The sequence below is a fragment of the Phycodurus eques genome, unplaced genomic scaffold (assembly GCF_024500275.1).
Source record: "Phycodurus eques isolate BA_2022a unplaced genomic scaffold, UOR_Pequ_1.1 contig_25, whole genome shotgun sequence".
NCBI classification, from domain to species: Eukaryota; Metazoa; Chordata; class Actinopteri; order Syngnathiformes; family Syngnathidae; genus Phycodurus; species Phycodurus eques.
Window position 1 is genome coordinate 249,825 of NW_026904022.1, and position 117,956 is coordinate 367,780.

The 117,956-nt window shown below is 46.5% G+C and overlaps 2 protein-coding genes across 3 annotated transcripts; one reads left to right on the forward strand and one right to left on the reverse strand.

Moving 5' to 3' along the window:
• The first annotated feature begins 3,160 nt into the window (after positions 1-3,160).
• LOC133398186 (gastrula zinc finger protein XlCGF57.1-like) lies at positions 3,161-12,851 on the forward strand. Its single transcript, XM_061669773.1, has 3 exons — positions 3,161-3,433; positions 3,749-3,905; positions 10,876-12,851. Exons 2-3 carry the CDS (start codon positions 3,779-3,781, stop codon positions 12,540-12,542), a joined length of 1,794 nt encoding a protein of 597 aa, XP_061525757.1. The 5' UTR covers positions 3,161-3,433; positions 3,749-3,778; the 3' UTR covers positions 12,543-12,851.
• Positions 12,852-18,105: 5,254 nt separating this feature from the next.
• On the reverse strand, positions 18,106-115,900 carry LOC133398182 (mitochondrial 10-formyltetrahydrofolate dehydrogenase-like). Of its 2 annotated transcripts, XM_061669762.1 has the most exons (23): positions 115,695-115,900; positions 112,084-112,228; positions 91,017-91,251; positions 86,998-87,163; positions 75,325-75,426; positions 70,578-70,667; positions 68,668-68,802; positions 66,046-66,171; positions 65,821-65,912; positions 59,387-59,531; positions 46,349-46,468; positions 46,114-46,241; positions 44,270-44,420; positions 42,162-42,232; positions 41,952-42,057; positions 41,718-41,805; positions 41,545-41,638; positions 41,368-41,467; positions 36,637-36,735; positions 30,738-30,903; positions 26,304-26,409; positions 26,003-26,202; positions 18,106-18,809 (listed from the first exon to the last, which is right to left on the reverse strand). In XM_061669762.1, the coding sequence occupies exons 1-23, from the start codon at positions 115,860-115,862 to the stop codon at positions 18,754-18,756; spliced, it is 2,889 nt and encodes a 962-aa protein (XP_061525746.1). In that variant the 5' UTR covers positions 115,863-115,900; the 3' UTR covers positions 18,106-18,753. The 2 variants fall into 2 exon arrangements, with proteins under 2 accessions (XP_061525746.1, XP_061525747.1); XM_061669763.1 differs by lacking the exons at positions 86,998-87,163; positions 91,017-91,251.
• Between the last annotated feature and the right edge of the window lie 2,056 nt (positions 115,901-117,956).

A 117,956-nucleotide genomic window follows, 5' to 3' on the forward strand; every position in this document is an offset into this window, starting at 1 on the left:
CCACTTGAATAGAAACTACCTGACAAAGTTAAGTAGTCCAAATGATCATGCGGCGATCCAAAGAAATTCAGGAACAAATGAGAGAGAAAGTAATTGAGATCTATCAGTGTGGAAAAGGGTTATAAAGCCATTTCTAAAGCTTTGGGACTCCAGCAAAGCACAGTGAGAACCATTATCCACAAATGGCAACAACACAGAACAGTGGTGAACCTCTCCAACCCAAATCTTCCCCAAGAGCGCAGAGACGACTCATCCAAGCGGTCACAGAGACCCCACGACATCATCCAAAGAACTGCAGGCCTTTTAGACCTTACACCGATCTGATAGGCCATTTCACGCTGATCAGCTTTAACGTCATAATTCGCCGATCCAATCAATGATGTCATCGATCGGCTCCAGAAAAAACATTTACCCCGCGTCGCTGTCACATACAGTATATTTGAATCCAAAAGCTAGTTTATTTTTAGCCTTGTCGCGTCGCGTGGCTTTTGACGTCATTTACGATCACTGGGCTTTCTCAAATCCAACGCGACCGGGTACACTCGTTACCACGGCCACAACAACAACAATGGATCGCGCGTGTATTGTTTGGATTGTTTCTCCCTTAGTATGAAAAGCCATTTAAAAACAGCATTTCGTGTTCTCTTTGACTCATATTTACATTTGTTTGATGATGGGAAACGTTTATGTGCGACAAACAGAGAAAAAAAACAAACTTTCACGGGCGATCGCTCGACTTGCGATGTGTTGCTGACAAACTCTTTGTTAGCGGCTAGCGAAGATAAGCTACACGAACGAGGCCGAGAAGCTTCAACGTACACCACCGAGACAAGTTTATCCGGTGTTTGAGGACGAAGAAAACAAACTCCCACGGCGCCCCGAGATTGCGGTACTCACAGAGACAGAGCGCGCTTCATCTTCTCTAACTGTACGAACGAACGTGTTGGCTATTGGCAGGGATACGTCGGTACGTCCGCCACGCCGGATGTGTCCGTTCCGCTCGGATCGAACGGCACACTCCAACCGGTGGCGGAGCTAGACTTCTATCCTTGGGGTGGCCGAGGCTATTTCAGGGGGTCCACTGGAGATGAAAGGTTCCGAATTCCAACTTTCAGCTACTCAGTGGTTCCCAACTGGTTTTGCCTCAGGACCCAAAATTGAACTTAGCCATTAAGTCGCAACCCAAATTTGTGACATTCTTTAGCAACTCCAGTAATAGTCCAGTAATACAAGCCAGTTAGCCGTGCGGACCAGAATATCGCATATTACCTCTTAAACGTAAAAAACAACAACTAAATTCTCGCTAGCGGCTTAGTTTGTCTGAGATACTGAAATAATATCCTGTCACGCTGAATTCCAGAATCCTTTTGTAGCAATGTTGAAAAACTCCTTTTCTCCCCAGAGGTCACGAATGAGCTGTCTTCTTTCTGTCTCATATCTCTTACGATGCAGAATAACAATAATTATATATAATTATGAATAATAACATGTTCGACTGGTTCCTCTTGTTGATTTTGGTGCTTTGCCGTTTTAACTAACGCACCGTTTAACCCGGCGGTTCCCGACCGTTTTGATCTTGTGTACTAATGTTGTTTCTTTCGGAAGAACGAATCTTTTGAGTGAACGAACTGAACCGAATCGGTTGATGAAAGGATCGGTTCTTGGCCTCATCCTCATTCATTTAACGATCATTAAATGAATGAAAAAAACACACGCAAGTCTGTCGTATGTAAATCCAATTGCGTTATTTCCTCGTATTGAAACAATGCATCGATTACCTTTTAAAACTATTCAAATCAGTGTGTTTTCTTCTGGAATGCTAACGAGCTGAGGACACATCGATCCAATTGGATCGTAGGAATATACCGGGCGGTTGAAAAGTCACTCCCAATTTTTAAGTACTGGGAATTTATTTCGGAACTATAATTCTTACAAGAAATGACCATGACAAGAAAGTGTACTGCATGGAGTTTTATTTAAAATTCGATACGGGCGCCAGCATGAGCCACCGGTTTCTCAAGCCGCCCGGGAACCGCCCTTCAAGTTCGTCTAAAGTCGTTGGTTTGGTAGCATAGACTTACTCCTATAACCAAACCCCACAGAAAAAAGTCGCAGCGTGTTAAGTCAGGACTTCTGGCTGGCAGCTCGTACACAAACAAATTGAGAAAAATATTACAATATATGAATACATTCTAAGTACCGTCATTTCTCATGTATAATGCGCATTCCCCACCCCCACCCACCCAAAAAAATGGTCAAACGTCAATGGTGCGCATTATACATAGGTATAGGAGAAAATGAAAAGGGCTTTCGCATTTTATAGATGTATGCCGCCATCTAGAGGTCATGAAAAAGCTGTACACTTTCATTCCACGATTCCACCGCCCCCTAGAGGTCATGAAAAAGCTGTACACTTTCACTCTCGTATGCCACCGAGAGGTTATGAAAAAGGTGTCGCCGACACTTTCATTCCAATATGATAGCGGTACATACGACTGCATATATGTACAGTTGTGCTAATACATTTACATACCCAGGCAGAATTTGTGAAATATTATTATTATTTTTTTAAATATGGCTGAACAACAACCATCATTAATTTCTTTATGGTTATGTTTTGTTGAATGGTAATGCTTTAATGAAATGGTTGACAGTTTAATTGGAATCCTATTAAAATCAAATTAAATGTGTTTCGTCCTTCACGGTTTCTTAAAATTGTACCCATCTTACAAATTCTGCCCGGGTAATCGAACATATGAGCACAACTGTGTGTTTTCTCATTGACCAAATCAAAGTAGGCCTGTGAATTTCAAAATAAGAGCAAGTCAATCAAAAAAGTATGATGTGTTTTTGACTTCAAAGTGCAACTCACGGCTGAAACGTAAAACCACTTGCACGATGGCATATTTTCAAATGCCAAATAATTTTGGGCTCGTTCACATGTATCCCCCCGATACATATTCATTTATTTCGCATGATAGCTGAAAAAAGGAACAGGGATGTTGAAGAAATGTACGAGGTTTGACTTATTGAAGATGGAGCCGGCCGTCATCAAGCCTCCTGCAGCCTCCTCGTTGTCCTTTCTGCCGTCACGTGGCGCTGTTCTGTCCTGTCGCTTTAAATAGTTCTGCCCCAAAGGATCACGGGTAATACGGCTCCTTTCACATCTCGCCGTGCTGGCGGAGGGACGATCGCGCTTCAGCAAATCTTGCCGAATTCGGGAGCGAATGTTGGGAATCCTCGACGCTTGACGCCCCCGATCACGACTTCAGTGGACGAAAACGTCAGTCGGGCCATCTTCGCGTCCGGTTGGAGTCGTCTCGTGCACCTTGAAGCTTCTCGGCCTAGCCTAGCTTAGCCTAGCTTAGCCTAGCATGCTAACAAAGAGCCGCGTTGGTGATCGACACTTCGCTAAGCAGAGATCAAGCGGGAGGTAAAGTGTTCTTCTTTCCGCCGCCGACTAGGAAGGCGTGGGGACCACGAGATCCTATACTAACACTAAAAACGAAAACAACTACATTCCATCACATTTGTTTGTCTGAGATACTCTAATCATATCTTGTAGCTTCTTACAATGCATAATTAACACGTGCTACTGTTTTCTTGATGTTGACTTTGGGGCCTTTTTTTTGTTCTTTTCCCGTTTTATCTAACGCACTGTTGAACCCCCAACGTCCAAATGTTAATCTTGATGTCATTGTTTCACATGTCCGATTTGCACTTGCTTTTTGTCATCCCTCCAACGTAGAGCGAAAAGTGTCGCGATCGTCGTGCGAAAATGCGTGCGAGGAGGACAGCGGAGCACGACGAGGAACTTCGGGCCCCGAAAGAGGAGAAGGAGCCACGAGGTCAACGGCCGGACGCCGCGTTCGATCTGCGGCCTCCGACTGTGCCACGCGGCGCAGGTTGGCTCACTTGTTGGATACATTCTAATTTGAATGATATTTCAATTTTTATTTACGGGCCCCGTTTGATTTCACATAAAAAAAATAATAATTCTCTCTCGGGCCAAATATACATTACTCGTGCACTCACTGTAGTTGTCGCCATTGTTCCTTTGTCCATTGTTACGGAAAGTACAGTAAAAGCTGGTCCCGGAAAGGCCCGCAAAATGCAGAGGATACTCCACCCTGTGGTGTCCTATCCAATACCAGCTGTAGCGACACCCCCAATTTGGGGAGAACTGCAGCACACTTTCAAAGCAGCGCGTCTGGGTTGCGCTCGAGTATAAAGGCAAACTATGCGCCAGATAGCGGCAGTGACCCCAGCGTGGTCGCCGTCCACCTTTATAGTACATGTTTTTACATGCCCTTGGTCACATGTAATGGTAAAAATTACCTGTCATCGAGTCAGAGTGGACCCTCATGCAGCCCTATGGGGGACACAAGTCAGTGCAAACTGTAGGCCGGTCCCAAGCCCGGATAAATGCAGAGGGTTGCGTCAGGAAGGGCATCCGGCTTCAAACTTTGCCAAACAAATATGAGCGTTCACTCAAAGAATTCCATACCGGATCGGTCGTGGCCCGGGATTACAACGTCCGCCACCGGCGCCGTCAACCTGCAGGGCGCCGGTGGAAATTCAGCTACTGTGGGTCGAAGAACATGACATGATGATTAGGAGAAAGGTTGATATATTGTGTGTCCAGGAGACCAGGTGGAAAGGCAGTAAGGCTAGAAGTTTCGGGGCAGGGTTTAAATTATTTTACCATGGTGTAGATGGGAAGAGAAATGGGGGTTATTTGAAAAGAAGAGTTGGCTAAGAATGTCTCAGAGGTGAAAAGAGTATCAGATCGAGTGATGAGGCTGAAATTTGAAATTGAGGCTGTTATGTATAATGTGATTAGTGGCTATGCCCCGCAGGTACGATGCGACCTAGAGGTGAAAGAGAAATTTTGGAAGGATCTAGACGAAGTAGTTCTGAGCATCCCAGACAGAGAGAGAGTCGTGATTGGTGCAGATTGTAATGGACATGTTGGTGAAGGTCATAGGGGCGATGAAGAAGTGATGGGTAAGTACGGCATCCAGGAAAGGAACTTGGAGGGACAGATGGTGGTAGACTTTGCAAAAAGGATGGAAATGGCTGTGGTGAACACTTTTTTCAGAAGAGGCACGAACATAGGGTGACCTACAAGAGCGGAGGTAGAAGCACTTGAGTGGATTACATCTTGCGCAGACGATGTCATCTGAAGGAGGTTACCGACTGTAAGGTCGTGGTAGGGGAGAGTGTGGCTAGACAGCATAGGATGGGGGTGTGGAAGATGACTCTGGTGGTGGGGCGGAAGATTAGGAAGACAAAGGCAGAGCAGAGAACCATGTGCTGGAAGCTGAGACAGGAAGAGTGTCGTGCGGCTTTTTGGGAAGAGGTGAGACGGGCTCTCGGTGGACGGGAGGAGCTTCCAGAAGACTGGACCGCTGCAGCCAAGGTGATCAGAGAGGCAGGCAGGAGAGTACTTGGTGGATCTTCTGGCAGGAAAGGAGAGAAGGAGACTTGGTGGTGGAATCTCATAGTACAGGAAATCCTACAAGGAAAAAATGTTAGCTAAGAAGAAGTGGGACACTGAGAGGACCGAGGAGAGGCGAAAGGAATACATTGAGATGCGACACAGGGCAAAGGTAGAGGTGGCAAAGGCCAAACAAGAGGCATAGGATGACATGTATGGCAGGTTGGACACTAAAGAAGGAGAAAAGGATCTATCCAGGCTGGCCAGACAGAGGGATAGAGATGGGAAGGATGTGCAGCAAGTTAGGGTGATGAAGGATAGAGATGGAAATATGTTGACTGGTGCCAGCAGTGTGCTAGCTAGATGGAAAGAATACTTCGAGGAGTTGATGAATGAGGAAAATGAGAGAGAAGGGAGAGCAGAAGAGGCAAGTGTGGTGGACCAGGAAGTGGCAATGATTAGTAAGGGGGAAGTTAGAAAGGCATTAAAGAGGATGAAAAATAGAAAGGCAGTTGGTCCTGATGACATTCCTGTGGAGGTATGGAAGCATCTAGGAGAGGTGGCTGTGGAGTTTTTGACCAGCTTGTTCAATAGAATTCTAGTGCGTGAGAAGATGCCTGAGGAATGGAGGAAAAGTGTGTTGGTGCCCATTTTTAAGAACAAAGGTGATGTGCAGAACTGTGGCAACTATCGAGGAATGAAGTGGATGAGCCACACAATGAAGTTATGGGAAAGAGTCGTGGAGGCTAGACTCAGGACAGAAGTGAGTATTTGCGAGCAACAGTATGGTTTCATGCCTAGAAAGAGGACCACAGATGCATTATTTGCCTTGAGGATGTTGATGGAAAAGTACAGAGAAGGTCAGAAGGAGCTACATTGTGTCTTTGTGGATCTCGAGAAAGCGTGTGACAGCGTACCCAGAGAGGAACTGTGGTACTGCATGCGGAAGTCTGGAGTGGCAGAGAAGTATCTTAGAATAATACAGGACATGTACGAGGGCAGCAGAACAGCGGTGAGGTGTTCTGTAGGTGTGACAGACGAATTTAAGGTGGAGGTGGGACTGCATCAGGGATCAGCCCTGAGCCCCTTCCTTTTTGCAGTGGTGATGGATAGGCTGACAGATGAGGTTAGACTGGAATCCCCGTGGACCATGATGTTTGCAGATGACATTGTGACCTGCAGTGAAAGCAGGGAGCAGCTGGAGGAACAGTTAGAAAGATGGAGGCATGCACCGGAAAGGAGAGGAATGAAGAATAGCCGAAGTAAGACAGAATATATGTGCATGAATGAGGGGGGTGGTGGGGGAAGAGATAGCAAGGGCGGAGGACTTTAGATACTTGGTCAACCGTCCAGAGCAATGGTGAGCGTGGTCAGGAAGTAAAGAAACGGGTGGAGGAAGGTGTCAGGTGTGTTATGTGACAGAAGAGTCTCTGCTAGGATGAAGGGCAAACTTTATACAGCAGTGGTGAGGCCAGCCATGATGTACGGATTAGAGACTGTGGCACTGAAGAGACAACAGGAATCAGAGTTGGAGGTGGCGGAAATGAAGGTGTTGAGGTTCGCTCTCGGAGTGACCAGGTTGGATCAAATTAGAAAGGAGCTCATCAGAGGGACAGCCGAGGTTCGATGTTTTTGAGACAAAGTTAGAGAGAGCAGACTTGGATGGTTTGGACACATTCAGAGGAGAGAGAGAGAGAGTGAGTATATTGGTAGAAGGATGATGAGGATGGAGCTGCCAGGGAAGAGAGCTCGAGGAAGACCAAAGAGAAGGTTGATGGATGTCGTGAGAGAAGACCTGATGGCAGTTGGTGTTTGAGAGGATGCAGGAGATAGGCTTACAGGGAAAAGGGGTGACGCGCTGCGGCGACCCCTAACGGGACAAGCCCAAAGGAAAAGAAGAGTCCGAGTGGACCATGTTCCGCGCCTCCATTGCTGAGGCGGCCGACCGGAGTGGTGGCCGTAAGGTGGCTGGTGCCTGTCAAGCTAAGCAGAAAGGCGAAGCTCTCGATTTAGCGGTCGATCTACGTTCCTACCCTCACCTATGGTCACGAGCTGTGGGTCGTGACCGAAAGAACAAGATCCCGGATACAAGCGGCCGAAATGAGTTTCCTCCGCACGGTGTCCGTGCACTAGAGACAGGGTGAAAAGCTCGGTCGTCCGGGAGGATCGCAGAGTAGAGCCACTGCTTCTCCACGTCGAGATGAGCCAGATGAGGTGGCTGGGGCATCTGATCCGGGACCAGTGCCTCGGGATCCCCCCCCGGGGGAGCTGGAGGAAGTGGCTGGGGAGAAGGAAATCTGGGCGTCCCTGCTCAAGCTACTGCTCCCGTGACCTGACCGTCCGATTATTCTTTGCACTCCTCTGTCAGAATTCTTTTGCGAGGTACACCTGTTCAAGACAAATTTCTGGTGGTACGATTGGCTTTCCCCTTCCGTATTATGGCCCCAACCATGGTCACGGGAATGTTCAGAAGCTTCGATATTCGCCTGCAACCAATGCCATCGTTATGGTTTGCAATGGTCTTGAGACAGCACTCTGCTCTTACCCATCGTGAGATGTCTTGGCGAACACCTTGGCAATGAGACCTTTTTGTAGGCCATCAATTAGGACTAAATCAGCTGATATTCATGTGCACTGACAAGGAGCTGGATTTCTGTTTTAAATATCGATCGATTTTCGGTGTTGTCTCGGCTTTCCATGCCTTTTTGCACCTTCCTTTCTTTGAGTTCAATACTTTTTCCCTGTCATTTCACTTTGTACACACAACTTCATTTCTGAGCTTATTTGTTCTACTTTCTTTGTATGCGTGAATCATCTGGTTTGTTCCCAACATCTGGTGAAATTTTCAGGTCAATAGAAACTTTGGAAGTATTTAGTGAGAAAATTGTTGACGTTAAATACTTACTTGAGCCGCTTTGTATGTGGTAGGAAGTGGCTATATCTTGCCGCAAGGAAGCATTTCATTGGTCAATTTTTTAAATGTTATTTTTAAAAACAACAACCCTTTTCAACATGTTTCACAATCGCAATTTTCACTCACTATTGTATAAAAATACCCATGCAGACGTTCAATATAGGCAACAATTACACCGCAGAATACGTAGCTGTTCAACTAGGAAATGTTCTCGTGTTCCGCCTTCCGTCAGGCTGTGATAGGCTGACGTGTCCAAAATGTGGGCGGCCAGTTAAGGTTCTTTAAGGAGTAAGAAGTAGACTTTACACCGATTTGATCGGGCTCATCGGTATCGGCCGATATTTAGCATTTTATGCTGATCGGCTTTATTCGCCGATCCGATCGATGACGTCATTGATCTGCAAAAGACATTTACTTTGCGTCGCCGCGTGCACAGTATATTTGAATCCAAAGGCTAGTTTATTTTTTGACATAGTACTGTAAATATCTGACGGCCGAAGAAGTTATTTAAAAAAAAAAAAAAAAAAAAAAAAACCTTGGCGGTGTGGAACAGGCAACATGTCGGAGACAGGCAGCACATAATGACTACAAGACAAATTTGCTCGCGTCATATTTTTACAAGTTTTAACGAGGCGAAATGACGACAAACCTTTGTAATCAGTCTCTTATTGGAAGGTGCTACTTTGATAATGTCACTGATGGTGCAGTCGTGCACTCGCCTGACTTTGGTGCGGGCAGCGTGGGTTCACTTCCCACTCGGTGACAATGTGAGTGCGAACGGTTGTCCGTGTCTACGTGTGCCCTGCGACTGACTGGCGACCAGTTCGGGGTGTAGTCCGGCTTTCGCCCGAAGTCAGCTGGGATAGGCTCCAGCGCGCCTGCGACCCTAGTGAGGAGAAGCGTTGTGGAAAATGAATGAATGTAGATACTTTGATACTTTTAGTCTAGAGGTTTCATTCCGAACCCAAACACGCACACAATCAATGCAAGGGATGCATTTTATAGAAAATGTAATAACGAAAAGGGGTTTCTACAGGATAATATACAGACAAACACAAAACAAACAAGGTATCTACGAACATTGGCAAACGAAGGGATTTGTGACGTGCGATGAGCAGAATGGGCGTGTAGTGAATGCATACAGCTGAGGACTCCTGGTCTCGTCGGCGAGTTGGTCGAGGTGACCGAAAAGGCTTCTGCACCAAGACTCCAAAAACCTCTCTACTTCTCCCAGCTCCGGCCCCTTTTATGGCCGGAGCGGGTCAAAAAGGGGTGTCCCCACCTTCGCGAACACCGAGGGGCCGGACGGCCTTTTGGTGTTATTTTTTTCCATTCTAGCATTATTTTGTGGTTTAAGACCAGTGGAATAAAATATGAATTATTGGATTTAAGATAACGAGACCATTGTTCCACGCTCATTCTCTTTCATACCTGTAATGAATGTTTCAAACATTATGTGGTGTGGAGAACATTACCATTTTCACGTGGCGTTTTTGGCGTGGGGTGAGACATCCCGTCTGGTTCAGTTAACAACAGATTTGACGTTAAGACATTCAAGTTTGCAGCAATACAGTCACTAGTGGCGTTCATGTAAAGTTCTTAAAATATTGACTCCCAGTCGAGTCACAGACTGTCTTATGAAACCCCGTCTGTAGTGTCGTTCCGTCGCCCGTGGGTGTCGCTGTTGCCTGTTCCAACTCCCAAGTAGCAGCTCTCAGCAGGGTGGAGGTGTCGCTGTGGGTCCAATCCTTCGACTGGCGGGGAGTTAATTACCTTAGTGTTTGGGGGCGAACCCAGCATCCGCGTGTCTCCCCTTTGAAGTCCTGGGCAGACGTGATTCACTTGGCGTCGGCATGGCAAAGCAAATGTCTGTGTCTTGTTGAAGATAGTTTATTGTGTGAATCTGGAGTTACAGTCTACCTCGGCGCTAATGCGAGGCTGGGGTGCCGGGTGGCATCTTTTGTGGGCGTGTCCGCTACACTTCTATCACCACCATCACTATGATTACAACTACTACTACTTCAATTGCAACTATCATGGCTACTAATACCATTGCTACGACGACTACCACTACGACAGTAAATCGATCGAGTAATGTTACTGCACTGCGCATATTTATTTGCACCGTCAGGTGAACAATCCCCCATCGGGCAGAATAGGGATACAATACTTTTTATGTTGAGGCTGCTGCAGCAACCCACTCCAAGGCGGTGAGGCTTTGTAAAATCACTGCTGCTGAAATTATGTTTACAAGAGGCCACTGTTACATAAAAATCAACCGACCGAGAAAAATTTGCAAATGCCAAACCGGGAGTATGCAGGTCTCCACTGCATTACCTTTATTGATACTTGTTTTCATTAACTTTATCCCACTTTTTCACATTTAATTTCACCGATGATTTCCAATCTATCAAACTCATCTGGCTTTCACATTAACCTTAAATATAAATCTAACCCATAATACTGTGTCACAACATGAGAAAAGATATACCAAAGCATGTGTGTTTGTCTTGTCTTGCAGACATTACTGAAGATCTTCGTACTGAGCGGCAGGAGCCAGAGCCCCCTCACATTAAAGCGAAAGTGGAGGACGAAGAGGTCCACCACATCAAAGAGGAAGAGGAGCCCATTTCAATTAAAAAAGAGGGGGAGGAAGCACGCCCCCACATTAAACAGGAAGTGGAGGAGGACATCACCAAGTTTCTATCGACTGGTGTCCCTTTGAAGAGTGAAGATGAAGGTCAAAGTGAGGAGAGCGGAGGGGCGGACCCTCGGAGCTGCAGCTCAAGTCAACACATGACAACAGAAGGTGATGGAGACCACTGTGGAGGATCACCAGCAGCCCGTCTCGTAGCTCCACTATCAGGCAGGGACGAGATGACGTCAGACTCTCCTCACACTGATGATGATGATGATGATGATGGACAGTCTGAAGGTGACATGACATGTCACACTGACAACAAACAATGGAAATGTTCTCAGTGTGGGAACGCATTTGGAAGTAAGACCATTTTGAAATGCCATGTGAGGACCCACATTGGTGAGAAACCTTTTTCCTGCTCAGTTTGTGGTCAAAGATTCTCTGTGAAGGGAAAATTAAAAATACACACAAGAACCCACACTGGTGAGAAACCCTTTTCCTGCTCAGTTTGTGGTCAAAGATTCTCTGTGAAAGAGAGCTTAAAATTACACACAAGAACACACACGGGTGAGAAACCTTTTCCCTGTTCTGTTTGTGGTCAAAGATTCTCTGTGAAGGGAAAATTAAAAATACACACAAGAACACACACTGGTGAGAAACCTTTTTCCTGCACAGTTTGTGGTCGAAAATTCTCTGAAAAGGGAAGTCTAATAAAACACACAAGAACCCACACGAGTGAGAAACCTTTTTCCTGCTCAGTTTGTGGTCAAAGATTCTCTGTGAAGGGAAACTTAAAAAGTCACACAAGAACCCACACTGGTGAGAAACCTTTTTGCTGTTCAGTCTGTGGTCAAAGATTCTCTGAAAAGGGAAACTTAAAAAAACACACAAGAACCCACACTGGTGAGAAACCTTTTTCCTGCTCCGTTTGTGGTCAACGATTCTCTGAAAAGGGAAGTTTAATAAAACACACAAGAACCCACACGGGTGAGAAACCTTATTCCTGCTCAGTTTGTGGTCAAAGATTCTCAGTGAAGGAACACTTAAAAATACACACAAGAACCCACACTGGTGAGAAACCTTATTCCTGCTCAGTTTGTGGTCAAAGATTCTCTGAGAAGGGAAAGTTAAAAGTACACACAAGAACCCACACTGGTGAGAAACCTTTTTCTTGCTCAGTTTGTGGCCAAAGATTCTCTGAAAAGGGAAGTTTAATAAAACACACAAGGACCCACACGGGTGAGAAACCTTTTTCCTGCACAGTGTGTGGTCAAAGATTCTCTGAAAAGGGAAGTTTAATAAAACACACAAGAACTCACACTGGTGAGAAACCTTTTTCCTGCTCAGATTGTGGTCGAAGATTCACTCGGAAGGGGTACTTAAAAATACACACAAGAACCCACACTGGTGAGAAACCTTTTTCCTGCTCCGTTTGTGGCCAGAGATTCTCTTATAAGTATCAGGCTAAGACACACAAGTGTGCCGGTGAGAATAGCAGCGATCAAGAAGAAGAAGAAGAAGAAGAAGAATCACCTTTGTTGTCATGAACATGGATGCATGCACATGAAATTTGTTGTCTGCATTTTACCCATCACAGTGAACACACACACACTTGTTAGTGTAACACACTGGCTCAGGGGGCAGCTGAGGCGCCCGGGGAGCAGTTCGACAAAAATCTATATTCGTGTAATTTATTTACCACGTTTGTCTTCAGTGATGCCAAAATCCACCAAGTAACGCATGCCTTGTTTTCCAATAATTTAGTGATGACCCTATCCAATAAATGAATGATTGAACAACACTGTGGCATTAAAGCAAGCAGCATTGACTTTTTGTGGTAAACTGTAAAGTGTATATGTGATCCATAATAAAATACGCTTCTTCAAACAGTGAGAGTAACTCAATGTTTACAGCGGCACGAAGCAGGCCCAAAAAATGGCATGTGAATTCGACACACCACAGAGAAGAAGAATGTTAACAAGCCTGCCAAATCTGAATGAATAAAACAAATCGCTTAGTATATGAAATCAGGTTTCAAACTTTGAATGATAAGGGCCACCTCACAGCTCTCAGATGCTGTGGGCGTGTCGAGCGGATGCGCCAAAAGGATTCAAACGTACTGAGGGGGTGAGAAGCTTATACGATATAAAATCACGTGGCTCAACTTAAAAAAGGGAATGGTTATGGTTAGAATGGTTACGGTTGGTTGGCGGTGACACGATGTCACAGCCGAACACGGCACCTGGACAGCGGGACGGGAGGAAGACGAAGCCCGGGTAGTTAGACCGTGGGCCCCATTTACTAGTATCAAGTTACCCACGAAGTCATGTCGTCTCCGGTGAAAGTTTACAAAACTATCCGTCGTAAAATGATGAGTGACGCTAACAGAATTTAATTTGTTCAGAATTTAGTCTTTATCTTCAAACATATCTAATGTATTTCGGAAAAAAAACACTATCTGCTTCCTCTTCCTTTCCTCGGGCACAGATGGAGCAAGCCACCACAAATGCTCTGGCGTCCTCGGCTATGCTGGGCCACCAGAAACGCCGGGATCGCAAGCTAATTTGGAGGAATGCCCTCATTGCAGGACTTCAGAACGAGCTGCAGGAGGAACAAACAATCAGTTTGGGGGGCCATTTCCTGGACCTGGGTCCTCTTTCATGGCTTCTCTGACCAGAGTGTCAATGTCCCAGGTCGTAGCTCCCACAACACAGGCAGGGGGGAGAATCAGTTCCGGTTCCTCCATACTCGAGGGTGAAGAGGAGATCCGGGCGAGAGCATTGGGCTTCACGTTACGGGAACCTGGGCGGTAAGACAGGGAGAAGTTAAACCTGCTGACAAACCGAGACCAACGAGCTTGACGGGGGTTGACACATTGTGCGGCGTGGAGATACGAGAGGTTCTTGCAATCGGTCCAGATGAGGGAGGGGATTTCTGAGCCCTCCAACCACTGCCTCCATTCCTGAAGTTCCAGCACCACTGCTACCAATTCACGATTTGCCACATCGTAATTTATTTGTGCTGGACTGAGTCGGTGGGAGAAAAAAGGACTGGGATGCAAATTCTGCGTTCTGGGGTTACACTGGGACAAAATGGCTCCTACGACGGGGTCCGAGGCATCTGCCTCCACCACAAATTGGAGGGAAGAATCAGGGTGCTTCAGGATTGGAGCACTCGTGAAAAGAGACTTAAGAGTGGTGAAAGCACTGTCGGCATCCTGAGTCCAGCAGAAAGGGGATTTGGTTGAGGTAAGTCGAATCAAAGGGATCGCAACCTTCATTTAATCTCGGATGAAACGATGGTAAAAACTGGCTAAACCTAGGAACCGTTGGAGCTCCATATGGTTGCTAGGGGTTGGCCAATTGACTACTGCCTCAATCTTGATTGGGTCAGGCTTGAGTTGACCTTCGGCAAGGATGTAGCCCAGGAAGCTCACAGAGGGGACATGGAACTCACATTTTTCCAGCTTGACATATAGCTTGTTCTCCAGGAGCCTCTGCAGAACCAATCTCACATGCTGATGGTGCTCCTCAAAAGAACATGAAAAAACAAGAATGTCATCAAGGTAGATGAAAACAAAGCGGTTGAGCACATCTCTGAAAAGAGCTTTCAAGAGGCGCTGAAAAATTTCAGGGGCGTTGGTGAGACCAAAGGGCATGACCAAATATTCGAAATGACCGAGGGGAGTGTTGAAAGCTGTTTTCCACTCGTCACCTTCGGATGAGGTGATAAGCATTTCTGAGGTCTAATTTGGTGAAAACTGGAGCATGACTTAAGGGCTCAAATAAGGGATCTACGAGAGGCAGTGGGTACTTGTCTTGAACAGTTATCTTGTTAAGGGGCGGAGTGTGGTGTCCTTCTCTACAAAGAAGAATCCCGCTCCTACGGGCAAGGAGGAGGGGCGGATGAGGCCAGAAGCCAAAGACTCTGAAATGTAGGTTTCCATGGCCTCGCTTTCAGGTCGAGACAGATTGTACAATTTGCTGGTGGGTAAGGGGGACCCCCGGGAGGAGCTTTATGGCAGAGACGTAAGTGCGATGGGGGGAGGGGGAGCAAGGCGTGAGCCAGTTCTTTACTGAAAACCGTGGCTAAATTGTGATACATTGAGGGCACTTTAGAGAGGTTCTGGGTTAGTGAGTGACTTCCATCCATTGTCTTCCGCTTATCCGAGGTCGGGTCGCGGGGTAGCAGCCTCAGCAGGGAAGCCCAGACTTCCCTCTCCTCAGCCACTTCCTCTAGCTGTTCCAAGGCGTTCCCAGGCAAGCCGAGAGACACAGTCTCTCCAGCGTGTCCTGGGTTGTCCCCGGGGTTACCTCCCGGTGGGACGTGCCCAGAACACCTCACCAGGAAACATCCTGAACAGATGCCCGAGCCACCTCATCTGGCTCCTCTCAATGCAGAGGAGCAGTGGCTCTACTCTGAGCCCCTCTTGGGTAACCGAGCTTGTCACCCTATCTCTTAGGGAGAGCCCGGATACTCTGCGGAAGAAACTCATTTTGACCGCTTGTATCCGGGATCTTCTTCTTTCGGTCACGACCCACAGCTCGTGACCATAGCGCCTTCTTTACCACAACGGACCGATACAAATTCCGCATCACTGCAGACGCCGCACCGATCCGCCTGTCGATCTCCCGTTCCATTCTTCGCTCACTCGTGAACAAGACCCCAAGATACTTGAACTCCTCCACTTGGGGCAGGATCTCATCCCCGACCTGGAGAGGGCACACCACCCTTTTCCGACTGAGGACCATGGTCTCAGATTTGGAGGTGCTGATTCTCATCCCAGCCGCTTCACACTCGGCTGCGAACTGCTTCAGTGAGAGTTGGAGGTCACGGCTTGGTGAAGCGAACAGAACCACATCATCTGGAAAAAGCAGAGATGCAATACTGAGGCCACCAAACCGGACCCCTCTACGCCTCAGCTGCGCCCAGAAACTCTGTCCATAAAAGTTATGAACAGAATCGGTGACAAAGGGCAGCCTTGGCGGAGTCCGACCCTCACTGGAAACGAGTCCAACTTACTGCCGGCAATGCGGACCAAACTCTAGACTCCGGTCGTACAGGGACCGGACAGCCCGTATCAGGTGGTTCAGTACCCCGTACTCTCAAAGCACCCCCCCACAGGACTCCACGAGGGACACGGTTGAGTCCACAAAACACATGTAGACTGGTTGGGCGAACTTCCATGCACCCTCGAGGACCCTGGCGAGGGTCGAAAACCACACTGCTCCTCCTGAATCTGAGATTAAACTTTCCGACGGACCCTCCTCTCCAGCACCCTTGAATAGATCTTACCAGGGAGGCTGAGGAGTGTGATCCCCCTGTCGTTGGAACACACCCTCCTGTCTCCCTTCTTAAAAAGGGGGACCACCACCCCAGTCTGCCAGTCCAGTGGCACTGTCCCCGATGTCCACGCGATGTTGCAGAGGCGTGTCAACCAGGACAGCCCTACAACATCCAGAGCCTTTAGGAACTCCGGGTGAATCTCATCCACCCCTGGTGACCTCAACCCCAGGGATAGGAGAGCCCGACTCAGATACCCCAGACTCTGCTTCCTCATGGGAAGGCGTGTCGGTGGAATTGAGGAGATCTTCTAAGTATTCTCCCCACCGATTCAGTGGAGGTCAGCAGCACCCCATCCCCACTATACACAGTGTTGATGGTGCACTGTTTCCCCCTCCTGAGATGCCGGATGGTGGACCAGAATTTCCTAGAAGCCGTCCGGAAGTCTTTCTCCATGGCCTCACCGAACTCCTCCCATGCCGGGTTTTTGCCTCAGCGACCTCCAAGGCCGCATTCCGCTTGTCCAGCCGGTGCCCATCAGCTGCCTCAGGAATCCCACAGTCCAAAAAGGCCTAATAGGACTCCTCCTTCAGCTCGACGGCATCCTTCACCGCTGGTGTCCACCAACGGGTTTGGGGATTGCCGCCACGACAGGCACCGACCACCTTACGGCGACCTAATGTGTCCTGGTGCCAAGTGCACGTGTGGACACCCTTATGCTTGAACATGGTGTTCGTTATGGACAATCCGTGATGAGCACAGAAGTACAATAACAAAACACTACTCGGGTTCTGATCGGGGGGGTTGTTCCTCCCAATCACGCCGGTGCAGGCCCGGCCACCAGGCGCTCGCCTTTGAGCCCCACCTCCAGGCCTGGCTCCAGAGGGGGCCCCCGGTGACCTAGATCCATTTATTTTGTTCGTCATAGGGTTTTTTGAGCCGTGCTTTGTCTGGTCCCTCACCTAGGACCTGTTTGCCATGGGTGACCCTACCAGGGGTCACCCATGGCGAAACATTGTGCTCCCATCCACAGTTTGTATGACTTTCGGGGCAATGTGGACCCAGGCTGGGTGAGGAACACGGCGATGAGAAGTTTGAAAAGCACTGGTGGAGAATAAAAACAGAGAATGAAAACCAGGAATTCTCGGGCAAAAAGGCTATACAGGAAACAGGCGGGGCGGCCGAAGTACCACATGTGGAAGCGAAAATCATCTGGCACCTGCTCGTCGAGCCGGCAGGCTCTTAAAACCCAGTTGATTGCAGATGGGTTGCAGGTGCGCAAGAATGAGTGTCTTTCCTGAAGCTGCCCAGCCCAGCCTGAAACACTAAAGCAAACTACAATCTGTGTGGTGCAGGAAATGGGACAGGGGTGCCTCACCCGTGGATGCGAGACACAAATATATTTTTCGCATATTGTAAAAAAATACAGAACATAACTGTGAAAAGGTGACATCCCTCCATCCTCTGAACCGCTAGTCCTCACGAGGGCCGCAGGCGGGCCGGGGCCTATCCCAGCAATCTTCGGGCGAGAGGCGGGGTCCACCCTGAACTGGTCTAACCAATCAGCAGGGCATATAGAAACAAACAACCATTCGCACTCACATTCACACCTCCGGGCAATTTAGAGTCGTCAATGAACCTACCCTGCTTGTCTTTGGAATGCGGGAGGAAACAGAAGTACCTGGGGAAAAAAAAGCCACGGAGGCACGGAGAGAACATGCAGACTCCACAGAGGAAGACCAGATTTGAACCCAGGACCTCAGAACTGCGAGGCGGACGTGCTGACGAGTCGGCCGTGGAAAAGATCACAATGAAGCCTTATTTGGTCATAACTGTTTATTGGAACGCTAACGTGGCAGCGTACACCTCAAGTTCACCTGTCAGTTTGCTAACCCTCATGCACATGTGTACTGCTTCTGCATGGCGCCGAGCACCGTCTTTCCTCATCTGGATGCGCCACCCAGTTCAACTCCTCTACATTCCCGTCTATTGCACATGTGTGCTTTTGTTACGGAGTTGTTACCTTCCATCAGTGCGCGCGCGTGGAGTTTTGCGGAAGCGTGACTGATCAAAAAAATAAAATAAAAAATGCTGTTTTGTGCAGTATTCAAAGCTGTCAAGAATGGAGTAAGAGGTTTGGCGACATCCACAAAGTAGCAACTCGATGCAAAGAGTGCCGTTGGTTTGCTTCTTCCATATCAATGTTAGCCAGCGTGCATTGTCAAGTCTGTGTTATACTGTTTGTATGTAGGCATATATCCAAATCTGAGTTTATATTTTTGTTGTTCAAACCTAATAAATTCAAGACAAATAATCCAAATTGGAGATGAAAAAAAAAAATCACATCAGGGTCGTGAGTCTAAAAAAAAACATGTAGCCTCATAAAAAAAATGATTCTGAATTGCGGTCGCTGTCTCATTGGCGCTTTAAGTTCCTTCCTATCAAGTTATGGTTGACATTTTGTTGAAAAGTGTCTCAATATTCCACAGTCACTGCTTTGGTCTTGAGGTATTCCATGAGCGCATCTTCTCCTGTGAATGATAAAGAGACCCTATTATATTAAAAATGAATGTGACACAGTACAAAACTTTATTCTGAAGTGATCATGGAAATTCTTTGCGTTGGAATTTCATCCACTTGAAACAATCATTTTAATAATAACAAAACACCTGTTGCATTTAGTGTAAAATAAAGAACCAGACAGCCCGACCGCCAGATCTCGCCGAATGCTGCCGGAACCGCAATACTTTCGAGGGCTTCCTCACTCACTCACACGTATCACCTTCTTGGTAGCCATATTGAATGCTAATTTAGAGCAAAAACCAAAAAGATATGAACCCATATGTGAATATGTGACACATCGTGTAAGAGAAAGCACAATTCAGAGGGTTAGGGTTGACTGTTCGCATGTTGTGAACCGAAGCCATCGTTTTGGGAACAGGGGCCTTCGTGAACTGAGATTCAACATTCATATTTTTCGAGCTGGCTTTTAAACGTTCCTTTTGTAACTCCATTTAGTTTCTCGTCGACTTTAGGTTGTTCTACTACAACAGCTCAGCTCAGGTGACTTCAACGTAAGGTTGGACAAAACAAAACAAAAAAATATGCGCACGTCAAAAAAACCTCCGCAGAATCTAACCTTGCTAACTGAAAACGAAACACAGTAGGACACAGTGTCTCCACAGTCATGAAAGGGTGACTGACTCAAGACAACCAAGGCGAAGCGGTTAGGATTGGCGCCAGCCGCCGCAGGATCGAACTTAAGGTAACCAACCAGCAGAAGAATGTGCTCCATGTAGTCAACAGGTGTTCTTTGGTGTTCTTCTTGACTTCTTCACTAAGTACATGTTGATCTACAAATTTGAGACTCAAATGAAATTTGCCTCATTTCTTTGCTTTTTTGTTTCGGCCTCCAACTGAAGCCAGGCCCATCCCCGCCGGCACCCGATGCCTGCTTCACAAGCTGTGCCACATGAACAGCATCCTCCTCATCCTCTAAGCCCCCTCGTTCTGGAAAAGAATTGACTCAAATCATTGTCTGTCCTCCTAATGAATGCAAGACGTACAAGAGGATCAACTATTGTCGCTGATGTTACGTGTGCTTCGCGGTTCCGCTGGGACCGCAACCAGAGCCACGACCAGGAGCACCTCAACGCCAAAATACAAAAGACCAGTGCAACAAATACGACGCTGGCTTATTTGACGAGCAAAAATGTTGCCTAAACGTAAGAGTAGCAATTGAGGATGTCCGCTCCAGAGGGGTTTAGAGTAGCCAAATATTGTACTCGAGTAAGGGTACTGTTACTTGACAATAATGTGACTCAAAGTCAAAGGTAGTCCTCCAAAAAATTACTTGAGTAAGAGTCATAAGTACACAGTGAAAGTATGACTCAAGTACTGAGTAAATCATAACCACAGCATGAACATTAATACAAAAATTAAAAATAAATAAAATAAAATAAAATGTGACTAAAACTAGACAAACGTCACTCACGCTTAAATTGGATTGGCGCAAACGGCGTCTCGCGCACGAAATAGTTGGTAAATAAGCAATAATTGGTAAATAAAAGTGGCAAGCGACATTTAGAGCATTGTAACCGAGTAAAAGTACCGTGACTTCTTCGCAGCAGAAGCGGCGTAAGTGTTTCTTCTGGTCTCGTCAACTCCTGTGACGTATCCAAGCAGGTTCCGAGTGCACAGGCGCAACCGGAACCAATGCGCTCCCATAATCATCCGCCGCGGAGTAATATTCAGAAATTACATCTGTGTAAAAACACTGCATTCTATACTGTGGTGTTATAGCTCGTAAAGGATGTCCTGAGCACCAGTATCACGGCAGCTGCTCGGCTGAAGAGACGGAGGCACTGTACGGTAAAGGGCGGTAAAGGCTGCTCAGAAGACTGTGGGGAACAGCGTTCCGACCACCACAGACATCTTCACCAATAAATGCAGAAAGAGTGCTCTCTGCATCAGCAAGAACCAAACCTACCCTGCGCACCCTTTCTTCTATCCTCTCTCTCCTCAGGAAGGAGTCTACGGAGTATCAGGTGCAGGAACACCAGGCTGAGGAACAGCTTCTTTTCGGAAGCTGTTAAGGCTGTTAAACTGAAACAGTGCTCTGTAGCACAAAATCAGCACCCCACCCCATGCCTATTCATCCCTGCACAATGACTTACTTAAAAAAATAGTTTTTCCAAGTAAATAGAAGCAAGTAAATATCGTGTGCAATTCAGGACTCTTGGATTTGCATAGCTGCTGCATCCACATCCCTGCTGCATTTGCATTTGGCACACATTGACAACCGAGCACACACTAAGCCCCTGAACGGTCCCTTAGACCACGGTGAGCAACATCAGACGTGTGCACTGTGGTCAGGTCAGTGTCACATCCATTGAAGTTACACGACGGTGTATTAAAAGAGCATTTACATTCCCATCCATCAGAACACTTTTTATCTGAGTGCAAAGTTGTTTTCTTTTAACTACAAAAAAAAGAAAAATACATCGCTAACCAAACCGAGAGCGTCTGCCTCACAGTTCTGAGGAGCGGGGTTCGATCCCCGGCCCCGCCTGTGTGGACTTGGCACGTTCTCCCCGTGCCTGCGTGGCTTTTCTCCGGGCACTCCGGTTTCCTCCCACGTCCCAAAAACATGCGTGCGAGGTTAATTGACAACTCTAAATTGCCCGTAGGTGTGCATGTGAGTGCGAATGGTTGTTTGTTTGTTATGTGCCCTGCGATTGGCTGGATAACCGGTTCAGGGTGTACCCCGCCTCCTGCCCGATGATAGCTGGGATAGGCTGAGAAGCGGCTCAGAAAATGGATGGTTGGATGCTAACCAAACCAAACCAACTATAAACTATGAACTATAAATTTGAAAGCCCGCTTCCAAATGTATTTCCATTTTTTTAAATTCACAATGAGATTTCCGTCTGTTTCTCTTGTCTCCCCAGTGTTTGTACACGTTGTCCAGGTTGATGCCCTCGTCTGCTTGCAGTTTTGACTTTATGCGCATCAGCTGATCCAAATGATCTGCTGCAAGACGATTTCTGGACGCTGTTTCGATGCGAATTCCTTAAACTAAAGCTTCTTTCTCAATCTGCACTGGATGCTTGAAATGTAGCACACATATCCACCAGCTGAGAGATGTTGTAGCTAGTGTTGCAGCCACCATATCTGAGAATGTGGTGATTGACCCTTGTTTAAGTTCTTGCCTCATTATGGAGTTGAATTCACCATTTTCCCTGTTAATGGCCTCTACAGAATGTGGGCGATGAAGAATGGCCTCACACTTCTTTGCCAGTGTGGCTACATCTGCGGTTCCATACTCAAAACTGATCTCTGAGCCCAATGCTTCAATATCAAATGCAGACCACTCCTCTGGAAGTGCAGCTTCCATTCTGTCCACACGTTTTCGACTGCGGTCAAGCCAGCCTCCGCTCGTAAAGTAGCAGTCAAGCCAGCCGCCCCTAATTTTGTTCATACTGGGCATGACGGTAATAGGTCGCCAACTCGCGACGAAAGCCACCTTCAAAATAAAAGCCTCCCAAAAATACGGATGTCAATGCTCTTCGGTTAAGGAATGCAACCAGCAAGGTTAATTTGAATCTTGAGATACATTAAAAAATGTAATTTATTTGATATCTTAGGAAAAATCAATGGTAACTGGACTGCACTTATATAGCACTTTATCTCCATCATCAGAATCAGAATCATCTTTATTTGCCAAGTATGTCCAAAAAACACACAAGGAATTTGTCTTCGGTAGTTGGAGCCGCTCTAGTACAACAGACAATTGACAGAGAACACTTTGGAGACAGAAAGACATTGACAAAAAAATAGTCACTGAGCAGTAAAGGGTTGCTAGTTATCTGGTAATCTGGGAATGCCAGTAGACTTTCTTTTGTTGTTTTTTTTGACAATTCTGCAAAAAGCAATTCTCCTCTAGCACTTAGAGCAGTTCGAATGACTAATATTGCAATATTCCGGTGCAATGACCATTGTGCAAAGGGCGCTGAGACTTCAAGGAGTGGATGCGGTTTAAAGTGACGAGTCGTGCGATCATCTGGGACAATGTCGATTGTGCAAATGTTGCAGATACTCCTCAATCAGTGTGCAAATGGAGCAGATGCTACTCTGGCATGAGTGGCCAGTATATGCAAATAGTGCAGCGTGGCGAGACTACTACAGTGAGTGCACGAGTAATACATAATTGGCCCCACAGAAATGTGACAACAAACTCAAGTCAAAAAATTGCCAGCTTGTTGTAATGGAATTATAGGTTAGGTGTTTAAGAAGTTGATCGCAAGAGGGAAGAAGCTGTTGGAATGACTGCTAGTTCTAGTTTGCATTGAACAGTAGCGCCTACCTGAGGGAAGGAGCTGGAAGAGCCGGTGACCGGGGTGCAGACGGTCCGAGAGGATTTTGCACGCCCTTGTCTTAGTTCTGGCAGAGTGCAAGTCCTCAATGGTGGGTAGGGGGGCACCGACAATCCTTTCAGCAGTTTTGATTGTCCGTTGCAGTCGGAGTTTGTCCTTTTTTGTAGCGGCGCCAAACCAGACTGTGACGGAAGAACACAGGACCGATTCGATGACCGCTGTGTAGAACTGTCTCAGCAGCTCCGGTGGCAGGCCGTGCTTTCTCAGAAGCCGCAGGAAGCACATCCTCTGCTGGGCCTTTTTGAGGACGGAGTTGATGTTGGTCGCCCACTTCAGGTCCTGAGAGACTGTGATTCCCAGGAACTCGAAGGTCTCGACGGTTGACACAAGGCAGCTGGACAACGTGAGGGGCAGCTGTGGCGAACGATGCCTCCTGAAGTCCACGATCATCTCTATAGTCTTGAGCGTGTTCAGCTCCAGGTTGTGTCGGCTGCACCGCAGCTCCGGCCGCTCCGCTTCCTGTCGATATGCAGACTCGTCACCGTCCTTGATGACGCCGATGACAGTGGTGCCATCTGCAAACTTGAGGAGTTTGACAGTCGGGTGCGCTGAGGTGTAGTCGTTCGTGTAGAGAGAGAAGAGCAGCGGAGAGAGGACACAACCTTGGGGCGCCCCAGTGCTGATGCTGCGTGTGGATGAGGTGGGCTCCCCCAGCCTGACCTGCTGTGTCCCGCCCGTCAGGAAGCTGTAAATCCACTGGCAGATGGCAGGTGAGACGCTGAGCTGGAGAAGCTTGGATGAAAGGAGTTCAGGGATGATGGTGTTGAACGCTGAGGTGAAGTCCACGAACAGAATCCTCGCGTAGGTCCCTGCACTGTCGAGGTGTTCTATGATGAAGTGCAGTCCCATGTTGACCGCATCATCCGCAGACCTGTTCGCTCGGTAGGCAAACTGCAGGGGGTCAAGCGGGGGACCTGTGACGCTCTTGAGGTGGTCCAGCACGAGACGTTCAAAGGACTTCATGACCACAGATGTCAAAGCGACAGGCCCGTAGTCATTCACACCCGAGATTGCAGGTTTCTTGGGGACTGGAATGATGGTGGAGCGTTTGAAACAGGATGGTACTTCGCACAGTTCCAGAGATTTATTGAAGATCTGAGTGAAGTCTGACGCGATCTGGTCCGCGCAGACTTTGAGGCAGGATGGGGACACATGGTCCGGGCCTGCCGCTTTGTTAATCTTTTGTTGTTTGAAGATGCGTCTCACATCCTGTTCATGGATGGTTAACGCAGAAGTCAGAGGTGTGATTGTGGTCGCGGGTGCGGCCGGGTGGGTGTGTGGTGTGAAAGTGTCCTTTTCAAATCTGCAGGAGAAGGTATTCAAGTCGTTGGCTAGTATGCTATTGTTCTCAGCTTGGGGGGATCGTCGCTTGTAATTAGTCAGCGATTGGAATGCATGCCAGACTGATTTAGAGTCGTTCGCGCTAAACTGTTTTTCCAACTTTGCTGCATAGTTCCTCTCTGCAATGTTCATTTCTTTCGTCAGCTGGTTTCTAGCTTGATTATACAGGGCCCTGTACCCGCTCTGCTATGCGTCCTCTTTAGCTTGGCGAAGCTGCTTAAGTTTAGTAGTGAACCACGGGTTGTTGTTGTTGAATGTACGAAATTATTTTGTTGGTACACAAACCTCTTCACAGAAACTGATATAGGATGTGACAGTGTCCGTATATTCATCCAGGCTGCCAGCTGAATTTTCAAAGACACTCCAGTCTGTGCAGTCTAAACAGCTTTGAAGTTCCATCTTGGCTTCATTGGTCCACTTTTTCACTGTTTTCACCGTAGGCTTCGCGCATTTAAGTACTTGCCTGTACTGTCGGTATTAAGTGAATTAAGCAGTGATCAGACGAGCCCAGGGCTGCACGAGGTATAGCACGGTATGCGTTTTTTAGCGTAGTGTAGCAGTGGTCTAAAGTATTATTTTCCCTGGTAGGACAGTCGATGTGCTGCTTGTATTTAGGGAGTTCGTGGTTGAGTTCAGCTTTGTTAAAGTCCCCGAGAATAATGAGTCCGGGTGTTTTTTTCCAATGTCGTTGACTTGTTCGGCGAGCGTTAGCAGTGCGGCGTTCGGTTAACTTGAGGCGGGATGTACACAGTGCCCAAAGCGCTTTACAAAGCCTCACATTCACACATAAACCAATGGGTGACTGCTGCCATGCGAGGCGCTGCCAGGCCCACTGAGAGAAAATTAGGGTTCAGCGTCTTGCCCAAGGACACTTCGACACGCGGACAGCCGTAGCAGGGATTCAAACTTGTTCTACCTACTGAGCCAAAGCCACCCCAACATAATTCCATTGGTATCGCAAGACAAGTCTAGATCTGTCTGACAGACCACCAAGGACTCCACTAAAAGAGGTTTGATGAAGATCTGATATTGTATTTCAAAACGAAAGTCTATGAAAACTGCATACCGTGCTGTCATTACCACTGACTGAAAAAAATCTGTTCAAAAAAAATCTATGAGATATCGCAACACCGGTCCAGTTCTGGGGGACACTACACCTCCCCAGGGGCCTCATGTAAAAAGATTTCCTCCCAAAACATGGCATACGCTCAAATCCAGAAAACGTCGTACGCACAAAAATATTCCGATGTATGAAACTCTGCGTACTTATGAATCCAAGCACATTTCCTTCGTACATTCCAATCAACGTGGAAATGAGCACACGTGTTGGAGTAGCCGACTCCTCCCTGTCCACGCCCACATTTGAATATGCAAATCAGTATGACAATAAAACGATGGGACAGACAAAGCTGAAACTACTAATTAGTCAATTCCCCGCCCCAACTTACCCAGGTCTTTGCCAAAGCCAGACTGCTTGAATCCTCCAAAAGGTGACGCCACATCAGTCTTGTTGTAGGTGTTAATGAATACTGTTCCAGCCTCCAAGTGTTCACTCACATACATGGCTTTGTTTATGTCACGGGTAAACACACCTGAAGCCAAGCCATACTCAGTGTCATTGGCTCGCTGCAGCACTCCTTCCACATCCCTGTAATTTGTGAGAATATACAATCATGTTTTTTTTCACCCCGAAATGTGCAAAATAAAAAATAAAAAATACATATACAAAACACTGTTTTGATGACTAACCCATCTTTAAATTTGGACACAACCATGACAGGCCCAAAGGACTCCTCTTTGGCAAGGAACATGTGGTCCTCCACATCAGTGAACACAGTGGGCTCCATGAAAAAACCTGTCAGAAAAAAATATTTAAAACAAAGCTATATTTTATAACAGAACAGTTCCATTGCACCCATAGGATGGTTGTTGCAACGTTGAGTAATGATTGTTGCAATGCGAGTGCTTCACATTTGAAAGAATACAGTCAATACAGTACAATATAGTGGCGTGAAAAAGTATTTACCCCCTTCTCAAATTCTTATTTGACTTGTTTGCCCCCCCAAAAAAAGAAGAAAAATAAAAACAAAACGGGGCAAGTCATTTATAAATCTTTAGGACTCCAGTGTAAGCCATTATTCAGAAATGGAGAAAACATAGAACAGTGATTAACCTTCCCAGGAGTGGCCGGCCTACAAAAATTACACGGAGAGCACGGCGATGACTCATCCAGGAGGTCACAAAGGAACCCAGGACAACATCTAAAGAGCTGCAGGCCTCCCTCGCCTTAATTCCGTTCAGTGTCCACGGCTCAACAATAAGGAAGCGACTGAGTCAAATGTTTCAAGACGAAAGCCACTGCTGACCAAAAAGAACATACTGTAAAACCCTGTCTTACATTTGGAAAAAAAATAAAACACCTGAATGATTCCCTGCTTAAGCACACAAACTAACCTCCGATAAATGGAGGTAGACGGACGGATGGATGATAATCACCAGAGGTGGGTAAAGTAGCCAAATATTGGACCCAAGTAAGAGTACTGTTACTTGAGAATAATATGACTCAAGTAAAAGTCAAAAGTAGTCCTCCAAATATTTACATAAGCGTAAGAAAGTACTCAGTGAAAAAAAACTACACGAGTAACTCCTAACTTCTGATTTAACATAAATAAATAAATAAAAATCAGCATGAACGTCAAATAAAATAAAAGTAATAATATGTGGGAGTCCACACACACCTGCGAGCATTTCAATTTTTAACTGCCCCAAAAAACGACGACACGTGCACTGGGCACGTCACACACATTATTTGCTTTATTCACTTAGTTGACTGAATGAAGAAGCTGTTTGCTGACAAGACCTATTGATGGTGTGTTTGAGTGTGTGTGTATGTGAGCGCGGGTTAGAGAGAGAGAGAGAGAGAAAGGGAGAGATGACAGCACGTGTTTTAGTGATTTATGACCATAAAATAGGGCCAATGTTGCTGTATGCCCCGTCCAATCGCAATTTACCACAAGGTGCTTTCTCAAGTTAGAAGTGGGCTGAAATTTTCAAGTTTGGACAGTCACAATTGAAGACAATGTGGCATGACAAAGCTGTTGTTTTTCCATGTTTGTAAACACTCGGGCAGCTGTTCCCCCCCCCCCCCCCAAATGAGTCACTTTGATTGGCCCATGACACGTTTGTACGACTGCCTTGTGCTGTCCGAGTGGAGAGTTTGTTCTTTGAAGCGCACACTTTGTTCTTGTTTCCTTCCGAATTCAAGGTATAGCGAGGCGTGCGCTCTATGAAGCTTGTCAGCTCAATCAAAGCCCAAGCTTCTTTCTGTTTTGCCACCTGACTCTCACGAGGGCGGTGTGGTGAACGACTGGTTAAGCACAATTCTGAGGTAGTGGTTTCGAATCCAGGCTTCGGCCCTTCTGTGTGGACTTTGCATGTCGTCCCTTGTGCTTGTGCAGGTTTGCTCCTGGTACTCTGGTTTTCTCCCGCATTTCCTGAAAACATGTTGGGTTAATTGAAGACTCTAAATTGTCCTGAGCTGTGAATGTGAGTGTGATTGCTTCTTTGTCTATATGTGCCCTGCAATTGGCCGGTGACCAGTCCATGATGTATTCTTGGCCAAAGTTATCAGGCGTTGGCTCCAGCACACTCACGACCCAAGTGAGGATAAGCAGTATAGGGGATGGGTGAATCAATGGTCTCCGATCAGAATCTTTTTGTTTTCTTTGAATCTTGAAGAAAGTGATATGGCAGTTCTGAAACTCAGTAGGAGAGTTCAAATGACAAATGACATCTGTAGCTCTTCCACCGCTTTCCCAGATGGTCCTTGTCTTTTTCTTTTTGCTCATTCTGACTTGTATTTGCTGAACGTTCCATAAGTTCTGCGCCAGTGAGCCTGGCCCGACCAGGTCGTCTGCTGTGATGCTTTTGTCAAAGCCAAAAGTCAAAATAGCATGCACAGTCGCAAAAATTCACTGAGGAGATTTGGAATTTTTTTATATGGCTGCGGCTTGTTTCAACGCCCATTGGTCTTTCAAACAGGCTTGTCAATCCATCCTTCATCCAATAGGTCAAGCCACAAGTAGGCATGGGCCGATTACCGTGTTGAAGCTATACCTTGACTTGAAAAGTCAAGGTTTCGATAACCGCTTCAGTGTACTTCTTCTTCTTTTCCTTTGGGCTTGTCCCGTTAGGGGTCGCCACAGCGCGTCATCCTTTTCCCTGTCAGCCTATCTCCTGCATCCTCCTCTCGAACACCAACTGCCCTCATGTCTTCCCTCACGACATCCATCAACCTTCTCTTTGGTCTTCCTCGAGCTCTCTTGCCTGGCAGCTCCATCCTCATCATCCTTCTACCAATGTACTCACTATTTCTCCTCTGGACGTGTCCAAACCATCCAAGTCTGCTCTCTCTAACTTTGTCTCCAAAACATCGAACCTTGGCCGTCCCTCTGATGAGCTTGTTTCTAATTTGATCCAACCTGGTCACTCCGAGAGCGAACCTCAACATCTTCATTTCCGCCACCTCCAGCTCTGCTTCCTGTTGTCTCTTCAGTGCCGCTGCCTCTAATCCGTATATCATGGCTCGCTTCACCACTGTTTTATAAACTTTACCCTTCATCCTAGCAGAGACTCTTCTGTCACATAACACACCTGACACCTTCCTCCACCCGCTTCTTTACTTCCTGACCACGCTCACCATTGCTCTGGACGGTTGAAGTCCTCCACCCTTGCTATCTCTTCTCCCTGTAGTCTCACTCTTCCCCCACCACCCCTCTCATTCATGCACATATATTCTGTCTTACTTCGGCTAATCTTCATTCCTCTTCTTTCCAGCTGCTCCTTGCTTTCTCTGCAGATCACAATGTCATCTGCAAACATCATGGTCCACGGGGATTCCAGTCTAACCTCATCTTTCAGCCTATCCATCACCACTGCAAAAAGGAAGGGGCTCAGGGCTGATCCCTGATGCAGTCCCACCTCCACCTTAAATTCGTCTGTCACACATACAGCACACCTCACCGCTGTTCTGCTGCACTCGTACATGTCCTGTAATTATTCTAACATACTTCTCTGCCACTCCAGACTTCCGCATGCAGTACCACAGTTCCTCTCTGGGTACTCTGTCACACGCTTTCTCGAGATCCACAAAGACACAATGTAGCTCCTTCTGACCTTCTCTGTACTTGTCCATCAACATCCTCAAGGCAAATAATGCATCTGTGTTACTCTTTCTAGGCATGAAACCATACTGTTGCTCGCAAATACTCACTTCTGTCCTGAGTCTAGCCTCCACTACTCTTTCCCATAATTTCATTGTGTGGCTCATCAACTTTATTCCTCTACAGTTCCCACAGCTCTGCACATCACCCTTGTTCTTACAAATGGGCACCGGCACACTTTTCCTCCATTCCTCAGGCATCTTTTCACGCGCTAGAATTCTATTGAACAAGCTGGTCAAAAACTCCACAGCCACCTCTCCTAGATGCTTCCATACCGCCACAGGAATGTCATCAGGACCAACTGCCTTTCCATTTTTCATCCTCTTTAATGCCTTTCTAACTTCCCCCTTATTAATCATTGCCACTTCCTGGTCCACCACACACTTAATTTGGACTGTGTACGTTCAGCTTCAGGGGTTGTTTATAACTTCAGCAGTTTCGTTCTCAAAATCTGCTACTTCTGTCTGAGATCCAGTCAATATTGGGTTGCTTAAAGATGTTCCGCAACGAGCAAGCAAATCTTTTAAAGGCCGATTACGTACTACAGTCCCTTAAAGTAGTCACAATAAGAGTTCTAATATTCTTTACCTGCATAATACAAAACTATTCATATTAGAATTGCAGACCTATTAACAGTCACTTTCTCTACAAGAAAACTGAGTCAGTCAGTCAGGATAACAATGCAGCCCAGCAGAGAGACAGGATTGGTTAATTACTAACAACTTAATTATTGTGTTACTTAAGGGAATCTAAATAGGCCGAATAAAACCACTACCCAGGGATTAAAGGTACTGCCTTCAGATGTTTTGCGTAAAACGTAAGATTTCTGTTTATAATATATTCAATAGATACATGGATTGACCCTAACGGAGATATATGAATTCAACAAAAAAATCATATGACACTGTTCTCTTGCTTTCGTGACGGTTGAGGGTATCGTGGGTATTTGTTTATGTTTTACCTGGCCGGTCCACTTGTTTGCCGCCGTACACCAATGTGGCCCCTTCCTTTATTCCAACATCACAGTACTCCAGCAGCTTGTCCAAATGTGTTTTATGGTTCTGTGGACCATGGTCTGTGGATCGATCCAGCGGGTCTCCAATCTTCATCTTCTTTAACTCTTTTACCTTAGGAAGGAATAGAAACTTTAAAGATCCACTAAAGTGACCCAAAAAATGTTTACACACCACTGAGTGTAAAGAGTGTTTTTAAAAAAAACTTCCAAATTAGAATGAATAAAAAACAATTCACCATGTAAAATAGGGCTCTAAAATCATGAAAATAAGGGCTGCCCTTTAGTCTGTCTGAGCGTGCCCACCGAAGGCGCTCGAGACAGGCCTTCACCTGACAATCATGTACGTTCACTCGTACACTGTGTGCTCAAGTGTTTGTAGTTAGCTACGAGCTATGGTTAGCTCGTAGCTAACTACAAACTGCTGAGACAGAGCTGCTGAGACAGTTCTACACAGCGGTCATCGAATCAGTCCTGTGTTCTTCCATCACAGTCTGGTTTGATGCTGCTACAAAAAAGGACAAACTCCGACTGCAACGGACAATCAAAACTGCTGAAAGGATTGTCTGTACCCCCCTACCCACCATTGAGGACTTGCACGCTGCCAGAACTAAGACAAGGGCGTGCAAAATCCTCTCGGACCCTCCGCATCCCATCCTCTTCCGGCTCCTTCCCTCAGGTAGGTGCTACCGATCAATGCAAACTAGAACTAGTAGACATTCCAACAGCTTCTTCCCCCTTGCGATCAACTTCTTAAACACCTAACCTATAATTCCATTACAACAAGCTGGCAATTGTTTGACTTGAGTTCGTTGTCACATTTCTGTGGGGCCAATTATGTATGACTCGTGCACTCGCTGTAGTTGTCTCGCCACGCTGCACTATTTGCTTATCTGTTGTTGACCAATACTGGCCACTCATGCCAGAGTAGCATCTGCTCCATTTGCACACTGATTGAGGAGTATCTGTAACATTTGCACAACCAACATTGTCCCAGACTATCATCCACTCCTTGAAGTCTCGGCGCCCTTTGCACAATGGTCATTGCACCGGACTATTGTAATATTAGTCATTCGAACTGCTCTAAGTGCGAGAGGACTCTGCATCTTTTTGAGGACTCTGCACCCCTTCACTGCTCAGTGACTGTTTTTTTTTTTTGTCAATGTCTTTCTGTCTCTATAGTGTTATGTAAATTGACTGTCTGTTGTCGTACGAGAGCGGCTCCCAACTACCGGAGACAAATTCCTTGTGTGTTTTTGGACATACTTGGAAAATAAAGATGATTCTGATTCTGATTCTGATTGATGAAGCCAACAGAACCACATCATCAGCAAAAAGCAGAGATGCAATACTGAGGCCACCAAACCGGACCCCCTCTACGCCTCGGCTGCGCCTAGAAATTCTGTCCATAAAAGTTATGAACAGAATCGGTGACAAAGGGCAGCCTTGGCGGAGTCCAACCCTCACCGGAAACGAGTCCGACTTACTGCGACTCTGGTCGTACAGGTACCGAACAGCCCGTATCAGGGGGTTCGGTACCCCGTACTCCCGAAGCACCCCCCACAGGACCCCCTGAGGGACACGGTTGAACGCCTTCTCCAAGTCCACAAAACACATGTAGACTGGTTGGGCGAACTCCCATGCACCCTCGAGGACCCTGCTAAGGGTGTAGAGCTGGTCCACCGTTCCAAGGCTAGGACGAAAAAAAACACACTGCTCCTCCTGAATCTGAGATTGAACTTCCCGATGGACCCTCCTCTCCAGCACCCCAGAATAGACCTTACCAGGGAGGCTGAGGAGTGTGATACCCCTGTAGTTGGAACACACCCTCCGGTCCTTCTTAAAAAGGGGGACCACCACCCGAGTCTGCCAATCCAGTGGCACTGTCCCCGATGTCCACGCGATGGCGTGTTAACCAGGCAGAGTCGTGTTAACCAGGACAGCCCTTCAACAACTCGAATCTCATCCACCCCCGGGCGCTTGCCACCGAGGAGCTTTTTTACCACCTCGGTGACCTCAACCCTAGAGATAGGCGAGCCCGCCTCAGAGAACCCAGACACTGCTCCCTCATGGGAAGGCGTGTCGGGGGAATTGAGGAGGTCTTCGAAGTATTATCCCCACCGGCTCACAATGTCCCGAGTCGAGGTCAGCAGCGCTCCATCCCCACTATACACAGTGTTGCTGGTGCACTGCTTTCCCCTCCTGAGACGCCGGATGGTGGACCAGAATTTTTTTACGGCCACAGCTACGGTCGGCCGCCTCAGCAATGGACACGCGGAACATGCTCCACTCGCCTCCGCCGGAACGTGAGCAAAGTTCTGTCAGAGGTGGGAGTCGAAACTCCTTCTGACAGGGGATTCTGCAAGACATTCCCAGCAGACCCTCACAATACGCTTGGGCCTGCCAAGTCGGATCGGCATCTTACCCCCCCATCGGAGCCGAACTCACCACCAGGTGGTGATCAGTTGACAGCTCCGCCCCTCTCTTCACCCGAGTGTCCAAGACATGCGGCCGCAAGTCCGATGACACGACCGCAAAGTCGATCAACGAACTACGACCTAGGGTGTCCTGGTGCCAAGTGCACGTGTGGCCGCCCTTATGCTTGAACATGGTGTTTGTTATGGACAATCCGTGACGAGCACAGAAATCCAAGGACAGAACACCGCTCGGGTTCTGATCGGGGGGGCCGTTCCTCCCAATCACGCCCTTCCAGGTCTCACTGTCATTGCCCACGTGAGCATTGAAGTCCCCCAGCAGAACAATGGAGTCCCCAGCGGGGGCGCTCTCCAGCACCCCCTCCATGGACTCCAAAAATGGTGGGTACTCTGAACTGCTGTTTGGTCCATAGGCACAAACAACAGTCAGTACCCGTTTATTGCTTCTAATTTATGAAATTTTCGTCACGGTGGGCGGACACAGTGCCGTACTGGCTGGTAATGTCAGATGCTGGATTCCCCATAACGATCAGTGTTGTCGCCATAACGAGTCAGCGTTCAGTAATTTCTGCAACAAAATACGGATGTTCTGTCACATCTTACAGCTCTGCAGATAGTAGTAGGCCACTTAGCAGTAAAGCCATCCACTGTGTTCAGAATCAGAATCAGAATCATCTTTATTTGCCAAGCATGTCCAAAAAACACACAAGGAATTTGTCTCTGGTAGTTGGAGCCGCTCTAGTACGACAACAGACAGTCAATTTACAGAACACTTTGGAGACAGAAAGACATTGACAAAAAATAAAAACAGTCACTGAGCAGTAAAGGGTTGCTAGTTATCTGGTAATGCCGGTACATTTTTCTTTTTTTTGACAATTGTGCGCAAAGATTCCTCTAGCACTTAGAGCAGTTCGAATGACTAATATTGCAATAGTCCGGTGCAATGACCATTGTGCAAAGGGCGCTGAGACTTCAAGGAGTGGATGCGGTTTAAAGTGACGAGTAGTGCGATCATCTGGGACGATGTCGGTTGTGCAAATGTTGCAGATACTCCTCAATCAGTGTGCAAATGGATGTTCCAACTCCCCATTGGCTGGCTGCGTGAGCCAAGCGCGGGTCACCACAACAGACACTGTCGTCCGAATAACACAAAACACTTCAAGAAGATAAATTGTTCAGGTTGTAGGCATAGCTTGATGAGTAACAGCACGATGTAGTGTTGGTAGAAATGAGCCAAACTATTAACTAGAAATGAGCCAAACATATTAATTCCAGAAAGGACGTTAAATTTTCACTCTGCTTTCCTTTTATATTGCATGTAGTTCACCAAACAAGAAGCCCCTCACACAATGCAGGCATGTAGACCCCAGCCTACCTGGCTTTGTGTGACTTAATTGAACAATCAAATACAATAACATAATGTAATAATGATATGAGTCAAATAGGTTACGAACACAAAAGAGTCACACTGGTGCTATTATGACAGTTACAGCAGAAGAAATATTTGCAGATAAAAAAGCTCATCCCACCATTTGCACGACCATCCTCATTGAAAACAATAGTGTGGTGCTCAAGACCACACTGAGACCAAGACTTGCCCGAGACCAGAGCTCACTGAGACTTTTGAGGGTCGCGACCGAGTCAAGACCAACACTGAGACAAGCCGAGACTGAGACGAGACCGAGACAAGCTGAGGGTGCGACAAGACCAAGACCTTAAAAATAATATATAAATGTATAAATGTAATATAAAAATATATTAAAAATATATTTTAAAAACCACGGCAAGGTTGAACAGTTAAAGTGCATTCGCGCTTTAATTTAAATTATCTTTTAAATACATTGGACAGTCAAAAACAAGGTGTCTGCAACTCTTTCAGCGGTTGGAGTTCATTAATCCATTGGTCTTCCAACTCGGGCCACCTCGCCTTCTTTCCACGTTTTGTTTTTCTTTTTTTTCCCCGCGTAAACTCAGCTTTGTCTTCTTGACTCGGCGGAAATCGTTTTCCTGCTTCCTCCACTTGCGAACCGTGGATTCGTTGATCTTGAATTCGGCTGCGCGATTCCCACGTTCCTCCGCGTAACTGATAGCTTGCAGTTTAAACTGTGCTTCGTAAGCGTGTCTCTTCGTTGGTGCCGTTTTCGACTGCGGTCAAGCCAGCCTCCGCTCGTAAAGTAGCAGTCAAGGACACTTCGACATGCGGACAGTCGTAGCAGGGATTCGAACCTGTTCTACCTACTGAGCCAAAGCCACCCCAACATCGCAAGACAAGTCCAGATCTGTGTGACAGACCACCAAGGACTCCACGAAAAGAGGTTTGATGAAGATCTGATATTGTTTCGCAAAATTAAAGACTCCGAAAACTGAGTGTTTGCTGTCATTCCCGCTGACTGAAACAAATCTGTTAAGAAAAATCTACGAGATATCGCAACACTGGTCCAGTTCTGGGGGACACTACATCACCCCAGGTATCCAACAAAAGAGGTCCCACCCAAATCTGATGTGGCATTTCAAAATAAAACTCCCCTGAAATTGGTATATTTCACTGTCACTACCACTATCACCTTGATTTTAATGATTATTTTGATGATTTTAATGCATTTCATTTAATGCATCTCAAGATTCAAATTAACTTTGCTAGTTGCATTCCTTAATTGAAGAGCATCGACGTCCGTATTATTGGGTGGCTTTTATTTTGAAGGTGGCTTTCGCCACGGGTTGGCGACTTATTACCGTAATGGCTAGTACGAACAAACTTAGGGGCGGCTGGCTTGATTGCTACTATACGAGCGGAGGCTGGCTTGACCGCAGTCATTTTCGGGGGTCCTTAGCCAAACCGATGTTTTGCACAATGCACATACCGGCGCTAGTATACCTACTGGGGGCGTGCCTTTAGCGTCCTCCTTCACGCGCACCCTTCCCCCTTTAACGTCCGCATGCAGAGCACATTGGAACCAGGCACTTGTCATGAGTGCATGTGCACCACAAGAAGAATAAAAGTAAAACTCGGGATGCGTGTAAAGATTTGTATATTACCAATTAACACATGAATTGAAGGTATTTGTTGTTTTTACCGAGTCCTTGTTATCACATGAATGAAGTTGAAAAACATTAGATTAGTGCTGATAAAGATGATTCTGATTCTGAGTCTGATTACCAATCTGAGCCAAACAGATTAAGTAAATGAACATCAATTCCCTGAGATCTTTTAAAAATGTCAGTTTTCTTACATTTTTCGCCAAAGAAATTGAACATCAAAAATCAAAGACATGGCGGATGTTTGGGAAGCCAAAATTGAAAAGGGTAATACAGGCTGATTGGCTCAAAAATTGGTAGAGACGTTGGTCAGACGTTCTGGTAACACCGTCGCTTCAACCGCATAGATAACTGTTTTCCAACATTATAAAACTCACCACACGGCCGATGAATTCATCATGAATTGACTCCTCCACAAAAAGACGCCCAGCAGCAATGCAGTTTTCCCCTTTGTTGAAATACACAGAGCTCATACCCTAGGATGAAAAGATTCAAACATTTACAGATGAATTTAGAAAGCCTCAGATTTATTAACTATCTCCGCACTTCCCATTTGGGGGAGACCTTGAGTATAGTTCCATATAGAGATGCCTAATGGAAATGGATTTAGTGATCACATTAATAATTACGCAATTCAATTTCATTCATACCGAGACCGTTCAACAACAAACCTGAAGCACTTTTCTCACGAGGAGGGGAAAGCTCAAATAGAAATTCCCAAGGCCCGATAATGAAAAGACTCATCACATTTATGTTCAGTGATCACACATCAAAACACTCGACTCTATATAAGATTGGTGAAAACAAACAACCCAAAAAAAAAACAGTAATAACTCCGTTACGTCAAATTTGGAAAATTCAAATGACATTTTAATATTTCTGACTCCTCATTTGACTTTTGCATCTAAACAAAACAGGGAAAAGACGACTTTTTGGCACGTACCAAGACACCGCTAAGGGCAAGACCCTCAGATTTCGCTAATTTTATTTATCCATTCTTGCCTGTGCGTGTCTATTTTTCGACGTAATCTTCGACTTCCGCGTAGGGCGCCGATTGCGCCAATCCATCGTGATCACTAATGTCATTTGACTCTTAAGTCACCGATCAGACAACACAAGGCAGTCACATGACCACTGTTCCACAGGGAGGATAAAAACCACACTGCTCCTCCAGAATTTGAAGTTCTACTTCCCAGCAGACCATAGTCTCCAGCAACCCCGAATGGACCTTACCAGGGACGTTGATGTATGTGATCTCTCTGTAGAATACAGCCCCCGGGCTAAACCAGAGGCACTGTCCCCGATGCCCATGATATGGTACAGAAGTGTTGTCAACCATGAAAACGGCCACAACATCCAGAGACTTAAGGAACTCCAGGTGGCTCTCATCCAGCTCCATGTGGCAATCACTAAAGAGATAGGCGATCTCACCTCTTTTTTCTCAAAGGAAAAGGCGTGTTGGTGGAATTGAGGAGGTATTCAAAGTATTCGGCCCACCTACTCATCCTGAGTTGTGGTCAGCAGCGCTCCATCCCCACTGTACACAGTGTTGATGGTGCATCAAAAAGTCATTTTCCATGGCCGACCCAATTCCTCCCGTGCCTGAGCCAACACACCACCAGGTGGTGATCAGTGGACAGCTCCGCCCGTTTCTTCACCCGCGTGTCCAAGATATGCAGCGGCAGGTCCGATGACACGACCACAAGGTTGAATATCAAACTCCAGCCTGGGGTCTCTTGGTGCTAAGTCTCTGTATAGACACCCTTATGTTTGAACATAGTGTTCGTTACATATACGCTCGGCTTCTAATCGGGGGAGCCTCAAACAACTTAGCGCCGAGGATCAATGGGACACCAAACACCTCCAGCATGCTAAGATGATAGCTCAGGGAGGATGTATTCCATCCATCCATCTTCTACCTCTTATCCGAGGACGGGTCGCGGGGGCCGAAGCTTTAGCAGGGATGCCCAGACTTCCCTTTCCCCAGCCACTTCATCCATCTCTTCCAGGGGGATCCCGAGGCGTTCCCAGGCCAGCCGAGAGACGTAGTCTCTCCAGCGTGTTCCGGGACGTGCCCGGAACACCTCGCCGGGGAGGCGTCCGGGAGGCATCCGAATCAGATGCCCCGGCCACCTCATCTGGCTCCTCTCGATGTGAAGGAGCAACGGCTCTACTCTGAGATCCTCCCGGATGACCGAGCTTCTCACCCTATCTCTAAGGGAGAGCCCGGACACCCTGCGGAGTAAACTCATTTCGGCCGCTTGTATCCGGGATCTCTTTCTTTCGGTCACGACCCACAGCTTGTGACCATAGGTGAGGGTAGGAACGTAGATCGACCGGTAAATCGAGAGCTTCGCCTTTCGGCTTAGCTCCTTCTTTACCACAACGGACCGATACAAAGTCCGCATCACTGCAGACGCCGCACCGATCCGCCTGTCGATCTCCCGTTCCATTCTTCACTCACTTGTGAACAAGACCCCAAGATACTTTGAACTCCTCCACTTAGGGGCAGGATCTCATCCCCGACCAGGAGAGGGCACACCACCCTTTTCCAACTGAGGACCACGGTCTCAGATTTGGAGGTGCTGATTCTCATCCCGGCCGCTTCACACTCGGCTGCAAACTGCTCCAATGAGAGTTGGAGGTCACGGCTTGATGAAGCCAACAGAACCACATCATCTGCAAAAAGCAGAGATGCAATACTGAGGCCACCAAACCGAACCCCCTCTACGCCTCGGCTGCGGCTAGAAATTCTGTCCATAAAAGTTATGAACAGAATCTGTGACAAAGGGCAGCCTTGGCGAAGTCCAACCCTCACCGGAAACGAGTCCGACTTACTGCCGGATATGCGGACCAAACTCTGACTCCGGTCGTACAGGGACCAAACAGCCCGTATCAGGGGGCTCGGTACCCCATACTCCCGAAGCACCCCCCACAGGACCACCCGAGGGACACGGTCGAACACCTTCTCCAAGTCCACAAAAAACATGTAGACTGGTTGGGCGAACTCCCATGCACCCTTGAGGACCCTGCCAAGGGTGTAGAGCTGGTCCACTATTCCACGGCCAGGACGAAAACCACACTGCTCCTCCTGAATCTGGGATTCAACCTCCCGACGACCCTCCTCTCCAGCACCCCTGAATAGACCTTACCAGGGGCATCCCTGGTAAGGTCTTCTTCTTAAAAAGGGGGACCACCACCCCAGTCTGCCAATCCAGAGGCACTGTCCCCGATGTCCACGCGATGTTGCAGAGGCGTGTCAACCAGGACAACCGTACAACATCCAGAGCCTTGAGGAACTCCGGCCGAATCTCATCCACCCCCGGGGCCCTGCCACCGAGGAGCCATCCGGAAGTCTTTCTCCACGGCCTCACCGAACTCCTCCCATGCCTGACTTTTTGCTTCAGCGACCACCAAAGCTGCATTCCGCTTGGCCAGCCGGTTCCCATCAGCTGCCTCAGGAGTCCCACAGGCCAAAAAGGCCCGATAGGACTCCTTCTTCAGCTTCACCATTGGTGTCCACCAACGGGTACGGGGATTGCCGCCACCGACCACCTTACGGCCACAACTCCGATCGGCCGCCTCAGCAATGGAGGCGCGGAACATGCTCCACTCGGACTCGATGTCCCCCGCCTCCCCCGGAACATGAGCAAAGTTCTGTCGGAGATGGAAGTTGAAACTCCTTCTGACAGGGGATTCCGCCAGACGTTCCCAGCAGACCCTCACAATACGTTTGGGCCTGCCAAGTCGGACCGGCATCTTCCCCCACCATCGGAGCCAACTCACCACCAGGTGGTGATCAGTTGACAGCTCCGCCCCTCTCTTCACCCGAGTGTCCAAGACATGCGGCCGCAAGTCCGATGACACGACCACAAAGTCTATCATCGAACTGTGACCTAGGGTGTCCTGGTGCCAAGTGCACGTGTGGACACCCTTATGCTTGAACATGGTGTTCGTTATGGACAATCCGTGACGAGCACAGAAGTCCAATAACAGAACACCGCTCGGGTTCTGATTCCACGTGAGCATTGAAGTTCGATGGAGTCCCCAGCGGGAGCGTTCTCCAGCACCCACTCCAAGGACTCCAAAAAGGGTGGATACTCTGAACTGGTGTTTGGTGTATAGGCACAAACAACAGTCAGGACCCGTCCCCCCACCCGAAGGTGGAGGAAGGCTACCCTCTTGTCCACCGGGGTGAACCCCAACGTACAGGCGCAGAGCCGGGGAGCAATAAGTATACCCACACCTGCTCGGCGCCTCTCACCATGGGCAACTCCAGAGTGGAAGAGAGTCCAACCCCTCTCGAGAGGACTGGTACCAGAGCCCAAGCTGTGCGTGGAGGCGAGTCCGACTATATCGAGTCGGAACTTCTCGACCTCACACAACAGCTCGGGCTCCTTCCCTGCCAGAGAGGTGACATTCCACGTCCCTAGAGCCAGCTTCTGTAGCCAGGGATCGGATCGCCAAGGTCCCCGCCTTCGGCTACCGCCCAGCTCGCATTGCACCCGACCCCTAAGGCCCCTCCCACAGATGGTGAGCCCATGGGAAGGGGGACCCACGTTACCCTTTCGGGCTGTGCCCGGCCGGGCCCCATGGATCGGGGCCCCCGTGACCCGCGTCCGGGCAAGGGAAAACGTAATCCAATCATTTTATTCATCATAGGGGTCTTTGGAGCCGTGCTTTGTCTGGTCCCTCACCTAGGACCTGTTTGCCATGGGTGACCCTGCCAGGGGCGTGAAGCCCCAGACAAGTTAGCTCCTAGGATCATTGGGACACACAAACCCCTCCACCACGATAAGGTGACGGCTCAAGGAGGGGTATTCATGTATTGTCCCCTTTATTTATCCAGGTAAGACAATTGAAAACAGATTCTCTTTTGCAATGCCGACCTGCCTGCAGACAGCAGGGAAAAACAAGGCAAAATAAAAGCAAGTCCAAATAAATACATATACCACAAACTGTACAATGTGGTGTATTTGGTACATAGCAGAGGTCACCTCATCTCATAAATGTTGAGGTGAAGGAAATTAGAAAAAATGATTAAACACATTTGGACATCTAAATGTTTTACTCATTGTTTGAAAACCTGCCTAAAGCGATTCTCTTACCATGCGAACAGCCTTGTCCATGTCGCAGTCACTAAAGATGATAAGAGGAGACTTCCCTCCCAGCTCCAGAGAAACCTTCTTTAGATTACTGAGTGCACAGCTTCAAGGGGAAGGTATTATAGTCAAGCATCATTGTGGCAGTAATGTAATTGTGGCAAGGTCTTCATTAAATCATACCTTTTCATGATTTGTTTGCCAATAGGTGTTGAACCTGTGAAACCTAGCTTACGGATATCTGGGTGATCAGCCAAGCGCTGTCCAACCGTTCCTCCTAGAAAAGAACAATTTGCAAAATTCAACAACAGTTACTAAAATGACATTCAAGAATATTTTTGTGAGGTGTCCATTACCTGAACCTGGCAATATGTTGATGACTCCTTTTGGAATGCCAGCTTTTACAGACAACTCGGCAAATTTTAATGCCGTCAATGGCGTTACCTGTTTATATGAGACACGAGAGACGCTTGACAAACGAAACTGACACAATATGTGGCCCAAGCATACTTGAACAAGCCTTGGAGGGAACCAGGGATGCTGTCGTGTAAAATTCATAATACTGTAGTGTTCCCGCTGCGTAAGAGCACCTGTGCCGGTTTAAGAACAAGCGTGTTTCCGGCTGCAAGGCAGGCAGCGCTTTTCCATGCCAACATCATGAGGGGATAGTTCCAAGGGATGACGATAGCACAAACACTGATACAGAGAAATCCAATCACTGACCAAGAACAATATATACAAATAGAAACACTCAATGAAATATCATTGAGAACATATTTTCAATACACCTTCAATCTTACCCGATTGGTTCTTTTTTCGTAAAGGTGAGGTTGCGGTTGGGCCTGGCCTGGTTAATGGGGACTGTCTTGCCCTGTAAACAGCAGTGTGGTCATCCATCCATTTTACGAACCGCGACCCGATTGAGGATCAGCGGGTCGCGGTTCATGCTGGAGCCTGTCCCGGCTATCTTTGGGTGAGAGGCGGGGTACACCCTGAACTGGTCGCCAGCCAAGCGCGGGGCACATCCAAACAAACAACCACTTGCACTGACATTCACACCTACGGGCAATTTAGAGTTAACAATTCACTGACTATGCATGTTTTTGGAATGTGGGAGGAAACTGGAGCACCCGGGAAAAACCCATGCAGGCATGGGGAGAAACTCCACACAGGTGATGCCGGATTTGAACCCGGGTCCTCAGAACTGTGAGGCAGATGTGCTAACCAGTCGCCCACCGTGCCTCATGTGATAAGTCAAGTCACCTTATTAATGCAGTCTTACCGACAATATCTGGTCTTTATTTATTGATGTCACATTTATTTACCCAGCCCAGGCATCTGAAAACAGATTCTCACTCGCAATGCCGACCTGGCTGCAGACGACATCGTAAAACGACGCAAAATAAAAAGCCAATACAACCAAATACAATCAAAACAAATTCATACATATACAACTAACTGCACAATGCGCAGTGAAGGCAGTCATGCATCACTCTAATCATACTTTTTTGTAGTTCACTGATGCTACAGTATTATTGGCATTTTTCTTCGGAAAAAAGGGTTAGAAAAGTTCCAAATATTTGAGTTTATGAGCGTTGTTCCTTATTTATTTTCACATGAAGACGAGAGTTACCCTTCCACGTTAAAAGCGCAATGAATTGCGGTTCACAGTCTGGCTCACGACACGGCCACATTGGGTCTTCAGAAGTTTGAAGTTAGTCACCATGAGTATAGTGTTCATTCACTTAGTAATTTATATTGTGCACATTTTGACGTCAGTATGCCGTGCAATGGAGATGAAATTGTTTTCATCGCAGCTAATCAATATTTAACAAACTTTACACAAATGTATACGCTCCTAATAAAGATGCTCCAGATGCTTTTTTTCACACGCTCTTTTCACACTTGTTTAACTTGTTACCCAATTGTAAAATTACCATGGGAGGCGACTTTAATCTTATGCTAAATCTCCTTATAGATTGCTCAAATCTCAGCTACGATGCGCCAATATATTAGGGCAGTATACGGACAATTTTGTACTTGTTGACAAATGGAGACGCAGGTCAAAGAATGACCTCCAAAATACATCCAATCATCATCAGTGACCACACACCAATTTCTCTCAATATAAAAACTGAGGGCGGCACGGTGTCCGACTGGTTAGAGCGTCTGCCTCACAGTTCTGAGGACCGGGGTTCAAATCCCTCCCCGCTTGTGTGGAGTTTGCATGTTCTCCCCGAGCCTGCGTGGGTTTTTCTCCGGGGTCTCCGGTTTCCTCCCACATCCCCAAAACATGCAGCGTAGGTTAATTGAACACTCTAAATTGCCCGTAGGTGTGAATGCGAGTGCGAATGGTTGTTTGTTTCTATGTGCCCTGCGATTGGCTGGCGGCCAGTTCTGGGTGTACCCCGCCTTTTTCCCGAAGATAGCCGGGATAGCTTCCATCGCGCTCGCGACCCGAGTGACGACAAGCGGTACGGAAAATGGATGGATGTATAATTCATGGGAATCCACACACAACTACCACTATTTCAATTTTAAAGTCCTCAAAAGTCGAATATGAAGTCTAAAAGTATAGTTTATTCAAACTACTCTCACAAGTACAATTTATCCAAAAGGCTACTTGAGTAAATGTAACAGAGTAAATGTAGCGGGTGACTACCCGCGTCTGATCACGATACAGTATGGCATGTGGGAGTATTTGGAATGTGGGAGGAAACCGGAGTGCCCAGAGAAACCCCACGCAGGCACGAGAGCACCCGGAGAAAACCCACGCAGGCACGAGAACATGCAAACTCTACAAAGGCGAGGCCGGATTTCAACCTGCGTCCTCAGAACTGTGAGGCAGAGGGGTCGACCAGTCGACCAGCGTGCCGCTTAGAGGGAAAGCTGATGAATATAATTCTACCTGTATCTTGTCACACCAGCCAGCAAAGTAGCGAAATGTCTGGATAGACATGCCCACGTGAGTCTTCAGGGCCAGCGTGTAAACAGCTCCTGAGTCAATTGCCTCAATAGTGGCCAGCTCCTCCTGGTGTTGCTCCATCAGGTCTGCAAGTCTACAAGTTGAGCCGAAAAACACAAAGCTTTTGAGTTATATTTTGTTCTTCTTTCGGAAAATTATAAACTCAACTCAACTTTATTGATAAAGTACTTGGAATACTACCACAGCTGGAAACAAGGTGCTCCACACAGATAAGAATCAAACTTTCAGAAATCAAAATAATTTTGGATAAACCATAAAAACACTGAAACAGATGCTGAGTCTTCAGCCGGGTTGAAAGCCAGATCATAAAAATAGGTTTTAACATTGCGTTTTAAAATCCGGACAGTGAGTAGGCTTCTCTGATGTGCAGACGGAGGTCACTCCACAACGTGGGACCGCCGACAGAAAAGGCCCTATGCCCTTTGCGCTTGGGCGTGGACCGTGGTACTCTAAGAAGCAGCTGATCCGCTGACCTGTGAAGCTGGGAGGCAAGCGGCAGCATTTTGAGCCAACTGTGTTTCCACAAAGCACATCCACACCAAACTATGGTGCGCAATTCTGACATGCTCATCCCAGTTATGGGGACCCTGGTTCCAATCCGGCCTCACCTGTGTGGAGTCCTCCGAACTGTGAGTGAATAACAGTCAGCCACCCTGCCGCCCCAAGTAACTACATTGAATCTCTAATTTATGAATGATTAGGACAATGGAGTATTTTTGTTGTATAATTGAACAACATGCAGAATTCTTTTTTTTATCCTAATACATGATTTACTGCAATACTGTTCTGCAGTAATGCCCTGGACATAATTCTAAAAATATGGAAATTCAGACAAATTGTTCTGGAAGTGAATTTCTATCGGGTAGCAACACTGCAAGTCAAAGCCATAAATGGAATTTTATGGCTTTTTTTCATCATCTACGGTCCGTAAATCATCAAAAGGCTCAGAGAATCTGGAGAAATCACTGCATGTAAGCAGCAAGGCCGAAAACCAACATTGAATGCCAGTGACCTTCGATCCCTCAGGTATGGGTGACTTACACATCTGTGAAGGCACCATTAATGCTGAAAGGTACATACAGGTTTTGGAGAAACATATGCTGCCATCCAAGCAACGTCTTTTTCTCGGACGCCCGTGCTTATTTCACCAAGACAACGCCAAAGCACATTCTGCACGTCTTACAACAGCGTGGCTTCGTCGTAAAAGAGTGCGGGTACTCGACTGGCCTGCCTGCAGTCCAGACCTGTCTCCCATTGAAAATGTGTGGCGCATTATGAAGCGTAAACTAAGACAACGGAGACCCCAGACTGTTGAACAGCCGAAGCTGTACATCAAGCAAGAATGGGAAATAATTCCACCTACAAAGCTTCAGCAATTAGTGTCCTCAGTTCCCAAACGTTTATTGAATGTTGTTCAAAGAAAAGGTGATGTAACACAGTGGTAAACATGACCCTGTGCCAGCTTTTTTGGGACGTGTTGCAGCCATAAAATTTTAAGTGAATGATTATTTGCTAAAAACAATAAAATGTATCAGTTTGAACATTAAATATCTTTGTCGTGTATTCAATTAAATGTCGGTCAAAAATGATTTGCAAATCATCGTATTCTTTTTTTATTTATGTTTAACACAACGTCCCAACTTCCTTGGGTTGTACCGTATTAGTGTTTCATTGTGTCACTTTACGAGATGACGCCATTCATGGTTTACTGATAAACACCAAATGAGGCAAAAGCGCTATAGCCACATCTTCTTTGCACTACTCACTTATAAAGAAGATTTCCTCTGTCTCTCGGGTTCATCTTGCCCCAGGGCCCGTTATGAAAAGCTTGTTTAGCAGCTTTCACTGCATAGTCCACATCCCCCACTGAAGCATAAGACACCTTACAGATTACCTAGTAAAAATTATGATGGCATAAACATTATTAATACGATGTACTACGGATCCAAAGAAGGATGAGCTTTGTTGTTTATATGAATCGCAGAACCTCGGATGTCTTACCGATCCATCAGTGGGATTAATGGTATCATAGGTTTTGCCATTTTCAGCATCCACAAATGTGCCATTTATAAAACACTGGTATGGCATTTTCACTGTCATGTTGTTCGTCTCCTTGATTACCTGGTAGAATACAACACAGTCATGTAATATCAATCATAAATCAATCACAATTATCAACTGTACAAATCTACAAAAGTAAGTACTTGTCAATCTACATGCACACTCCTGACCAACCAATCATCAATTAGTCAAGCATGTCTGAGAGCTGGCACACTCAGCTGGCAAATCAGGTCAGGAATGTCGTGAAATATATGTGACAATAGGGTAAGCAGGAGGTGACGACAGTGAGAAGAACTGGTTAAAAAATAAAAAATACAAATAAAATATCCAGTTCATATCGTAACAATTGTGGTCTTTACAAGCTCCCTGTAAAATATGCTGAATGAGCTAAACATGGACAATAGCGATGGTGGGTCTAAATAGCAACATGAAACAAATGGAAGAGATGTTCAATACATAGTGTACAAGTGGTCAAAGATGGACAACGATAACCCAATTACGAGAAGTGTCAAATGCACTTACCCTCAACTAACAGTTAAAGATTAAACACTGTATACCAGGTGTCACCAACATGGGCCCGGCTAGCCCTCAAAGCCTGCAGGCCTGTTCTAAAATTAGCTCACTGGTAATGGACATTGTGATTTGGGAATATTGTACAAGTAATCATTGCAAAATGTAAACAGTTGCAGGGATTTACAGAAATGATACCATTTCTGTTGGTCAAAATCGAAAAACAATGAGTGAACAATGGGCACAACATACAGCTGCTGTTGTGTCATTGTTCTCTCATCACTTTTGATTTGACTTCGAGGTAAAATGTTGCACATTTCTTTCTTACCAGATTAAATCATAGTTTCAAAATATTGTGACGGAACATTAACAATCAGTGTCTTTACATAGTGAGAGTTGGAGGTCATGGCTTGATGAAGCCAACAGAACCACATTATCTGCAAAAACCAGAGATGCAATACTGAGGCCACCAAACCCGACCCCCTCTACGCCTCGGCTGCGCCTAGAAATTCTGCCCATAAAATCATAAAATCATTCAAATTCATCAAGCCGTGACCTCCAACTCTCATTGGAGCAGTTCGCAGCCGAGTATGAAGCGGCCGGGATGAGAATCAGCACCTCCAAATCTGAGACCATGGTCCTCAGTCGGAAAAGGGTGGCGTGCCCTCTCCAGGTCGGGGATGAGATCCTGCCCCAAGTGGAAGAGTTCAAGTATCTTGGGGTCTTGTTCACGAGTGAGGGAAGAACGGAACGGGAGATCGACAGGCGGATTGGTGCGGCGTCTGCAGTGATGCGGACTTTGTATCGATCCGTTGTGGTAAAGAAGGAGCTAAGCCGAAAGGCGAAGCTCTCGGTTTACCGGTCCATCTACGTTACTACCCTCACCTATGGTCACAAGCTGTGGGTCGTGACCGAAAGAACAAAATCCAGGATACAAGCGGCCGAAATGAGTTTCCTCCGCAGGGTGTCCGGGCTCTCCCTGAGAGATAGGGTGACAAGCTCGGTCATCCGGGAGGATCTCAGAGTAGAGCCGCTGCTCCTTCACATCGAGAGGATCAAGATGAGGTGGCTTGGGCATCTGATTCGGATGCCTCCCGGGTGAGGTGTTCCGGGCACGTCCCACCGGGAGGAGACCCGTGGGACGACCCAGGACACGCTGGAGAGACTACATCCTTCGGCTGGCCTGGGAACGCCTCGGGATCCCCACGGAAGAGATGGATTAAGTGGCTGGGGAGAGGGAAGTCTGGGCGTCCCAACTAAAGCTACTGCCCCCGCGACCCGACCTCGGATAAGCGGTAAAAAATGGATGGATGGATGGATGTCTTCACATAAATGCAGCCCTACGGGGGGCACAAGCAACTGCAAACCGTAGGCCGGTCCCAAGCCCGATGAATGAAGACTGTTGTATCAGGAAGGTCATCCTACTTAAAACATTTCCACACAAATATGATCGTTCATCCAAAGAATACCATACCGGATCGGTCGTGGCCTAGGTTAACAACTTCCGCCACCGGCGATGTTAAGCTACAGGCGCCAGCGGAAATTCAGCAACTGTGGGTCGGAGAAGAAGGAGAGGTTGAAAGTGGGTCCTTACGCAGAAAGAGAAGCGGAAACCACAGAGCCTAGAAATGAAAGTAGGGACTTTGAATGTTGGAACTATGACAGGGAAAGGTAGGCAGTTGGCTGACATGATGATTAGCAGAAAGGTAGAGATATTTTGTGTGTCCAGGAGAGCAGGTGGAAAGGCAGTAAGGCTAGAAGCTTAGCCAGACCTGGAGGTGGGGCTCAACGGCGAGCGCCTGGTGGCCGCAGCCATGGGGCCTGGCTGTGCCTGGCAAGGCACAGCCCGAAAGGGTAACGTGGGTCCCAAAGTCGATCATGGAACTGTGACCTAGGGTGTTCTTGTGCCAGGTGCACGTGTGGACACCCTTATGCTTGAACATGTTGTTAATTATGGATAATCTGTGATGAGCAACAGAAGTCCAATAACAGAACAGTTCAGGTTCTGATCGGGGAGGGGGGCGTTCCTCCCAATCATACCCTTCCAGGTCTCACTGTCATTGCCCACGTGAGCATTCACGACGATGGAGTCCCCAGCACGAGCGCTCTCCAGCACCCCCTCCAAGGACTCCAAAAAGGGTGGGTACTCTGAACTGCTGCACATACAACAGTCAGGACCCGTTCCCCCACCCGAAGGCGGAGGGGGCTACCGTCTCGGCCACCGGGGTGAACCCCAACGTACAGGCGCCGAGCCAGCCGGAGGGCAATAAGTATACCCACACCTGCTCGGCGCATCTCACAGTGGGCAACTCCAGAGTGGAAGAGAGTCCAACCCCTCTCAAGAAGACTGGTACCAGAGCCCAAGCAGTGTGTGGAGGCGAGTCCGACTCTATCTAGTCGGAACATCTCTCAACCTCACACATCAGCTCGGGCGTGAGAGGTGACATTCCACGTCCCTACAGCCAGCTTCTGTAGCCGGCGGTCGGATCGCCAAGGTCCCCGCCTTCGGCCTCCGCCCAGCTCGCACTGTACCCGACCCCTATGGCCCCTCCCATAGGTGGTGAACCCATGGGAAGTGGTGGTCATGTCATCGGACCGCATGTCTTGGACACTTGGGTGAAGAGAGGGGCGCAGCTGTCAACTGATCACCACCTGGTGGTGAGTTGGCTCCGATGGTGGGGGAAGATGCCTGTCCGACGTGTCAGGCCCAAACGTATTCTGAGGGTCTGCTAAGAACGTCTTGCAGAATCCCCTGTCAGAAGGAGTTTTAACTCCCACCTCCGACAGAACATTGCTCATGTTCCGGGGGAAGCGGGGGACATCGAGTCCGAGTGGACCATGTTCCGCGCCTCCATTGCTGAGGTGGCCGACCGGAGCTGTGGCCGTAAGGTAGTCGGTGCCTGTCGTGGCGGCAATCCCCGAACCCATTGGTGGACACCAACGGTGAGGGATGCCGTTAAGATGAAGAAGAGTGTTCTCGTCTTCTATACCTGACCACTTGTACCAGGCCAGACTTAAGCTTTGTGATGAGCAGGTTGTCACAGTAATTTGATGTATTTAGTTTAGGATTTATTGAGTATTAGTATTAGAGTGGACGAGACTGCAGCCCTATGGGGGGCACGAGCCAGTGCAAACTGTAGGCCGGTCCCTGTCATGTGTGTGTGTGTGTGTGTGTGTCTGTGTGTGTGTGTGTGTTCCAGGTTTTGTGTTCCTCTTCCTCGTTTCTCACACACCTGCTCCTGTGAGCATCTTCACCACCTGTGCCTCGTTCATACCTAATTACCGATTGTATTTAACCTCGTGTCTCATTCCCACTCGTTGCCAGTTCGTTGTACCTTGTCGTCACGTTCCAGCATTCCTTGTCACAGACTCACAGTAAGACTTTGACCCTGTTCCGATTATCGACCTTGCCTCTTTGCCTCATGTTCTTGGATACTGTTGCCCTTCTTGGATTGCCTGCCCGTGTACCGACCTATGCCCGTCTATTAAACCTCTCTTTTTGGAAACTGTCCATTTGTTTTGGAGTCTTGCATTTTTGGGTCCTCGCCTCTGTTCCGTTCATGACAGAACGAACTGGCCATAACATGGACCCAGCAGACTCAGACCCGGTGCGCAAAGCCCTTCAAGCGCAGGGTCAACGCCTCTCGAAGCAGGATGAGCAGCTTGCTGCCCTCCACCTTCATCTAGAGGGACTGTCAAGGCATCAGGACAATATGATGAGACAGGTGGCCTCACAGTTTGAACTTCTTATGAAAATTATCCAAGAAAAGGAACCAGTTGGCACCACACCCAATACCGCCACGGTATTTCCATGTGAAACAGTCAACATGCAGCCACCTGCCACCTCCGCTGCTGTCTGCCCACAGCTCTCTCGACCGGAGAGGTTCTCTGGAAATTCTGGGAACATTAAGCCGTTCATCACGCAGTGCGAACTCCACTTTGAGCTCCAGGCAGCTGCCTTCCCCACCGAGCGGGCAAAGATCGCTTTCGTCATTTCCCACCTGACTGGTCGTGCGGAGGCGTGGGCTACTGCTGAATGGAGCCGCAATTCCACCACGTGTCATTCATGGGCTTTTTTCGAAAAGACTATGGAGCAAATTTTTCAATTTTCCACTCCTGATCGTGAGGCAGCTCGCTCCCTTGTCACCTTACGACAAGGCATGCGCAGGGTGTCAGATTACGCGATTGAGTTTCGCATTCTAGCAGCTGAGAGTCATTGGAATAATCGGGCGCTACTCGATGCCTTTTTTCAAGGACTATCCCCCGCCGTCAAGGATCATTTAGTGCCGCTAGACCTGCCGACCGACTTGGACACTCTCATCGCTCTCGCCGTAAAAATCGACAAGAGGCTTTTGGATCGCGAGCTGGATGGAGATCGGCGGAAGGCTGCGTCACCGCGCACTTTGAGGACAAGCCTCGGTAACCAGCCAAACCAAGGCAGATCCCCTGGTTCCGGTCTCAACCCACTGGCTAACGTCCCCACGGAGGAACCCATGCAACTGGGCAGGTTCCGTCTCTCCCCTGAGGAACGTCAACGCCGGCTGAGGGAAGGGCGGTGCTTCTACTGCGGTCAGTTGGGTCATTCCGTGAGCAACTGTCACGTCAAAGTTGCCGGTACCGGTAGCAAGGGCACGGGAGAGGTGAGTCGGAATTTGATGAAGGAACACCCTACACGGGTTCTTCCTAAAGTGACACTATGCTCTCCTGATCAAGAAATTCATACACCTGTATTAATTGACTCTGGTTCTGACGCAAACTTACTCAACTCCATCCTCGTTAAACGTATGCACCTTAGAACCTTTGAAATAAAACGCCACCGCAACACCTATGCTGCAGACGGCAGTTTTATGGGCAAAATCACTCACCGCACTCAAACACTCATATTGACATTTCCCGATTCTCACTCGGAACGCATTAGTTTTCATGTTTTTGACGCCATGAATCAGGACCTTATCTTAGGGAACCCATGGTTGCGATTACATAACCCCCACATTGACTGGTCCTCTGGGCAGGTTATGTCATGGGGCAGCAATTGCGCCCGGAACTGTTTCAAGCCGCCATGTGATGTTCAGGGTCATGTTTCTAAGGACAATCCACAGACCCCATCTGGGGATCCGGATTTATCTCAAGTGCCCACCTGTTACCAGGATATTAAAGACGTTTTTTCCAAGTTTTTTCAAAGATGTACAAAGGTTCTTAGGGTTCGCAAACTTCTACAGAAAATTCATCAGGAATTTCAGTTCTATAGCCTCTCCTTTGCATGATCTTACCTCGCCACACAAACCTTTTGCATGGAACCCGCTTTGTCAGGCAGCGTTTCAAAAACTTAAGTCGAGCTTTACCTCCGCTCCCATCCTTACTTTGCCAGATCTCCAACAGGAGTTTGTGGGAGAAGTCGATGCGTCTGATGCCGGAATAGGAGCAGTGCTCTCCCAGAAATCTCTCAAGGATGATAAATTACATCCTTGTGCTTTTCTCTCCAAAAAACTGACCCCAGCTGAGAAAAATTATGACATTGGTGACCGTGAACTGCTGGCAGTCAAGGTGGCCTTGATGGAGTGGAGGCACTGGCTAGAGGGGGCACAGACTCCGTTTTTAGTATGGACAGATCACAAGAACCTTGAGTATATTAAGACTGCTAAAAGATTAAATGCGAGGCAGGCTAGATGGGCTCTGTTCTTTACTAGATTTAATTTCACGCTATCCTACCGACCCAGTTCTAAAAATGGTAAGCCAGATGCTTTGTCACGCATTTTCTCCGAAGAGAATTCTTTGTCCGACCCAAAGACTATTTTGCCCAAGTCATGTTTTATTTCCGCTTTTGTTTGGGACATTGAAACGGCGGTTAAAGGGGCTCTGAAAGACACTCCTAGCCCTGACGATTGCCCTGAAAACAGGCTTTATGTGGTTCCGACCTTAAGGGGAAGAGTCATCCACTGGGCTCACACGAACCGCACTGTATGTCACCCAGGCATTGCCAAGACTCAATCAGTAGTCGAACAGCGCTTTTGGTGGCCTAATGTTAGGAGGGATGTTATTGATTATGTCAATGCTTGCCAGGTATGTGCTGCCAACAAGCCCTCTCATCAACGTCCTTCTGGGGAGTTGCGACCCCTGCCAATACCACAACGTCCTTGGTCAGACATTTCCGTAGACTTTGTGACAGGATTACCGGCCTCTAAAGGCAATACCACCATTCTTACAGTTGTTGACAGGTTCTCTAAGATGGCACACTTCATTGCACTCCCAAAACTCTCCTCAGCTAAAGATACTGCAGAGTTAATGATCAATCACGTATTCAAATTCCACGGTTTCCCCAAGAATGTGGTGTCTGATAGGGGTCCCCAATTCATTTCGCAATTTTGGAAGGAGTTTTGCAATCTCATAGGTGCTACCGTCAGTCTGTCATCTGGGTTTCATCCTGAAACCAACGGCCAAACCGAGAGGCTGAACCAGGACCTGGAGACGGGGCTCCGATGTCTCGCTTCACAGGATCCGCGATCCTGGTCTCAGAAATTGGTTTGGGTCGAATTCTCCCACAATTCCCTCCCCTCTGCATCCACTGGTCTATCGCCTTTTCACGTTGTGCATGGTTACCAACCATCTCTGTTTCCTGCCATAGCCCCTGAGTCCACAGTTCCAGCGGCATTAACCTTGGTGAGACGCTGCAGGAGGACCTGGGACCGAGCCCGACAGATGCTGCTGCGCCAGGGACGGTCCTACAAAGCCGCTGCTGACCGTCGGAGGACACCGGCCCGGAACTACAAAGTGGGTCAGCGAGTTTGGCTCTCTACCAAACATATTCCACTCCGGGTGGAGTCCAAGAAGCTCGCTCCCAGGTTCGTTGGGCCCTTCCCCATCACAAAGATCATCAACCCTGTCACCGTGAAGCTGAGTCTCCCAAGGTCGATGCGGGTCCACCCTGCTTTTCATGTCAGCCTACTCAAACCAGCCCGGGAGTCCCCTCTGGTCCCGCCTTCCAGGCCCCCTCCTCCCCCCCGGTTTGTGGATGGGGGCCCGGTCTTCGCTGTGAAGCGGCTGTTGTCGTCTCGTCGGAGGGGGAGGGGGTTTCAATATCTGGTGGACTGGGAGGGCTATGGGCCTGAGGAACGTTCATGGGTACCGTCTGCGTTTATCATGGATGATTCGCTCATTCGGGACTTCCACATTGCGCATCCAGGGGCCCCAGGGCCGTCTGGGGCCGGCCGTTAAGGGGGGGGTACTGTCATGTGTGTGTGTGTGTGTGTGTGTGTGCGTGTGTTCCACGTTTTGTCTTCCTCTCTCTCGTTTCTCACACACCTGCTCCTGTGAGCATCTTCACCACCTGTGCCTCGTTCATACCTAATTAGCGATTGTATTTAACCTCGTGTCTCATTCCCACTCGTTGCCAGTTCGTTGTACCTTGTCGTCACGTTCCAGCATTCCTTGTCACAGACTCACAGTAAGACTTTGACCCTGTTCCGATTATCGACCTTGCCTCTTTGCCTCATGTTCTTGGATACTGTTGCCCTTCTTGGATTGCCTGCCCGTGTACCGACCTATGCCCGTCTATTAAACCTCTCTTTTTGGAAACTGTCCATTTGTTTTGGAGTCTTGCATTTTTGGGTCCTAGCCTCTGTTCCGTTCATGACAGTCCCAAGCCCGAATAAAAGCAGAGAGTTTGCGTCAGGAAGGGCATCCGGCTTAAAACTTTGCCAAACAAATATGAGCGTTCATCCAAAGAATTCCATACCGGATCGGTCGTGACCCGGGTTAACAACGTCCGCCACCGTCGCCGTCAACCTGCAGGGCGCCGTTGGAAATTCAGCTACTGTGGGTCGAAGTCAAAGAAGAGGTGGAAAGCGGGTTCTTCGGCAGAAAGAGAAGAGGAAAGCACAGAGCCTAGAACTGAATGTGGGGAGTTTGAATGTTGGGACTACGAGAGGAATATCTCGGGAGTTGGTTGACATGATGATGAGGAGAAAGGTTGATATATTGTGTGTCCAGGAGACTAGGTGGAAAGGCAGTGAGGCTAGAAGTTTAGGGGCAGGTTTTAAATTATTTTACCATCGAGTGATGAGGCTGAAACTTGAAATTGAGGGTGTTATGTATAATGTGATTAGTGGCTATGCCCCACAGGTAGGATGTGACCTTGAGGTGAAAGAGAAATTCTGGAAGGAGCTCGACAAAGTAGTTCTGAGCATCCCAGACAGAGAGAGTGTTGTGATTGGTGGAGGAAATGGGGGTGATGAAGGAGTGATGGGTAAGTACGGCATCCAGGAAAGGAACTTGGAGGGAGAGATGGTGGTAGACTTTGCAAAAAGGATGCAAATGGCTTTAGTGAACACTTTTTCCAGAAGAGGCAGGAACATAGGGTGACCTACAAGAGCGGAGGTAGAAGCTCAAAGGTGGATTACATCTTGTGCAGACGATGTCATCTGAAGGAGGTTACCGACTGGAAGGTAGTGGTAGGGGAGAGTGTGGCTAGACAGCATAGAATGGTGGTGTGCAAGATGACTGGGTGGGGAGGAAGATTAGGAAGACAAAGGCAGAGAAGAGAACCATGTGGTGGAAGGTCAGACAGGACGAGTGATATGCAGCTTTTCAGGAAGAGGTGAGACAGGCCCTCGGTGGACGGGAGGAGCTTCCAGAAGATTGGACCACTGCAGCCAGGGTGATCAGAGAGGCAGGCAGGAGAGTACTTGGTGTATCTTCTGGCAGGAAAGGAGAGAAGGAGACTTGGTGGTGGAACCTCATAGTACAGGAAATCATACAAGGAAAAAGGTTAGCTAAGAAGAAGTGGGACACTGAGAGGACCGAGGAGAGGCGAAAGGAATACATTGAGATGCGACACAGGGCAAAGGTAGAGGTGGCAAAGGCCAAACAAGAGGCATAGGATGGCAGGTTGGACACTAAAGAAGGAGAAAAGGATCTCTACAGGCTGACCAGACAGAGGGATTGAGATGGGAAGGATGTGCAGCAGGTTAGGGTGATTAAGGATAGAGATGGAAATATGTTGACTGGTGCCAGCAGTGTGCTAGGTAGATGGAAAGAATACTTCAAGGAGTTGATGAATGAGGAAAATGAGAGAGAAGGGAGAGTAGAAGAGGCAAGTGTGGTGGACCAGGAAGTGGCAATGATTAGTAAGGGAGAAGTTAGAAAGGCATTAAAGACGATGAAAAATTGAGAGGCAGTTGGTCCTGATGATATTCCTGTGGAGGTATGGAAGCATCTAGGAGAGGTGGCTGTGGAGTTTTTGACCAGCTTCTTCAATAGAATTCTAGTGCGTGAGACGATGCCTGAGGTCAGAAGGAGCTACATTGTGTCTTTGTAGATCTAGAGAAAGCCTATGACAGAGTACCCAGAGAGGAACTGTGGTACTGCATGCGGAAGTCTGGAGTGGAAGAGAAGTATGTTAGAATAACACAGGACATGTACGAGGGCAGCAGAACAGCGGTGTGCTGTAGGTGTGACAGAAGAATTTAAGCCGAAGTAAGACAGAATATATGTGTATGAATGAGAAGGGTGGTGGGGGGAGAGTGAGGCTACAGGGAGAAGAGATAGCAAGGGTGGAGGACTTTAGATACTTGGGGTCAACAGTCCAGAGCAATCGTGAGTGTGGTCAGGAAGTGAAGAAACGGGTCCAAGCAGGTTGGAACGGGTGGAGGAAGGTGTCCAGTGTGTTATGTGACAGAAGAGTCTCTGCTAGGATGAAGGGCAAAGTTTATAAAACAGGGGTGAGGCCAGCCATGATGTTCGGCTTAGAGACAGTGGCACTGAAGAGACGACAGGAAGCAGAGCTGGAGGTGGCGGAAATGAAGATGTTGAGGTTCGCTCTTGGAGTGACCAGGTTGGATAAAATTAGAAATGAGCTCATCAGAGGGACAGCCAAGGTTCGATGTTTTGGGGACAAAGTTAGAGAGAGTAGACTTCGATGGTTTGGACACATCCAGAGGAGAAATAGTGAGTATATTAGAAGAAGGATGATGAGGATGGAGCTGCCAGGCAAGAGAGCGAGAGGAAGAGCAGGTTGATGGATGTCGTGAGGGAAGGCATGAGGGCAGTTGGTGTTTGAGAGGAGGATGCAGGAGATAGGCTTACATGGAAAAGGATGATGCGCTGTGGCGACCCCTAAAGGGACAAGCTGAAAGGAAAGAAGAAGAAAAAGAAGAGTGAACGAGGCTGCATGTTTTGGGGTTGTTGATCTCTGAATACTAGAGATTGATAGGGGGATTAATGAGATACAGGGTTTTATTGTGCAACTGGTCTGGGTGTGAACATGGGTGTTTATTGCAGGGAGAATAAAATGTAAATCAGATAAGGGTGTGGGGGTGTGATGCAGGAAAGCTTCCAGCAGGGTGCATGTTGAACATTTGTCGTCTCCAACATTTGTCGTCTCCAACAATGGCTACAGGGGGTTGCTGTAAAGACGAGAAGCAAGAATATGGAGACGGCATCTGGAGCCAGCGGTAAATGGCCATCATTCTGCAGAGCAATGAAGACGTAAATGGGCGCTGGACCAGTCAGACGACAACAATTCCATACTTCCTCTTTGAAATATTGTACAAGTCTGGGGCAGGAACAGATAGTTTTTGTTCGGACTACGCTATCTGCTAAGGCTAAGATAGGGGTTGCTGCAGACCCAGAGCTCCGAAGTATGTATTGACTCCTCTGTCAGGAATAAATTGGTTGGTTTTTAACACGTCGTTATAATCGTAGTTCTTTCACGAAAACGAACACGCTAGGAACCGCGAGAGTTAATAGGTGATTTTAAACACAGGTTCCTTGAGTAGGAAAATAGTCGAACGGTTTAAGGACAATGTTCTTCAACGTACAATTGCAAGGAATTTAGGGATTTCAGCATCTACGGTCCATAATATCATCAAAAGGTTCAAAGAATCTGGAGAAATCATTCCATGTAAGCGGCAAGGCCGAAAACCAACATTGAAAGCCCGTGACCTTCGATCCCTCAGGCGGCACTGCATCAAAAACCGACATCAATGTATCAAGGATATCACCACATGGGCTCAAAAACAATTCAGAAAACCAATGTCAGTAAATACAGTTTGGAGGAAAGGAACCATCCGGACTGTTATGGACGCAAAATTCAAAAGCCAGCATCTGTGATGGTATGGGGCTGTGTTAGTGCCAATGGCATGGGTAACTTACACATCTGTGAAGGTACCATTCATGCTGAAAGGTACATACAGGTTTTGGAGGAACATATGCTGCCATCCAAGCGACGTCTTTTTCATGGACGCCCCTGCTTATTTCAGCAAGACAATGCCAAACCACATTATGCACGTGATACAACAGCGTGGCTTCGCAGAAAAAGAGTGCGGGTACTGGACTGGCCTGCCGCTAGACGATTGTCCGCGTAAATCGGATTGGCCTATTTTGAGTTCCAAACGGTAACTTTCGCCGAAAGGCGACTTATTTGCATTTATGAGCCAGCCACCCTTCTCCTAAAGTCTGCAACCTGGGGATTATTCTGGACTCAACCCTATTTTCCAATCCCATATCAAACTCATCACAAAATTAGCTTTCATCCACCGGAAATAAATTTCAAGACTGCCCATCACTCATCATGGACGACTACTGTTTCTTGTCCTGTACGTGATAACTAGCAAGGTCTTGGACATGCTCCAATATGTTGAGATTCCTGCTTACTTCTCAGTCACTCAAACCTCTGGCAACACATCACCCCCATTATCATGCACCTTCACTGGCACCCAATCAAGTGGACCACTGTCCAGCCCAACACCAACGTTGTGTGCCAGGGTGTTCAGTGTCAAACCCCTCTGCATCTGGAACGCTCTCCCTCCGTTACACTGCTTCAAAACAAATAATAAAAAACACTCCTTAAGCACCATGTGTTCATCAAAGCATAAATTCAATAAGAGGAATACACACGCACGCACGCAGGCACGCACGCACACACACACACACACACACACACATACACACACACACACACACACACGGTTTGGAGACCCTGAAAGCCGCTCTATAAATGTCGTATTTAATCTATTATCTAATCATCCATCCATCCATCCATTTTCTGAGCCGCTTCTTCTCACTCGGGTCGCGGGCGTGCTGGAGCCTATCCCAGCTATCCTCAGGCAGGAGGCGGGGTACACCCTGAACTGGTTGCCAGCCAATCGCAGGGCACATACAAACAAACAACCATTCGCACTCACATGCACACCTACGGGCAATTTAGAGTTGTCAATTAACCAACCAAGCATGTTTTTGGGATGTGGGAGGAAACCGGAGTGCCTGGAGAAAAGCCACGCAGGCACGGGGAGAACATGCAAACTCCACACAGGCGGGGACGGGGATTGAACCCCGGACCTCACGAACTGTGAGGCAGATGCTCTAACCTGTCATTCACCGTGCCTCCATCATCTAATCAAGTTATTATTATTACTATTGACTTAGATAATCACCAAGTATACTTTAAAATTGTAAGAAAATATATTGACTTACGTGGTCAATGACCAGGTCCTCCTCCTGTTCTTCTCCTCTCATTTTACGAACAAACATCTGGATGAAGTCCTGGAAGGTGGTTGCCATGTAAATGTCCTCATTCTGCAGGAGCACACCAGCCCGCTGCTTTACCTCCTCCACCAACCTGGACAAATAAACCACTGCTTAATATCAGTCTCAAGTTATTTTGTGGTCATTCAAGGGTAAATTATTTAACCATTTTGAATCAACCAGATAATCCTCATTTGTGGATTATAATGCGTAAAGAAAATACAGCCAGACATGCAGTGAGCTCTACGTTGAGTATATATGGTAGCCACGTACTCCGTGGATGTTACTGGCATCTGCAATATGTGGTCGTCATTGCTTGGGGGTGGGTGGAGCTTAGGGGGTTCTGCTGGGGCAACACTTCTAATATCCTGCCCCATTTAGTCCACTATAAAAGTCCACGGAGTGATTAATTTCCTCGACGTCCTCTGGTGTTGGGCTTTTCTTCTGAGGTATTTTGTGTCGAGCAGTCTGTTGATGGACTCCGCCGGCTTGTCACGAATATCGGCGACTCCCCAAAAAGACAGAACTCCAAACCAAGACCAAAATGGCCGTCAGGCATACTAGCACACCCCATCCTCCCTTCTCAAGAAAAATATTAGGAACTCAACTACCCTGACTCCCCACTGGGTCACAGCCACCAAGAGACAGTCTTGATTAGCAATGGCTTGAGTAGTCAGATCTGCAACTGAAACAGTCCATTTGTAAATTATGTTAAGACCTTGATGTAATACATTAATCCCTTTCAAATGTTATTTAAATTAATACATTTACTGGAAATGTTTAAGAAAAAAATTCAGACAACACAATGAATGGGGCAAAAATTGTTTTGTTACTGTTCTATTGTTTCTGAATTTAAATGATAATATATTCGATCTTTACCAATAAACTGTCCTAATTCTTTCCTGGGTTTCAACTATTTAAAACCGAACAAAAACACTTGAAGGTCGTAAAAATGAATTGAAATTCAGCAATTTACCCTCATTATTGAAAAGTATCGGTATCAGTAGCGGCGATACCGTCCCTGTATTTAAATAGTATCGGCTCGAAACCGAAATATGCAGTATCTCCAAAAATAGCTCAATTGAACTTTTGTTATTTTGCACTTTCAAAATAATTTGTATTTATTTATTGATCGTTTTTTTCATGGTTTTCTAATTTAGCTTTTATTTAATCTCTTCAAAGGTAGAATACGCTGATGTTTAAGTAAAGTAGTCAAGTAATGTTGCAATTGAAATTTAAATAACTTTGTATTTTTTGTTATTGGTTTTACTGAAGTTATTTTTCAGGATTTTCTCTTATAATTTGTATTTATTTTATTCAATTGTAGTACATTCTTATTTTTAAAGTTACTTTATATATCCCATTGGTTCATAATAAATGGGTTCTCCTATCTACTGTTGCTGATTATTGTTCTCTGTTTGAGTAATAACACTTGATCGAGACTTTTTTAACATTCTATCCTACAAAATAAGTGAAGTATGTAAGATTATTGCTGAAATCGGATTGGACCGATATCGGCATCGGCCTAACCTAAAGGCTGGAATATCGGATCGGATCGGAAGTGAAAAAGTTGGATCAGGACACATCCCTTATCTTAATACAAGCTGTGTCATTGTTAGCACAAGCAATGAAATGTTATTGTGTGTCTCTGAAAACTCAGGGACTCAACACTATCTCACATGCATGTTAGCCAACTATTGTACAGCGTAGCTGTGCCAGCAGAGGAAGGGCGAGGTTTGCCCTTTTTTAAAAAAGTTTTTTTTAAAAACATCGTTTTGTCTTTTGGGGGACTGGAACGGATTAATTGCTTTTCTATTCATTTTAATGGAGAAATGTTTTTGGGAGATAAGGGCATGGTCACGGAACAAATGAAACTCGCATCTCAAGGTACCACTGAATTAGGAAATGGGTAACATTTGGGTAACAAAACCCTTATGAGCATTCCGACATAAAAAGGCTCAAAGTGACAAAATAATACAGAAAATAAAACACCCGCTTCTCAATGAACCACGGTAAAACTCAAAGAACTTGCATAAGTCACTGCCAGATCATTTAAGGATATGGCTTCTGGTCACTTTTTGTAGGTCTTGTGGTGCTAGACGTGCGTCCCAATTTTTGGAGCCGTAGGTGAAACGTTGTGGGGTGGCCATTTTTTTTCTTTTTTTTTTTTTTAGATTTGGAGGGGGCGCCACAGAGCTATTTGTTCATATTACATTTACAATATCACATTTTTCGCAAGGCCTGATGTGCGTGCCAACGTTCGTCCGAATTGGGGCATGGTTCGGTCCTCAAAAATGCGATTCATTATGCATAACGATGACAATAATAATAATAACAACAATAATAATATTTAGAGCTTTAAGCAGCTATTAACGGCAGCTATTAACGGCCCTTTAAGCAGCTATTAACGGCCCTCGCACCCCTCGCCCTCGACCCACAGCTCGTGACCACAGGTGAGGGTAGGAACGTAGACCGACCGGTAAATTGAGAGCTTCGCCTTTCGGCTTAGCTCCTTCTTCATCACAAAGGACCGATACCAAGTCCGCATCACTGCAGATGCTGCACCAATCCGGCTGTTGATCTCCCGTTCCATCATTCCCTCACTCGTAAACAAGACCCCAAGATACTTGAACTCCTCCACTTGGGGCAGGATCTCATCCCTGACCCGGAGTGGGCACTCCACCTTTTTCCGACTAAGGACGATGGTCTCAGATTTGGAGGTGCCAATTTTCATCCCACACTCGGCTGCAAACTGCTCCAGTGAGAGTTGGAGATCACAGCTTGATGAAGCCAAGAGAAACACATCGTCTACAAAACGCAGTGATGTGATACTGAGGTCACCAAACCGGGCCCTCTCTGTGCCTCGGCTGCGCCGAGAGATTCTCGGTGAAAAAGGGCAGCCTTAGCGAATCCGACTTACAATGCGAACAAAACTCTGACACAGGTCGTACAAGGACCAAACAGCCCGTATCTGTCACGAACGTGGTTAGGGCGAGGGCGAGTAACGCAAGGCAAGAACATGGTGGACCCAATTGCAGGGAAGCAGGGAGGCAAGGCAGGAGTGCGGGAGTCTCAAAATAATATTTAATCTTCAAAAAGGGAAAACTAAACAAAGTCCCACAACAGATACCAATCAAATCAAAGTAACAAAGAAACACTCGAATATCTAAAACTGGAAACAAACTATGACCTGTGAGTAAGACGTGGAATAGAAAGGGAGAATGACACCTGACAATAACATACCACAATGATAAAGACAACTGACGACTATGACATGGCAGAGACATGTGACAACGACAATGAACCGACAAGAACTGAAAGAAACCAGGGAACTAAATACAAACAGATAGACGAGACAACGAGGAACACCTGGACAAGACATGAGTGGCTGGAGAGAGCTGATTGGTTGACACAAAGCAGACGAGAACAGGTGGACACAACAACTTAATGAGCACACGACAAACATGGAACACAGGAAAACATGGAACAAAACTAAACACAACCCAAACCAAAACACAGACCATGACAGTATCAGTGGGTTCGGTACCCCATACTCCCGAAGAACCCCCCCTCAAGAGTCCCCAAGGGACACTGTCGAACGCCTTCTCCAAGTCCACAAAACACTTGACTGGTTGGGCGAACTCCCATGCACCCTTGAGGACCCTACTGAGGGTGTAGAGCTGGTCCACTGTTCCACGGCCAGGACAAAAACCACACTGCTCCTCCTGAATCCAAGATTCAACTTCCCGACGGACCCTGCTCTCCAGCACCCCTGAATAGACCTTACCAGGGAGGCTAAGGAGTGTGATCCCCCTGCAGTTGGAACACACCTTGCGGACCCCCTTCTTAAAATGGGGCAACATCACCCCAGTCTGCCAGTCCAGAGGCACTGTCCCCGATGTCCATGCAATGTTGCAGAGGCGTGTCAATCAGGACAGTCCCACAACATCCAGAGCCTTTAGGAACTCCAGGTGGATCTCATCCACCCCCGGGGCCTTGCCACCGAGGAGCTTTTTAACCACCTCGGTGACCTTAGCCCCAGAGATAGTTGAGATCAGAAATCGCAGAGATGTGGCCGCAAGTCCGATGACATGACCACAAAGTCAATCATCAAACTGCGACCAAGGGTGTCCTGGTGCCAAGTGCACGTGTGTACATATATTTTAAATATTTTAAACTGAGTGTCACACACTAATTATCTACTAAACTCAAAGCACCTGCACAGGTTTCCCCAGGTGTCATTAAATTGTCTCAGTTGGGTTTAATATGGTGAAGAATGCAGACTTAACAACTGGTCAGAAGATCATCATTGATACCCTCCATAGGAGGCTGGCCGTTCAGAGTGTAGTAAAAGTAAAGTGTGCCTTTCATCCGGGAATCAAGGTCCAAGGGTTTGGAGGCAGATTGGTGAAGAACAGAACCCAAGCTGCTTGAGGTCCAGTGTGAAATATCCACAGTCAGTCATGATTTCAGGTGCAATGTTCAGTGTAGGTGTTGGTTTTCTTAAATCAAAGGTCACCACAACAGTCTACCAGAATGTTTTTGAGGATCTGTATGGAGATGCAGAGTTAATCTTCCAGCAGGACCTGGCCCATGCCCATACCACCAGAAGCACCAAAACCCGGTTTGATGCCCATGCCATCACAGTGCTTGACTGGCCAGCCAACTCGCCGGATCTAAACCCTATTGAGAATCTATGGGGTATTATCAAGAGGAAAGTGAGGGGCACCAGACCCAAAAACAAAGAAGAACTGACAGCAAGCATCAAGGAAATCTGAGCTTCCATAATGCCACGGCGCATCCAGACAGTAATTCAAGCAAAGGGATTCCCAACCAAGTATTGAAGATTAACATATTGTTTTCAAAGTGCCATATTTTGTTGATTTAATGCGACCCTCATTTCTTTCTTTTTTGTTTCTACAAAAACTGAGAAGTAAATGACAATTTCTTCACAGTATTCAAATTTTTCGAATCCCTGACTTTGTGGGTTTATGAGCCGGAAGCCCAAGTTATGTCAAAATAAACAAATACATACTTGAAATTGTTTAAATTGTGGACCCTGAATCTATCATCCATGAAAGTTTAACTTTTTGAATGGAATTATGGAAATAAATGCACTTTTCCATGATATTAACCTTTTTTGGAAAGGCTCTCTCTCCTACATAGTTACTGTACATCACTAGACATACATAAGTACATGTATTTACCTTAATGAGGACCTACATGATCATTTACATATATATTTAAATCGCCACACATATACACACACATCTAAAAACCCACATAATTACAACCGCCAGGTATATGAATACATACAGTGTTTTATAGCCCATCCCTTCTCAGAGTGCTGAGTTTTGATTTGGACTTTTGAGAACTGCACTATAAATGTTCTCAAAATGCCATTGTTACTTTGCATAGGTTTTAAAAATAAGAATAATTTAGCATTGCAAACGGACCAATGCGACCTGATATTTCTTGTCATATGTAATTCAGTAAATAAAACTGTCACTGCATTAATGAATGAATCAAAACTGAAATTAAAAGTAGGTCAAAAAATAAGATGTAAACTAACAAACAATCAAACAAAAAAAATAAACTAATTGGTTAGGTCAGGGGAAAAAATGCAATACACTTTCATCCAAAATAACATTGTATCCAATTATTTGATTAACTGACAGAATAATCAATAGAATAATACATCCCTCCATCTTCTGTACCGCTTCTCCTCTTTAGGATCACGAGCATGCTGGAGCCTATCCCAGCTATCGTCGGGCGAGAGGCCGGCCGGGTACACCCTGAACTGGTCGCCAGCCAATTGCAGGGCATATAGAAACAAACTAGAAACCAACAACCATTCACACTCACATTCATACCAACGGACAATTTTTCTGTTAGGTCGTTCTGATCGGTTATTCTTCCTCATAATTGATTCAGCCGCTTTGATCATATCGACCTTTGGGAGTTGTTGTGGTGTCATGGCCAAAGTTCAACTCTTTTCGCCAAAACCTTCTCTGATTGTGTTGTTTTTTTTTAACCCATGTATTGTGAAATTCTTTATTCGTCGAGTTCTAATTTTCTTTTGCCTCCAGGTAAGCCACTGTGATTTGGAGGTCTTATGTTTAAAGATGTTCGTCTTGCTCTAATTTAAAACTGGAAAACACATCATGATGTTTCCAATCTGAAACTTCTGATGCAGATTTGAATGTTTCTGTTGAACCACAATTAGAAAACAATGTTTTTTAATTTGATTGGTTTATTTTCAGTACATTTTTGTTTATTACTATGCCATTTCAGTGACAATTGTGGGTACCAACAACTAAGTCCACGTGTGTACATTTGTGGTTGTAATGTGACAGTTGATCTTGCTGCTCTGGTCTCCTTACCTGACCACATCCATGGAAGCAGCTCCGGACTTGAAAAAGTCTGTGGTGTCCTCAATTGCTGGGATGTTGCTGAGAATGCCCTTCCAGATATACTGTAATAATAATTTTTAAAAATGCAACCTAATTCAGATTTAAAACACAATGAATGAATTGGTGGACAAAGTGTTTTAAAAAATCAAAAAGACCACGCGTGCAATATTGGTTTCCAAAAAATGGACAACTTGCCCTCATCTCCTTCACTATTTCTTTCTCATTGTCAGTTAATTCCACACTGTGAGTTTCACCACTGGAAAAGTACTTTGAAGCTGGTATCATTTTTCCATCATCAAATTGCAGATTCTTCACCAGAACCTAGATTTAAGAAAAATAGAGAAGCGTGCATTCAATATTGCAAGTACAGTAAGAATCTGTTCCCAATGGACTTAGCTGGATAAATAAAGATTAAAAAAATAAATATAAAGAAATAAATACAATATATACTATATGTGTGACTGTAGCTGTCTCAACCAGCAAAAATAAAGTCCGATTGAATTCAGAGGTATGAAAGCCAGACTCCGTAATGTGTGGTTAAGGACTAGGCGACGTTCGCACTGCAGGTCAATTCCGATTTCTTTTTTGCCCAGTGTGACATGTTCTGATTTTTTTTCACGTTAATATGTACAGTACAGTACTGGTTCATATGTGGATATAAATCAGATATGTATCTGATACGATTGCATATGAACTCTCACGTCGCGCTCATCCGTCCTATACTGGCCATACGATGGCCCTGAAGTGCAAAACACAACAGCAAATAACTAAACACCGCAGCGCGTCATCCTTTTCCATGTAAGCCTATCTCAAGCATTCTCCTCTCCAACACCAACTGCCCTCATGTCTTCCCTCACGACATCCATCGACCTTCTCTTTGGTCTTCCTCTCGCTCTCTTGCCTGGCAGCTCCATCCTCCTCATCCTTCTACCAACATACTCAGTCTCTCTTCTCTGTATGTGATCAAGCCATCGACGTCTTCTCTCTCTAACTTTGTCTCCAAAACATCGAACCCTTGGCTGTCCCTCTGATGAGCTCATTTCTAATTTGATCCAACCTGGTCACTCCGAGAGCGAACCTCAACATCGTCATTTCTGCCACCTCCAGCTCTGCTTCCTGTCGTCTCTGCAGTGCCACCGTCTCTAATCCGTACATCATGGCTGGCCTCACCACTGTTTTATAAACTTTGCCCTTCATCCTAGCAGAGACTCTTCTGTCACATAACACACCTGACACCTTCCTCCACCCGTTCCAACCTGCTTGGACCCGTTTCTTCACTTCCTGACCACACTCCCCATTGCTCTGCACAGTTGACCCCAAGTATCTAAAGTCCTCCACCCTTGCCATGTAGCCTCACTCTTCCCCAACCACCACCCTCTTTCTTGAAACATATATTCTGTTTTACTTCGGCTAATCTTCATTCCACTTCTTCTTAGCTAACCTTTTTCCTTGTATGATTTCCTGTACTGTGAGGTTCCACCATCAAGTCTCCTTCTCTCATTTCCTGCCAGAAGATACACCAAGTACTCTCCTGCCTGCCTCTTTGATCACCTTGGCTGCAGTGGTCCAGTCTTCAGGAAGCTCCTCCCGTCCACCGAGAGCCTGTCTCACCTCTTCCCGAAAAGCTGCACAACACTCGTCCTGTCTCAGCTTCCACCACATGGTTCTCTTCTCTGCCTTTGTCTTCCTAATCATCATCTTACAGTCATCTTACACACCACCATCCGATGCTGTCTAGCCACACTCTCCCCTACCACTACCTTACAGTCGGTAACCTCCTTCAGATGACATCGTCTGCACAAGATGTAATCCACCTGCGTGCTTCTACCTCCGCTCTTGTAGGTCACCCTATGTTCCTGCCTCTTCTGGAAAAAGTGTTCACTACAGCCATTTGCATCCTTGTTGCAAAGTCTACCACCATCTGTCCCTCCAAGTTCCTTTCCTGGATGCCGTACTTACCCATCACTTCTTCATCGCCCCTATTTCCTTCACCAACATGTCCATTACAATCTGCACCAATTACGACTCTCTCTCTGTCTGGGATGCTCAGAACTACTTTGTCGAGCTCCTTCCAGAATCTCTCTTTCACCTCGAGGTCACATCCTACCTGTGGGGCATAGCCACTAATCACATTACACATAACACCCTCAATTTCAAATTTCAGCCTCATCACTCGATCTGATACTCTTTTCACCTCCAAGATATTCTTAGCCAACTCTTCTTTTAAAATAACCCCGACTCCATTTCTCTTCCCATCTACACCATGGTCAAATAGTTTCAACCCTGGCCCTAAACTTCTAGCCTTACTGCCTTTCCACCTGGTCTGCTGGACACACAATATATCAGCCTTTCTCCTAATCATCATGTCAACCAACTCCAGAGATTTTCCTGTCATAGTACCAACATTCAAAGTCCCCACATTCAGTTCTAGGCTCTGTGCTTTCCTCTTCTCTTTCTGCAAAACAACCCGCTTTCCACCTCTTCGACCCACAGTAGTTGAATTTCCTACGGCGCGCTGCAGGTTGACGGCGCCGGTGGCGGACGTTGTTAACCCGGGCCACGTCCGATCCGGTATGGAATTCTTTGAGTGAACGCTCATATTTGTTTGGCAAAGTTTTAAGCCGCATGCACTTCCTGACGCAACCCTCTGCATTTATCCGGGCTTGGGACCGGCCTACAGTTTGCACTGGCTTGTGGCCCCAATGGTGCTGCATTTAAAGAAAGAAAAAAAATCTTAAAAAAAAAAAACAATTCTAAATTGGGCATCATGCACTGCAGTGTGAACGTAGCCTACTTCTGTAAGACAGTGATACTCACAGCTTTTCCATCAGTTCCATGTAGCACAAGCCCATTTTTTGTCACCAGGCTCTGTCTGGATGCTCCTTCAATGTCCAATGGTTGGCCAGGTGGCACTGACCCTTGCAACATTGATGAACCATATAGGGTAACCAACTGGGTAAAGAAATGTTTAACAAATTATGGATTTGTTCTTTTTTTTTTTTGATTCTTGGATTTGTCCAAGAATCAAAACAAGCTTTGCTTTTTCAGTACTTCTTTACTTTCTTTTATTGCAAAATAATAATTACAATAAATGTTTTTAACTCCTGAGCTCAAATATTTAAAATAAAAAGAATAATGAATGTGACTGAAATAGATTTTTCATTACCTCAGCTTGTGAGACTCGGAAATCAATACTAAATCACCGTTTCTGAGTTAGATACATCCGTCCGTGTGCGTGTGGTGGCGGTGAGTCGCTCTTAAGTTATGCGATAACGCGCCGATTCGTCATCGCCGCACCCGTTTTGAGTTTTCACAAGTACATCATGAAGATTTGAGGATGGATGGCCGGCCATGATAAAACAAATGCTAACGTAAACTTCCCTTGGCCTCTTCAACTCTGGGGCCTCCCTTACCAAAGTTGTGTTCAAAGGGGTAAGAAAAGATGCGTACGCAACTTCCCTCGTAAAGTGTGTGAACTAGCAAATTAAAATTCACGAGAAAAAGTTCACACCTGTATGGAAAGTCTGACCCATGCCTACGCACATTTAGGAAACAAGCAATACAGTCGGTGAGGTGGTGAATTAAAGCCAGACTGTATGCCTCTCATATGTCCATTTTCACTTCAAATCAAACGTTAATCAATGATTATACTGAATACAGGTCTTTCACTCTATTTTCCCCAAATCGGGGATAAAACGAAAAGGTTTGATTGCATCATTACAATGGCGTGTGGCGTTCTGTGCAACACGGTACTCGGGGCTGACATTCCTCCCCTTCAAAGAATCCCTCCCCCACGGTCAGAGGACCATGGCTCACAGCCCCCTTCCCGAATCCTGACACGTAGGGCACTAACTCGTAGTGAGCACTAGTGTGGCGGAGGGGAGGAGGGTGGCTGCTGGAGAACTTCTGCTGGCCCCCATTGCCCTCTTTCAGTTGCTGATGTCAGCTGTAGACAGACATGAATCAGGCCTGGGCACTACTAAAGAAGAGCCACAGAGAGACTCCACCTCACAGTCAGGCCCGGGGGGCCCTGCTAAAGAGGAGCCTCAGAGAGAGTCCACCTCACAGTCTCCTGGCTCTGCTTCCTCATTCCTCACACCAACTCACAGCGTCCCAAGCTATGGTCAGCAGCGACCCATCATGACTAGACGCAGTGGTGATGGTGCACTGCTTCCCTTTCCTGATATGCCGGACGGTAGACCAGAATTTCCTTGAAGTCATTTGGAAATCGTTCTCCCAAAAGGCTCAATATGACTCCTTCTTCAGCTGCTGGTCTCCAAAGTCGTTCATCGAAGTGCTGCCTAGGATGTCTGAGTGCTAAGTGCACAGACAGACACCCTGATATTTGACCATGGTGTTTGTTATGGACAAAACGTGATGAGCACAGAAGTCCAAAAACAGAACACCGCACGAGTTCTGATCCCCCGATAAGAGCTTTCCTCCCAACCATGCCCTTCCAGGTTTCATATGTATTGCCATCTCGTGTCATGGCATGGACTGTTTTCAAATTTAGGCATCACTGAGTTCAGATATAGTGACACCATGTTGGGTTTACAGAAAAGTAAAATCTGGGGATTCACTGTCACTGTGAATTAATATTTTTATTAACAGACGTTTCATTACAGAATGCATACTTTATGTAGCGCTTGTATTCTACTTGTAGTATATATGCTTATCAGTGTCCATCTCATAACCGTGTGTGATTTCATGTGTTTCAAGAAACGCACCTTGCCTTCAATCACAGTCCAGGCACCAGGGATTTTGTCATGGCCACGTATCCAGTTGTGGATCGCCTCAGCTGGCTGAGCCAGATCGATCTGATGGAGAGAAACGTGCTTTGAAATCAACATGCACAATTTCCCAAACACGTCCTTGATGCTTATCTGCCGCCAATGTATTTAAAGCGCTTAAGTACAATGCTACCTCGTTCATACAGTCCCACAATAATTAATGGAACGAAATTGATATTATTGATTGCTCATTGACACAATGATAAAATAAGCAAGTGTACGGATGACATAGCAGCCAGTTCAGGCAAGCTTCCATAATCGGGGATTATGAGCTCCAAAAAGGCAGTAAACTCATCATCAGCAGGGGGTGGCAAATACATGTACATGATCACACATTAATGCAAGCACATCCTTTGGATGTTATCATAGTATGGTTTTTTTCAAAAGTCTGAAAACGCTTGCCTCACAGTCCAAATGTTCTGGGTTCGAATCGCTGGCTTCCACCCACATTCCTAAAAAACCTTCCCTTCGTTTTTCAGGAACATCAAGTGTTCCTGGGTCAATTTGACATGGTTTAATTATTGTATTATTGTAAGGCTAATTATGTCAGCAATGAAAACTTTAATCTGAATCAGCATTATTTGTCATTACTATCAACTGCTGTTTATAATTTCGAGACGTAGGATTGTGGAGTTTGTGTAAATGTGTTGTAATAGTTTCAGAGCCTATACAATGTTTTTTTTTTCTTTTACAATCAATGTTTTGCTTAGTTTACATTTCTTTTAGTAATATCATGATGATACCAATAATTGTGATCATCTATCCATTTTCCTTACCGCCTCTGCTCACTGGGATTGCGGGTGTGCTGGAGCTTATCTCAGCTGACTGGGCGAGAGGTGGGGTACACACTGAACTGGTCCACCGGCCAATCGCAGGGCACATATAAACAAACAACCATTCACATTCACACCTATGGGCAATTCAGAGTCTTCAACTGACTGACTATGAATGTTTTTGGAATGTGGAAGAAACCGGAGTACCCAGAGAAAACCCACGCAGATGTGATGCGATCATACATGTCTAATTTGGGTTTATATGAGCATTCAAGATGCTTTGACATACAATGAGATTCAGGTGCACAAAAGAATTGGACTGATTGTAAATAAAATTATTATAAAAGAGTAAGTAATAAATAATTCCATTCGTTCACTTCAACTTACTCTATGTTTTAGTGTTCATTCGTTCGCAAACGTTTCGTTGAAAAGAACGAATCTTTTCAGTGAACGACTGAACTGAATCAGTTTATGAAATGATTCTTGCTTTGAGCTTGGCTGCCTTCGTGAGCCTCGGCTGGGAGCGGAAACAGAACTGCTGTAATAGTATCTGTCACTCACTTCTGAATCTTCGGAAAATGACCAATGAGCAGCCAGCGTGCAGGTGGGGGCGGGACTTAACTAACTGTACTGCCACGTGATTTATAATTCGCCACCGTTGTCACTCACTTCGACGAATGCATGGGGCAGTAGTGCTACACCCTGAGAGGGAAGGACAGGATCAGGACAGGAGGGGAAGCATGTAGGACAAGGGTCGTGAACCCGGCCGTACAACTGAAGTGTGGTGGGAGTGGCTATGTAAATTTTAAACGTCTCTCGGACCAGGTTGTGAGTGAGGGGATACACAAGCAATTTGCATATTCGTGAGTTATTTGTCACAATAAATGAGTGGCCCCGCACTGAGCAAAAAAGGCCCAGGACACATGCAAGTGAATTGACACTGTTTCGCATGCACAATGACTGACAAGTGTCCAGTAATTGCTGTGCCTGCACTGCGAAGGCTGAGGAGGCAGGAGTCCACCCTGGAGCAGGGCGGTCCACCAGCACCAGCGAGGCGCCCCGAAAATCGGCCACCCGGAGGAGGCCGCGGGGACCCAAAAAAGACGCCACTCTCCGCCCATGCATCGACTTCCGAGGACTCAACGACATCACTATAAAAAACAAGTCACCGCTACCCCTTATCAACCCGTCCTTTGAACCCCTCTGCGAAGCTCAAACTTTCACCAAATTGGACCTCTGTAACGTCTACCACCTCATCCGTACCCGAGAGGGGGACGAATGGAAGACCGCCTTCAATTCCCCCTCTCGGACACCTGGACACTATCTGGTCATGCCGTTCGGTTTAACTAACGCCCCTGCAGTTTTCCAAACATTCATAAATGACATCCTCCGTAACATGTTAAACCGGTTTGTGTGTGTGTACCTCAATGACATCCTCACTTTTTCCCGCTCCCCCGAAGAAAACTGCATACATGTACGCCAAGTCCTCCAGCGCCTCCTCGAGAACCGTCTATACGTCCATCCATCCATCCATTTTCTGAGCCGCTTCTCCTCACAAGGGTCGCGGGCGTGCTGGAGCCTATCCCAGCTGTCATCGGGCAGGAGGCGGGCTACACCCTGAACTGGTTGCCAGCCAATCGCAGGGCACATAGAAACTAACAACCATTCGCACTCACAGTCGTGCCTACGGGCAATTTAGAGTCTCCAATTCATGCATGTTTTTGGGATGTGGGAGGAAACCGGAGTGCCCGGAGAAAACCCACGCAGGCACGGGGAGAACATGCAAACTCCACACAGGCGGGGAAGGGGGATTGAACCCCGCACCTCAGAACTGTGAGGCTGACGCTTTAACCAGTCGGCCACCGTGCCGCCCGTCTATACGTCAAACCAGAAAAATGCGAATTCCACCTCTCCTCAGTACATTTCGTTGGCTACATCATTGCAAAAGGACAATTACAACCGGACCCCGCCAAGATCCAAGCCATCACCGACTGTCCCATCCCCACAACCCGGAAAAAACTGCAACGCTTCGTCGGATTTGCCAACTTCTACCGCAGATTTATCCGCAACTACAGCAAGGTCGCCATGCCCCTCACCAGGTTCACATCCACCAGCTCCCCCTTTGAGTGGACCCCGGCAGCCTCCCAAGAATTCAGTAAACTCAAATCACTGTTCACCAATGCTCCCATTCGGCGCCACCCTGACCCCTCCCTCCAGTTTGTGGTGGAGGTTGACGCCTCAGACTCCGGAGCTGTCCTCTCGCAGCGAGACCCCACGATCCAGGAACTTCACCCACGATGTGCTTTTTTCCCCGTTGCCTATCCCCAGCGGAGAGGAATTATGACGCTGAGAGCTGCTGGCCATAATATGGGCCCTGGAGGAATGGAGGCACTGGCTGGAGGGGACTGCACAACCGTTTCTCATTTGGACTGATCTCAAAAATCTCGCTCACCTCCGTTCCGCAAAACGTCTCAACCCCCGACAAGCTCGCTGGGCACTATTCCTCAGCAGATTCAATTTCAGTCTCTCCTTCTATCCCAGTTCCCGTAACACCAAGGCAGATGCCCTGTCCTGTATTCACTCCCCACCCTCCAGCTGAGCAGAACCCGAACCCATTCTTCAGTCCTCCTGTTTCGTTGGAGCTGCCACGTGGGAGATCGAGCAGGTGGTCAAGGAGGCTCAAAAGAACCAACTTCATCCCAAGACTGGGCCTCCTGACCGCCTACATTCTGAAGTCCTACAATGGGCCCACAACTCAAAACTCACTAGTCACCCTGGCATCACCCGTACTACCCAGTTCGTCCAACAGCACTTCTGGTGGCCGGTCTCATCAAAGACACCCGAGGATTCATCCAAGCCTGCCCCGTCTGCGCCCGAGGGAAGTCTTCACACCGGCCCCCAGCTGGCCTGCCGATCCCAAGCCGCCCGTGGTCTCACATCGCCGTGGACTTCATTACCGGCCTGCCCCCCTCAGAAGGTAACATAGTTATTCTCACTATCATTGATCGCTTTCCGAAATGTGTCCACTATGTGCCCCTCTCCAAATTTCCGTCCACCCTGGAAACTGCTAACCTCCTTGTTTTACACGTGTTTAAACTCCATGGTATACCCAACGATATTATCTTCGATCGAGGTCCCCAGTTGTCTTCTCAGGTCTGGAAGGAATTCTGCAAGTAGGTGGGCGCAGCAGCCATCTTATCCTCAGGGTATCATCCACAGACCAATGGCCAGATGGAGCGGGCTAACCAATCCCCGGAATCGGCTCTCCACTGTGTGGCCGCACGCAACCCCTCCTCATGGAGTTCCTTCCTCCCATGGATCGAATACGCTCACAACTCCCTCACCAGCTCCTCTACCGGTATGTCCCCATTCATGGCTTGCTACGGTTTCCAACCCCCACTATTCCAAGTACAGGAGCAGGCGGTGGCAGTTCCAACCGTACAGGATCACCTCCAGTGGTGCATCTCTTTTATATGAGTTTCACTTTTTGAATTGAACTACGCAACTAAAAAAAAAAAAAAAAAAGCTTTTGACACAAATGATAATTTATTGAGCTGTACCAGTATGGCAGCTTGTGTAAAGTGTTTGTCAACTTTGGAGAATGGCATGCTTCTGCAAAGCCGCAATGCTAAAAATAATCAATAGAGTGCACTATAGTGAGATATACATTATCAAATAACTAATTTCTTCAGGATGAAGAATAATGCTGCAGTTCCAAAATTACTTCTCATGTATTTCTATATTGCGGATTTCACCTATTGCGGGGGTGGTCCAGGACGTAACCCCCGCGATAAACGAGGGATTACTGTATTCCAATTATTTCTCATGGGAAACCTTCACTCAAAATGTTTGTGAAGCCTTCAGGGAGGTATTGTGTTCACAGTTTGCATTACAGATTGAGATGATCTCACCTTTGCATTGGATTTCTTCTGAATGCCTTCATAACTCGCGCCCTCCTCTGGCTGTGGAATTCGTGGGGCTTTTCCATCAGCAACAAGCTGCACTGACTCAACCTAAATTAGAAAACGGACTGTGATTCATTTCTTTAACAACATATAACTATGCATCCGTTTTTATGAAACCACTGTTTTAAAGGGTTACAATCACAGTTAACCTGGGTCTACCCTGGACAGCACACCAGTCAATGACAATGGTAACACAAAGAGAAAAGCGCACTCATGATACACTTACAGACACTTTGCTGTTCATTATACTGCACATACAGGAGGGGAAAAAAAGCTTGTTTTTGGACATCGGGATCTTGGAGAGAAGCCTAGGGTGAACTTGTAAATGCCACACAGAAAAGGCGCAATTTCAAAAAAGTCCTCTTCCACTGACTTGCCGTGCATGTAAACCACAACTCTCAATTGCTTAAAGCTTTGAAAATTGGGAGTCCAGCCAAACTTTCAAGACAAATGTGCCTTGAATGTTGTACTTTTATAATGAAAGAAACAAACAAACTAAGAAACATCTATTCAGTGAAGATAAAATGACTTGTGGGATGCTTTGCCTTGGCGTTATATATTGTGAATGAAGAATCATTTTCTTAAAGATGTGGGTGAGAAAGCGGCATGGTGGACGACTGCTGAGCACATTTGCCTAACAGTTCTGACGACCAGGGTTCAAATGCTGGTCCCGCCTGTGTGGAGTTTGCATGTTCTCCCCATGCCTGCGTGGGTTTTCTCCAGGCACTCCGGTTTCCTCCAACATCCCAAAAACATGCATGCTAGGTTAATTGAAGACTCTAAATGGTTCAACAAAACAGGCAGGCTACAAAAGCAATGGTGGACGAAGAGCAGAAATGCCGAGCAGATGATTTAGAACTGATAAATAGAAAAAAATATTGGCTCCGGTTGCGCAAATTCCTAGAAAATGAATAGACCTTTGTGATGGGGCATATTTACTTCCATAAACATGGCGCCTTGCGTTGGTGCACATGCCCAATGTGATGTCCTGTTTTGTGCATGTGATGTCACGGACTCTTTCCGTCAACAGTAGAAGTTGCATTTGTTTTTGTCATCGGAACGACGACATGAAAAAAAAATCGGAATTGGGCAACGTGCCCTGCAGTGTGAAGGTTGCCATAGTCACCCTTCTAACTCCAGTAGTGTCCCAATACAGCAGAGCCATTATTCGGGATCTTTGAAAAACAATGTTTTTGTCAATTATCTCTTGATATCACTCGACTTCATTTCTGAGCTTATTTGTTCTACTTGACTTGGATTGGGTTGTCTTATATCAGCCGCTGGAAACCTGCGACATAACTTTATTACTTTCTAACACTGGATCAATAACAACAGGCTTGTTAAAAAAAAAAAAAAAATTGTGGTATTTGGTACAAAAATATCGTCTATCACACTCAGTTGTTTATTAATTTTAGGGATATAACTCAGCTGGAGAGAGTTAATGTTTTCACTGTAAAAACCTTGATCTTTGGATTGACCTTGAGTTTATTTTTAGGCCTCGTACTAATTATATTTGTAAAAGAATTTATAGCTGTCTGGCTTCTGATCAATCATTTTTCATTTCAAGTAAGGAAAAGAATCATTTCACCACTGTTATTTCCCATCCTCGATTACGCTGATGTTTATCCAAATACCACAGACTCAGTCCTTGCAAAGTCAAACGGAAGTTCAACAGATTCAACTCTCATAGGACTCCAAAAATGGCGGAAGAACGACAATAAACTACAGTAAATACAATGAAATATCATAACTAGAGCTGCTGCCTGAACTCTCAAAAGACGGCGCACGTCGCAGGTGTAATTAATTCAAGTTAAGCATCAGCTAGCGACGGGCAGAAAGACGCTTCCCTCGTCGTCGGAATACTGAAACCCATGCAAAACAAATCCATCGACAAACGCCGTAGAGGCAGCCGGTAATAGACTGTGATCAGAGACTAGCAGTTAAATTATTGTTTGTGTGAGCGCTATCGTCGAGCTGGTTGCCTAAATACGCGTGGATTGTTAATTGTTCTATTTGTTAACATCCCTGATTTCTTGAAATGTGGTGAAATTATTATATGTAAAATATGTGATTGTACTTGTATGTTGAGCACATCTGTGGGGTTTGTAATTTGAGCTTGTCTTTTGATAAATTATGAAATGAACATTTATTGTGGAATCACTGGGTAAATTAAGCGATGTAAAAATTGCATAGTTTTTAACTTGACATAACTCAATGCAAACATTTAGTAAATTTGATTGCCCACACTTCATAATTTGTGTGAAAATGTCACTTTATTAAAATATTCCCAATAAAGAGTTCCAAAGATGAAAAAGTAATTCACATTAAAATGGTTAATGGTTGAATACAGTTCAAAATTCAAGACAATTTATGTTAAAAGGCATTCAAAATAGACTAACAATAAATAATAAAAAGTGAGATTCATACTTCCTTACATACAACCCCAAATCCAATGAAGTTGGGGCGTTGCATTAAACATAAGTAAAAACAGAATACAATGATTTGTAAATCATGTTCACCCTGTGAGGATAAGCGGCTCAGAAAATGGATGGATGTTCAACCTATATTTAATTGAATACACTACAAAGACAAGATATTTCATGTTCAAACTGATAAACTCTTTTGGAAACTAATCATTAACTTAGAATTTCATGGCTGCAACACGTCCCAAAAAAGCTGGGACAGGATCATTCTTACCACGGTGTTTCATCACCTTTTCTTTGAACAACATTCAATCAACGTTTGGGAACTGAGGACACCAATTGTTGAAGCTTTGTCGGTGGAATTCTTTCCCATTCGTGCTTGCTGTACAGCTTCAGTTGTTCAACATTCCGGGGTCTCCGTTGTCGTATTTTACGCTTCATAATGCGTCACACACTTTCAATTAGAGACAGGTCTGGACTGCAGGCAGGCCAGTCGAGTACCCGCACTCTTTTACGACGAAGCCACGCTGTTGTAACATGTGCAGAATGTGCTTTGGCATTGGCCTCCTCTAGCTCTCCCTCCCGTCTGTCCGTTTCTGCTTGCATTCTAGGTTCCACTCACAACACACCCATTGTAGCCCTTATATACTCCGGTGCAGACGATAACTTTATTTACGAAGGTATAGCACGTCAGCTCCAACTCATCTCCAAGCACTCCCTGCTCCCAAGAAAGTCACAGCCCTGGATGGCCGAGTATCACCTGTCACCCACCAAACAGTGCCGCCTACCTTACTGATTTCCGGAAATCAGCGCAAGAACATCAGTCTTTTTGTCATCCCTTCCCCTGAGACCCCATTAGTCCTCAGAATTCCCTGGCTCAAAATACATAACCCCGCCATCCATGGATGCACTTATCCATCACTCGGTGGAGCGCTCACTGCCATTCTCACTACCTGTACTCTGCTATAACGCCCTCCTGCAAACCCCCACCATCTGCCACACCAGTCGACCTCTCCTGAGTCCCCGAAGAATATCATGATCTCTCCCCAGTGTTCAGCGAAGACCTGGCCATTTCTCTATCCCCCCACCGCCCTTACGACTGTGCAATAAATCTCCTGCCAGGAGCCCCTCTTCCCTCCAGCAGTCTCTTCAATCTCTCCCACCAGGAGAAAAAAGCAATAGAGGATTACATCCGTGATTCTCTGGCTTCTGGACTAATTCGCCCTGCTTTGTCTCCGGTAGGGGGCGGATTTTTCTTTGTAGAGAAAAAAGACACCCCTCTCCGCCCCTGCATAGACTACCGTGGACTCAATGACATCACCATTAAAAGCAAATCACCACTGTCATTGACCTGTCATTTGAACCCCTGTGCGATGCCCAAATAGTCACCAAATTGGACCTACGAAACGCCTACCACCTCATCCGTATTAGAGAGGGGGATGAATGGAAGACCGCTTTCAATACCCCTCTTGGACACTTTGAATATTAGTCATGCCATTCGGATTAGCCAACGCCCCCGCAGTCTTCCAAGTATTCATCAATGATGTTCTCCGTGACATGTTTTTGTTTACGTGGACAACATCCTCATTTTCTCTCGCTCCCCCGTAGAACACTGCAATCATGTATACCTAACGCCGCTTCGAAAACCGTCTGTACGTCAAACCAGAAAAATGCAAAATCCACCTTTCCTCCGCACATTTTCTCAGCAACATTATTGCCAAAGGTCAGTTGCAACCCCAATCCTGCCAAAATCCAAGCGATCATTGACTGGCCCATTCCTACCACCCAGAAAGAACTACAACGCTTCATTGGATTCGCCAACTTCTACCGCCGCTTCATCCGCAAGTACAGCAAGGTTTGCAATTTCCCTCACAAGCCTTACATCCACCAGCTTCTCCTTTCAGTGGACCCCGGGAGCATCCCAAGCTTTCAGCCAACTCAAAACCCTTTTCACAATGGCTACCATCCTACACCACCCCGACCCCTCCCTCCAGTTCATGGTGGAGGTTGACGCCACGGACTCTGGGGCAGGGGCCGCCCTCTCGCAGCGGGACCCCACGTCCCAGAAACTTCATCCCTGCATCTTTTTTACTGTCGCCTGTCCCCTGCCAAGGGGACGAGGGGAATTACGACGTTGGCAACCGAGAGCTGCTGGCCATTATTTGGCCATTGGAGGAATGGAGGCACTCGCTGGAGGGGACTAAATTACCCTTTTTCATCTGGACTGATCACAAGAACCTCGCCTACCTCCGTTCTGCCAAACGCCTTAACCCCCGACAAGCTCCCTAGGACCTCTTTCTGAGCCAATTTAATTTCAGCCTCACCTTCCGACCTGGATCCCGCAACACCAAACCCGACGCCTTATCCTGCATATACTCATCCCCCTCCATCCTCCCTTCCTCCTGCTTTGTTGGTGCTGCCACATGGAATATTGAACGGATAGTCAAACGCACTCAAAAGACTCACCCTGACCCCAAGACTGGACCTCCAAACCGTCTATTCGTACACCCGGGAATTCGTCCAAGCTTGCTCCGTCTGTGTCCGAGGGAAGGCTTCACACCTTCCTCCAGCTGGTCCCACATCGCTGGGGAGTTCATTACCGGCCTGCCCCCTTCTGAATGTAACACAATCATTTTCACTATTGTCGATCAATTTTCTAAATACGCCCATTACATACCCCCTGACCAAGTCACCCCCTGCTTTTCAAACGGCTAACCTCCTTGTTCTCCAAGTCTTCAAACTCCACGGTATCCCCATCGACATCGTCTCGGACCGTGGTCCCCAGTTCTCCTCCCTGGTTTGGACGGAATTGTGCAAGGCGGTGGGCACAGCAGCCAGCTTGTCTTCCGGGTACCATCCACAGACCAACAGCCAGACGGAGAGGGCAAATCAATCCCTGGAATCAGCCCTTTGCTGCATTGCCGCACGCAACCCCACATCCTGGAGCTCATTCTTTCCTTGGATTGATTACGCCCACAACTCCCTCACCAGCTCAGCCACCGGTATGTCTCCATTCATGGCCTGCTACGGTTTCCAACCTCCGTTATTTAAGGAACAAGACCATGCGGTGGAGGTTCCCGTGGTGAGGGATCACTTGAAAAGGGTCCAGTCCATATGGAAGGACGTCAGGGCGGCCTTGGTCAGATCTGCGGAAAAAAATAAACGGCTCGTGGACCTTCATCGTTCCTCTGCGCATGAGTACAAGGTGGGTCAGACCGTTTGGCTTTTCTCCCATGACCTCCCCTCCAAACGGAATCCCGCAAACTCACTCCACACTTTATCGGTCCATTTCCCATCACTAAGATAATTAATCCCACGTCCGTCCAACTCCAGCTCCTGCAGTCTCTAAAAATTAATCCGACCTTCCACGTGTCATTGCTCAAGCCTGTCTCAACCTGCGCCCTGAGTCCTCCGGCCGTACCACCTCCGCTCCCCCGTGTTATCAACAACCATCCGGCCTTCACGGTTTCACGCATCCTCGATGTGAGGCCCAGTGGGAGAAACTTAGTATAATAAGCATAAGGTGGACGTTTGTGTTGATAGTAATAATTTAGTCACGCATTTGTGGTGATAGTAATAATTTAGCCATGCAAACGTTTCCTTTGTGACATGTCAGTGAGATGACATAATCTTTAGTAGACGTCTCCATGAAATGATGTCATGGCGGAACGATTGTATTATTTCCCTAAAACATTCCTGCCTCACGCCTCTGTCAATATCCTCGCTCCTCGATGAAATTTCTGGTGGGAGGAGCTAGCATGTAAACAGAGGAGCTTGGAGTTAGGACCTCGGAAGTTCAGAATCAGAATCAGAATCATCTTTATTTGCCAAATATGTCCAAAAAACACACAAGGAATTTGTCTCCAGTAGTTGGAGCCGCTCTAGTACGACAACAGACAGTCTATTTACAGAACACTTTGGAGACAGAAAGACATTGACAAAAAAAAACAGTCACTGAGCAGTAAAGGGTTGTTAGTTATCTGGTAATGCCGGTACAGTTTTTTTTTTTTTTTTGACAATTCTGCAAAAAGATGCAGAGTCCTCGAGCACTTAGAGCAGTTCGAATGACTAATATTGCAATATTCCGGTGCAATGACCATTGCGCAAAGGGCGCCGAGACTTCTGCGTGTGTATGCGGTTTAAAGTGACGAGTAGTGCGATCATCTGGGACAATGTTGGTTGTGCAAATGTTGCAGATACTCCTCAGTCAGTGTGCAAATGGAGCAGATGCTACTCTGGCATGAGTGGCCAGTATTGGTCAACAACAGATATGCAAATAGTGCAGCGTGGCGAGACTACTACAGCGAGTGCACGAGTAATACATAATTGGCCCCACAGAAATGTGACAACGAACTCAAATAAAAAAATTGCCAGCATGTTGCAATGGAATTGTAGGTTAGGTGTTTAAGACGTTGATCGCAAGAGGGAAGAAGCTGTTGGAATGTCTACTAGTTCTAGTTTGTATTGATCGGTAGCGGCTACCTGAGGGAAGGAGCTGGAAGAGCTGGTGACCGGGGTGCGGAGGGTCCGAGAGGATTTTGCACGCCCTTGTCCTCAAGGGTGGGTAGGGGGGTACCGACAATCCTTTCAGCAGTTTTGATTGTCCGTTGCAGTCGGAGTTTGTCCTTTTTTGTAGCAGCACCAAACCAGACTGTGATGGAAGAACGCAGAACTGATTCGATGACCGCTGTGTAGAACTGTCTCAGCAGTTCCGGTGACAGGCCGTGCTTTCTCAGAAGCCGCAGGAAGTACATCCTCTGCTGGGCCTTTTTGAGGACGGAGTTGATGCTGGTCGCCCACTTCAGGTCCTGAGAGACTGTAATTCCCAGGAACTTGAAGGTCTCGACGGTTGACACAAGGCAGCTGGACAACGTGAGGGGAAGCTGTGGCGAAGGATGCCTCCTGAAGTCCACGATCATCTCTACCGTCTCGAGCGTGTTCAGCTCCAGGTTGTGTCGGCCGCACCGCAGCTCCGGCCGCTCCGCTTCCTGTCGATATGCAGACTCGTCACCGTCCTCGATGAGGCCGACGACAGTGGTGTCATCTGCAAACTTCAGGAGTTTGACAGTCGGGTTCGCTGAGGTGCAGTCGTTCGTGTAGAGAGAGAAGAGCAGCGGAGAGAGGACACAACCTTGGGGCGCCCCAGTGCTGATGCTGCGTGTGGATGAGGTGGTCTCTCCCAGCCTCACCTGCCTGTGTCCTGCCCGTCAGGAGGCTGTAAATCCACTGGCAGATGGCAGGTGAGACGCTGAGCTGGAGAAGCTTGGATGAAAGGAGTTCAGGGATGATGGTGTTGAACGCTGAGCTGAACTCCACGAACAGGATCCTCGCGTAGGTCCCTGCACTGTCGAGGTGTTTTAGGATGAAGTGCAGTCCCATGTTGACTGCATCATCCGCAGACCTGTTCGCTCAGTAGGCAAACTGCAGGGGGTCCAGCAGGGGACCTGTGACGCTCTTGAGGTGGTCCAGCACGAGACGTTCAAACTGTCCTTTTCAAATCTGCAGTAGAAGGTATTCAAGTCGTTGGCTAGTGTGCTATTGTTCTCAGCTTGGGGGGATCGTCGCTTGTAATTAGTCAGCGATTGGAATGCATGCCAGACTGATTTAGAGTCGTTTGAGCCAAACTGTTTTTCCAACTTTGCTGCATAGTTCCTCTTTGCAATGTTAATTTCTTTCGTCAGCTGGTTTCTAGCTCGATGATACAGGGCCCTGTCCCTGCTCTGATATGCATCCTCCTTAGCTTGGCGAAGCTGCTTAAGTTTAGCAGTGATATTTCCATGATATTCTAATTATATGACCAGCACCTGGAGAGTGAGAGCCATTGTCCACAAATGGCAAAAACAGAACAGTGGTGAACCTTCCCAGGAGTGGACAGCCGACCAAAATTACCTTAAAAGCGCAGTGACAACTCATTCAAGAGGTCACAAAAGACCCCCCAACGACATCCAAAGAACTGCAGGCCTCATTTGCCTCAGTTAAGGTAAGTGTTCATGACTCCACCATAACAAAGAGATGAGGCAAAAATGGCCTGCATGGCCAGTTTGAGGACAGGACTCTGACTGACCACTCCACAGAGGCTTTTTTTTTAAATCTGAGAGCAAGACTTAAGTTATTTTCCTTTCCGACAAGTTGTTGCACATGCAAAATACTGTATGTCACTTGAAAGGGTCTTGTCTCTGAGCCAAGCAAAATTTTGCTTGAAGCTGGCACTGCATGTGCTGTCATTTGTAGCAACAGTATAACAGTAGTAACAGTATTTATAGTTTTAAAATGGACAACCCCAATTCCAATGAAGTTGGGACGTTAAACATAAACAAAAACAGAATACAATGATTTGCAAATCATGTTCAACCTCTATTTAATTGAATACACTACAAATACAAGATATTCCATGTTCAAACTGATTGTTTGTAGCAACTAATCATGAACTTAGAATTTTATGGCTGCAACACGTTCCAAAAAAGATGGCACAGCTGGCAAAAAGACTGAGAAAGTTGAGGAATGCTCATCAAACACCTGTTTGGAACATCCCACAGGTGAACAAGCTCATTGGGAACAAGTCGGTGCCATGATTGGGTAGAAAAGGAGCTTCCCTGAATTGCTCAGTCATTCACAAACAAAGATGGGGAGAGGTTCACCTCTTTGTGAACAAGTGCGTGAGAAAATAGTCGAACAGTTTAAGGACAATGTTCCTCAACGGACAATTGCAAAGAATTTAGGGATTTCATCATCTACGGTCCATAATATCATCAAAAGGTTCAGAGAATCTGGAGAAATCACTGCATGTAAGCAGAAAGGCCGAAAACCAACATTGAATGCCCGTGGAGACAGAAAGACATTGACGGCGCTGCATCAAAAACCGACATCCATGTGTAAAGGATATCACCACATGGGCTCAGGAACACTTCAGAAAACCAATGTCAGTAAATACAGTTCGGCGCTCCATCCGGAAGTGCAACTTGAAACTACTATGCAAAGCAAAAGCCATTTATCAACAACACCCCGAAACACTGCCGGCTTCTCTGGACCCGAGCTCACCTTAGATGGACTGATGCAAAAAAGTGTTCTGTGGTCAGAGGAGTCCACATTTCAAATTGTTTTTGGAAATTGTAGACGTCGTGTCCTCCGAGCTAAAAAGGAAAAGAACCATCGACTGTTATCGATGCAAAGTTCAAAAGCCAGCATCTGTGATGGTATGGGGCTGTGTTAGTGCCAATGGCATGGGTAACTTACACATCTGTGAAGGCACCATTCATGCTGAAAGGTAGATACAGGTTTTGGAGACACATATGTTGCCATCCAAGCCACATCTTTTTCATGGACACCCCTGATTATTTCAGCAAGACAATGCCAAACCACATTCTGCACGTTACAACAGCGTGGCTTCGTCGTAAAAGAGTGCGGGTACTCGACTGGCCTGCCTGCAGTCCAGACCTGTCTCCCATGAAAAATGTGTGGCGCATTATGAAGCGTAAACTAGGACAACGGAGACCCCAGACTGTTGAACAGCTGTAGCTGTATATCAAGCAAGAATGGGAAAGAATTCCACCTACAAAGCTTCAACAATTAGTGTCCTCAGTTCCCAAACGTTGATTGAATGCTGTTAAAAGAAAAGGTGATGTAACTCCGTGGTAAACATGACCCTGTGCCAGCTTTTTTGGAACGTGTTGCAGCCATAAAATTCTAAGTTCATGATTATTTGCTAAAAACAATAAAGTTAATCAGTTTGAACATTAGATAGCTTGTCTTTGTAGTGTATTCAATGAAATATAGGTTGAACATGATTTGCAAATGATTGTATTGTTTTTATTTATGTTTAACACAACGTCCCAACTTCATTGGAATTGGGGTTGCAGTTTTCATTCATTAATTCATCATCATCACCAACCTACTAGAGCACTACACTTTTCAACGTATACTTTTACTTGTGTTTCCAGTAACTGTCATCTGATTGGCCGACAGATGTAGGCGTTTCTTGAAGTGCAGTGACTTGTCACTTTCACAATCATGGCGCCAAAAGGCTGCCGCAAATGTTTGCCGTATTATGCATTACTGATATAATGCAAATCATTGTCATTTTAAACCTCACAGTATTTATTTTTGAGCAAATTTAGAAAAATAATTTTAAAATGAAATAAACTAAGAATGTGGGAAAGAAAATTGCATTAATTTGACTTATTCATAACTTATTCATTATTCATATAGATTTCTGCATACTTTCGCAGTACTAATACATACTTTTGACTCAGTTGGAGGGGAGAGTTCGGACTTTGACATTCAGGTGATGAAATACGTTCCTGATGGGAGAGCAAAACTCCTACAGTGAAGAAACGTCAGCTGGAGAAAGAAGAGGGGAGGCCTCCTCCTCATGGCCAAGTAGAGCAATATAAATGTGAGGAAGAGCCAAAAGACGAAGTCAGAAGAACGGTCAAAACCTGCTGTCAGAGCTTCATATGTTTCACGAGTTGGGACATCCTTCACAAGATCCAAAAGTGTCCAGTTGCCCATGGCTACAGGACAGAAGTGGGTTGGAACATATTATTCTATGAAGCGATGGATGTCTATGAACACACAATTATGTGCCCCTCACCTGCAATGCCCCTCCCTGACTAAGGCATTAAAGAACAAAGGCAACCATTGACAGGTAATTAGGGATATTAGATCAAAACCATCCCGTCAAGTGATGGACCTGTGGTAGAGATAGGGGGGTAATGTGAAATGACGGCTCTCTTACGTTTTACTTGGCTCTGTTGCCTAATGCTTGCTCATGTGTGGTTCAGTTGTTGTTGTTTTTTTAAAGTGCGAGGAGTGCGGTTTTAGTTCGAGTTCCATGCAAGTGTCCTGAGATAATGTCAGTTTTGAATTTCCATTTTTCTATGCTGCTTGTATTTATTAGGGTTCGGGGTCAGCTGGAACTTATCCTAGCTGACTTTGGGCAGGAGGCGGGGCACGCCCTGGACTGGTAGCCAATCGATAGTAGGGTACATTTAAACAAACTACATTTCCCTATCACACCTATGGACAATTTAGAGCCTTCAATTAGCCAAACAGTAGTAGAGTACCCGGATGGAACTCATGTAAGCAATAAATCTTTTATAGGGCGGGTAGCTTCAAATGGCGGACCTCGGTCCTGAATCAGGCTTTTGTCAACTTGACAGCGGGAACAGAATGACCACGATGACCTTTTAATGGTTACCATTGCCTTGATGCCTTCTGGAAAGAGGAAACGGTTGTAGAGTGTATCCACAGTGTCATTGGGTTCAACAACACACTCCCGCTGCAGCAGGATTGGTCCGGTATCCAGACCATCATCAGCCCAAAATACTGTGAAGCCAGCTTTCTTATCACCATGGATCAAGGACCTGATGATATAAAGAGAAATACCCAAAAAATAAAACAAACTGCTCTTTAAAACTGATTGATTGAGAGGTTGGCTTCTCTTTTTTTGGTATACTTTTTATAGTTTACTTTTATACTGTTCCTTTGACTCGTTGGTTTAATTTTAGTTGTTGTGTTTTCAAGCACCATTCTTACGGTATGTAAATTAGAAACCGTTTTAGTTAATGACTTCAAGCAAGATACCAACATTTTAGCTTATTTTCCATGGCATTGTAGTGACTTGTCTTGCCAAGGGTCTACTACCGTTAGAATATTTTAAACTGGACTCCATACCTGTGCTTTCTCTGAACATGGGGTCGTGTTTACGATGGTCTCGAACTCTGATGTTTGTGGTTACTAATGGGGGCCAAACTAGATTGCGAATTTTTGCCCCTTTGAACAACACAAGTAACTTTTTTTGATACATTTTTAATTTGATTATTTTACATTTAAGGCCTAGAAGCATTTTTCATTTGAATATTTAGTGTAATTATGACTTTGCTACTTCATTAGTAAAGTTTACTGATTGAGACTAAGGTCTATTCCGATTTATATATGAAATCAGATTTAAGAAACATCTAAACAGTAATTCTAGGAGCTAAGTCACCCATGACAAACCGGTCTGAGGTGAGGGACCAGACAAATCAAGGCTCAAAGACACCCTGATGATGACCACAAACAATGGACTCAATTTTCCCTTGCCAGGACGTGGGTCACCGAGGCCCCCCTCTGGAGTTAGGCCTGGAGGTGGGGTTCAAAGGAGAGTCCCTGGTGGCCGGGCCTGCACCCATGGGGCCCAAAAGGGTAACGTGGGTCCCCCTTCCCATGGGCTCACCACATGTGGGAAGGCCCATAGGGGTCAGGTGCAGTGTGAGCAACGGGGTGGCTGAAGGCAGGGACCTGGGCGATCTGATCCCCGGCTACAGAAGCTGGCTCTAGGGATGTGCAACGTCACCTCTCTGGCAGGAAAGGATCCCGAGCTGGTGTGTGAGATCCAGAAGTTCCGAACAGATATAGTCAGGCTCGTCTCCACTCGCGGCTTGGGCTGTGGTACCAGTCATCTCGAGAGGGTTTGGACTCTCTTCCACTCTGGAGTTGCCCACGGTGAGAGGCGGCGAGAGGTGTTGGTATACTTATTGCCCCCCCGGCTCGGCACCTGTACGTTGGGGTTCACCCCGGTGGACAAGAGGGCAGCCTCCCTCTGCCTTTGGTTGGGGGGACGGGTCCTGACTGTTGTTTGGCCCTGTGCACCAAACAGCAGTTGACCCACCCACCCTTTTTGGAGTCCTCTGAGGGCGTGCTGGAGAGCGCTCCTGCTGGGGAATCCATCGTTCTGCTGGGGGACTTGAATGCACATAGGTGGGCAATGACAATGAGACATGGAAGGGCGTATTTGGGAGGAATCACCCCCCCCCCCCACACCAAGGAATCACCCCCTCCCCCAATCAGAACTTGAGCAGTGTTCTGTTATTGGGCTTCTGTGCTCATCACGGATTGTCCATAACAAACACCATGTGGCGTCACTTGGCACCAGGACACCCAAGGCCGCAGTTCAATGATCGACTTTGTGGTCCTGTCATTGGACTTGTGGCCGCATGCCGAGGGCGCTCGAGTGTAGAGAGGGGCGGAGCTGTCAGCTGATCAACACCCATTGGTCCCGGTTCCAGTCGGTTCTCGATGCCTTTGGTGGTAGTGGGGGGGTGGGGGGGGTTGGAGTTTTACACACATTTGCACCCTTCCTCGATGTGCCGGATAAGCAACTCCATACACCAGTTCACTCACATGCGTGTGATATCGTGTTCATTCGTGCATGTCCTCACTGGGTGTCACCCTCTCACCCCTCAATCTACAAATAACTGTTGTAATGTTACTTGTGTTCAAATATCTAGAATCTGCAACATCGTGTGGACATCGGGGACAATGTCTCTGGATTGGCAGACTGGGGTGGTGGTCCCCCCTTTTAAGAAGGGGAACCAGAGGGTGGGTTTCAACTACAGGCGGATCACACTCCTTGCCGGAGAGGAGGGTCCGTCGGGAAGTCGACTCTTGGATTCAGGAGGAGCAGTGTGGCTTTCGTCCTGGCTGTGAAACAGTGGACCAAATCTACACCCTCGGCAGGGTCCTCAAGGGTGCATGGGAGTTTGTCCAACCAGCCTGTATGTGTTTTGTGGACTTGGAGAAGGCGTTCGAACATGTCCTTCGGAGAGTCGTGTGTGGGGGTTCTTCGGGAGTATGGGGTACTGAACTGCTTTTCAGTCCCTGTACGACCGGTGTCAGAGTTTGGTTCGCATTGCCGGCAGTATGTCAGATTCATTTCTGGTGAGGTTTGGACTCCGCCAAGGCTGCCCTTTGTCACCGATTCTTTTCATAACTTTTATGGACATAATTTCGTGACGCACCGGAGGGGTAGAGAGGGTACAGTTTGGTGGCCTCAGTATTGCATCTCTGCTTTTTGCAGACGATGTGGTTCTGTTGGCTTCATCAAACTGTGATCTCCAACTCTCACTGGAGCGGTTCGCAGCCAAGTGTGCAGCGGTTGGGATGAAAAGCAGCACCTCCAAATCTGAGACCATGGTCCTTAGTTGGAAAAGCGTAGAGCGCCCTCTCTGGGTTTAAGTATCCTGGGGTCTTGTTCACGAGTGAGGGAAGAATGGAACGGGAGATTGACAGGCGGATCAGTGCAGCGTCAGGAGTGATGCAGACTTTGTACCTGTCCGTTGTGGTGAAGAAGGAGCAAAGCTGAAAAGCGAAGCTCTCAATTAAACGGTTGATCTACGATCCTACCCTCACCTGTGGTCACGAGATGCGGTTCATGACCAAAAGAACAAAATCCCAGATACAAGCAGCCGAAATGAGTTTCCTCCGCAGGGTGTCTGGGCTTTCCCTGAGAGATAGGGTGAGAAGCTTAGTCATCTGGCAGGGACTCAGAGTCGAGCCACTGCTCCTCCGCATTGAGGGGAGCCAGATGAGGTGGCTCGGGCATCTGAATAGGATGCCTCCTGGGCGCCTCCCTGGTGAGGTGTTCCGGGCACATCCCACCAGGCGGAGACTCCGGTGACGACCCGGGACACGCTGGAGACGATGTCTCCCAGCTGGCCTGGGAACACCTCCGGATCCCCCCGGAAGAGCTGGATGAAGTGGCTGGGGAGAGGGAGGTCTGGGCTTCCCTGCTAAAGCCATTAGTAGAGGTCGACCCGACCTCAGATAAGTGGAAGAAAATGGATCGATGGATGAAAACTATTTTTGTCAATGTACTGATCAGACGGTCAGTTACTTCTGATATCCTTCAAACTGGGCGCCGTTAAAACGAGGCTCCAGTGTATACACGGTATTTTTCAGCATGAGATCGTGCATGCATGGTCTTACATGAATATTATTTTTACAGCAGAAGGCTGGGTTGTTGTTTTGATATCATAGCAGGAAGTAGAAACTCGATATATCATAGTAGCATGCCATTTGTCTTCAAACTTAGTCTTCATGTACATTTGAGGCCGGCCACTGCAAATATTACTCCTCGTGAGCCTTGTTTCGGGGGTCAGCCCTGGGAGGATAAAGCACTGATCATTTGAGTTACCCTATTTGATTAGATTATTTTGACTGTTTTTTTTTTCCTTAAATTCATATCGGAAAAAAGGCATTTGTTGACCTTTTTTAGACACGCACGCACACACACACACTCACCCTTTTTGTAATATTTTACATCTCGTATTTGTGTCTTTGTTACATGATTCATTGGTTGAAAAGGATGCAGGAAGAAAAGACTCCGAGATCGAGTGCACCGACATTACGTGAAAAGGGTCATCTACAACCACCCAATCGTCCCGAGCGACTCCTTACCAGTTGATGGCTGAGGCTCCTCTGTGCAGGGGAAGGATGGAGGGGTGGTAAATGATGGAGCCATGCTTGGGATAATCAATGATATTCATGGGGATGAACTGAGAGCAGAAAGGCATAACATTGATCTCAGCATCCACTGCCATGTAGGCCTCGACGACCTCTGGGATGGGCTTTCCTTTAACTCGCCACCGTGGGAACTTGAACACTGGTGTACCATCCTTCTCTGCTGCTAAGGCTGAAAAAGCAATGTGAGGAAGAGATTGCCTTTTCAAATTTATCAATGACTTCTTGCACGTGTATTTTACTTTCGTGTAGAAAATAGTAACAATAAAAAATATTTTGCCAGATGAAAATGTATCACATTATCTGCTTCTTATGGTCAGAAGACAATAGAATGCATTATAATTACAACGACACCTTAGTATCTTGACTTACGAGTGCTTGAATGTACAGTATGTAGTTTTTCAAGTTATGAGCCACTGCTCGGTCAGATTTTTGTAAAAATTTGAGATACGAGCACACTTCAGATATGACGCCAGCCAAGTGGAACAGTTACACTTCCAGCCATTTATTGAAGAGTACAGTACCACAAAAATACAAATTTACAATGCAAGCAGCAACAGTAGGCCAAAACTCAAGTCCAGACGCTAACACAAAGACTGAAGGCCTTGGCACGCAATACGAAAACGAACACGCATTGAACGTCGAGAGTCAATAGGTGATTATAAAATTCAGGTTCCTTCAAATGCCGTGTGACGGTACGTAATGTGGACGTTTGCTGCTGCAGCACCACTGCATTAGATGGGCCCGTATTAAAAAATGCAGCACAGCCAAAAGGAGAGGTGGCGGTGAGTAATATTTCGAGTTTGGTGAATTCGTGTCGTAAACGGTATGGAGAACATGGACGAAATCAAAACAAATCCCAGTGTCCAGAGCTCTGAGACACAAGACAAATAAATATACCATGAGATGGGAAAGAAGACAGAACAGTCGATCTCCACCGTGTTGAATACACCCGGTCGGTTGAAAGCAGCAGAATGTGTGATTTTAGCATTTTATATAGCATAGCCACAAATGCTTTTGTATCACGTCTCCGCCTTCTCCTTCTCCTCATAAGTAAAGCCGAGGCTTTACATCCAAAGTAGTGCGAAGAGTCATCAGGCGGCACTTTGCGACCAGTGCCAAATATGCTTGCACTGGGCCACCATCGTCCATGCCCTGCAGTGAACGCCGCAAAAAATAAAAACAGGTGCAGTGTGAAAATGCCGATGTTCCTGATGTGTTCCTCTGGGCCACACCCCTTAAAGGCACAAATATAACATTATATTGCGACTCTGTGTATCCCGGCATGCAGTAATTATACTTTATTTTTTTACATTCTCTTCATGTTTTATTTGTGCTATGAAAGAATGGTGCGTCGATTATGTTCATTCGTGATTTTGCTTGATAAAGTAAATCTCGAATAATAATTTTGGCATTTGAATGAGAAATAATCAAAGTACGCATTTTATTTTGACAAGAACTGCAATGCGCCAAAGCCGCGTAACTTCCTTTGTTTTCCTCCTCCACAATTTTCACTTCCTGTGCATGCGCAGTGTTGGATCACGGAGGCCCCGAGACGATAATCTCTTCGGAACAAAGCGTCCAATGACAACGTGGATTACTCATTTTTAGGCACAGAGACCATTTAAAACAGCCAATGGCCACGAAGCCAACGATGCAGTGAGGGATCTTGGTTATAGTAGGCCATTTCAAATGCAAAAGAAGCTCTTTGGCAACAAACCTTTCCGTAGGGGTGGGGGAAGGGGGTTGGGGGGGGGGGGGGGGGGTGGGGGGGGGCGTTGAAGGTGAGGTGTAACAGTTATTGAAACGTGCCCAGAAACAAAAGCAAAAGCAGGGTTTACATTGAGACTTTTTCGTCATTCCGATTGAAATCACTCCAATTTAAGATCTCTCGTCAACAGTTTCATTGTGACGTGAGCTATTCAGATTGGGAACATTGGGGACAGCCGTGTGATATGTCCACATCCAGGGACGTACGAGGACCAAAATTCAGCACAGTAATTTGAGATGGAGAGACCCCCGGCGTGACCGAGTTTAATTCCAACCAATGAGTGGTGACCGTGATTATAGGTTTCATCATATTTGTACTCTGCAGAATACAACTGCCTACCCAGTACAGCAGCCAGACACCCTGCATTTCTACCTGTCTGGTTATTGCTGCTTCCTGTTCCATTCTCTTCCTTCTCCCCTTATAAGACCACCAACATCTTCTTCCTCCTCCTTCTCAATGCCACCATGACTGGGGTCACCTAGTCCCTCAATAAGACCTCTGCGAGTGACCTTCATCCCCTCATGCTGTTGCTGCTGATAATAACAATCCTAAGAATAAGAAGAATTATGTTACAGGGCTGTGAAATTTTTTGTGGTCTTCAGAGATGTGAAGCAACTGTAACCTCTCTTGACTCTCTCTCTTTGCAAAGATATTACGATTACAAAAGACAAGATTGTTTCCTGATTTAATTTCCAAAACAAACTTGTTGTCAGAAGTGGAACCTCAGGATTGACTCTCAAACGAGGGACCGGACGGAGACCGATCATCCAAGTCTTGCCCCTTACCCGAGGCATTTGGACGGGGGGACTGGCCGGCCCCTGAACAACTGACTGTCACCTCGAGATCCTCAAGGTAAAGAACTACGGTAAAATAATTCAACCATTTCTGATTTCACATGGCGGAAAGTAATGTACTGTGTTTGAAGCAATCTTGCCTTTGTAATAAGAGGTAATTGGTCATTTCTCTCTCCACATTCCATTGGGAAAGTCTGAGACCTTAGGTCCGGATTAAAGGCTAGGTTAAAGTCCTGGATTAAAGTCCTGAAGTTCAAATCCGACGGGGGTTAGGGGTTTGGGTCCCCAGGTTCAACAGTTTGGGGTTCGGCTCCCCAGGTTCGACAGTTAGGAGTTTAGGTCCTCAGGTTAGAGTCCGACAATCAGGGGTAAGGGTCCCCAACAATTAAGAAGACGTTTGAATGTTGTAGAAAAAGAAGCGATTCCGATAACAGGTGAAATGGGCATTGGGGAGAGCAAGAAAAAAAAAAAAGAGTACGGACAAATCACCAGTGTACACGTCGCCTATTATTTGAGGAGAATATGGTGAGAGGTCTGTGAATTGCGTGGAGATGTGGATAAATGAATGTGGTTCCCCAGCAACAGGGAGCCTGAGTACAAAACAGTTACAACGACTAAAGAAATAGGTTGAGGGAAAAAGAAAGTTGTTTGAGAAAGAGCAAAGAATTAAAGTCAAGGATTTGGAACTTGGAGGGAAAAATGTCAAATGTCTGTAAATGTGGTTGACTGTTAGATTTAGATGTGAACAGGGACAGAACTTTTCTGAGAAAAACTACATGAAGTGCAAGTTACTGATAACTGTGTATTGCCTGTGGTCTAATCTGTCTGAGTTGGCCTAGGGGAGGATGTCAGGTTGCGGTCGCGAGCTGGGTGGCCGGCGGGAGCTGATTGGTCGACACAAGGTAGAAGGTTGACGGGAACAGGTGGACACAATACTGTAACTAAATGAGCACACAAGAAATTCCCAATTGCCACCCTGCCCCTGCGCAGATCGACGTGATTTTATTTGTCAAGACGGAGGGCTGTCGTCTATTTAGCAGAGTAGTTGGGATTGACGTCACCACTGATTACGTCAAGATAGAGCGCTGCGCAGCTCCATTCCGATTCACGGTTTACATGACGGAAATTTACGACTGATCTGTTTGTTGGGCCGGGCCCGCAGAAGTCTTGCCTCGTACTTCACACACTCACACGATACAAATTTCACACATTGGGCACATTCACAACTCATTCAATGTCCCCTGGAGGGATGCACGAGGCATGATGGGGCTGACGCCGGGTCGGGTCCCGGCACATCAGTGCTGGTCTGCAGTCTGGTCGCCCCCCTTCTCTGCCCTGCCGGTCCTTGAGTTTTAATGCATCATGCACCCGTCAGTGGGGGGAGGGCAATGTCGGGCTGGGGAGGATGCTGCACTCCGGTCCGCTCTCTGGCCCGTCATGGCCTTCCACTGCAGATTTTTAATGCACCACCAATTCACACATCCTGTAGGGGAGCTGGTTGGCCTGGGTGGGGGTGACGGTTGTGGGTCATCATTGCCCCGTGATCGTCTCGCCCCACCCCCACCAGTCTCCCCCATGCACCCCACCACACACGATGACGGTACAGGGATAACGGTTGCCAGTCGGGGACATGGTAACCATAGTGATAGGGTGGTGGTGGGTCTTCCCATTTCTCTTGGCTGGACTCCTGGGCCTGCCCCGCCCCTTCGGCTGCCAGGCCGCGGGGAGATGCTGTACCCCCGTCCCCCACCTTGGATCCCCGCCTTCTTCTCCCCTCTCTCTCTCTCTCTCTCTCGCGCACGCTCTCGTCCGTCATTGCTCGCAGCTGCATAGGATGCGCTCGCTTTTGGCGGACTGTGACCTTTTTTTGGGTGGCAGCTGCCTCCTGCGTTGGGCTCTGTTGGTGGTTGAGGCCCACATGTTTGCCGGGGGTGGTAGAGGTGGTGGCAGCGGTGTGGCGTGATGGGTGAGGGGCACTGGGCGTGTGGGGTGGTGGTCTGGAATCCGTGCCCCTCCCTTTGGGACTTCAGTGGGGCTGGGGGACCGCCCTGGGTCCTGGGGAGTGGGTGGCGTCCCCCTGGCTGAGTCCCCCGTGGGATGGATTTGCTGGCTTGGCCCCCTCCTTGCGGCTGGAGGGGGCCGGGCTCAGCCAACCTCAATGTGCCGACTCAGCAACTCCGTACACACGTATGGTGTTCATTAACAAATACGTTCCAAGGACACGCTGTAATAGGCTTGAAGTTTTTTAGTTTATGCTGGGACAACTAACAACATTACAAGTTGTATTACGATATCAACTCGCAGGTCCTTAGAGGTGTTTTGACACGATAAAAGCACCCACCACACCACTCATGAGTAGCACTGCCTTGCTCATTTCCCACATCCTGTCCTGTCCTGCACGTCTCTGTCCTCTCTCATGTTGTCCTATTAGTTATTTGTTGCATGACCTTACAGGGTGTCGCCCCCCCCCAATCCACAAATAAGAACACAATTTGACTATTGTAACGTTACTTGTGGTCAAATAGCTAGACTAACGATTGTATTGTTCTGCTGTGGTTCGCACCCTCATTCACCTTGTCCATTCTGTCCGTCTGTCCGTCCCCTAAAGGCCTTTTATGTGCGGCTGCATTTTCAATAAACATTTGAAGAATTCCATCCATCCATTTACCACACCACTTATTCTCACTAGGGTCACGGGCGTGCTGGAGCCTATCCCACCTAACTGCGGGCGGGAGGAGGGGTACACCCTGAACTGGTCGCCAGCCAATCGCATGACACATATAAACAAACAACCATTAGCAAGTTCCTAGATTGGCAAGCCACTGTCTAACCTTACATAAAATGGAAAACGAGTGGGAAGTCATTTGTTATCATACAGTCCACAGTGAAGGCGCAGTAAATGAAAGTGAAATGCACGGCTTCACTGTTGCGTCGCTATTTTTGTTATTTTACTCACTAAAAAGTGTGATTGTTGTTACGTGCTTATTTCCACAATATCAACAGAGTTATACTTCCATGTCAAGCGCACAATGCATTGTGGGTTAATTATTTACTCAGGAGCGGGTCAGTTGAAAAGCGACATGATAAGAAGGGGGAAGGACTGACTGTGTGTGGCTGTTCGGACCATACCCACTGAAGAACTTATCTTCAATATTATTTTCTTAGAAAAGTGTGAGCTTTCAACGTTGTCCGGAGTGCTTTGGTGAAGCCAGAGTGCTGGTTTAACCCATGATGCGCGGCTGCCAATAGTCACTCACACAGCTAGTTAAACAGCTACCACATTACTGGTAACCTTTTATTGCTCAGTGACTGTTTTTTTTATGTTTTTATGTCTCAAAAGGATTCGTTGTTGTTGTACTAGAGCGGCTCCAACTTCCGGAGACAAATTCCTTGTGTGTTTTTGAGTCTGTGCGTACCCGCGTGGGTGACGGTGGAAGGAAGTGAAAAGCAGTAAGCTATCAAAAAGTCTTGAATCAGAATCCTAGTAGCCACGTTTGTCAAAAACACACAAGGAATTTGTCTCCAGTTGTTGGAGCCACTTTAGTAAGACAATAGACAGCCATTTTAACAAAAAAATACTTTGAGACATGAAAACATAAAAAGACACAATGGAGAGTCACTTCGCCTCTAGCAATTTAATGGCAAGGGGGAAGAAGCTGTTGAAATGTCTGCTTTTTTAGTTTGCATTGATCGATAGCGCCTACCTGAGGGAAGGAGCTGGAAGAGGTGGTGACCAGGATGTGGAGTGTCCAAGAAGATTTTGCATGCTCTTGTCTTAGTTCTGGTGGCGAGCAACTCCTCAAGCGTGGGTAGGGGGGTACCAATGATTTTTCCGGCAGTCCTGATTGTCCGTTGCAGTCAGAGTTTGTCCTGTTTTGTGGCAGCACCAAACCAGGCTGTGATGTATGAACACAGGACTGATTCGATGACTGCTGTGTAGAACTGCCTCAACAGCTCCCATGGTAGGTTGTGCTTCCTCAGGAGCGGCAGGAAGTACACCCTCTGCTGGGCCATTTTGATGCCCCTCCCACTGTCCAACTGCCATGTGTCAACCATTAAGACCTTTCAGTTAGTGGGAATTACAGTTTCTCAGGACATGAAGTGGGCGGCCAACATCAATTCATTTGCGGAAGCAAGGCCTGCCACAGAAGCTGTTGAGACAGTCCTGTACACCAGTCACTGAATCAGTCTGCAATGGACAGTTAGGACTGCTGATCAGTACTCCACTACTCACTCTGCTGCAAGAACCAAGACAAGGTCATGGAAAATTCTCTTCTCTCTCTCACCATATCCTGGTCACCACCATTTCTAACTCCTTCCCTCAGGTAGGCGCGATCAAAAAATGCATGCTAAAACCAGCAAACATTCCAATAGCTTCTTCCCCCTTGCCAGTAGAAATAGTGACCGCTTTCCATTATTTTGCCAATTTTCCACCTCTCAGAATCAGAATCATCTTTATTTGCCAAATACGTCCAAAAAACACACAAGGAATTTGTCTCCGGTAGTTGGAACCGCTCTTGTACGACAACAGACAGTCAATTGATAGAGAACAGTTTGAGACATAAAGACATTGACAAAAAACTGTCACTGAGCAATAAAGGGTTGCTAGTTATCTGGTAATGCCGGTACAGTCTTTTTTTTTTTTTTGATAATTGTGCAAAAAGATTCAGAGTTCTCTAGCACTAAGAGCAGTTCGAATGACTAATATTACAATATTCCAGTGCAATGACCATTGTGCAAAGGGCGCCGAGACTTCAAGCGAGGAGTGCTTTAGTCTCTGTTGTGACATTATTACAGTATTCATTTTTGTAGCGTTATCACACTGCGTTATTTGCATAACTGTTGTTAAGCAGTATCACCCCACGATGAGACAATTTCAAGTGCTTGAGGACTATTTGTACCATTTCCACAGCTTTTGTCTATCAGAATTACCGCACTACTGTGTTACTTTAAATTGCTTGACCCCTCTGCATCATTTACACAATTGTCATTGTATCATTCTTGGTACTTGGGTACTGAGTCATTGAGCATTGTATTTTTAAAAGGTGCTGAAATGTGGCTACCATGGTTAATCGGTAAGCCTGTAATTATTCAGTTACAACCCCAATTCCAATGAAGTTGGGATGTTAAGCATAAAACCAGTACAATGATTTGCAAATCATGTTCAACCTATATTTCATTGAATACACTACAAAGACAAGATATTTCATGTTCAAACTGATAAACTTCATTGTTTTTAAGCAAATAATCATGAACTTGGAATTTTATGGCTGCAACACGTTCCCAAAAAGCTGGGACAGGTGGCAAAAAAGACTGAGAAAGTTGAGGAATTCTCATCAAACACCTGTTAACATCACACAGGTGAACAGGCTCATTGGGAACAGGTGGGGGCCATGATTGGCTAGAAAAAAAGGAGGTTCCCTGAATTGCTCAGTCATTCACAAGCAAAGATGGGGCGAGGTTCAACTCTTTGTGAACAAGAGCGTGAGAAAATAGTCCAACAGTTGAAGGACAATGTTCCTCAATGTACAATTGCAAGGAATTTAGGGATTTCATCATCCACGGTCCATAATATCATCAAAAGGTTCAGAGAATCTGGAGAAATCACTGCATATAAGCGGCAAGGCCGAAAACCAACATTGAATGCCCGTGACCTTCGATCCCTCAGGCGGCAGTGCATCAAAAACCGACATCAATGTGTAAAAGATATCACCAAATGGGCTCAGGAACACTTCAGAAAACCAATGTCAGTAAATACAGTTTCGGCACTACATCCGTAAGTGCAACTTGAAAATCTACTATGCAAAGCACAAGCCAAATTGTGGACATCGTGTCCTCCGGGCCAAAGAGGAAAAGAACCATCTGGACTGTTATGGACACAAAGTTCAAAAGCCAGCATCTGTAATGGTATGGGGCTGTGTTAGTGCCAATGGCATGGGTAACGTACACGTCTGTGAAGGCACCATTCATGCTGAGAGGGACATACAGGTTTTGGAGAAACATATGCTGCCTTCCAAGCAACGTCTTTTTCGTGGACGCCCCTGCTTATTTCAGCAAGACAATGCCAAACCACATTCTGCACGTGTTACAACAGCGTGGCTTCGTCGTAAAAGAGTGCGGGTACTAGACTGGCCTGCGTGCAGTCCAGACCTGTCTCCCATTCAAAATGTGTGGCGCATTATGAAGCGTAAAATACGACAACGCAGACCCCGGACTGTTGAACAGCTGAAGCTGTATATCAAGCAAGAATGGGAAAGAATTCCACCTACAAAGCTTCAACAATTAGTGTCCTCAGTTCCCAAACGTTTATTGCATGTTGTTAAACGAAAAGGTGATTTAACACAGTGGTAAACATGAGCCTGTGCCATCTTTTTTGGAAGGTGTTTCAGCCATAAATTTCTAAATTAAGGATTATTTGCTAAAAACAATCAAGTTTATCAGTTTGAGAATTAAATATCTTGTCTGAACACGTCCATCCTGCTAACACCAAAGAGCTGCTATGCCAAATTTGTATGAAGTCGCAACAAAAAGCGACAACTCAACATAAACCTCAAAGTGACAAAATCGATTTAAAACACAACCATCCCGCCCAATTTCTTGAAGCGGGAACAGAAAACGCAGGCGGCCTCCATTTCCCATCAGCTTGCAATTAAGGACAAAGCAAATATAAGAGTGACAGGACGTGGCGGACCCGCACTGATACAGTAAAGCGTTACTTGCGAAAGAGCTGCAGCCATTCTACATGTTGAGAAAGCAGCATTTAAAGAAATGCTGCAGACTTATGACAGGCAGTACGAATCTTGATGCAAAACAGATTTGATGTACCTACTTGTGCTGTTATGTTTTTACTGTACACTTTTTCTTCACCAAATTAGAGCGTGTTCGTCAGTATATTGCCGGTTCAGGCATTAATCACTCTATACCTCTGTGCCAAATCTCTAATATTTGTTTAATTGCAATTTTTATGGGCGGCACGGTCAAAGACACTCCAGTCTGTGCAGTCGAAACAGCTTTGAAGTTCTATATTTGCTTCATTGGTCCACTTTTTCACTGTTTTCACCGTAGGCTTCGCGCATTTAAGTTCTTGCCTGTACGTCGGTATTAAGTGAATTAAGCAGTGATCAGACAAGCCCAGTGCTGCACGAGGTTTGGCACGGTATGCGTTATTTAGCGTAGTATCGCAAAATGTCTAAAATGTTATTTTCCCTGGTAGGACAGTCGATGTGCTGCTTGTATTTAGTTCGTGGTTGAGTTTAGAAGTATTACAAGATGAGTAATAAAATACAGCAAAGTAGTCTCAAACACAAGAATCAATCAAGATAAAAGTAGATTAAGCCAATCCAGTACAAAGAATATGTCTGTTTAAAAAGATCCGTTTTGGGTCATGATTTGAATGTGATAAGAGAGTCCGAGTTCCTAATGTCAGGTGGAAGAGTGTTTGCCTGTGGACCTAATGTTGCAAAGTTGGGAGTCTGCAGTGAATAACAAACTGAGTTAGGTGCACTGTTTACAGAAACCTGGTTTTCTTCTCATGATAATAAAGGAGAAAAGACTACATCGCCTCTGTAATTTGCTCTTCATTATAAGATTATTATGGATTATTCTTGCGTAGTTACACTCACAGCAATATTTAGTCCTGATTCTGAAAATGTATTGAAGTGGCATCTAATATTTCCATCCATTTGAATTAAAATTTAACAAGGACAGGCCAATAAACTTTGTGTGACCAATTTGCTCTGCTAATGTCAATGAAACAATTAAGAAGGAAAGTTATGCGATGTCAATAATAAACCCAATGTATTTTGAATAAACAATGAAAGATTTATGTATTCATCATGAATAAATCCAATGTGTTTAAAACACATGAACGAGTGTATGTATTCAATAGGAATTACTAAAATACTTAGAAAGAGGTTCATGCACGTTATACTATTTAAATGACATGCATGAAGTGTAAGTATTTGAAAACCATAAAACCAAAGTATGTTCAACGAGATGTTTAGATTTCCCCCCCATGAGCCTGTATGCACTACCGAATGTACATTTATGATCCAAAAGTCCCGTTGAGTCACAAGCAGTGGTGCTTGAAGATGGAGCTCATTGACTGAGCAAACAGCAGCCAACAAAACTACTTACAACTGAATGCTAATGAGAAGACCGCACAAACTCGAAGACCAACTTAAGTTAGGTTTACAACCAAATGATGCATGACAAGAAAGTAAAACACAAACGCACACAACTATTACACAAGGTGAAGCACAAACATGTACTAATATTCACGATAAAACACGTAATTAGCTATAACTATTCAGCTAGGCATGCTGGGAAAGTCCTTCTTCTACTCTTCAGCTTCAATGTCGTTGACAAACCAGTTGCATTAGCGCCAACTACTGGAAATGTGAAATCTTGATGTAAGGTAATGTACAGCAATTTCATAAATCTTAACCAAATAAATAACCAAGATGGCGCCTACCAGTGTGGTCGCCTCGGTAACGCGCTCTGTAGTATTGCTTTTGTGTTTTTCGTCCGTCTTTGGAGAATTTACACGACTCACTTACACAAGGGGAGACCTGCTAACCATCAAGGAGGCTACTCCGGACTTTCTGTCACCAAATCCGCTCAGTTTTTTCCCCGAGTTACTCACCGGAGCGCCGTCCGCGGTGTTCGGCGCATGGAGACGGAAGCGGCGCCACAGAGGGAAGCGTGGCGGCATTCAGGTGAAAGAGAGGACACAGATTGGCGTTCCAGTCGATCCACCTCGCGAATGTACGCTCCCTACCCAACAAAATGGACGAGCTTCATCTTCTGTTAAAACCAGTAAAGACTTCGGACGTGCCGCGGCCATGTGCATCACGGAGACCTGGCTTTGCGACGCTGTACCCGATGGCGCCGTCGTGCTTCCCGGCTTCCGCATTCATCGAGCGGACCGCGACATGGAATCATCGGGGAAAACAAAGGGTGGCGGGATATGCTTCTATATCAACGCAAAATGGTGTACGGACGTCACGGAGCTCAGCACACGCTGCAGCCCGCATTTGGAGTCGCTGTTTTTGAACTGTAAACCATTCTACTCGCCACGTGAGTTCGCATCATTCATACTGGCAGGAGTCTACATTCCGCCTCAAGCTAACACGAACCCCGCATTGCTTACGCTCGCCGAACAAGTCAACGAAATTGAAAAAAAACACCCGGACTCACCCTTCATTATTCTCGGGGACTTTAACAAAGCTAAACTCAACCACGAACTCCCTAAATACAAGCAGCACATCAACTGTCCTACCAGGGAAAATAATACTTTAGACCACTGCTACACTACGGTAAAAAACGCATACCGTGTTATACCTCGTGCGGCCCTGGGCTCGTCTGATCACTGCTTCATTCACTTAATACCGACGCACAGGCGAGAACTTAAATGTGCGAAGCCTACGGTGAAAACAGTCAAAAAGTGGACCAATGAAGCCAAGATGGAACTTCAAAGCTGTTTAGACTGCACAGACTGGAGTGTCTTTGAAAATTCAGCCGGCAGCCTGGATGAATATACGGACACGGTCACATCCTATATCAGTTTCTGTGAAGAGGTTTGTGTACCAACAAAATCATTTCGCACATTCAACAACAACAAGCCGTGGTTCACTGCTAAACTTAAGCAGCTTCGCCAAGCTAAGGAGGACGGATATCAGAGCAGGGACAGGGCCCTCTATCATCGAGCTAGAAACGTGCTGACTAAAGAAATTAACATTGCAAAGAGGATCTATGCAGCAAAGTTGGAAAAAAAGTTTTGCACAAACGACTCTAAATCAGTCTGGCATGCATTCCAATCGCTGACTAATTACAAGCGACGATCCCCCCAAGCTGAGAACAAGCTGAGAACACTAGCCAACGACTTGAATACCTTGTAGTGCAGATTTGAAAAGGACAGTTTGAACGTCTCGTGCTGGACCACCTCAAGAGTGTCACAGGTCCCCTGCTGGACCCCCTGCAGTTTGCCTACCAAGCGAACAGGTCTGCAGATGATGCAGTCAACATGGGACTGCACTTCATCCTAGAACACCTCGACAGTGCAGGGACCGATGCGAGAATCCTGTTCGTGGACTTCAGCTCAGCGTTCAATACCGTCATCCCTGAACTCCTTTCATCCAAGCTTCTCCAGCTCAGCGTCTCAGTTGCGATCTGCCAGTGGATTTACAGCTTTCTGACGGGCAGGACACAGCAGGTCAGGCTGGGGGAGGCCACCTCATCCACACGCAGCATCAGCACTGGGGCGCCCCAAGGTTGTGTCCTCTCTCCGCTGCTCTTCTCTCTCTACGCGAACGACTGCACCTCAGCGAACGGGACTGTCAAACTCCTGAAGTTTGCAGATGACACCACTGTCATCGGCCTCATCAAGGACGGTGACGAGTCTGTATATGGACAGGAAGCGGAGGGGCTGGACACAACCTGGAGCTGAACACGCTCGAGACTGTAGAGATGACCGTGGACTTCAGGAGGCATCCTTCGCCACAGCTGCCCCTCACGTTGCCCAGCTGCCTTGTGTCAACCGTCAAGACCTTCAAGTTCCTGGGAATTACAGTCTCTCAGGACCTGAAGCGGGCGACCAACATCAACTCCGTCCTCAAAAAGGCCCAGCAGAGGATGTACTTCCTGCGGCTTCTGAGAAAGCACGGCCTGCCACCGGAGCTGCTGAGACGGTTCTACACAGCGGTCATCGAATCGGTCCTGTGTTCTTCCGTCACAGTCTGGTTTGGTGCTGCTACAAAAAAGGACAAACTCCGACTGCGACGGACAATCAAAACTGCTGAAAGGATTGTCGGTATCCCCCTACCCACCATTGAGGACTTGGACGCTGCCAGAACTAAGACAAGGGCGTGCAAAATCCTCTCGGACCCTCCGCACCCCAGTCACCAGCTCTTCCAGCTCCTTCCCTCAGGTAGGCGCTACCGATCAACGCAAACTAGAACTAGTAGACATTCCAACAGCTTCTTCCCTCTTGCGATCAACTTCTTAAACACCTAAGCTATAATTCCATTACAACAAGCTGGAAATGTTTTGACTTGAGTTCGTTGTCACATTTCTGTGGGGCCAATTATGTATGACTCGTGCACTCACTGCAGTTGTCTCGCCATGCTGCACTATTTGCATATACTGGCCACTCATGCCAGAGTAGCACCTGCTCCATTTGCACACTGATTGAGGAGTATCTGTAACATTTGCACAACCAACATTGTCCCAGATGATCGCACTACTCGTCACTTTAAACCGCTTCCACTCCTTGAAGTCTCAGCGCCCTTTGCACAATGGTCATTGCACCGGACTATTGCAATATTAGTCATTCGAACTGCTCGAAGTGCTAGAGGACTCTGCGTCTGTTGTCGTACTCGAGCGGCTCCAACTACCGGAGACAAATTCCTTGTGTGTTTTTTGGACATACTGGGCAAATAAAGATGATTCTGATTCTGAACAGTTTCTCATATTGAAAATATATATTGCAAAATTTTAATTGAGTCAGTTTCATTGGTTTTGCAATTCACAGATTTATGCAGGTTTTCAGGAATCCGGATAAATCATTGAACTGAAATTTAATTCGTAGATGTAAATACTTAAAAATAGAATGTACCAACATGATGTCATGTTTGTTGAACACTCAGGCCTGCTAAGTTACTGTATTTTAATGTGGCACAATATAGTGGTACTTGCAGAGCGAAGTTATGTTTTTTTAAGGTGGTAAATGGTGTACAAAGGTTGAGAGCCGCTGATATAATAATATAACGGTGTATAGAAATGATGGTTTTATGTCCAGGAATTATTTATCACACACAACGCATTTATGCTGTATGCAGTAAATCAATAGCAACCGGTATAAAAGATTTTGCATCAACATCTTGGTCTAGAAAACTGTTTGGAAATTTACCATGCAGGTTATGATTTTGTTTGTTTCATTGTTTTGATGAGTGAGAATAAAATGGTTCAGACAATAGGGTTTTGTGTTTTAAATACTCTGTTGCGTAACTTCATCAAACTGTTGTCTTTTATTGTAAAACAAAACCAAAAACTGAAACCCTTGCATTCAATTATACTTGCCCCACAAAGACTGATTCAATTGGTAGGGCAGTAAACACGACACCACAGAGTAACGCCTGCATTTAAGCCTGCTTGACCCAGAGTTTTTCGCTAATGCTGGTGGTACACAACTCTGCTCTTGTTGCTAATTGTTTCCCGATTATCCGCAGGGATACTAACACTCATATGTGCTCTTCCGCTTCCAGGATTCATTTATTCAAAACATAATATTATTCAAACAATATTATTCAAACAACAATATTTATTCAAACAGGAAAAAAAAGCAGTGATCTATGCTTACCGTATATAGTTAATCGAAAAAAGAAACTGTCGGCAAGTAAATATAGTCCAGCTATTGAGTCAAAGTGAATTAGCTCATTATCAAATGTGACTGATGTCAAAATATGACTTGGACACTGAAACACTCCCAACAAGAAGACTAACAAACTTAATTTTCTCATCCCTTTGGGCACTTCAGCAAATCACTAGATCAGCAAATATTTTGCATGGTCAGGCCGTCACATGAGGTGAGTACATGTTAGCCTTGCTAATAGTTTTCTGATGAACTCGTTCTTTCAATTATATTTGTATATCTGTTTCCTCTTTTCTTTCAAAGATTGAACTTGTGAATGGGCTTATGGGAATGCAAGGTGTGTGGAAAATCAGTATCAACGAGGTATATGGTTTGCTTCGACATAACAGGCCGAAATATGGCCTTCATGAAAGCAGGTTGCGACATCTCTGCCCGTATTCGAAATCGTTGATGCACGTTTAGACGATGGAATAGTCTTTTGAATCTTATTATATCATACTCACAAAACTCAAAACATTTTCAGACTCAAAGGACCTATCTATAGTTTCATGTCAAGAACATGTCTGGACATGTCTTCGGGACAACAATCCTGAATGTAGGCTGCATTTATTTAAAAAAAATTATTACACATGCAACCCCTCCAAGATTAATGTTTTGTTTATTTTTGTCAGACTATGTCTTAAAGATGACTTTATCTCAGAAATGTATGCACTGTAAACTGATGAGTGAAATATAAGTACAACCCAGTGTAAGTAGCCGCCAAGTACGGCATTAGGTACAGGGTGGGGTCATTACGTGAAACTAAATGCTCACTGATATGGAAGTTCTTCAGACTCAGCATTTTACACAGTGATGAGTTCTTAGAAAAAAACACATTTTCGTCACAGATGGGGGCTTGCGACATCGGAAAATGTGTAGGCTTGACCTGGGAAATATGCGCAGGTGTTAAACCTTTGCAGGTGCATTGGCCTGGCTCCCGGGGCAGGGCGTGGTTGTAAGTGACATTATTGAGAGAAATTTGAGAAAATAAGTCATTTTCTTTCTAGATGTGGAGTTTTGACCTGGGAAATATGCGTAGGTGCGAATCCTTTGCAGCTGCCTTGGCAAAGCTCGCGGGACGCGGTCACACGCACCAGAGACGCGTGGCGGAAACGAGTCCGACTTACTGCCGGCAATGCGGACCAAACTCTGACACTGGTCATACGGGGACCGAACAGCATAGACCTTACCAGGGAGGCTGAGGAGTGTGATCCCCCTGTAGTTGGAACACACCCTCCGGTCTTCCTTTATAAAAAGGGGGACCACCACCCCAGTCTGCCAATCCAGAGGCACTGTCCCCGATGTCTTCGCGATGTTGCAGAGGCGTGTCAAGCAGGACAGACCCACAACATCCAGAGCCTGTAGGAACTCCGGGCGAATCTCATCCACCCCCGAGGCCTTGCACCGAGGAGCTGTTTAACCACCTCGGTGAACTCAACCCCAGATATAGGCGAGCCCGCCTCAGAGACCCCAGACTCTGCTTGCTCATGGGAAGGCGTGTCCCTGTCCTTGCCCACCTGAGCATTGAAGTCCCCCAGCAGAACGATGGAAACCCCAGGGGGAGTGCTCTCAAGGACCCCAAAAATGTACTCTGAACTGCTTGTTTGGTGCGTAGGAACAAACAACAGTCAGGACCAGTCCCCCCACCCAAAGGCGGAGGGAAGGTACCCTCTCGTCCACCGGGGTGAACCCCAATGCACAGGTGCCGAGCCGGGGGGGTAATAAGTATACCCACACCTGTGAGAGGCGCCTCTCACCGTGGGCAACTCCAGAGTGGAAGAGCGACCAACCCCTCTCAAGAGGACTGGTACCAGAGCCCAAGGCGTGTGTGGAGGCGAGCCCAACTACAGTGGGTATGGAAAGAATTCAGACCCCCTTAAATTTTTCACTCTTTTTTATATTGCGGTCATTTGCTAAAAATCATTGAAGTTCATTTGTTTCCACAATAATGTGCACACAGCACCCCATATTGACAGGGGGAAAAAAACGGAATTTTTGAAATGTTTGCAGATTTATTTAAAAAGAAACACTGAAATATCACACAGCCGTAAGTATTCAGACCCTTTGCTCAGTATTTAGTCGAAGCACCCTTTTGAGCGAATACAGCCATGAGGCTTTTCGGGAATGATGCAACCTGGATTTGGGGATCATCTGCCGATCCTCCTTGCAGATCTTCTCCAGTTCTGTCAGGTTGGATGGTGAACGTTGGTGGGCAGCCATTTTCAGGTCTTTCCAGAGATACTCAATTGGGTTTAAGTCAGGGCTCTGGCTGGGCCATTCAAAAGCAGTCACGGAGTAGTTGTGAAGCCACTCCTTCGGTATTTTAGCTGTGTGCTTCGGGTCATTGTCTTTTTTGAAGGTGAACCTTCGGCCCAGTCTGAGGTCCTGTTCACTCTGGAGGTTTTTGTCCAGGATATCCCTGTACTTGGCTGCAATAATTTTTCCTTCGGTTGTAATCAGTCGTCCTGTCCCTGCAGCAGAAAAACACCCCCACAGCATGATGCTGCCACCGCCGTGCTTCACTGTTGGGACTGTATTGGACAGGTGATGAGCAGTGCCTGCTTTTCTCCACACATACCGCTTAGAATTAAGGCCAAAGAGTTGTATCTTGGTCCCATCAGACCAGAGAATCTTATTTCTCACCATCTTGGGAGTACTTCAGGTGTGTTTTTAGCAAACTCCATGCGGGCTTTCAGGTGTCTTGCACTGAGAAGAGGCTTCCGTCGGGCCACTCTGCCATAAAGCCCCGACTGGTGGAGGACTGCAGTGATGGTTGACTTTCTAGAACTTTCTCCCATCTCCCGACTGTATCTCTGGAGCTCAGCCACAGTGATGTTTGGGTTCTTCTTTACTTCTCTCACCAAGGCTCAATCAGTATAATCAAACACAGCCAATGAATGTGCAGAACCATTTTAAGGATGATGAGAAGAAATGGACAGCGCCCGAGGTAAATATGAGTATCACAGCAAAGGGTATGAATATTTATGGCTGTGTGATATTTCATCCATCCATCCATCCATTTTCTGAGCCGCTTCTCCTCACTAGGGTCGCGGGCGTGCTGGAGCCTATCCCAGCTGTCGTCGGGCAGGAGGCGGGGTACACCCTGAACCGGTCGCCAGCCAATCGCAGGGCACACACAAACAAACAACCATTCGCACTCACAGTCACACCTACGGGCAATTTAGAGTCTCCAATTCACGCATGTTTTTAGGATGTGGGAGAAATCCCGAGTGCCCTGAGAAAACCCACGCAGGCACGGCGTGGAGAACATGTAAACTCCAGACAGGCGGGCCCGGGGATTAAACCCCCGGTCCTCAGCACTGTGAGGCAGACGCTCTAACCAGACGTCCACCGTGCCGCCGCTGTGATATTTCAGCTTTTCTTATTTAATAAATCAGCAAATATTTCAACAGTTAAGTTGAATATGGGGTGCTGTGTGTACATTAATGAGGGGCATAAAAGAACTTAACTGATTTGAACAAATAGCTGCAATATAACAAAGAGTGAAACAATTAAGGGGGTCTGTAAACTTTCCGTACCCACTGTATATCTCGTCTGAACTTCTCGACCTTACACGCTAGCTCGGGCTCCTTCCCTGACAGAGTGGTGACATTGCACGTCCCAAGAGCCAGTTTCTGTAGCCGGGGATCGGATGGCTCAGGTCCCCGCCTTCAGCCACCGCCCAGCTCACACTGTTGAAACTTTGAACAAAGTACATTTTTCAGTTGTTGAGAGAGTAACGTTTAGGCAAAATTTGGGTGCGGTGTTACATTCAAGTACAGTGATTTTTCAGGCCAAAATGGTGAAAATATGGGGCGTTTGTTATAATTGAATGCGTGTTATATAATCGAGAAAACAACGGTAATTATTCCTGGGTATGCTTGCCGCACGCCATTTTGCCCAGCCCCAGCTACCGATGAGCTAGAGCTAATGCAGCTAAATACGATGCCGATGGCGTGCGGTGTCCATGCAGCGTAAGTCACTAATCGTGGCCTCCGTGGCAGCGAATAGGCTCGACTTGTAGGGAGGACAAGGAGTAATTAACAGGAAAAAGACGAAGACGCTATGCTAGCTGCTAAGCCGCAAAACATAGGAATAAGTCATTGGATGATACAGTACACTTGTCACATAGGTCTGGCTTGAACCTCGTGCTAGCGGAAGAGTAACCAACTTTGAAGAGGAAAAAAGCCAGCAAATTGTGTCGAAAGAGAAAATACCGTCACGCACAATAACACGAGACAGCCAACCAGGATTGTAACCGGAAACCGGAAATAAGTTAGTACGTCACCGCACGTCATTGAAGATAAGTTCGAAAGTATATTCTTCTTGTTTTACTTTCGGCCTGTCACAGTGTGTCATCCTTTTCCATGCAAGCCAATCTCCTGCATCCTCCTGTCTAACACCAACCGACACCTACACCATACTGAAATAATTTGAATGTTGCCCCTAAGCTTCGAGCATTACTTTCTCTCCACCGGCTCTCCTTGACACACAATACACTATATTACCAAAAGTATTCGCTCACCTGCCCTTTGACTCCCACATGAACTTAAGTGACATCCCATTCCTAATCCATCGGGTTCAATATGACGTCGCTCCACCCTTTGCAGCTATAACCTTCTAGTCTTCTGAGCGGGTTTAGGTGTGTGTTTATAGGGATTTTGGACCATTTTTCCAGAAGCGCATTTGTGAGGTCACACACTGATGTTGGACGAGAAGGGCTGGCTCACTGTCCACGCCAAATCAATCCAAAGGTGTTCTATGGAGATGAGGTCAGGAGTCTGTGCAAGACCAGTCAAGTTCATATACACCAAACTCTGTCATCCATGTCTTTATGGACCTTCCTGTGGGGACTGGTGCACAGCCATGTTAGAAATGGAAGAACTGTTCCCACAAATTTGGGAGCATGCAATTGTCAAAAATATTGGCTCCTGACTTCCAGTGAGAAGAACTCTGAAGGATTCGGCATACCAAGAGCTTTCGAACAATTCATTGCTCCCAACTTTATGGGCAAAGTTTGGGGGTGGCCCCTTCCTGTTCCAACATGATTGTGCACCAATGCACAAAGCAAAGTCCATAAAGACATGGATGAGAGTGTTTGCTGTGGATGAACTTGACTGGCCTGCACAGATTCTTGACACCAACCTGATAGGAAACCTTTGGGATGAGTTTGAGTGCAGACTGAGAGCCAGGGCTTCCCGTCCAATGTCAGTGTTACCTCACAAATGTGCTTCTGGAAGAACGGTCAAAATCTCCCTCCACGCACACTTCTGAACCTTATGGAAAGGCTTTTCAGAAGACTTGAAGCTGTTATCGTTGTGAAAGGTGGACCAAGCTTTTCCTGTCATAGTCCCAACATTCAGTTCCTGGCTATATGTGCTTTCCTCTTCTCTTTCTGCCGAAGAACCCGCTTTCCACCAGTAAAGAACCCGCTTTTTCCAATCAGTAAATTAATCACCATGTGACTTTTTTTCTTTTGTTTTTAAAATTAGGCCGAGGTTTTATTTGGGAAATGAAGGGCACGGAGATATACCTGTCGATCGAGGTCTACGTGTTGGTTAACCCTGGTCGAGAACCGTGAGGCAGTTTTACCACCAAACTATGAAATGCACCTGCCCCCGACCCCCGCCCCCTAAGATTAATGACTACTCGCACCCACGCACACACCTAAGTCTGCAATACACTAAACAAGGACTGTGCAATATTATCTGATCAAAGATTTGTGTGCAATGGTGTGTCAATGTTTTTGGATAATTGTGCGCTTATGTTACAATTGATTTTTGACCTCAGTGCTTGCGAATTGTGAGATGCGTAACTGATTTTAATTGTTCTTCCGACAGTGTCAGTAAAGTTAGATTCTATTTGATTGTACTTTAACCTGCCTCAATTTTGCATGTATCCGTGAGGCGCTTTGCAACTGCTTGCTTTAAAAAGTTCTATCCAGTATCAATTATTTCTGATTGACATAGAACACGCAGTTTTGTTCTTACTCATGTCAAGAAAATGAGAAAAAAAAAAGTTATTACTTACCAAGAGGGTCAGCCTTGCCATCTTTGTCTGGGACAGTGAAGACACCTACCACCTTGTGACCGTGTTTCCTCAGGTTGCTGTACACCTCCTTGCCAAACAGGCTCTGGCCAATTATAGCGAGTTTGAGCTTACTCTGGAAGTGACACTGTAATGAGAGGGGCCAATCAATTAGTTTCAGGCATTCCACGGTGTGTTCAAAATGTTTCTGCATGTAGGATTTAAGTGAAATAAACATGAACATTGTAGTTTTGAGGGGGACGTTTTAGCAGAGATTGGCTCTTGTCTGTTTTGATGTCGACTATAAATCAGACTTGGATGGTTGACTGATGAACCTCAAGAAAGGGTAATTACTAAAGATTGTGCCCCTTCCATCAGAATATTTTTTTGCTATAATTGTATTCATAGCATAGGTCCAAATGAGTCCATGCCGTGGTTTAAAGCGGTTTGTTGTTTGAATGCAAAAGCCTTTGAAGACCGAAACCGGGTGAGCTGAGTGCCCGTTCAGCGCGTATAAATCATTGTGAGGCATAATTCACCGAGATTCTGAGCTGTTGCCATAGCTTCTTCACTTTATTTGACATCGTCAAACAAATGTAAATATCAGACAAATATAGCCCGAGCGAACTTAAAATGCCCTTTTTAAATGGTACCCGGCCCTGTGTGAAAAACGTAATGGCCCCATAAACCTCATAACTGGTTGGGCCATGCTCAGCAACAACAACTGAAATGAAGTCCTCTTTAAGGCCACGCCACTGCATTTCAGATTCAAGTCAGGACCTTGAATGGGCCAATCCAAAACCTTCGTTTTGTTTTTTTAAGCCATTCAGAAATTGACATGCTGGTGTGTTTTGGATCGTTATCCTGCTGCAGAACCCACGTGTGCTTCAGCTTGAGGCCACAAACTGTGCGGAAGGATTTTCTGTTAAAGAGCAGAATTCGTGAGCAAGTTGTCCAGGTCCTGAAGGAGCAAAGTAGCCCCAGACCATCACACTACCACCATGTTTGACTGTTGACTGTTATGATGTTCGCTTTCTGTTATGTGTCTGTGCTACATTTAAGCCAGATGTAACAAGATACACATCTTCCAAAAAGCTCAACTTTCATCTCATCAGTCAATATAATAGTCTCCCAAAAGTCTTGGGAATCATTGATTTTTTTTTCTTTTTCTTTTGCAAAAGTAAGACAAGCTTGTATGCTCGTTTGTTCAGCAGTGGTTTCCACGTTGGAACTCTGCCATGAATGCCATTTTTCCCCAGTGTCTTTCTTATTGTTGTGTCATAAACACTTACCTTGACTGAGGCAATGGAGGCCTGCAGTTCTTTCGAAGTTGTCCTGAGTTCCTTTGTGGCCTCCTGCATGAGTCGTGGCTGTTCTCTTGAGATAATCTTTGTAAGGCGGGCGGCCATTCCTGGAAAGGTTCACCACTGTCCCATGTCTACGCCATGTCAGGTTATTGACTCTCCTTAGAGTTCGCTGGAATCCTTAAGCTTTAGAAATGGCTTTTCTTACCTTTTCCAGACTGATAGATGTCAATTACTTTATTTTTCGACTGTTCTTGAATTTGTTTGTTCTCTGTTTCAGTGATTTCTTGACTGAACAGCTGTGGAGGTAAATCAGGCTTGGGTGTGATCAGTGAAAATCAACTCATGTGAATGGTCACAATTCATGATTGAACCAGGGGGGTAATTACTTTTTCACACAGCGCCAGGTAAGTTTGAATCGGTTTTTCTTTTCCTTAAGAAAAGAAATCACCATTTAAAAAGAGCATTTTAAGTTCGCTTGGGTTATATTTGTCTGATATTTACATTTGTTTGATGATCTTAAAGTGGGAAACTATGGGGGAAAAAATATAAAGGTAAAAAGATACCTAATTTTTTTTTTTTAATTCATCCAGTGTGACTGCGAAACAAATAGCTGCGTACTGGACACTGAAGGTGACATTTTCGAGATTCCTGTTGTTTCGTAAGGGAATCGGCTCAAATGAATTCTGGTTATAAAATTGAAAGATTTTCCCGATGTACTTGTATTGCTTTGCAGTACAACAAAGGGCGCCCAGCAACTTGTTGATATTTATATTATTTCAGCGATGATTTGACAGTTTTTTTTAAATTGGAGTTTGAATTTTGAGGGCGTCCCTGGTAAAATGCCTCCACGATAAGGTGGAGGCATCAGACGACTGTGAGGTTTTCACAAGGAAAATCTTTTGGGAATAGGGTTAATAATCCATCAAGAGGTAAATACAGGAAATGAAGAAACCCGCTCTTGAAAACAGCATCTAATATTTGATATTATTGCTTGTTCTCCTCTTTTGTGCCAGAAAAGTTCCTCCTCGTACTCTTGTTATGATGATGATTTCAAACGCTGCAAATATTGTCGTCGTTGGCCGTTGCTTCTTGGTCGCACGTGAAACCAACGCTCGCGGCATTTCCACTTGACACATTCACAACCTTTTATACGCTCACGCAAAACAGGTCTCTACCGTGCGCTGGGACACATTCATCATTCCAATTTGGCAAGGTCCGGTAATCACACCGTTAATCTGAATGTAGGAGACATTCCCGTTGTACTTCAAGCACAAGCAGTCTGTAATTCACTCACATGTCCCATTTCAGCTCAGTTGGTGCCGTTGCAAGGCAAACTGCAACCACACCAATCCTATTGCAAAAGAAAAGTTGCATCTCACAAAATTGAAGTTTTTGGAATTTTAAGTTGAAATGGGTTTGGTTTTTTTTTCAAAATGCATTTTTAGAAAGGATATCATGACTAATGTTGTGCCATAATGCTATAAATAGATCACGATATTATGGTATTATACACATTGACTTCCTTGATTATTATTGGCGTGTCGCTGAAAATATGCAGCGTTGCATTTTGGCCGCCATGAAGGAAATCATTTGTATAATAATGTACTTAGTTTGCGTTTAGCTTTATCTTAAAAGGAGCGAAGAGTTCACGTTCGTCACTCCATTTCCAAGAAGCAAGATGTTTGTCTGACACATGGCCAGTCGTGTCGTCAGGACACGTTCGCCATTGGCCGAGAGCAGACTGGACGAAAGCGATTGGCTGAATGGCGATGACGCCTCCACCCTCCCCATCATCAAATCCCAGACCAGACATGGAAGAGTGGAAAAAAAGGGCTTCGAGTTTCCCATGCAGACGCGCCCGTCAAGTGCACGAGGCAGACACCCAGCCGCGAATCGTGGAGCATTTTACAAAACCTTCACCGCCACTAACCACTTTTGTTGCTTTTTTTCCGGTCCTAATTTCAGTGCAATTTGAAATGAATGCGGTGACCCTTCAGCAAAAACAAGAAAGAAAAGACCTGCGAGCCAGTCAGTAATTCCACGACTCCCAAGATGGTTTGGAAACTGTCGCGCGGTCGCATCTCGGACGTCGAGATTTCTATTGAAAAAAATAAGACAAAAAACCCCGCTGATGCAACTCTTCCACGTTTTGCGCCGTGTGCAACGCAGAGAGATAGCAATGCGAACGCAGCGATCGGTGGGAAAGGGTCAAAAACGGTTAGGTTTAGGGTTAGATGAAGTTCCCACGAGTCAGCGAAGGCGTCGGTGGCGACGTTGAGACAGCAGCGGCCAACGTTTTTTACTCACACGAGAGGAGGAGAATTTCCTGAAGACCTGGCTTGCTGTCCACAGCATACTGGCGTTTTGTGTTCGCGGGGGGGGGTGGTGGGAGAGAAAAAAAAAAGATGACCGACGCCGAAGATTCTGAAATTGCGTCAACTGCCGACAAATGGACGTTCGCACAGTCACCACCATTTACGTGTCAGAGAGAGAGAGAGAGAGAGGGAGAGAGGGAGAGAGAGAGAGCTCGAAGCTCGTCGCCGCGGACACGTAGCACCAAGGCGTACGTAACGTGCTCGGCAGTGTGCGTGCGCGCTCTCGCAGTCGCTTCCTCGTGCACGCGAATTTTTGCATTTTCTGGAGCGCGTTCCCTCGCTAATCATTAACCACTTGAGCACCCTCGAAATGACTGTTACGCAACCGAGGTGGTTTCAGCGGGTCCGCTCCCACGCACACTCACGCAGGCGAGTCCGGAGCGGGTTCGAACCCGGGTCCTCAGAACTGAAGAAATGTGTGTTGCATTATATGTACAGCATGCGGGAAAATGTTGACCTCATGACAAATGTGCAAAATGTAGACATTATCGCATCGTAAGACAGTCCAGATTGTCGCGGTTTAGTTTTGGTTTTTTTCCTGTGTTCCATGTTGTGTGCTCATTCAGTTATTGCGTCCACCTGTTCTCGTCAACCTGCCTCGTGTCGACCAATCAGCTCCCTCTAGCCACTCGCGTCCTGTCCGGGTGTTCCTCGTTGTCTCGTCAATCTGTTTTCTTTGTTCCCTATTGTTTCTTTCTTACTTTGCATTTAGATTTGGGACTTTTGTCAATTTGGTATTGATATTTATAGCAGCCGGCTGCCGGAGCGTGATTGCGTCGGATACCCCGGTGGACGAATCCCCCGGACATGCAGCGCGCGGCTGCGACTGTTATTACTGTTCTGACTCCACAGCATTGATAGTCGCGCACGCCCCTGTCCCATTCGCTCCTCTTTCGCGTGTTGTTAACAGCGTGCCGAAATCAAAAATATCCAATTGAAATTGAACATCCCCTCCTTGAGCCGACACCTTGTCGTGGCGGAGGGGTTTGTGTGTCAGAATGATCCTAGGAGCTAAGTTGTCTGGGACTTTATGCCCCTGGCAGGGTCACCCATGGCAAACAGGTCTTAGGTGAGTGACCGGACAAAGCACGGCTCAAAGACCCCTAATGATGACGACAAACAATGGACTTCGTTTTCCCTTGCCCGGACGTGGGTCACCGGGGCCCCCCTCTGGAGCCAGGCTCGAAGGCGAGCGCCCGGAAATCGTAACGTGGGTCGCCCTTCCCATGGCCTCGCCACCTGTGGCAGGGGCCATAGGGGTCGGGTGCAGTGCGAGCCGGGCGGTGGCCGAAGACGGGGACCTTGGCGATCCGATCCCCGGCTACAGAAGCTGGCTCTAGGGACGTGGAATGTCACCTCTCTGGCAGGGAAGGAGGCCGAGCTGGTGTGTGAGGTCGAGAAGTTCCGACTAGATATAGTCGGCCTCGCCTCCACACACGGCTTGGGCTCTGGTACCAGTCCTCTTGAGAGGGGCTGGACTCTTTTCCACTCTGGAGTTGCCCATGGTGAGAGGCGCCAAGCGGGTGTGGGTATACACACCCGCTTGGATGTGGACTGTGGAAACGTTAATGGACCCTCCAGTCCCCCTTCTTAAAAAGGGAGACCACCACCCCAGTCTGCCAATCCAGAGGCACCGTCCCCGATGTCCATGCGATGTTGCAGAGGCGTGTCAAGCGCTCTCCAGCACCCTCTCCAAGGACTCCAAAAAGGGTGGGTACTCTGAACTGGTGTTTGGTGCATAGGCACAAACAACAGTCAGTATTGCTACACCCTGTGCACGGACAGGACAAGGACAGGAGGGGGAAGTATGCAAGTGTCATGAACGGAACAGAGGATAGGACCCAAAAATGCAAGACTCCAAAACAAATGGACAGTTTCCAAAAAGAGAGGTTTAATAGACGGGCATAGGTCGGTACACGGGCAGGCAATCCAAGAAAGGCAACAGTATCCAAAAACATGAGGCAAAGAGGCGAGGTCGATCATCGGAACAGGGTCAGGTTTTACTGTGAGTCTGCGACGTGGAAACAAGGAATGCTGGAACCCGACGACAAGGTACAACGAACTGGCGACGAGAGGGAATGAGACCCGAGGTGAAATACAATCGGTAATTAGGTATGAACGAGGCACAGGTGGTGAAGATGCTCACAGGAGCAGGTGTGTGAGAAACGAGAGAGAGGAAGACAAAACCTGGAAC

Excerpts from the sequence above, each read along its gene's own strand:
- LOC133398186 (XM_061669773.1), top strand. The coding sequence starts at position 3,779 with ATGCGTGCGAGGAGGACAGCGGAGCACGACGAGGAACTTCGGGCCCCG. Across the intron at positions 3,906-10,875 it reads GACTGTGCCACGCGGCGCAG|ACATTACTGAAGATCTTCGT; the intron begins GTTGGCTCACTT and ends CTTGTCTTGCAG.
- LOC133398182 (XM_061669762.1), bottom strand. The coding sequence starts at position 115,862 with ATGGTGGTGACTGTGCGAACGTCCATTTGTCGGCAGTTGACGCAATTT. Across the intron at positions 87,164-91,016 it reads GGAGCCTCAGCCATCAACTG|GTCCTTGATCCATGGTGATA; the intron begins GTAAGGAGTCGC and ends TTATATCATCAG. Across the intron at positions 75,427-86,997 it reads CAGAAGGCATCAAGGCAATG|GTTGAGTCAGTGCAGCTTGT; the intron begins GTAACCATTAAA and ends TTTCTAATTTAG.